Raw genomic sequence first — 143,643 nt, forward strand, 5'->3', positions numbered from 1 at the left:
CAGAAGTGCTTTTAGAACAAGTCACAGAAAAGTACCCCATAGAAAGTAAACACTTACAATTAAAAAACCCTGCATTGAGCCATCCTGGAAATTTACTCCCCCACCACGGCACCGGTCCATTGCTATAAAACAATAAAAAATCTAAGTAAACAATGTAACCTTTTAATCAAAACAAGCTAACCTTTAACCAAATTAAAATAAGTCTTGACATATAGCCTCACCTGTAGAATAATAGGAAAAGAAAGTCTAAACTCAGAAAACTGCAAACACAATGTCTGCGGTTTAAGCCAATATCTTGCTGCTATTAAAATCTTGTGTAAGTGTTCCTAAAAAAATCAGAACGTGTACTTTCGCTTTGCTTCCCTGAACCTGTAACTTTACCAAAAACGTAAGCCATGACACAACCATGATTCTGTGATACCTGTTTCCTTGCCAAAAATAAGGGTATAAAATCAGTTAAGCAAAAATAAATCTAAGCAACTCTTCTCAGAGGAAAATTCTCTAAGCTGTCTCTTGGTGTTCTTCTCACGCCGACGACCCTCCACACCTTCAAGCCCGTTCCCTCTGCTGCGGCTGGACCACGGCAGATTAGCTCTTCTCATTCCAGACTCAACTGCTCTCTCACATTTCCTATAGGATAAGAAGGCCATCCTCTTGGGTGGTCACAACTTAAACACTCACCAAATTTTATCTACCTCTCATCAATTCCCTTATTTCATGTCCCTTTTAGTGACTCCTCTTGCATTCATCTCCCCAATTTGAAATTATTAAATGGTTCCTACAAGAAAATATTTTCGTGATCTGGTAGGTTTCAATTTTCCCAGCCTCATCTCACTCTCTGTAGTGGGTTGAATGGTATACCCCCAAATGCATGTCCATTAGGAATCTCAAAATGTGACCTTGTTTGGAAATAGGGTCAGTGCAGATATGATTAGTTAAGTCAAAAGAGATAATACCAGATTAAGGTAGGTCCTAAATCCAATGGTGTTGTCTTATAAAGAGAGGAAACACCGATATGCCCATAGAAGGGAAGGAGGTCACATGAAGAGGATGGCAGAAATTGGAGTGCTTGTAGCTGCAAGCCGAGAAACAACAGGGATTTCCAGGAGCCCCTGAATGCAGGAAAAGGCAAGGAAAGATTCTTTCTGACAGACTGAAAGCAGCATGGTCTTGCCAATATCCTGACTTGGACTTCTAGCCTCTAGAGTTGGGAAAGAGTAAATTTATTTTGTTGTAAGCCACCCAGTTTGTGGGGGCTTGTTATGTCAGTCCTAAGAAACTAATATACTCTCCTGGGCAAAAGCCAACCCACAAAAGCCACCCTATTCTCCAGCTTTTCCACCTTTTTCTCTTTTTATTGTGGTTCCTCTACTTGCAATGCACTTTCACTTCAACTTTTCACCAGGAAATTTTGTGTCCCCATTGAAGCTTCATGAAGGAACTTTTCTGTCTGGGGGTGGCTCTTCTGCCCCAGTTGGCCTCCTGCCTGGAGACATAGGTGCACTTTTCTGATGAGTCCCTACAGCCTTGCCACACTGTGAGCACTCTGTCAGCTTTAATTTATTTAACAAAGGCATTTTCCTAGTCTGTTTTGTTCACTGGTACATGTCCCATCACTCAGTAGAGAGAGCATGTCATGTAAGGATGGCAATAGGGAGATCAAGACTAGAGGTTGTGATGTTAGGAGACAGCTTCTGTGGCAAGTTTCTCCACTTGATGCTGAGTTCCTTAGGGGGAAAAATAAATTATTTCAACTTTGTAACCTAAAGGTTTGGCCTAGTGTTTAAACAAATGCAATGTCTCTGTAATGAATGAGAAACTCTTTATGTACAGCAATTATTACACCTCAAAAAAGAAAAAAAAAAGAAAAGAAGAGGCAGTAAAGAGCCCACTTTCTCTAGGAAGTCTGTCCTTTATGGCTTACCTGACATTGGATCCATGGCACAGTCTCCAGACAGCCTGGCTCCACAGAGAGATGCTGGCAGCACCTTCTCTGTTCTTGTCTCTTAATAGTATATATGTTGATTTATATTACATCACTTTGGTCTAATTATATTTGGCTACAGCATTTCCATGTAGTGCAACCTACAAAACAATAACCAAGTCAACCCTGCTTCTTTGAGTTTATTCAAAGACTGGCAAAATGTAGTTAATGAAAATATGAATGAAAAAAGGTGAAGGAAAGCATAAATGACCTAGAATCGTCATTTCTAAGGTAATCCCTGATTCCCCTATATTTGTATTTTATTTTAGTCCTCAAAGGGGTCTTTTTTGAAACCTTTTGTCAGCAGATTATATTTCATATAGCATTCATATAGAATTAGTGAATATAGTTCCCATTTTTTGATCCAATGAAAGAGTAAATAATTTTTAAAGAATGTAAAAGAACTTTATGAGGTCACATTGCAGTTAACTAAATCAAAATTTATACAATAAATCAATACAGTAATGAAAATGTCTAATTTTTATTGTTGATGTCACTGGTATCTTTGATTTACAAAACATTTTCAAGGCATTTTAAATAGTGAATTAATAACACTAAAAATTTACACAATAAAAGGGGCAAAAATTTGGTAATTTCTGATCCAGATTATATGCCAAGTTTAATCATTGTGTTTATAACAAATAAGCAACATAAATAAATTATTTATAAGCTTCTGGGTGATGTGGATTATTGCATTGTAACTAAAATGTGATCTGAACTTTTCTAAAGATTTCAATTATTGATGATTCACAAATCACCATATTAATTAGTATGGTTAGCTTAATCACTGATTCATCAAAAACTTTATTTTTAGAAAATTTCATGTATCTATGTTTTAAAATGTCTGTTATGTTCTTAAATGGGTGATTTGCAAATTAATCTAGTTTATTAAAATCCTCAAGTTGAACTTTCTTTATTGACTATTATCATTATTTTGGTTGTTACACAACAACAGCAACAATAATTGCTTATTAGAATTAAAGAAACTATGATCTTGTATCTGGATGTTTTTAATGACTGACAAAGAGATTTGTGAAAAACCAAAGATACTGTCCTTTTAGAGTGAGAATGAGCAGAGTGAGAAAAACTGTTAATAGGTTGTTAGAATGGTGTTCTAGTTTGCTAGCTGCCGGAATGCAACATACCAGAGACGGATTGGCTTTTAATAAAAGGGGATTTATTTTGTTGGTTCTTCAGAGGAAAGGCAGCTAACTTTCCACTGAGGTTCTTTCTTACATGGAAGGCACAAGATGGTCTCTGCTGGTCTTCTCTCCAAGCCCCTGGGTTCCAACAACTTTCCCCCGGGGTGACTTCTTTCTGCATCTCCAAAGGCCTGGGCTGAGCTGCTAGTGCTGAGATGAGGAATGCCGAGCTGCTTAGGCTGTTCTACGTTGCGATCTCCCATTTAAGCACCAGCCAATTAAGTCAAACGTCACTCATTGCAGTAGACACGCCTCCTAGCTGACTGCAGATGTAATTGGCAACAGATGAGGTTCACGCACCATTGGCTTATGGCCTCAGCAACAAGACTAGGTATGCTTACCTGGCCAAGTTGACAACTGAATCTAACTAACACAACTGGTCAACAATTATCTCTGGGGGGTTTTCTCCTTAAGTGCATCTCTAGCGCTTCACCCAGAGATTTGGTGCAGATGCCAGAATTGTTATCTTCATTATAATAGGAGACCTTGATGAGAGTTCTGGTTCAAAATAAAAGGCATTTGTATACTTTATATATACAGACATGTAGCACCATCTACTGGATCACAGTACATGAATAAAATCAGTAAATTGTATGTTTTCATTAGCAAAAGTGTGCAACCATGAATGGCAAAGCTTCTTACAGTATTGGGTTAGTCAAGTCTTTAGGATTTGAAGGATATTTTACTGATGTGAGACTCCTTTGATTTAAAAGCCCATCTCTTTCCTTTTGTGCTGGGATTAGTAAATAGTCACAGAGAGTAGTTAGCTGCTATTTAAACTTACCCACCTACAGCAATTGATTACACACACACACACACACACACACACACACACACACACCCGTATCCTACTGTCACCAACTCAATCATACAATACTTTTTTATGAGCCAGAGGTTGGCCATGGGCAAAATAAATTTTGTGAGTGTTTATTTCTAGAGGCATTTCCTTTATATAAAGTAGATAATATTTTAAATATAGTTATATCTCCTTTAACCAGCAGAAATAAATTCTTAGGACAAGCCATTCATTCATTCAGAACTTAATGAATAATGAACTTATCGAGCAATTATTATGTTCCAGCAACACTGACAAAGAGGGAAAGGAACAATGATTTCAGGAATACTGCATAATATCTTGTTGTTAGCTCAATGTTCCTTTGTAAAGGCTTACATTCATTCTTTCATTAACAGGGTTCAACAGAATAGCCAAGTATCTATTACTGGCTTATAAATTGTACATGTTTTCAGTATGTTATAGATACTGGCCAAAGTACTAACCACCGAAAGCATGTTTTGCATAGGTAGGGAAATTATAGAATATGGCAATTATAGAACAACCTCACATTCCTCTTATAGACTATTTCATTATCTAAGTCAACAATACTTGTAACCAAATTATTTCCTCAGGAAGTAGTGAGTGCCTAGTCAGTGAGAGTGTAAAAGCTTTGCATGTTGCTGAATGTATATCTTAGCTAGGGCAATATTTGAGATTTCTTCCAATACTGAGGTTATATAAATGCTATATCTCTATACTGTGTATCTATAATTAATTACAAATTTCTGGGTTCGAAGATAATATAATAAATGTGTCAGTTCTCCTTAAGTTGTTCTGTTGTTTTCTATTCAAGGAAATTTCTATCAAAATCAGTAGGGCCTTTTTTTTTTTTAACTTGACATAAAGTTGGTTCCAAAGTTCATTTTTAAGTGTAAGTATTTTAAAATAGGTGAAAGAAATTTAGAAAAAGAAAAATAGTTTTGATGTTGGTGATAGATCGTGTGTTTTGTTCTACCATATTAAAAAGCTATGCTCCTTAAAACACTGTGGTGATGGTATAGAGATGAATAAATTAATGAAACAGAAGACATCCAGAAACTTATCTTTGTATATATGACAATTTAGTGTGTGGAAAGGATGTATTTCAAATGAAAGAAGAAAGAGTAACTATTTAATAAATGACATTGACAAAATGAAACTACTTCTTATACACAAACAAAAACTCCATATTCGTTAAATTTTTTAAAATACAGATATAAAATTATAAATGTACTAGAAGAAAATATTGGAGAATATTTTTATAATCTTTGGGAAAGACCATTAGTGTGTGGCACAAAACATAAGTCACCAGGAAAAGGATGACAGATTTAACTATGTAAGAATTTAAAGCTCCTTTTTTAATTCACTCCTTTTTTAATATTGAGAGAATATCTATTTATTCTCTCAATAGATATTTATTGAGCATTACTGTGTACCAGGTGTTCTAGTTTGTGAATACAGGGTGAACAAAATGCACGTTTCCTATCTTTATGTGTCTTATAGTCTAGCGGCAAAGATAGAAAACAAATAAGTGAACAAGCAAAAAAAAAGCATAATTACTAATTGTGGTGAGTTGTCTGAATGTGAAAAGGGTTCTAGAAGAGAATAACAGGGAAAAACTACTTGGGTTGAATGGGCAGTGGTGGTGATGGAGGGGACTCTAAGGAGGTTATATATAAACTGAAGACTAGGGAGCCCTGAAAATAATACAGAACTAGTCATTAGGGAGGGAAAATCTTCCAGGCAGAGGAGCCAGAATATAGGAAACCCTGAAGCTGGAAATATCCTGGTTATCTGAGGATCTGACAAAAATCTTTAAAAAGCCAGTGTGGCTGAAATGAAGATGAAAATGAAGATAGCAAGAGATAAGGTTGGAAAAGTAGACAGGGGTTAGCTCATGCAGGGCTTCGGTGATCAGGTTAGGAGTTTGGATTTAATTATAACTACTTTGGGAACCCATTGAAGGGTTTTATCCAGGGAAAAATAATATGATATTAATTTTTAAAAAGATAACCCTTAATATGGTACAACAACTTTGGGAAAAGGTCTGGCATTTCTTTCTGGTAGGTGTAAATGTACACCTACCTATGACTCAGTAACTGCACATCTTGCTATTTATTCAGGAGAAAGAAAACCCATGTCTACAAAAAGACAGGTATAGGGACACAGTTTAACAATTCTGAACTGACTTTAAATATACATTGGGGCTAAGCAAATAAGTAGATGGATGTTAGATGGGGATAGTAATGTTTCTCACTGTCAAAGAGGGAAGTTATAAATAAGAAGGAAAGGTTAGAATGTAGTATTGGATTGTTTACCTTATATAAATAGAAACAAAACCAGTTATAGATATGTATGAATTCATGGGTTAATATATACATATAAATTACAAAGTGCCATCAACTGAGAGGGCTCAGTAACAATGAACACACCCAGCACCCTGATTTTGGTTTCTAAATACCATTCTCCAATAAAAGGAACCAGGGCTTCTTGGAGAAATGACTGGCTCTAGAGCTGGGGCAGGGAAAATACAATATGAACATGGACTATCCTGGAGCACCAGAATGTAAGGAGATGCTTAAAAACAAAGGATGGAGGTATGTGAAAGAGACGTGAGGCAATCCTGTAAGAGCTACCAATGACCAAAGCTGGAACAAACTGAGCAATAAAATAATGTAGCTTGACTATAAGTCCACAGTGATATAAACATGTGATTGAATAAATAAATGGAGAAGAGACAGTCTTCCTTATGGAAAGAAATTAAACAATGAAAGCAGATACTCCCCCGTCAGTAGGCAGAGCACAACCCTTCTCCTAAGCCCTCTCCCTTTGAGGGCAGGTTAAACTTAGTGACTTGCTTCCAAAGGATAGAGAATGGAGAAGGAAAAATAGTAAATTTATAGCAAGAAACCTGATGAACATTACTTTAAGAAAATGGTGATGTCATGTGGATACCAAGCATCTCCTGAGATGATATGATAAGGACACTTTACTTCTGTGGTATTCTTCCAGAAAACCCATAACTCTAGCCTAATCATGAGAAGAAAACATCAAGCAAAACCAAATTGAGGGACATTCAACAAAATACCTGATGAGTGATCCTCAATACTGTTGTTGCAGTTTGCCAGAATGCAATATGCCAGAAACAGAACAGGTTTTTAAAAGGGAATTTATTAAGTTGCAAATTTACAGTTCTGAGGTCATGGAAATGTCCAAATTAAGGCACCAACAAGAGGTTACCTTCACTTAACAAAAGCCGACGAAGTTTGGGATTTCTCTCTCAGTTGGGAGGGCACATGGCGATGTCTGTTAGCTTTCTCTCCAGGGTTCTTATTTCATGAAGCTCCCCTGGGGTGCTTTCCTTCTTCATCCCCAAAGATCTCTGGCTGTGTGGGCTCTGTTGGTTCTAAAACTTTTCCCAAAATCCTTCCTATCAAAGGGCTCCAGTAAGCAACCCTACCATGAATAGGTGGAGACACATCTTCATGGTAACCATCTAATCAAAAGTTACCACCCACAGTTGGGTGGGACACATCTCCATGGAAACAATAAAAAGATACCACCCAGAAATATTGAAAGAGGAGCAAAGGACATACCTTTTCTGGTGTACACCAAAGATTCAAACCTGCACAACTGTCAAGATCATTAAAAGCAAGAAAAGACTGAGAAATTGTCACAGACCAGTAGAGACTAGGGAGACATGACAACTAAAGGAAATGTGGTCTCCTGAAATAGAAAAAAGAATATTAATGGAAGAACTGGTGAAGTGTGGAATTAATTCATAATAATGTACCAATGGTAGTTTCCTCATTTTGACAAATGTACCTCGGTAATGTGAAATAACATTAGGGGAAACAGAAATTGGATGAAGGGTATGTAGAAACTCTCTGTACTCTTTTTGCAATTGTTTTGTACATCCAAAATTACTCTAAAATAAAAAGTGTCTTTTTAAAAAAATACTTGTCTAAGAACTCCAAACTGGAAATAATCCAGGTGTCCATCAGCAAGAGAATGGATAAACAAATTATGTTATATTTAGGAAAAGGGATACTACTCAATAAAAAGAAGAAAAAAACCATTGATTCATACCACAACATGCATGGATATAAAAAGCTTTATGCTGAGTGAATAAGAAGTCTTAAATCAAAAAGTACATACTTGTATCAGTGTGAGTTCAATCAAGAGAGTGAAAGCACACACATTCTGAATAGGGGAAGTCTAATACAAAGAATTTTTAACTAGTACAGAGGATTAGAGTAATGAGGGATTGGCTTTTAAGAAGTAAAGAGAATTCTAAAGAGTATAGAGATTGCGGATCTAGGGAGCAACTGCTATCCTTGAAGCTCTTATAGAGAACCCAAGGAAGAGACATCCTAATACTAGCTAACTGGCAGAGAAGCTGCTGTGGTGCTGTGCCAGTGGAACTTGCTGGAAATCTGTTGTCTAGGGTGCCAGGGAAATCGGTTAAATGGGACATACCTCACTGGAGGCATTCTGCTACAAAACTGACTGAGTTGGGCTATAGGTGGGAGGGGGCTGAGGGGGCTGCTGGCTGCAGCACACTGCAGAAGGGGAACCTGGAGCAGGATTCTAGGGAAGTTGTGCAAGCTGCAAGAGCCTGTGTGAGCACACTGGAACAATAAATACAAAGCAGTTTTCCTCCTGCTCTCTCTTGTGCCCTACACTGGTTAAATTTGATGTGCCAACTGTCGAAGGAGAAGTATTTAAAGAGCTTGCTTTGCACAAAGCGGGCAATAGGGTTGAATTTGGAGCCAAGAGGCAAAAAATTGTTCATTGATACAATATGGTACCTTTCCATTTATTTGAAATTTTGAAAGAGGGAAAACTAATCTGTGATAGAGAAAACATCAGAACAGTAGGTGCCTCTGGGCGGGGGAGATCTTGGGGTTAGAGATGACTGCAGGGATTGGCTGGAAAGGGGCAAGTGGGAACAATGTTCTGCTTCTTGAAAGTAATTTAGATTAACCAAAATTTGTCAAAACTCAAGATCTGCATATTTCATTATATGTAAATTTTACCTTAAGAGGAAAAATGTAAAAAATGTCAACATATGTATGTTGAGATATTTGGTGGAAGTGTACTGATTTGATGCCTGCAATTTACTCTGGAATGCATCAAGAAATAAGATGGATTGATGGATAAATAGAGGAATTATAGGTGGATAGAAATTTGATAACACAAAAATAATGTAATGTTAACGGTAGGACCTAGGTAAGCTCTAGATCTAGAGGATATTGGTGTCCACTGTAAAAGTATTAAAACTTTTTTTTGTATGTTGGAAAATTTTTAAAAAAAGGGTTAGAAAAGATGGTCTTAACAGTTGAAGGGAGAATGGTTTGCACAAGAGTGGATGTCAGGAAGCAGTTACACTAGAGAGCAGTGAGAGATGATGATGGTGAAGGAGAGAAGTATAGTACCCAGTTTGGAGGGAGACATGAGATGTAATAATAACATATTGGAGGTGGGAGAGGAAGGATCAGGAATGACTGCTAGGATTTGATTTTGGGTAGTTGGATAGATGGCGGTGGGGAAGACAGGCAGGAAAAGGTTTGGAATATGTGTGGGATGAAATCAGGAGTTTAATCTTAGATGTGTGTATCAGACTTGAGATATCTAAGAGATATCTTGATGGAATTGTCAATAGGTGGTTAGATACATGTTTGGAGTGCAGAAAGGAGATCTGGCTGGAGAAATGTTAATGGGAGTCATTCAGAAAAGATGGTGTCTAAAGACACGGAAATGAATGCAATCACAAGGAAGCAAGTACAGGAAGAGTAGAGACCAGTCTCAAGTCTTGAGGGATTTTAGTATAAAGAAGCCAAAAGAAAGAACAGAAAGCAACAAAGGAGATTGAAAAGGTAAGAGGGACACTGGAAGAGTAAAAGTCACAGAAAGTAAGAGGAAAAAAAAAGTTTTGAGGTAGGAAACAACTGAGCTGAATGCTCAGGTAAGTTGATGATGAACATTCCATTGGGTTAGGCGTAATGGTGATGACAGCAATGACAGTTTCTCATGCATGCATGGCCAAATACACGGAAAAATAAGTAAAAAAATCAGATTGGAAGGAAAATACTGTCTACACACATACACGAACATACACAAAAATGCCATTCATAACATACAAGAGATGGGCATAATTCAATAAGAAAAGATCATCTAAAGGGAAAAATGGGCAAAGGGAGGGACAAAGAATTTCTTAGAAGAAATGTGATGATGCCCAGCCTCACTTATAATCAATTAATGATAAGATGTCTTACTTTGCTCTTTAGATTGTATTTAGATCCTATTATACAGCATGTGCAAGGATATGCTCATACTTTGTTGGTGAGTATGTATCCTTTTTGAAGGATAATTTCATTATATATATCAAAATAAAATTACTTTACCTATGTTCCCATAACTTCACTTCTAAGAATATGTCCTGCGGAAAAATAACAGATCTGCAGGGCTATATCTTATTTCACTGACTCAAGGACACCAATAATTGAAAGCTGCACTACAATTTTAGAGTTATTAAAATATGAAAATAAGAACCAATGAAATAAAGCATTAAAAATTTCACTGCAGAATTGTTTAAAAAAGTTATTGATTCATAATACTCAATTCTAAACTGCCAGTAAAAGTCTAAGGTAGGTCTAAATACAGTGACATGGACAGATGGCCACTATTGTTAAGTAAAAAATATCAATTTGGAGAAAAATATTTATTATATGATTCTATTTCTAAGGAAAAACACATATATGTTCATGTTTATAGTTTCATTTTCAAAAGGCTGTTAGGGCACTGAATTATGGGTATGATTGTGTTTGAAAGGGGGGAGTTTAGGGTCATGGATGTCACTAGAAGGAAAGCTAGAGGATAAAGCATGGGGCTGTAAACCACGGTGAAGCCTGTGGTGGATGATGTACACTTTGATGGATTGTATGGTGTATGAATAAAACTACTTAACATTTTTTAAAGGGCTGTTAGGATAAATATCAAACAGTGGTAAGTAACTTCTGGGAACTGGCACAGAGGTGAAAGATATCTTTTCCTTTTCCTTTATACATAGGTGCTTTTTTGTTTTGCTTTGTTTTTACAAATATCCACACTATTTTTTGAAAAAAATTTTAAAAACCTACTCATCTCTTTATATTTAAACCTAAACAACTTGATCTAGGGGAGGTTAAACATACTGGGGAATGAGATAGTAAAAGAGTAACATCCATCTACTTTAGCATTTTGTGGGTAAATTGAATATCTCATGGTTGCCAATAAAACTTTGGGTTTTGTTTCCAAATCTAGTTTTAAGTGAAATCAAAAGGGTTATGATTTAGCAGTTGTAGAATTTTAACAGTGGGAACTAAGTGATATAGAATGCAGTGGTGATGCGGTGGAGGGGCAGAGATATAATTTTAAGGCAGAATCATAGAATTTGAAGAATGCAGGAAATAGAATCCTTGGAATATGGGAAATGGGGCTGTTTACAGGTCCTTCAGCTGTCAGACTTCCTTTCGTGTCCCCGGGGCTTTGGGGAGTACCCACCAGAGACAGCTGCAGTTAAACATTTGGCATCCACAGCTGCCTCTGAGAAGGGTGAATCAACCCACCGGCACCACCGAGGCAGCTGCTCAGTGCTCACATGAAGAAATGAGATCAGAAACTGGTAAGAGAATGTTTCAGATACATTGCAGTAATTAATACACTAATAATTTTAAAAAGTGGCATTGCCACAACATATCTCAAATACAAATAACTATGTGCCATCTTAACATATGCTGGATACTAACATTTTCATCAATAAGAATGACAAAACTATTATAAAATATTGAGATTGAATAAGATGACCCATAAGTTTATTTGAGTCCTAAAATTCCATTATTCTATTGTGATAAAAAGTCTCCCTGCAATCTGATTCTCTCCTCCCTTTCCACTTTGGAATTCAAGCATTGTAGGAGCAGTTATAAAATGCCTTGCTAATTCCTGTCTTCGAAGACACTAAACCCACAAGATTAAATTTATGGAAAACAATCCAGGCATAAAAAGACAAAGCTACTAAAGGAGGATTTCAAAAGTACAGATAAAAACCAACTGTAAAAAATATTTTCAAGACCACTGAAGAAAGATGAATATTGTATAGGTATTAGATGATACTGAAGAATTATTATTAATTTTATTGGAAAACAAGCACTCAGTGATGAATGCTCACGAATTTAGGGGTGAAATGTCTTGATATCTGTGATTCTCTTTAACATAGCCAAACAAAAAAGATACAAAAGAGGCAAGCATGGCAATATCTGAATATTAAATCCAGATGATGAATACATGGGGGTTCATTATACTTCACTCTCTGTTCTTTTGTACATTCAAAATACTTTATGATAAAAAGTTCACCAAAGTACAGTAAGCTAAAATTGAAAAGAAAAAAGTTTCAGGTGGTTGCTTTTAGGATGTGCAAAATTAATTTGTGCCAACGGTGCATCAGTGGAGGGTATTCGGGCTCTGGAAGCTTAGAAAGACCTGTACCCTAATTCAGGACCCTGATTGCTTTCATCGCTTCTTCTCGGGGAACCTGTTTTTTGTTTTTGTTTTTTTTTTTTTTTGAATCTAGAAAATGAGAGGATAAGACCAGCCGACCGCTTTGTCTTTTCAGTTCTGAGATGCAACTGCACTGGCGCGGCGGCACGGCGGCGCGGCTGCCGGGCTGCCCGGTGGCCCGTCGATGCCACGCAGACCGTGGTGAATGCGCGCAGGGGCGCAAGGGCGCCTGGCCACAGCACACCGGGGCGACTGGGACACAGTGGAAACAGGCCGCCGGGTTACAGGGTGGAGGGTGGAGGGTGGAGGGGCGCGGGGCGCAGGGGCGCCGGGTTGCAGGGCGACAGACGCGCAGCGGCACTGGAGCGGCAGGGGTGGCACGGTAGTAGGGGCGCAGGGTTTGCCCGCCCCAGGAGCCACCCCTTCTGCCGAATATCGCCTTCTTGCTCATATGGGCTATTACGGAGCCTTTCTTTTTCCGAGAAAAGAAGAAAAAAGCAGGTTTGCTTGTGAAATTCCAGATTTTAAAATCTTACCAAACGCAAATGCAAAGAAAAATAAAGGTATGCGAGTGCCGGGGAGGGCCATCTGGAGCCGGCGCTGCGGGTTTGAGCCTCAGTCCTCGCGATCCCATCTACAGTCCGCAGACCGCTCTGGAAGGGAAACCAGGTCAATCTTCTACTTTCACCTTCAGCGGGGGCGGGGTAGCCCATGTGGTCCCCGCGGTTCCCACGGATGGTACCCTCGGGCTGCCGGGAGAGCCCCCGGGAGCGCCCCGATGGACGCGGCGACCTTAGGGAGCCTCAGGAGGGGTCAAGGCTGGGGTTCAGGGACCTGGGTGGCCACGCACCGGGGAAGAACCCGGCAGTGCCCTGCGCTTCCGGGCGGAGCTCGCGCCGGAAGTCCCTGCTCCCGCGCCGCCCTTCCTATCCGGTAACCAAGGGCGCGGGGCGGTTGCTAGGGTGAAGAGTCCTCCTCAGCGCTGGGATCCTGGACGCGGTGCTGCTCCCGCGCGGTGGGAGGACAGGGTCTGCCCTCGGCGCCAGCCTGCGCTCTCGCACCTGCAGCCGGGATGAGTAGCAAGTTTCTGGCGGAGCTGCGCTGGGAGGACGGGTTCGCCCTCCCAGTGGCCAACGAGGAAAACCGGGTGCTGGAGGCGCAGATGAGGACCGGGGCCAGGCGTGGGCTCAGGTGGGGACCGGGGGCGGCAGTGGGGTGCGCGGGGTTTGCTTGGCGACGCTTTCTGGCTGCAGGAATACCTGCGCCTTTTCCCTTCTCTGCTTTCCTTCCGGTCCTGCCCCTGCTCTGCCCCGAGTCCTCCTTTACCCCGCCCGTTAGCTTTATTATTTAACATTGAACTACAGTTCATTTTCAGGGTTGATAAAAACTCATCGGGGGCGAGCCGCGGTGGCTCACCAGGCAGAGTTGTTGCCTGACGTGCTGTAGGCCGTGGTTCGATTCCCGTTGCTGCCAGTGCAAAACCCCACAAAACTCACCGGTGTCGCGTTCCCGGCGCGCACCGCACTGACCATTCCCATCTCCCGGGCCACAGAGGGACGCTGCTTCCCTTACGGCCCCCCCCCTCCCGCTCCCCGCACTTTTTCCTTTCTCGGAATTATTCGCTCCTTGAAAGGGAACTTCTGAGCTGCCTGTAGAGACAGTTACTTGCGAATGTTTATAAACAATAAAACTTGTTCTGGTCTATTTTTTTTTTAATGAGTGTCTGTTTATGATGTTTAAAAGTGAAGGTTCTCAAGATGGACAATCCAGTGAAAATGTAAAATGTGCAATTTATCGCTTTTCAAAGTGAGGGTTAAGTTGTCATATAATGCTATAAAATATTTTACGTTGTAAAGAAGTACTTGTACCAGCTTGAATCAATTTATATCAGGTGTTGGGGGAAAAATGCAGCTGCCTCAGCAGACTTTTAAAAACCTCCAGCGGCCCACGCTGCATCCTGTGACACCGCGGGATTCCGTAGTGGGGAAGAGGGCCCGAGGCTTACACGGCTTGATAAAATAGAAGATTATTTTCTCCTCTAAAAATCCTTTGACTATCTTTGGAAAATAGTGGAAATACTTTTCAGAAAAGTCTGACCTATTTACTACTGTCGAATTTAGAAGGCTGATTTTTTTTCCCAAATGAGACACTTTGAGGAAATTTAAGTACCAATAGTACTGTTGAGATGTGATAATACTAAGAAGTATTCAGCCTTGGGTTCAGAGCCTCCTCACCAGCACTGCGCCTGACTCTCCTTCTGAAAAAAGGAGGTAAATAAAGCAATTATCTCACAAGGTTGTTATAAGATTCTAAAGAAATGATGTAGGTGAAAGTTCATTTAATTATTAGTTTTTTTATATCAGCTATTAAAATAATTACAGACTAGTAAAAAGACATAATCTCTTTTTCAGTTATTTGTTCTTAGTAGAGAAGTAGTGGGTTAACAGAAAAATCATGCATAAAATGGAGCACTCCCATATACCACCCTAGCATTAACAACTGGCATTGGTGTGCTATGTTTGTTACAATTGATAAAAGCATATATTTATAATTATATTATTAACTATAGTCCATGCTACAATGTAGGGTTCACAGTGTGGCACAGTTACATGGATTTTCTTAAAAGAATATTGTTCCAGTAACATATATTCAACCTAAAATTTCCCCTTTGAGACAAATTCAATATATAATTCATTGCTGTTAATTACATTCCCAATGTTGTGCTGTCATCACCACCATCCATTACCAATGTTTTCTGTCATCCTACATGGAACTCTGCACATTGTAAGCATTAACTTCCTATCACTATCACTACCCCATATGAGTTTGCTTATTCTATTATTTTATATCAGAGATATTAGAATATTTATCTTTTTGTATCTGGTTATTTCACTCAGCATGATGTCTTCAAGATTCATCCATATTGTTGCATGTATCAGAACTTCATTCCTATTTATGGCCAAATAATATTTCATTACATGTATATGCCACATTTTGTTTATCCATTCATCAATTGATAGACACTTGGGTTGCTTCCATCTTTTGTGAATTATGCTGCTGTGAACATCAGTGTGCAAAAGCCATTCAAGTCCCCGTTTCAGTTGTTTTGTTATATACATATGAAAAGGGTTGCCAGGTCGTATGGTAACTCTATGCTTAGCTTTCCGAGGAACTGTCAAACTGTCTTCTGCAGCACCTGTGCCATTTTACATTCCCACAAACAATGAATATTGTGTTCTTATTTGTCCACTATCTCTCCAACATTTTTAATTTTCTTTTTTTTTCCCTTTTTTAATGGTAGCCATTCTAGTGGGTATGAAGTGGTATTTCATGTGATTTTGAGTTGCATTACCCTAGTGGCTAATAATGTTGAACATCTTTTCATGTGTTTTTTTAGCCACTTGTATATTTTTTTTTGGAAAGATGTCTTTCAAATCTATTGCCATTTTTTATTGTTTTTTGATTTTGTTTTTGTTATTTGTTGTTGCCTTAAAGGATTTCTTTATATATTCTAGATGTTAAACCTTTATTGCATATGTGCTTTCCAAATATTGTCTCCCATTAAATAAGTTGTCATTTTACTTTCATAATAAAGTCCTTTGATGTGCAAAAGTTGTGAATTTTAATGAGGTGACATTTATCTATTTTTCTTTTGTTTCTTGCAATTTGGATGTAAAATCCAAGAAACCATTGCTTAACCCATGGTCTTGAAGATACGTCCCTAAGTTTTCTTCAAAGAATTTGTTATTGGTCTATTTTCCTTAGGTCTGCTATCCATTTTGAGTTGGTTTTTGTATAAGGAAGGGGTCCACCTTCAATCTTTTGCTTATGGAGATCCAGTTTTTTGATCTCTATTTGATGAAGACACTGTTTTTTTGCCAGTTGGTTGGTGTCATGGTCAGGTTCATGTGTCAACTTGGTCAAGTGGTGGTACCTGTTTGTCTGGTTGGACAAGTGCTGGCCTGTCTGTTGCAATGAGGACATTTCATAGAATTAGATCATGAGCATGTCACCTGCATCCACAGCTGATTCCATTTGTAATCAGCCAAGGGGAGTGTCTTCTGCAATGAATAATGCTTAATCTAATCACTGGAAGCCTTTTAAGGAGGATTCAGAAGAGAAAGGCTCTCTTCCTGCTTCAGCTGGCAAATCTCTCCTGTGGAGTTGTCCAGACCCTCCATCAGAATCGTCAGCTTCACAGCCTGCCCTGTGCATTTTGGACTCTGTGTTCCCATGGTCACGTGAGACACTTTTATAAATTTTATATTTGCGAGTGTTCCCTGTTGATTCTGTTTCTCTAGAGAACCCTAACTAATACAACTTGGTACCAGAAGTGGTTCTTAAGAATCAAAATCTTAAAAATAGATTTTTATGAATGGTTTTCTACTCTGACAGGACTCAAAGACACTAAGGACTCTGATTCCCATAATCACAATGACACTCTCAATCCATGGAGTGAGTTGGCAAAAGAGATACTCAAAATATCACCATTTGATTCTCCTATGCTTCGCTTGTACAAAGCCAGGCTCTGGGGGATAATGATTTTGATACCTTTGTGTAGTTTTGTGGAAATAAGAAATATAGAGATGTTGACTGGTTGTTGTTAGATATACTGGCTACATTAAGGAGTGAAAGAGATGGGCTTAAAGCTTCACCCAAGAAGCTTAAGCACCGTCTGACAGATGTAGAAGTTTCTATGAGTGTCCTGAAGGAAAATCTTATTTCCTGTAGCCATAGACTTCAGATCTCTGAAAATCAGACTCAGAATCTTGTTGTTAAAGTAGCAACTTTACAACATAAACTGAAATCTCAATGTTGCATGGTGTCTGCCATTAAAGTGAGGGCATTGATTGGAAAGAGTGGGACCCTGAAAAATGGGATGGTGACATATGGATTGATAATGATGTTGGGGGTGAGGTTGAAACCCTAGGTCATGCTGAGTCTTCTTTAGATAACCCTGTAATAGTCTGCCCTGAAGACATAGCTGCCCCACCTTCAGTTTACCTTGAGGAGTTGGCCACCCAACCTCCTCCTGAAGGGATTAGCCCTAGAGTTATTAATCCTGTTTCACCAGATGAAACTGCAAATGAAGGCCCTGAAGCAAATGCCTTGGAAGATATTTCTAATTCTTTTCATGACCCATCCCCACCACCCCTCATTTCTTCCAGACCTATAAGTTGGCTAAAGTCCCAACAGGAGCCTAAAGGTAAGGTACAAAGTATCACACATGAGGAGGTATGTTATACTCCAGAAGAACTGTGTGAGTTTTCCAATTTATAGAAGCAGAAATCAGAGAATATATGTGGCAATGGATTTTAAAGGTGTGGGATAATGATGGGAGGAATATAAGGCTGGATCAGGCTGAATTCATTGAGATGGGCCCGCTAACCTGAGATTCTGCATTCAATGTTATAGATCGAGGGGTTAGAAAAGGTATTAACAGTTTGTTTGGATGATTGGTTGAAACATGGATTGAAAGGTGGCCAACATTACCTGAGGCTGAAATGCCAGAACTGCCCTGGTATAATGTAGATGAGGGGATCCAGAGGCTTAGAGAGATTGGAATGTTAGAGAAGATTTATCATGCAAAGCCTGCTCTTATACCCCAGGAATGTCCGGAAGATGCACCTTTTACAGAACAATAAGAAATAAATTTGTGAGACTAGCGTCATCATCCCTGAAGAGCTCTGAAATTGCACTTCTCTGTTGGTCAGATATTACTGTGGGAACTGCTGTCACTGAGCTGGAATCCTTAAACACAATGAGGATGACTGGATCCTGATTGGCAGAAGCAGGGTGACAGCACTTAATCTCCAAAGACAGGGTAGACGTGGCTATTATAAGACATCAAACTCAAAGCAGGAGTCAAAATTATATGATTTGCAGAGATTTGTGGCCTTGGCTAGTAAATCATGGGGTACCTAGAAATACAATAGAAGGGCAGTCTACTAAATTCTTGTTCGCGCTGTATAAACAAAAGAGTTCTAGGTCAAGTGAACAGAATTCTAACCTGAAATCACAAAAACACAGAGTCACGGTCCCTTAAGAAGTGACATTAATTCCAGGGGACCCAAAACGTAACTCTGGTCCACCAGTCAGAGTGGGGGCTTATGGAGACCTGGTGATCCATGGAGTTTTAGCTCAGGTCCATCTCACAGGGGGTCCAGTGGGCCCTCAGACCCATTCTGTAGTTATTTCCCCAGTTCTAGAATGTATAATTGGAATAGACATACTGAGCAACTGGCAGAATCCCCATGTGGGCTCTCTAACTTGGGCAGTGAGGGCTATTATGGTGGAAAAGACCAAGTGGAAGCCACTCAAACTGCCCCTACCTAGCAGAATAGTAAATCAGAAGCAATACCAGATTCCTGGAGGGATTGCAGAGATTACTGCCACTCTTAAGGACTTGAAGGATGCAGGGATGGTGATTCCCAGCACACCCCCATTCAACTCTCCTATTTTGCCTGTGCAGAAAACAGATGGGTCTTGGAGAATGGCAGTGGGTTATTATAAGATCAATCAGGTGGTAACTCCAACTGTAGCTGCTGTTCCAGATGTGGTATCATTGCTTGAGCAAATCAACACATCCCCTGGTACCTGGTACACAGCTGTTGATCTGGCAAATGATTTTTTCTCAATAACTATTAGTAAGGATGCCAGAAACAATTTGCCTTCAGTTGACAAGATCAGCAATGTACTTTCACTGTCCTACTTCAGGGATATATCAACTCTCTGGCCCTATGTCATAATCTTGTCCACAGAGACCTTAATCATTTCTCCCTCCCACAAGACATCACACTGGTCCATTATATTGATGATATCATGTTGATTGGACCTAGCAACAATCATCTGCTTAACCATGGGTCACCAAGTTACCATGAGACCTGAGTTGCCTATCATGACCTGGGTGTTGTCTGACCCACCAAGCCATAAAGTTGGGTATGTGCAGCAGCACTCTATTTTAAAATGGAAATGGTATATACGAGATAGGGCCATAGCAGGTCCTGAAGGCACAAGTAAGTTACATGAAGAAGTGGCCCAAATTCCCATGGTTTCCACTCCTGCAACATTGCCTTCTCTTTCTCAGACAAGAGCTATGGTCTCTTGGGCAGTTCCTTACAGTGAATTGGCTGAGGAAGAGAAAACTCTGGTCTGGTTTACAAATGATTCAGCATGATATGCAAGTACCCCCCAAAAGTGGGAAGCTGCAGCACTACAACCCCTTTCTGGGGTATCCTTGAAGGACAATGGTGATGGAAAATCCTCCCAGTGGGCAGAACTTTAAGAGTGCACCTGGTAGTTCATTTTGCTTGGAAGGAGAACTGGCCAGAGGTGCATTTGTATACTGACTCATGGGCCATTGCTAATGGTTTGGCTGGATGGTGAGGGACTTGGAATGACCATAATTGGAAAACTGGTGACAAAGAAGTCTGGGGAAGAAGTCTGTGGATAGACCTTTTTGATTGGGCTAAAAACATGAAGATATATGTATCCCATGTGAATGTACACCAGAGGTTGATTTCAACAGAGGAAGGTTTTAATAATCAAGTGGTTGAGATGACCCGTTCTGTGGATACCAGTCAGCCTCTTTCTCCAGCAACTCCTGTCATTACCCAGTGGGCTCATGAACAAAGTGGTCATTGGTCAGGATGGAGGTTATGCATGGGCTTAGCAACATGGACTTCCACTCACCAAGGCTGACTTGGCTACAGCCACTGCTGAGTGTCCAATCTGCCAGCAGCAGAGACCCACCCTCAGCCCCAGATATGGCACCATTCCCCGAGGTGACCAGCTGGCTACATGGTGGCAGGTGGATTACATTGGTCCACTCCCTTTATGGAAGGGGCAGCGATTTGTCCTAACTGGAATAGACACATATTCTGGGTATGGGTTTGCTTTCCCTGCATGAAATGCTTCTGCCAAAACTACCATCCATGGGCTTACAGAATGCCTTATCCATCATCATGGTATTCCACACAGCATTGCTTTGGATCAAGGAACACACTTCACAGCAAATGAAGTGCTGGAATGGGCACATGCTCATGGAATTCTCTGGTCTTACACTATTCCCCATCATCCAGAAGCAGCTGGATTGATAGAATGGTGGAATGGCCTTTCGAAAACTCAATTACAGTGCCAACTCTGTGGCAATACCTTGAAAGACTGGGGTAATGTTCTCCAGGAAGCTGTATATGCTCTGAATCAGCATCTGCTGTATGACGCTGTTTCTCCCATAGCCGGAATCCTTGTGTCCAGGAACCAAGGGGTGGAAATGGGAGTGACACCACTCACTATTACCCCTAGTGATCCATTAGGAAAATTTTTGCTTCCTGTCCCTGTGACCTTGAGCTCTGCTTGTCTTCAGGTTTTAGTTCCAAAATGGGGAGTGCTTCTAGCAGGAGAAACCACAATGATTCCATTTAACTGGAATCTAAGACTGCCACATGGTCACTTGGGGCTACTCATGCCCCTGGATCAACAAGCCAAGAAGGGGATTCTATTATCGGCTGGGGTCACTGACCCTGACTATCAGGAGGAAATAGGACTGCAACTACCCAGTGGAGGTAAAGAAAAGTTTTCTTGGATTATAGGAGATCCCCTAGGGCATCTTTTAGTACTACCATGCCCTGTGATTAAAATCAATGGAAAACTGCAACAACCCAATCCCAGCAGGACTACTAATGGCTCTGAAACTTCAGGAATGAAGGTTTGGGTCACCCCACCAGGCAAAGAACCATGGCCAACTGAAGTGCTTGCTGAGGGTAAAGGGAACATGGAATAGGTAGTGGAAGAAGGTAATGATAAATATGAACTATGATCACGTGATCAGTTACAGAAACAAGTACTGTACTGTTTTGTTCCTGTTATACTATTTAAGTTGTATGATAGCAAGTTTAAGAATGACTATTACCCAAGTACTTGCGCCCTATTCTGGAGATATTTAATGTGTTTCCAGTTATATGCAGGACAGTTGAGTATTGTTAACTGAAAGAAAAAACGTGTGTTTTATTGTTTTTTATTTAGAAATTAGGTATTATTTAAGGTGGTATGTATAGCTGCCAAGTCGACAAAGGGTGGACTTTCATGGTCTGGTTAATGTGTCAACTTGGCCAAGTGGTGGTACCTGTTTGTCTGGTTGGGCAAGTGCTGGCCTGTCAGTTGCAATGAGGATGTTCTAGTTTACTAGCTGCTGGAATGCAATATACCAGAAACGGAATGGCTTTTAAAAGGGAGAATTTAATGAGTTGCTGGTTTACTGTTCTAAGGCCGAGAAAATGTCCCAATTAAAACAAGTCTATAGTAATGTCCAATCAAAGGCATCCAGGGAAAGATACCTTGGTTCAAGAAGGCCGATGAAGTTCAGGGTTTCTCTCTCAAGTGAGAAGGCACATGGAGAACACAGTCAAGGCTTCTCTCTCAGCCAGAAGGGCACATGGTGAATACAGCATCATCTGCTAGCATCTTCTCCTGGCTTCCTGTTTCGTGAAGCTCCCAGGGAGGTGTCTTCCTTCTTTATCTCCAAAGGTCGCTGACTGGTGGACTCTGCTTTGTAGTGTCACTCTCTCTGAATCTCTCTCTCCAAAATGTTCCCTCTTTTATAGGACTTCAGAAACTAATCAAGACCCACTCAAATGTGTGGAGACATGTCATCCCTTAATCCAGTCTGACAACCATTCTTGCCTAAATCATATCAACCAGGGAGATGATCTCATTACAGTTTCAAATATACAGTATTGAATAGGGATTATTCTACCTTTATGAAATGGGATTTATATCAAAACATGGCTTTTCTTAGAGGGCATACTTCCTTTCAAACCAGCACAGAGGACATTTCATAGAATTAAATCATGATCATGTCAGCTGTATCCACTGCTGATTCCATTTGCAATCAGCCAAGGGGAGTGTCTTCTGCAATGAATGATGCTTAATCTAATCACTGGAAGCCTTTTAAGGAGGATTAAGAAGAGACAGGCTCTCTTCCTGTTTCAGCTGACAAATCTCTCCTGTGGAGTTGTCCAGACCCTCCATCAGAATCGTCAGCTTCACAGCCTGCCCTGTGCATTTTGGACTCTGTGTTCCCATGGTCACATGAGACACTTTCATAAATTTTATATTTGCTAGTGTTCCCTGTTGATTCTGTACTCTAGAGAACCCTAACTAATGCAGTTGGTCTTAGCACCTTTGTCAACATTCAGTTCGCCACAAATCCGAGGGTTGATTTTTGCACTCTCAGTTCAGTTACGTTGGTCTGTGTCTGTCCTTGTCCTAGTACTATGCTGTCTTGATTAGAGTGGCTTCGTAATAATTTTTTTTTTCCCCATGGACAGGCACCAGGAATCAAGCCTGGGTCGCTGGCATGGAAGGCAGAAATTCTCCGTCGCACCGCCTGGTAATAAGTTTTAAGATTAAGAAATATGAGTCCTCCACTTAGTTATTATTTTTCAAGATGGCTTTGGCTATTCTGGGCCCCTTAACCTTCCATTTAAATTTGATTATTAACTTCCATTTCTGAAAAGAAGGCTATTGGAATTTTGATTCTGATTGCATTGAATCTGTAAATCATTTGAGGTAGAATTGACATCTTAATAATAGGTAGACTTCTAATCCATCCACAGGGAGTATCCTTCCATTTATTAAGATCTTCTTTGATTTATTTTATCAATGTTCTATAGGTTTCTTTGTACAAGTCCTTTACTTTTTTTGTTATATTTAGTTCTAGATATTTGATTCTTTTAGTTGTTATTGTAAATGGAATTTTTTTCTTGATTTCTTCTTCCAATTGTTCATTACTAGTGTAGAGAAACACTACTGATTTTTGGGTATTGATCTTGTACCTTGTATAGGAACTGTGTTGGGGATTTTTTAGGAATTTCTGTACATAACATTTTGCCATCTGTGAATGTGGGCAGTTTTACCACTTCCTTTCCATTTGAATGCCTTTTATTTCTTTTTCTTTCCTAATGGTTTTGGCAAGGACGTCCAGTACAATGTTACATAGCAGTGGTAACATTCTTTATCTTTGTCATGTTACTGATTTTAGGGGAAAAACGTTCAGTCTTTCACCATTAAGTATGTTGTTAGTGTAAGAAAAGAAATGGGTTGAAAGAGGTACCAAGGCAGGCAGCAGGCTTTATTCAGGTGCATAGCATGGCGGGGTCTGAAGGGAAGCATTTAGCTGGCCCAGGGGGATAATGGAAGATCTTCTATACCTGAAGTTTGGCAGGTGGGAGGGAGCCTGTTTGGACAGGAGTTGTTGGTCCAGTGTTCGTGGGGGAGTTTCTGGGCCAGGTTCGGTAGGGTGGTAAGTGGAATGTTCCATGGTACAGCTTCTGCTATTTTGTCTCCTGTATGGGGTTCAAGCCTATCATCTACCTGTGGGTGCTTTTGGTATATGCCCTTTATCATGCTGAGAAAGTTTCCTTCTATTCCTAGTTTTCTCAGTGTTTTTATCAAGAAGGGGTGCTGGACTTTGTCATATGTATTTTCTGTTTCAATTGAGCTGTCACAGTGGTTGTTTCCCTTCATTTTGTTAATGTGGTGTATTACATTTATTGGTGTTTATGTTGAAGCACCCTTATATGCATGGGATAAATCCAACTTGATCATGGTTTACAGTTCGTTTAAGGTGCTGTTGGATTTGCATCACTGGTAATTGAGAACTTTGCATCTAATATCCATATTGATAGTAATATCCTTCTTTGCATTTCTGATTTTAGTTATTTGTGTCTCTTTTTTTCTTTGTCAGTCTAGCTAAAGTTGATCTTTTCAGAGAACCAACTTTTGCTTTTGTTGATTCTATTTTTTTAATTCTCTATTTCATTTATCTCTGTTCTAGTCTTTGTTATTTTCTTCCTTCTGCTTGCTTTTGGTTTAGTTTTCTCTTCTTTTTCTTGTTCTTCCAGTTTTGCAAGTAGGTCTTTGAAAATTTGAAATCTTTCTCTTTTTTTTTAATGTAGGCATTTAGAGTTATAAATTTCCCTCACACTGGAGGGCAGTAACCTCTTGACTCAGAAAAAACTCTGATAGTAATCTCTGAATAAATTCTGGCATTGAAAAAAGCATCTTTTGTCAGTTTAGGATATTTGAACAGAGCAGAAGTCTATAAAATAAAAAATATATAAGAACCCCCCCCAAGCACCCACTGTTGATCACAGAAGTAACTATGCATTAGACATCTTAGAATGCAGATATGTGACAAGCAGAAAGAAATATTATGGAATCCTAGGCAGGCTGTTTTTAATAGAAGCTATTGAATAGAGTATTAATGGCATTTTAGGGAAGAAAAAGGAAAGAAATTGAATTTAAAGTAAAGATTACTTTGTCATAAGAGGATTTGATTACTAAAAAAATTCCTCTAAGATTAAGAAAAACTACTTGAGAAAAAATTTTTCTAATTATTTTCTTTTCAGACACTATGCTTGAATTATATACAGTATTGGTTGATTCTCTGCTCTTAAAGACCAGGAAATTAACACTTATACTTCTTCCCAACTTTTCTTCTCGCATTAAAAATATTTTTATTATTTTTATATTATCAAGACTTATTTTATATATGCTTAATTTACCACAACTGTTTACTCTTTTTTTAAACTTTTTTTATTAATTAAAGAAAAAAGAAATTAACACAACATTTAGAAATCATTCCATTCTACATATGCAATCAGCAATTCTTAACATCATCACATAGATGCATGATCATCATTTCTTAGTACATTTGCATCGATTTAGGAAAAGAACTAGCAAAACAACAGAAAAAGATATAGAATGTTAATATAGAGAAAAAATAATAATAATAATAAAAAAAAGAAAAGAGAAGGAAAAAGAAAAAAAGACACAAACAAACAGACAAAAAAAAACTATAGCTCAGATGCAGCTTCATTCATTGTTTTAACATAATTACATTACAATAAGGTATTATTGTGCTGTCCATTTTTGAGTTTTTGTATCTAGTCCTGTTGCACAGTCTGTATCCCTTCATCTCCAATTACCCATTATCTTACCCTGTTTCTAACTCCTGCTGGTCTCTGTTACCAATGACATATTCCAAGTTTATTCTCGAATGTCGGTTCACATCAGTGGGACCATACAGTGTTTGTCCTTTAGTTTTTGGCTAGACTCACTCAGCATAATGTTCTCTAGGTCCATCCATGTTATTACATGCTTCATAAGTTTATTCTGTCTTAAAGCTGCATAATATTCCATCGTATGTATATACCACAGTTTGTTTAGCCACTCATCTGTTAATGGGTATTTTGGCTGTTTCCATCTCTTTGAAATTGTAAATAACGCTGCTATAAACATTGGTGTGCAAATGTCCATTTGTGTCTTTGCCCTTAAGTCCTTTGAGTAGATACCTAGCAATGGTATTGTTGGGTCGTATGGCAATTCTATATTCAGTTTTTTGAGGAACCGCCAAACTGCCTCCCACAGTGGTTGCACCATTTGACATTCCCACCAACAGTGGATAAGTGTGCCTCTTTCTCCGCATCCTCTCCAGCACTTGTAATTTTCTGTTTTGTTGATAATGGCCATTCTGGTGGGTGTGAGATGATGTCTCATTGTGGTTTTGATTTGCATTTCTCTAATGGCCAGGGACATTGAGCATTTCTTCATGTGCCTCTTGGCCATTTGTATTTCCTCTTCTGAGAGGTGTCTGTTCAAGTCTTTTTCCCATTTTGTAATTGGGTTGGCTGTCTTTTTGTTGTTGAGTTGAACAATCTCTTTATAAATTCTGGATACTAGACCTTTATCTGATATGTCGTTTCCAAATATTGCCTCCCATTGTGTAGGCTGTCTTTCTACTTTCTTGATGAAGTTCTTTGATGCACAAAAGTGTTTAATTTTGAGGAGCTCCCATTTATTTATTTCTTTCTTCAGTGCTCTTGCTTTAGGTTTAAGGTCCATAAAACCGCCTCCAATTGTAAGTTTCATATCTCCCAACATTTTCCTCTAACTGTTTTATGGTCTTAGACCTAATGTTTAGATCTTTGATCCATTTTGAGTTAACTTTTGTGTAGGGTGTGAGATACGGGTCCTCTTTCATTCTTTTGCATATGGATATCCAATTCTCTAGGCACCATTTATTGAAGAGACTGTTCTGTCCCAGGTGAGTTGGCTTGACTGCTTGTCAAAGATCAAATGTCCATAGATGAGAGGGTCTATATCTGAGCACTCTATTCGATTCCATTGGTCGATATATCTATCTTTATGCCAGTAACATGCTGTTTTGACCACTGTGGCTTCATAATATGCCTTGAAGTCTGGCAGCATAAGACCTCCAGCTTCGTTTTTTTCCCTCAAGATACTTTTAGCAATTTGGGGCACCCTACCCTTCCAGATAAATTTGCTTATTGCTTTTTCTATTTCTGAAAAATAAGTTGTTGGGATTTTGATTGGTATTGAATTGAATCTGTAAATCAATTTAGGTAGGATTGGCATCTTAACTATATTTAGTCTTCCAATCCATGAACACGGTATGCCCTTCCATCTATTTAGGTCTTCTGTGATTTCTTTTAACAGTTTTTTGTAGTTTTCTTTGTATAGGTTTTTTGTCTCTTTAGTTAAATTTATTCCTAGGTATTTTATTCTTTTAGTTGCAATTGTAAATGGGATTCGTTTCTTGATTTCCCCCTCAGCTTGTTCATTGCTAGTGTATAGAAATGCTACAGATTTTTGAATGTTGGTCTTGTAACCTGCTACTTTGCTGTACTCATTTATTAGCTCTAGTAGTTTTGTTGTGGATTTTTCTGGGTTTTTGACGTATAATATCTATTGTCTGCAAACAGTGATAGTTTTACTTCTTCCTTTCCAATTTTGATGTCTTGTATTTCTTTTTCTTGTCTAATTGCTCTGGCTAGAACCTCCAACACGATGTTGAATAATAGTGGTGATAATGGACATCCCTGTCTTGTTCCTGATCTTAGGGGGAAAGTTTTCAATTTTTCCCCATTGAGCATGATATTAGCTGTGGGTTTTTCATATATTCCCTCTATCATTTTAAGGAAGTTCCCTTGTATTCCTATCTTTTGAAGTGTTTTCAACAGGAAAGGATGTTGAATCTTGTCAAATGCCTTCTCTGTATCAATTGAGATGATCATGTGATTTTTCTGCTTTGATTTGTTGATATGGTGTATTACATTAATTGATTTTCTTATGTTGAACCATCCTTGCATACTTGGGATGAATCCTACTTGGTCATGATGTATAATTCTTTTAATGTGTTGTTGGACTCGATTTGCTAGAATTTTGTTGAGGATTTTTGCATCTATATTCATTAGAGAGATTGGTCTGTAGTTTTCTTTTTTTGTAATATCTTTGCCTGGTTTTGGTATGAGGGTGATGTTGGCTTCATAGAATGAATTAGGTAGCTTTCCCTCCACTTCGATTTTTTTGAAGAGTTTGAGGAGAGTTAGTACTAATTATTTCTGGAATGTTTGGTAGAATTCACATGTGAAGCCGTCTGGTCCTGGACTTTTCTTTTAGGAAGCTTTTGAATGACTGATTCAATTTCTTTACTTGTGATTTGTTTGCTGAGGTCATCTGTTTCTTCTTGAGTCAAAGTTGGTTGTTCATGTCTTTCCAGGAACCCGTCCATTTCATCTAAATTGTTGTATTTGTTAGCATAAAGTTGTTCATAGTATCCTGTTATTACCTCCTTTATTTCTGTGAGGTCAGTGGTTATGTCTCCTCTTCCATTTCTGATCTTATTTATTTGCATCCTCTCTCTTCTTCTTTTTGTCAATCTTGCTAAGGGCCCATCAATCTTATTGATTTTCTCATAGAACCAACTTTCTTGTCTTATTGATTTTCTCTATTGTTTTCATGTTTTCAATTTCATTTATTTCTGCTCTAATCTTTGTTATTTCTTTCCTTTTGCTTGCTTTGGGGTTAGTTTGCTGTTCTTTCTCCAGTTCTTCCAAGTGGACAGTTAATTCCTGATTTTTTGCCTTTCTTCTTTTCTGATATAGGCATTTAGGGCAATAAATTTCCCTCTTTGCACTGCCTTTGCTGCGTCCCATAGGTTTTGATATGTTGTGTTTTCATTTTCATTCACCTCGAGATATTTACTAATTTCTCTTGCAATTTCTTCCTTGACCGACTCGTTGTTTAAGAGTGTGTTGTTGAGCCTCCACGTATTTTTGAATTTTCTGGCACTCCACCTATTATTGACTTCCAACTTCATTCCTAATGATCCAAGAAAGTGTTGTGTATGATTTCAATCTGTTTAAATTTGTTAAGACTTGCTTTGTGACCCAGCATATGGCCTATCTTTGAGAATGATCCATGAGCACTTGAGAAAAAGGTGTATCCTGCTGTTGTGGGATGTAATGTCCTATAAATGTCTGTTAAGTCTAGCTCATTTATAGTAATATGCAAATTCTCTATTTCTTTATTGGTCCTCTGTCTAGATATTCTGTCCATTGATGAGAGTGGTGAATTGATGTCTCCAACTATTATGATATATGTGTCTATTTCCCTTTTCAGTGTTTGCAGTGTATTCCCCCACGTATTTTGGGGCATTCTGGTTCGGTGCATAAATATTTATGATTGTTATGTCTTCTTGTTTAATTGTTCCTTTTAGGAGTAGATGGTGTCCTTCTTTGTCTCTTTTAACTGTTTTACATTTGAAGTCTAATTTGTTGGATATTAGTATAGCTACTCCTGCTCTTTTCTGGTTGTGATTTGCATGAAATATCTTTTCCCAACCTTTCACTTTCAACCTATGTTTATCTTTGGGTCTAAGATGTGTTTCCTGTAGACAGCATATAGAAGGATCCTGTTTTTTAATCCATTCTGCCAATCTATGTCTTTTGATTGGGGAATTCAGTGCATTAACATTTAGTGTTAATACTGTTTGGATAATATTTTCCTCTACCATTTTGCTTTTTTTATTATATATATCATATCTGACTTTCCTCCTTCCTACACTCTTCTCCATACCTCTCTCTTCTGTCTTTTCGGTTCTGACTCTAGTGCTCCCTTTAGTATTTCTTGCAGAGCTGGTCTCTTGGTTACAAATTCTCTCAGTGACTTTTTGTCTGAAAATGTTTTAATTTCTCCCTCATTTTTGAAGGACAATTTTGCTGGATATAGAAGTCTTGGTTGGCAGTTTTTCTCTTTTAGTAATTTAAATATATCATCCCACTGTCTTCTAGCCTCCATGGTTTCTGCTGAGAAATCTACACATAGTCTTATTGGGTTTCCCTTGTATGTGATGGATTGTTTTTCTCTTGCTGCTTTCAAGCTCTTCTCTTTCTCTTTGACCTCTGACATTCTAACTAGTAAGTGTCTTGGAGAATGCCTATTTGGGTCTATTCTCTTTGGGGTGCGCTGTACTTCTTAGGTCTGTAATTTTAGGTCTTTCATAAGAGTTGGGAAATTTTCAGTGATAATTTCTTCCATTAGTTTTTATCCTCCTTTTCCCTTCTCTTCTCCTTCTGGGACACCCACAACACGCATATTTGTGTGCTTCATATTGTCATTCAGTTCCCTGATCCCCTGCTCAAATTTTTCCATTCTTTTCCCTATAGTTTATGTTTCTTTTTGGAATTCAGATGTTCCATCCTCCAATTCACTAATTCTAGCTTCTCTCTCTTTAAATCTACCATTGTAGATATCCATTGTTTTTTCCATGTTTTCTACTTTGTCCTTCACTCCCATAAGTTCTGTGATTTGTTTTTTCAGTTTTTCTTTTTGTTCAGCCCCTGTCTTCTTCATGTCCTCCCTCAATTTATTGGTTTGGTTTTTGAAGAGATTTTCCATTTCTGTGTGTATATTCAGCATTAGTTGTCTCAGCTCCTGTATCTCATTTGAACTACTGGTTTGTTCCTTTGACTGAGCCATATCTTCAATTTTCCGAGCGTGATCCATTATCTTCTGCTGGTGTCTGGGCATTTAATCAGATTTCCCTGGTTGTGGGACCCAGCAGGTTGAAAGATTTTTCTGTGAAATCTCTGGGCTCTGTTTTTCTTATCCTGCCCAGTAGGTGGCGCTCGTGGCGCTCGTCTGTCTGCGGGTCCCACCAGTAACAGATACTGTGACTCCTTTAACTTTGGAAAATTCTCACTGTAGGGTAGGGTCGCCAGCCAAAGCGGCTTGGGGGAGTGCCAATCCGAATCTCCCAGCCGGCCCCGGAATCCACGTGTGGGGAGGGTCGCCGGCCTCTGTGGCTTGGGGGAGTGCCTGTCCAAATTTCCCAGCCAGCCTGGGGTGCCAAGCGTGGCGGGAGGGGCACCGGCCGCCTTGGCTTGGGGGAGTGCCTATCCACCATTCCCAGCCAGACCAGGAGGCCACGTGTTTGGAAGGGACCCTGGTCGCTGATCTCCGCGGCTTGGGGGATCTCCGATCCAATTTTCCCAGCTGATCCAGGGGACCGCGCGTGAGGGGGGTGCCAGCCACCGCGGCTTGAGGGGATCGCCTGTCCAATTCTCCCAGCTGGCCTGGGAAGGAGGGAGGGAGGGACTCCGGCCGCCTGCCGCCCCGGCCCGGGGAAGCGCGCGCTCCTCAGCGATCTCACTGCAGCGGGTTCTCCCAGCCAGTCAGCCATTCCAGAATGGGGTACGCTGTCTTCTTGGTCACTGTCGTGGCTCTGGGAGCTGTTCTGTATTGTTTCTACTTCCCTAGTAGCTCTTCTGGAGGAGGAACTAAGACCCACGCATCTTACTAAGCTGCCATCTTCTCCGGAAGTCACAACTGTTTATGACAGTTTTATGTTTTATGTTTTAATTGATTTAATGGTCCTCACTGCAACTACTTGTACCCAATGTATATTTTGTTGATTTTTTTCATTTTGATTCATCTTTGAATTGATTGGTTTTTACCTTCAAATGATTCATTCAAGAAGTCCCTATAGTACTGTGCTTTTAATTTCTAGCATACTAGGTTGCCAGTTTGCTTCCCTTGCATTGCCTGCTTTAATTTATATCCATTAAATCAAGTATCAGATCTCCAGGATATTTCCCCACCCTACCCTCTCACTCCTTGTATTTCTTTCTAGGGTCTTGTGATTTCAATATGGACCAATTTCAAGGCTGTTACCTGTGAATTACATTTACTCTTTTATTGTGTTGATGTTGAATCCTATATCAGATATGTTCTTTTTTGGATTATTCCCTAATTTTTGATGAAACACTTTATGGTGTCTCTATAAGAAGGTCTGAGGGAGGTAAGCAATCTGAATCTTTGCATGTCTAAAAATGTCCTTTATTATCCTCATATTTGATGGTAGTTTGGCTGGGTAGAAGATTCTAGGTTTAAAATACTTTTTCTTTAGAATTTGGAAAGAATTGCCCCATTTTCTTCCAGCAGTGCTATTGGTGAGTAGAATGATATTAGCCTTGATTTTCATTTCTCTTTAGATTACCTTTTTCTTTTTTTCATTTTTTTCAATTCTGGAAACTTTGATGGTTTTGTTTTATCTTTGATATTCTGAAATATCCTACTATTGTGTTCAGGAATTGGTGTTTCTTCATTGAGCATAGGGAGCATACTGTTCCTGAAATTATCATCTGTTATATATGAAATATTTTTATTATTATTTGATAATTTCTTCCCCTCTTTTTAATTTATCATTTTCCTGGCTCTATTAGTCAGATATTAGACTTGCTGAATTAATCTTCCATGTCTTTTAATTTTTCTCTCATTTCTTTCTGTCTCTTCATGTTAGTTCTACTTTCTATGAAATTCTTTCAATTTTGTCTTCCATGTTTTCCCTTGCACTTTTTAATTTTGGCAGCTGTTTCAATCATATTTTTAATTTGCAGTCTCTCTGCTTGTTGCTTTCTTATGGCACCATGGTCCTGTTTCAGGGGTACAGTATCATTTCCCAGTCACTGATTGTGTGTGTGTATGTGTTTAGTTCTTATCTTCTATGTCCTGAATTTTCTGTTTACTCTGGGGTCAGGTTTATTATTACTTTTTTAAAGTTGTTTTTTTTGTCTTGATATCCCTCACATGATTTAAGTTTTCAATAAATCTTTGCTGATCCTTGCTTGCACTTTTATTTTAAGAAAGGGACAATAAAATACCATTTTGGAGCTCTGTGGGAAGGGCTTGGTCCTCTGTGGAGCATTAGGTGTGATGCTTTCTTTCAAAAGGCATATGCTTTTGTTCTGGGAGCATTGCACGATGATAAGAGGTTGATGAAGAAGGTAAATAGTCATAACTAGATGCACCCAGCAGTACAACAGCTAAATACACAGAGCAGACACTATTATACATGCAAGTAGATCTTGCAAAGTACAGTTTTAGTGGTATACATCAATATGTAACCCCTCAGAATTAGACAACTTTAATAGACAAAAATATAAGGATAGAATAGTATAATACAAAAAAACATTTTTTGTCCATTAAAGCTGTGAGAGATTACATATTCTAATGGCCCTGCAAATCTATCTTGTGATTTCATAAGAAATTGTTTGTTTTCCATTTATACTGTTTTACTACCACTCAGGATTCAAATTCAAAGTCATAGAAAATATATTAAGAAATAGGTACTCTGCACTTGAGAGTTAGTTGTTGTGTTCTGTTAAGTTTAATCTTAATATGTGGGTTTTGAATAAGAGTTGAGGGAGGAGAAATCATGCTTGGTGTCCAACCTCTATACAGAATTGTCTGTGTTCTATGTTTTTATTATATCTTGTTTACTATACCTTTGTTTGCTTGAGATCTTCTGGTTTAATTATGGAATAGAATCTCACTTTTTCTCTCCAAGAATACAGTACTGCTGAATGAAAAATGCATTTTAGCAGTTGACCCAGCTACTGTTGTAAACCTGAGATTTCTGTTCCGTGTAATACAGTGCTAATTTTCCCACAGCAATCTTCAAATCGCAACATCATTTTATAATATTTAAAAGGTCAGAAGTCCAAATAGACATTTAAGGAAGCAAAGTACATAAACCCTAATTTTCTTTTGATTTTATGTCTGACAGTATCACAAAAACATGGTAGGATTTTGGTTAATTCTAGAATTTATTATTTATGGTTGTCAAAGCTACAGGAAGAAAGGTCCAGCTTGCAAGATCAGCTCCATGACTATGAAGATCAAATTAATGCTATGACTTCTCACTTTAAAAATGTGAAGCAGGAGTTCTTGTTTACACAGGTACAAATAATGTGGAAATTCATTGATAATGTCATATCATGGAACATGTCACAGTGCATTTACATCTGTGATTTTATTTTAGAAATATAATAGAAATATAATAGAAAACAGTCTGCCACCAAATTCAAGTAATATCAATTCATAGGAAGGGAGAAGTCATCATTTGAACAATCTAATAGAATATTAGGTAGCCGATAATATAAAAAATGGACTGATGGCAGTGAGAAATGATGGTTGTACACAAAAATAGACCTAATATAATGTATTTCTGTCTACTTTTTAATTTTTCAGCACAAACCACTGGGGCCATTTTGAAGGTGGGCAAAAAGTCTATGCACTTGAGTAGCCCTTGAATATCATGGTATTTTAGCATAGTTCAAACACTGAATTTTATAATTTTAAGCCTGAAATAATCAAAAAGTTAAATTAGATTTAGGAGGCTTTGTATAAAATAATTGGGTTAAATATAATGCCTTTCAGAAATATTTTTAACACATAATAATAAAAATTAAAACTTGAAATGATTGAATAAGCTTCTGTTTTGTAGAAATCTGTTTATTCCCTGGTGATGCCCAGCAAACCACATCGCTTGTCAAATCAGTGTTAAAGAATCTACTCAGTTCTATCTCAAATATTTTTATTAAAATTACATCTATTTCTGAGAAAAAGTATTTAATTCTTAAAAGTGAACAATCATACCCTAATGCCAATTCATAATTAATGTACATAAATAATTATTTTCATGGTTTATAAGTTTTATTAGAAAGTTTCAAATTTAATGAACTTTTAAGAGCAATTTTCTAGATTCTTGACTCCTGATCTGATTGAGTAAATTATAAACTCTTTAGAACAATATGTTTTCCTCAAGTTATTATTAAGCCACTGAGTTGGGGATTAGAGACCCAGAGACTATATGTGTGGCTCATTACAGTTAAACCTCAATTAAACAGGATAATAGAAATAGAAGACAATAAACCTCCTACAACAGTAACAGTTTGAATAATGTAAAATTTATATTGTGAAGAATAACTTTAAGTATTATAAAATCAGTATTTAAATACTATTTTGTAAAATAAAACAGCATAAGTAATGAATAATAGTTGTCTCACTGTATAAACTTTGGTTTTCTTTGGTTTCCCTGGATCTCTGTAATCTCTGAAAATTGCTGACAGTATTTTCTTCTAGCATAATCCATGTACTGACTACCCTGTCATCACAAAGCTGAATGTGGGGTAGTTTTCAGAGTAGTGAAGACTTAATTAGGTACTTTATGGGAACTTTATTTTTTCTCTGCTGGATGATTATAAACATAACATTACATTTTAAAAGATTTTTATCTTGCATGTTATTCTGTAGTCTCTTTGCAAAGCCAGGGAGGATGTGATTGAAAGTGAAGAACATTTTAAGGCCATCTCTCAGAGAGAACTGGGACAAGTGAAGGATGAAATTCAATGGCTAGAAAATGAGATGGCTTCAATATGGGAAAAGAAAAGTGATAAGGAAGTATGTGTTGAAATGTTACATGAAATTTTGTATTCCACCTCTCTTCCCTAACCAAACAAGCATTGATTTTTTTTTCTGCAAAGGAAAGGCACTCAATTTCCTAGCATTTACTTACATTGTTTTTTTGGACAATGAAAACTACATGGAGTTGTGTTTTGAATGAGTCAGTAATGGAATGTTGCATTTATTTTCCCTTTATTCATTCACCAGCTACTTATTGAGCTTTACTTGTACAAAGCACAAAGCACAAAGCACTTATTGAGCTTTAAATGTACAAAGCACAAAGCACCAAAATGCCAGGCATAATTTTTAAAAAATATTTTTATTGTAAACAAAAAGCAAACATACAAACATTCTTGACATACATTCTTGATATGGTTATGATCAATGGCTCACAATATCATCACATAGTTGTATATTCATCACCATGATCATTTTTTTGAACATTTGCCTCTCTCCAGCAAAATAAAGAAAAAAGTAAAAAGAAAAAACACATACATGCCATACCCCTTATCCCTCTCTCTCATTGACCACTAGTATTTCAGTCTACTCAATTTATTTTAACCTTTGTTCCCCCTATTCTTTATTTCTTATCCATATTTTTTACTCATTTGTGATATGATAGCTAAAAGGAGCATCAAACACAAGGTTTTCACAATCACACAGTCACATTGCCAAAGCTGTATCATTATACAGTCATTTTCAAGAAGCATGGCTACTGGAACATAGCTCTATAGTTTCAGGTACTTCCCTCCAACCACTCTAATACACCATAAACTAAAAATGGGCTATCTGTATAATATGTAAGAATAACCTCCAGAATAACCTCTCAACTCTGTTTGAAATTGCTTAGGAACTGACCTTTATTTTGTCTCATTTCTCTCTTCCTCCTTTTGGTCAAGAACGTTTTCTCAATCCCTTGATGCTAGGTCCTGGCTCATCCCAGGATTTCTATCCCATGTTGCCAGGGAGATTTACTGCAGGGGTCATGTCTCACCTTAGAGTGGGGAGGGTAGTGAGTTTGCTTGCCATGTGGGCTGAGAGAGAGAGAGGCCACAACTGAGCAACGAAAGAGGTTCTCTGGGGGTGACTGTTAGGCATAATGTTAAGTAGGGTTAGCCTACCCTTTGCAGGGTTAAGTTTTATAGAGGCAAACTCCAAGATCAAGGGCTTGGCCTATTCTTCTGGTTGTCCCTACTGCTTGTGAGAATATCAGGAATTCTCCAAATGGGGAAGTTGAATTTCCCCCTTTCTCCCCATTCCCCCAAGGGGTCTTTGAAAATGCTTTATTTACTGTCCAAATTACTCTGGGACATAGCTGGGCATCACACTAACCTGCACAAGCCAACAAAATCTCATGCCTTGTTCAAAGTTCCATGTACTTATGGTGTTCAATTGAACTGGCCCTATAAGTTAAATTAGGAAATGCACTAGTCAAAATATAAATTTTGCAAAAAATAAACATTTCTTGTACTAGGCATAATTTATATGCATAAGCACTACATTTGTAAGAGTCATATTTTTAAAAAAATCAGTTTTGGTTTTGAATTTCATTTTTCATTAAAAAATTTTACCTTTTGTATTAATTTACCATCTTTGTGACTCTAAAATTAAGCTAATTTAGCCTATTTTTATGTCTTTTATCTGGTAAACTAATTGTTAGCCCTTTGCAAATTCTGATCACTATGATCTTCTCTTTACATACATGCATGTGTATACTTAAAATACATAGATATTTTATTAATTTGTATTTCTTGATATATTGTCTATCTTCCAATATTAATCTATGTTTGCTAAATGAATAAATTTACAGAAGTATTTTATGTCCTTAACTACTATATTTACTTCAATTTGGGGTGCTTCCAAACCTTCTATATATGAGGATCTTGGGGGTAACAATATGATTGGAAATGGGGCTGAAGAGGACTTGTACTACCATATCAAGCACATTATTTTACTGAAATAGTACATATATTTGAGGTGGCTTAGGGGAGTGGCTAATGAGACTGTGGTACTCTTAAGCCCTTTAAAGCTAACTTTGGTTCAGTTACTATTATCAACTGGTAAAACCACCTCTCCCCTATTTTACAGCTAAATTAAAATACAGGAATGGTAGTTGTTAAATAAAGATGGTATTTTATAAACATATGGGAAGCAGGGAAAAACTCTTCTTTTTAATATTTCTGTAGTATATAATGTTATGTTTTATTTTCCTTTGTATAATAAATAATATTTTGTACTCTATCTTGGAAACTAGAATAGCATATTTAAAGCTACTCAAAAATTGGATGGTTTGAAGTGTCAGATGAACTGGGACCGGCAGGCACTGGAGGCCTGGCTAGAAGAATCAGCTCATAAAGGCAGTGATGCCCTCACTCTACAGAAGCATGCACAGCAGGATGATAATAAAATTAGGGTGAGAAATGATAAATTTTAACTGATATATTTTCTCTGAATCTATAGTATGCCAATAGTTTTTCCTAAAATTGTGCTTATGAATTTTGAAGTTCTTAAACTTTTGGATCAGGAACTCCTTTGAGAATCTAATACAGCCAAGAATCCTCTGTTTAGAAAAATGGCTGTACTCAAAATACCCACAGAATTTTGGAGGCAGCTTTATAGATCCTCTGAGACCCCTCAGCTATTCCAGGTTAAGAACCTTGGATGGATTCTCAAAAGCATTTCAGTAAACAAAATTTAGTAGTGGAGGTTCTTATAAATGTTTTAGCTATTTTTATCTAATGTTATACATATTATATATATATTAAATAGTTTTTTTATTTGAGACTGTCATGTTATTGATTATTTGATATGCTATCATGACCATCACTTCAAATATAATTAAATCTGGTAATATTAACAAAATTTTGACATTTTCTACTAGATTTATTACCAAATATATTATTTTATTCCATTAAAATGAAAAGGTATAGTTTAATCTTTTTTCTAATTTTCTTTAAAAGTATTAAAAATCTTTTTAGAAACAATTGAGATTTCATTGCAGATAAAAAAACACATTAGTACTTCAGGGAAAAGATAAGGAAAATATTTTACAGTTGTTTTATGTATCAAATAAATGTTGTATATGTTTAAAAATACTTCATGTCAGATGTTGTATTCAACAGCTTTTAAGTTAATACAATGATAATTGTAAATATTTCTGCATGTAACTACTTCACAGGCACTAACCCTACAATTAGAAAGACTGATGCTGGAATGTAATCAGAGAAAAAATTTACTTGAAAATGAACTTATGGAGACTTTAAGTGCACAGGTTGGTTCAATAAAAATTCAAATTTCTTAATTTTTCAAGATGATGTTTGCAAACGCACTAAAATTCACAGAAATGTTCTTTGCTCTCTGACAGTTAGAATTGGATAAAGCCATACAAGATTTTCATAAGATTCATAATGAAAGGTAAGAACTCATCAGACAGTGGGAGAGCACAATGGATCAGATGCAGAAGCGGGATCGAAACATAGATGACTCTGCTTTGGTAAAGGAGTTGTTTGGTCTGCGTAATAGTCACTGTTTTTGTCTCTTGCATATTTAACTCATTCATTTCAAATGTAAGTGACATTGTTACTTGAATGTCACTTTTGCAGCATGATTTACTTGCTTTGGTGAATGTTTTTCAAAGTTGACTCTATATGCATTTAGACGTGATTTTGTGAAGATTATTTACCTAGATATTATAAAGATCCTTTCATATCTGAAGTAACAAGAGAAAGTCAATGCAGAACGGTATTTCAGGAAAACTGATCATCTCACTTACATATTGTTGTCCAAGGTGCCCTGGGTTTAACACATATACTATTTGGTAGTAAGGAGATGGAACCCCATAGATAGTGGAGAAATAATGAGAGAGAGTAAGGAAAGAAATGTAGAGACAGGAAAACTTGATTTTTGAAGCTGGGCCACCAGTAAAGAGATGGAGACTCAGAATGGGGGGAATACCACCCAGAGCACACAGACCTCACTTTTGTCTTGGTACTTTCAGAGATAATTTAGGTCAACTTTTTTAAGGAAAACATTAAAGAGTGAACTAATAACTTACTGGGGAAGATTGGGGGAGTTGGGAGGGAGAAGGAATTAAGGAGGAAGGAGGCAAATGTGTTAAAGTCCATGATTAATCTTCTTCATGGAGACATTTAGTAGGCAGCTCAGGCCACCTACAGTATGGAATTCAGAAAACTGGATGCAGTTTACTTGTGATTCTTTTCTTTTAAATTTCACTAAGTGTCTTATTCTGCCAGGGCTGCTATGAAAAATACCACAACTGGTTCCCTTAAACTGCAGGAATTTACTGGCTCACAGTTTTTGAGATACAAATCCAAAATCAAGATGTCAGGAAGGTCCTACCTTCTCCAAAGTCTAATGTCCTAGCAATGGCAGTCCTCTGTCACATGAAGATAGCTCTGTCTGGCTTCTCCTACCTTTGACTTCTACTTCCATGTCCAGTGTCCTTTGCTTATAAGGGACTGCAGCCATATTGGGTGAAGGCCTTCCTTCCCTCCATCTTCAAAGTGTCTAATAATAGCACCTTCAAAGGCTCTATTTACACCCAAACAGGACCAGGGGTTAAGGACTTGAATATTGCCAAGGATACGATTCTGTCCCCAACAGTAAATTACTAACATTTTATAAACAGATGGGCCATACCTCCATAGGAGAGAAAGGGGAACCAATCTGCACTATGAGGTCCTCTTAATTCTTGGTATCTCTTTCTTGAGTAGATACTGCTTTCAAGTATTGAGTGTTGACTGCCTTCACCATGCAAACCAAATGCAGTAGATCCAAGATTGCAGATCCACAACCAACATCAAATAGGCATACTCACATAACCCCACTGATGAATTGGCTTAGCCTGCTTATTTGGTAGAATCAACAATCAGTGACTGCCTGGTCACAGTCACAGGTGTTCTTTCTTTAGGGTTGATACCTCCTGGCTGTTAGGTATTGTCAGAGACCAAGAAGGGTGCTGGGATAGGGGTGCATCTGGGCAGCTATATGCTTCTAAGTGCTTGATACCTGTCTTTTGGAAAGCAAAACAAAGCAGATAAAAACAATTTAATTTGTAATGTTTCTAACTTTGGTGGTAGAACTACTTCCATAAGGTTTATTCTCAAGCTGCCAAAGCAACACCACTGTGAAGAAGAGATATGCAAATTGGATCTCAATAGCCAGTGAGAGCTGCTTACTGCATGGCACTGGAGCATATAAACTGGGATTAGATCTTTTTGTCCTTCTTCCCCCAAACAGTTTCTGCCCTCTCAGTGCATTAAGGTCTCCAGGCCTTATGGTCCTAAAATTGTTTTGTTTTATAACTTTTGCAACATTAGAAAAGGAAAACTACTTTTCTGTTATGCTTTTATTCCATTGTACAAATTTTAGGATATTATATGTAAGCATCAGCTATATAAAAACTTATTAGTGAATAGCACTAAGAAATGTGGACACTGCAGAAGATATTAAAGCATCTAATTAAGTGGTAGAAAAGTCAATATAGGGCAGGAGAGTCTCATTTGAAATATGTGTGTTTAGGAAGTTTTGACATGTCTTTCGGCTGAATGAACACAGTAAATCTACAGAATGCAGCAAATATAAAATATTATTATAGATAACATATGAGAATACTGAATTATATTTCTATTGCAGTGCATCAAGATATATATCCATTTAATATGCTAATATGTAGAATATTACATTTAACATTTCTAGAAGTTACTGATTCAGAATATATCCCTGGTCCCTCCCTGTCTAATTTCCTGGAATTAATTAGCTGGCTGGACCCCATTTTGGAAAATATGAAAAAAGTGAAATTTTAGGGAAAATTTTCCTTTTCCCTCTAATCTCTAATTCATCCAACCCATTGCCATAGAATCACTTGCAAAAAGTGCAACTTATTTTTTTATCCTCATCTTAAAAACTTCATTCCACATTGCTTAAAAGTTGAACCTCTTTAACTTGGTATTTGAGTTTTTTCACAATTTTGCCTTAAACTTTACCTTTCCATCCTCATCCCTTTCATCCAAACCACATTCCAACTTAATATTGCTCCTTCCCATAACATCTCTCCCATCCTACACTTTGACCACATTAGACTATTTATGCATCTCCACTGATTTTTGTAGGCCAAATTTAAATGCTCCCTCTTGGGTAATACCTTTTGATGATTGTTCTTGGATGGAATTCATTATTTCTGCACTCTCATAGTACTTTGTCCACATCTTAATTATAATACATTATATATGCTATTTATCTTTGTATTCCCAAGGTCAGCAGAAAGCCTCAGTTAAATATATTTCTGTTGAAACCATTCAGTAATATTGATTTAGTAATATGCAATTTTTCTAAAGATAAAAAAATCCTGAACCTTGAAATATTTGGAGAATCTTATTGAAAACCACGTTTCTGTGAAAATTGTTCAATATTTATTTTTTAGGTGTCACCTTTCATTTATAAAAGCTTATCTATTTTTCTCATCTTTTTTAGCAAAGTTCCAGATAGATGAAAGAAAATGTAAAGACTTTGAAAAATATGTGCTTGTAGATATTGTTGTATAGCATATTAAGTTTTTGCTTTTATTTATATAAAAATAGTGTCTCTACAAAACTTTTCTCCTCAGATGTTTTGGTAAAATAAATACCAAATATAACAATAGAAAAATAGAAACTCAATTATTTGTAGTTCTAGTTTTATTATATGAACACATATTTAATTAAACATGTATTTTTTAAATCCCAGGCATTATCAAGGATAAAGCAGGAAATAAGAGAAAAAGAAAGTTTGGTTAAAGAAAAGATCAGGTTTTTGGAAAGTGAAATAGGGAATAATGCAGAGTATGAAACGAGAATTTCTGCTGCTGATCATAAGATTTTAAAGTATAGAATGGACTATCAGTGCCATGAAAGTAATAGAAGTCAGCTGAAGAATGAGGTATGTCAACTAAAAGCACCGCTTTGTGTGCTTATGACAGATTATCATGAAAACAAGCATCAAGGCACTGGTTTGAAGAAGGGCCTGCCCTCTGGTTCTCTTTATTACATGATGAAATCCTAGGATATTCCAGCTGAGCACCCGAGCAGTGAGAGCCCAGTGGGCTTTCTTTCACACTGCAGGGATGAGAAGGGCTTTTCTCTGAGCTCTGCAGACTGCACAACACCTGCCCACCACAGGCAAGGGAACTGAGATAAAAAATTCCCCAAGGAACTGAACCAAAAATCATAATGATGAGATGAAAGATGAATGTAAAGATGAATATTGACACAATATAATCAGAGGTCATCTCCAGTGCTGCATGTGCATGTGCAGTCTTAACTCTCGACTTCTAGGAGGAGCCACTTGTTTATGTTTAGTTTCTCACCTTGTCAAGGAATAACATTTCAATCTTGGTAGGCAGGCAATGTAGTAATAAAATACTTGGCAGCAGAGTAAGAACATGATTTCCCCTGCCTTACTCTTTTCTTCTTTTGCAGGCTTACATGCTATCTAGATTATTCCATAGGAAAGTAAGTTCTCTCCTCAGTATGGAAAGAAATCTTTATGAAATTTGTGCTTGAGGGCTAGATGGGAAATTGGAATATTGTAGAACATTTTATTCTGTAAATTATAGGTTTTGTCTTTGATAGAGAAGGGAAGATTTTTTCCCTTCCAAATTATTCCCGTCCAAAGGGGATAAAATATATCACTGCAAATAGCTCATTCTTAAAAAAATTTGTTTAATTTAATTGCAGATAAGAAAGCAAGGATTTGTTTGTTTATTCACTCATCAGTCATTCATTTGTAATTTATTTAGTTATAATTCATATACCATAATTCATCTTTTTAAAATGTACAATTAATTGTTTTTAGTATATTCACAGTGTTATACAACCATCACCACTATCTAATTTTCGAGCATTTTGTCTCCCCACAAAGAAATCTCATATCCATTAGCAGTCACTCCTGATTCCTCCCTCCTCCCAGCTCTGGGCAGTAGTTGTGTTTTCTGTCTCTATGGATTTGCCTATAAATATAATGAAATCAAATGATATGTGACCCTTTGTGTCTGGCTTATTTTACTTAGCAGAATGTTTTCAAGGTTCATCCATGTTGTGACATGTATCAGTACTTATTTCCTTTTTACGCTGAATAATATTGCATTGGATGGATGTACTACATTTTGTTTGTCCATTCATCAGATGATGAACCTTTGAATTATTTCCACTTTGGGACTATTATGAATAACTCTGCTTTGAATACTGAGGTACAGGTTTTTATGTGGAAGGGAATTATATGTCTAAATATTTTTACACATTTCTAGGTATTAGGGCCTCACTTTTACAGTGGGAGAGTTTAATCTTTATTCTCCTCAACAGTTTGCAAAAGTTCTTAATGGAAGAGAAAATTGAGGTCTTGGGTTTTCTGTTTTAACAATTTAGATTAGCAGTAAAATGTGTATTGTTAGAAAGATGATATATTAGACTCTCTTGAGATTTCCCCAAATCCACTTAGGCTTATGATTTTCATCAGAATTTTATCTATATGCATTAATTTGTCTTGACTCTTAGGATGTGTTCTTATTGAGCAGGCCTAGTGATATTGGTTATTTCTGCCTTTACTTTCAACACATATATGTATGCTTTGGTAATTTTCCAGTATTATACAAGTTGTTTATAATTAAATATCATCAGCTCAATATAAAATGGTTAAAATGTTCATTACAGCAAAAGGTCACTGTATTTATGAGTCTGATATATGTTAGAACTTATTCAAAATGGATAGAGTAGAACTTCATAGAAAAGAAATTAATTTATAAGTATAGAGTAAATACAAATTTTGTCTGTTAACTAATAAATAGCTGGAGTGTTTAAAAGCCACTGTGAATAGAAGTTCCAGTGATTTACAAGCTCTGAGGAAAAACATTTCCAAATTAAAGAAGGATATTCAAGGAGAAGCATCGAGGTAAGAAAAAAAGATAATTCAATATGTTTATGTTTTAAGTTGTTTTGTTAAATAACTGCAAAATTATAGTTACTAAACTATTATGCTTAAAAAGCTTACTGGCTTTTTTATCACAATGGCTCAGGAAATAGCATATTTTATAGGCTTTTATTATATATATATATCGGTAATAAAAACGTGCACAATTAAAGAAACCCTCAAGTTATATGACAGAGTCTTTAAGAATAAACTACTCCTTGTTTATTTATATCATTTTGTAGATATAGTTTCAATCTTTCCCTCATAATCTCTCTTTAGGTTAAAACAAATTAAGTGTAGTAATCAGAAGATCAGAAAAAATTTAAAAGAGGTCACTGAAAGAACCATGTCTGTAGAAGAGAAAGCTACCAATTTGGAAGATATGCTAAAGGAAGAGGAAAAGAGCATAAAGGTAAAGTTTAGTTTAATTTTTTGAAATTACACCGTATTTAAAAGAGTGAATAATGAATAGTGACTCTTGGGATAGGACTCTGGGAGGTCTCTTCCAAGGCTCAGCTTTCTGTATGATAGCATTTGTAATCAGAGTTTGGGGGTCTCTTTTTGTGCTACTTCTTAAAGTGTTTCTGACCTCCACTCTTCTTAGGCTCCTGATTTCTCCATCTGTTCCATAGTTAACTTTGACATGTTCTTTGAAAGGCAGCCCTCCACCATACCCTATGTCCCATCCCTTGTCAATGTCTAAGCTCTCCCCATCTCCATGCCTTGCCATTCACCATATACCCACTGGCATATTACATACATGTCTTCAAAAGAAGTCCTGTTTTCCACCTGATTTCCTCCTGATTTTTGACTTTTTTTATGTGTTTGTGCTCAAATTTCCCCCCAAAGGTCTATGCTCATTATTTGTATTTTTTTCATATCTACTTTTTTCTTTAACCCCTTACAATCTGGCATGATTTAATAGAAAATGGGCTCTTGAATGCTATCCCTTTGCTAATTCTGCTGGAATCCCCTTCTACCTCAGTTTCTTTGGCATGTGGTAACATTAAAGCCAGTTTTTGAGGAACCAGAAAGGGCTGGTTCTCCATTTTCTCTTTGAAAACTTCAAAGTGCCTTCTAAGTGTGATCTGACACTGTAGGCACTCCCCCTGGCTTATATTCTTTTAAGAGAGAAGGGCAGGGTTTAAGACAAAGGTAGTGGCAGAACTTTCCAATATTTGCTGAAGCTTATATTAAGTCTAGTTCCTCTTATATTTGGATGTGCTGTTGTACATCTAAAGTTCCTGAATGATGAGATTATGCAGCAATCTCGACTTGAATGGTGCTTAAGTCCAAATTGTACAACAACATTTAAAAAACAGTTGTTTTTTCTCCTAAGAGCATCATTTTCTGTGGCACATGAGATGGACATCATTAGAACTCATTGGAAACCTGTAAATATTGTGTAATTCATATAAAGTAGACCTTTCAATCACATGGAATTAAAAACCTCTGACATTTTAATAGAAATTAACTGAATTAGAAAAAAATAATAAGATTGGCAGTATGTTTACCAACTGCACTTTAGTAGGTTGTGTTCATGATCTTGGTTTCTATTGTTGGTTTTTGTTTGTTTGGTCATTTGTTTTTTTCCTGGTAAAAATCTCAACTCTATTCATTTTGAAGATGTACTGTGTAATTTGCCACTGTGTCAGTTTGCTAAAGCTGCCACAATGCAATATACCAGAAATCAGTTGGCTTTTGAATGGAGATTTATTAGGTTACAAATTTACAGTTTCTAAGGCCATGAAAATGTCTACATTAAAGCATCAAGAGGAAGAGACCTTCTCAAAGAAAAGGCTGCTGGCATCCAAGATTCCTCTCCCAGGGGTAAGGCATGTGGTGACTTCGGCCTGTCCTTCTCTCCAAAATACTCAGAGCTTCAGTGGGCATTTTTCTCTCATAGTTTTTCTGAGCTCTCTCCAAAATACGTCTGCCTTTGATCCTCATAAAGGACTTCAGCAAGGGGATGAAGCCCCAGCTTGGATGGGTGGGTCACATCTCCATGGAAACAAGGACCCACCCACAATAGGTCTGCCCCTCCCACAGAGAGGATTAGAAGAACATAGGCTTTTCTGGGCACATAAGAGACTCAGACCACCAAACACTGACTTTAAATCTCTGCCAGACAATTGTTGAGAAAGTCTTAAACCTAATAAAAATTATCTATAATATGAAAAATAATGTATTGAACATTAGGTTATATATCTTACTTTGTGAAGATTTAAATGTGCCAAGCATAGATGTCTTTGGTTTCAAAGGTTATTGGTTGCCAAAGGGAAATATGCTTATTTTGTTATAAGAATGCAGAGGTGAATTATTTCACCATTGTAAAATGATAACTTTCAATGTATCTTGGCATATTTTGAGATCTGTTTAAAGTATAGAATATATTGGTCTGGAAGCCTCAAGAAGTAAAGCAGGTCCGTCCCCTAATCAAGGAACAGAGGGTACAGGGGACTTGTCTCTCTTTTCTAGAAGGCTGCAGTGGTTGGGAGGTCAACAGGGGGCAGAATGTGAGGTGTTGGCAGTGCCAGGAGAGTGCCTCAGCCAGTCCCTGCCAACTCATGGGAGCAGACTGTTGAATTTTCTAGAATTCTCTAAGTCATTGCTAAAATTAAATCATATAGACTTGAAATTGAATAAATTATATTAAAAACAAAATAATACATACTGAGAACTCATCACTTCCAAATTTTTTTTACCATATTTTCCTGAACATTCATTATACCTGTATGGTAGAAATGCTGTATGATGGTCAGCTACGGTGCATCTCTTCCCCAGGCTGTGCTTAGTGAAGTCATGCTGGTAGCTTGAAATTTGCCACTGTGGGAGGATTTATACCATGACCATTGACTTCTCCCTCTCACACCCAATTCAGTGGAGAGCTGATTGTTAAACATTTACCCACTCACCACTGGAAAGTGCCCAAAAGAAGATGACACACTACCCTTTAGCATCCTCAACGCATCTGTAAATTATGAATGTGCACGTTTGCATGTCCCCAGTGTATTTTATTTTCTGAGGAAATCAGTGGCATCACCAAGTTATGAGGCAAGGACAGCTTGGGATGGAATTATTATACATGTCAAGGTGCATGGTGCATAAATAGAAAACATTAGACTACCGAAATGCTGGGGAATTGTTGAAATTGTGTGAAGAGCCTTATATTCTCAAGGGCTAAAATGCTGCTGGGTTGTTTACTTATAAGCCCCTAAATTATACTGTTCATATCAATAAATGAAACATTTCAATGTACTATAATTTCACTAGTCACTGCTATTCTTATCATCAGGAAGTGGAAGTTCAGTTAAACCTTGTGAAAGATGTGCTGTTTAAGAAGGTTCAGGAACTACAAAGTGAGACAACAAAAGAAAAAGCTCTTGTATCAGAAATTGAGGTACTCGTTCCTCTCTAAAACATCTCAAAAATCAGTTGCATAACCTGGATTTTGAAACCTTGAAGCAGCAAGAAATTATGTACAATCAGGTAGATGTGACTATTACGAATGTCTTCTGTATTGGTTTGTTATAGTTGTGATGGCTAAGATGCCCCAGCATCCCAAGAAAGCAGATTTCTAAACACTGTTTTGAAGGATTAGAAAAATGCTAGTGGGATATCCTGTTAGGTCAATACTAGTAGTGGGAAAGGCCTTAGAAAGCTGGTTTTTCTTGATCTGAAATAAATGGGAGAGAGATGTCTCTGGTGAGGAAACTACATGCTTCAAAGAAACCTGGGCATTTGAACATGGAATAAAACAAGAGAAGCTATGTGCACACGTGCCCCACCCCAACCCCCAGGCCATTAGGTAGAATGTATCTTTTTCAGTTTTTCCTTATTTGTTCTTGTTCCTATTTATATATTCTGTTCTCAGATTACTTTTGTAGTATCCTCTCTCTCTTCATCTTCATTTCCTCATCTTCTATACCTTAATTTGTCAACATAACAAATGCTTACATTTAATTTTAAGAATAATTCATAAGAGGCAGGCCATGGTGGCTCAGTGGTAGAGTTCTTGCTTGCCATGCCAGAGACCAGGTGCCTGGTCAATTCCTGGTGCCTACCCATGCAAAAAAAAAATTATAAGAAGTTCAGCAGATTTGAGCCTTTCATGGCCACTGATTTGTGATTGTCTTTTTTGTATCCCTCAGAAAACATGCACTCACAAATCATGCCACTGTGTGCACTGAGGTTCCATCATGGTACTGAGATTGGCATACCTTTAGCTCACTTTGCTACATTTTCAGAAGATGACTTCTCTATCACTGACTTGCACTCTGATCATTGAAGAATAGTTCACTGTTGCTCCCCTTGGAGTAAGAAGGATTTTAATCTGTAAATTACAGCAGGATTAAGGTGACTTTATTAAATGATGTCACCCTGGGAAAACTCATAACAACATATTTACTGCATTTTTATGTTAATAGAAATGGTTTTAACTGCTTGTTTCTCCCCACTGGCTTCTTTTAAAAATCACAACAGGATTTTTACATTCAGCAAGTAGAACACTGAATGTCACAGTTAAAGGGAGAAATTAATTCAGAAGAAAAACAGAGTCTTGAAGCAAAAACTGGTGAACTTAAAAAGATGTTGGAAGAGAAAAATCTGCATTCTGCCTTTTAGAAACACAGATCAAGAAGCTTCATGTAAGTTAACCAAAATACTTTTTAAATTTCAAAATATTCTCGTTGGTTGCCATTCTCTATCTCTCTTTTTTTTAAATTTTACTTAATAATACCAGTCAACATACAATATGAACATTCTTTTTTCCATCATATAGTTGCGTATTCATCATCATGATCATTTCTTAGAACATTTGCATCAGTTCAGAAAAAGAAACAAACAGGAAACAGAAAAAAATTCATACATACCATACTCCTTACCCCTCCCTTTCTTTGATTACTAGCATTTCAATCTACTAAATATATTTTCACATTTGTTCCCCCTATTATTTATTTATTTTTAATCCATGTGTTTTACTCATCTGTCCATAAGGTAGCTAAAAGAAGCATCAGAATAAGGTTTTTACAATCACACAGTCACACTGCAAAAGCTATATCATTATACAATCATCTTCAAGAAACATGGCTACAGGAACACAGCTCTACATTTTCAGGCAGTTCCCTCCAGCCTCTGTTACCCTTAACTAAAAGAGTGATATCTATTTAATGTGTAAGAAAAAGTTCCAGGATACTCTCTCAAATTGTTTGGAATCTCTCAGCTATTGACACTTTATTTTGTATCATTTCTCTCTTCCCCTTTTTTGGTCAAGAAGGTTTTCTAAATCCCTTGGTGTTGAGTCCCAGCTCATTCTAGGATTTCTGTCCCACATTGCCAGGAAGGTTCACACCCCTGGGAGTCATGTCCCACGTAGAGAGGGGTAGGGCAGTGAATTTGCTTGTCATGTTGGCTGAGAGAGAAAGGCCATATCTGAGGAAAAAAAGAGGTTCTCTTGGGGATGACTCATAGCCTAATTTAAGTAGACTTAGCCTACCCTTTGCAGGGCTAAGTTTCATATGAACAAACCCCAAGATTGGGGACTCAGCCTATTGCTTTGGTTGTCCCCACTGCTTGTGAGAATATCAAGAATTCTCCACTTGGGGAAGTTGAATTTTCCCCCTTTCTCACCATTCCCCCAGGGGGACTTTGCAAATACTTTTTTATTCCCTGTTCAAATCCTTCTGGGATTTATCGAGGCATCAATCTGGATAAACCTACAAAATCTCATGCCCTACTCAAGGTTCCATGTACTTATGGTACTCAATTAAGCTTTCCACAGTTATATGAGGAAATGCATAGTGGAAATATAAGTTTTGTACCAATAAACATTTTTTACTTTAGTCTCACATAAAAGTTAAAGTTTTAAAATATTAATTGCCATCTATTTTCAACACCCTACATTATTGACATTCCTTTGTTCTTCCTCATGCAAAACATTTTTAAATTTGTACACTTAGTCGCTATCATTATACACTCTAGGCATTCCTAGATTATACCATCTCAGTCTTTACCATATATCTTTCCTTCTGATTTCGTTTGTGCCCCCTGTCCTCCTTCCTCTATCATTCTCACACTCAGCTTCATTCAGTGTGCTAACATTATTGTATTCTAGTTAGGTAATGTTGTGCTATTCATTTCTGAATTTTTACAGTCAGTCCCATTGCACAATCTGTAGCCCCTCAGTTCCAATTACCCAATATCTATCCTGTTTCTATCTCCTGATGACTTCTGTTCTTAACTGAAATTATCCACGTTCATTCATTAATGTTAGTTCCTACCAGTGAGACCATACAGTATTTGTCCTTTTGTTTCTGGTGAATCTCACTCAACATAATGTCCTCAAGGTCCATCCATGTTGTTACATATTTCATAACTTTATTCTGTTTTACAGCTGCATAATATTCCATCATATGTATATACCACAGCTTGTTTAGCCACTCATCTGTTGATGGACATTTGGGCTGTTTCCATCTCTTGGCAATTATAAATAATGCTGTTATAAATATTGGTGTGCAAATGTCCTTTTGTGTCTTTGCCCTCATGTCCTCTGAGTAGATACCTAGCAATGGTATTGCTGGGTCATATGGCAATTCTATATTTAGCTTCCTGAGGAACCGCCAAAGTGCCTGCCACAGAGGTTGTACCATTTGACATTCCCACCAGCAGTGGATAAGTGTGCCTCTTTCTCCACATCCTCTCCAGCTCTTGTCATTTTCTGTTTTATTGATAATGGTCATTTTGGTGGGTGTGAGATGATATCTCACTGTGGTTTTGATTTACATTTACCTAATAGCCAGGGAAGTTGAGCCTTTTGGCCATTTGTATTTCCTCTTCTGAGAAGTGTCTGTTGAAGTCTTTTGCCCATTTTGTAACTGGGTTGTCCATCTTTCTGTTGTTGAGTTGAACAATCTCTTTATATATTCTGGATACTAGACCTTTATCTGATATATCATTTCCAAATATTATCTCCCTTTGTGCAGGCTGTCTTTTTACTTTCTTGATGAAGTTCTTTGATGCACAAAAGTGTTTAATTTTGAGGAGTACCCATTTCTTTCTTCAATGCTTATGCTTCGGGGGTGAGGTTTAGGAAACCACCTCCTATTATAAGATTTATAAGATATTTCCCTACATTGTATTCTAACAGTTTTATGGCCTTAAATCTAATGTTTAGGTCTTTGATCCTTTTTGAGTTAATTTTATATAGGGTGTCAGACATGGATGCTCTTTCATTCTTTTTCATGTGGATATTCAGTTTTCTAGGCACCATTTATTGAAGAGACTATTCTGTCCCAGGTGAGTTGACTTGACTGCCTTATCAAAGATCACTTTCCATAGATAAGAGGGTCTATATCTGAATACTCTATTCAATTCCATTGGTCAGTATATCTATCTTTATGCCAGTACATGCTGTTTTGACCACTGTAGCTTCATAATATGCCTTAAAGTCAGGTAGAGTGAGACCTCTGACTTCATTTTTCTTTCTCAGGATACTTTTAGCTATTTGGGGCACCCTGCCCTTCCAGATAAATTTGGTTATTGGATTTTCTATTTCTGAAAGGTAAGTTTTTGGGATTTTAATTGGTATTGCATTGAATCTGCAAATCAATTTAGGTAGAATTGACATTTTAACTATATTTAGTCTTCCAATCCATGAACATAGTATGTCCTTCCATTTATTTAGGTTTCCACAATTTCTTTTAACAATTTCTCATAGTTTTCTCTGTATAGGTCTTTTGACTCTTTAGTAAAGTTTATTCCTAAAATTTTATTCTTTTGGTTACAATTGTAAATGGAATTTTTTTCATGATTTCCCCCTTAGATCATTCACTACTAGTGTATAGAAACACTACAGATTTTTCAGTGTTGATCTTGTAGCCTGCCACTTTGCTGTACTCATTTATTAGCTCTTGTAGTTTTGCTGTGGATTTTACAAGGTTTTTGACATATAGTATCATATCATCTGCAAACAGTGAGAGTTTTACTTCTTCCTCTCCAATTTTGATGCCTTGTACTTCTCTTTCTTGTCTAATTGCTCTGCCTAGAACTTCCAACACAATGTTGAATAACAGTGGTGATAGTGGGCATCCTTGTCTTGTTCCTGACCTTAGGGGGAAAGTTTTCAGTTTTTCCCCATTGAGGATGATGTTAGCTGTAGGTTTTTCATATATTCCCTTTAGCATGTTGAGGAAATTCCCTTCTGTTCCTATTGTTTGAAGTGTTTTCAACAGGAAAGGATGTTGAATTTTGTCAAATGCCTTTTCTGCCTCAATCGAGATGGTCATGTGGTTTTTCTGGTTTGATTTGTTGAAATGGTGTATTACGTTATTTGTTTTTCTTATGTTGAATTATTGTTGCATACCTGGGATGAATCCTACTCGGTCATGGTGTATAATTCTTTTAATGTGCTGCTAGATTCGATTTGCAAGAATTTTGTTGAGGATTTTTGCACCTAAATTCATAAGAGAGATTGGTCTGTAGTTTTCTTTTTTTATAACAGTTTGTCTGGCTTCTTGAATGAGTGAGGTAGCTTTCCCTCCTCTTCAATTTTTTTGAAGAGTTTGAGCAGGATTGGTACTAATTCTTTCTTGAATGTTTGGTAGAATTCACATGTGAAGTCATTTGGTCCTGGACTTTTCTTTTTGGAGAGCTTCTTAATGACTGATTCAATTTCTTTACTTGTGATTGGTTTGTTGAGGTTGTCTATTTCTTCTCAAGTCAGTTGTTCATGCCTTTCTAGAAAGTTGTCCATTTCATCTACATTGCCGAGTTTATTAGCATAAAATTGTTCATAGTATCCTTTCATTACTTCCTTTATTTCTGTGGGGTCAGTGGTTATTTGTCTTCTTCCATTTCTGATTTTATTTATTTGCATCCTCTCCTTCTTTTTGTCAACCCCACTAAGGATTCATCAACCTCATTGATTTTCTCATAGAACCAACTTCTGGTTTTGTTGATTTTCTCAATTGTTTTCATGTTCTCAATTTCATTTATTTCTTCTCTAATCTTCATTATTTCTTTCCTTTTGCTTACTTTGGGGTTAGTTTGTTGTTCTTTCTCTAGTTCTTCCAAGTGGACAGTCAATTCCTTGATTTTTGCTCTTCTTTTTTCATATAAGCATTTAGCGCAATAATAAATTTCCCTCTTGGCACTGCCTTTGCTGTATCCCATAAGTTTTCATATGTTATGTTTTCATTTTATTTGCCTCAAGATATTTACTGATTTCCCTTGTAATTTCTTCTTTGGCCCACTGGTTGTTTAAGAGTATGTTGTTGAGCCTCCACATATTTGTGAATTTTCTGGCACTCTGCCTATTATTGATTTCCAACTTCATTCATTTATGATCTGAGAACGTGTTTTTTAATAATTCAATCTTTTTAAATTTATTGAGACTTGCTTCATGACCCAGCATATGGTCTATCCTTGAGAATGATCCATGAGCACTTGAGAAAAAGGTATATCCTGCTGTTGTGGGTGTAATGTTCAATAAATGTCTGTTAAGTCTAGCTCATTTATTGTCTGATTCAAATTCTGTTTCTTTATTGATCCTCTCTCTAGATGTTCTTTCCACTGCTGAGAGTGGGGAATTGGAATCTCCAACTATTCTGGTAGATGTGCCTATTTCTCTTTTCACTGTTTTCAGTGTTTGCCTCATGTAGTTTGGAGCATTCTGGCTTGGTGCATAAATATTTATGATTGTTATGTCTTCTTGTTGAATTGTTCCTTTAATTAATACATAGTGTCCTTCTTTGTCCCTTTTAACTGTTTTACATTTGAAGTCTAATTTGCTGGATATTAGTATAGCTACTCCTGCTCTTTCTGATTGTTATCTTCATGAATATCTTTTCCCAACCATTCACTTTCAATCTATGTTTATCCTTGGGTCTAAGATGCATTTTCTGTAGACAGCATAGAGATAGGTCCTGTTTTTTAATCCATTCTGCCAGTCTATGTCTTTTGATTGGGGAATTAAATCTATTAATATTTACTGTTATTACTGTATGGGTAGTACTTTCTTCTACCATTTTGCCTTTTGGATTTTGTATGTCATATCTAATTTTCCATCTTTTTACCTTTACTCATAGTCTTCATTTTTACACACTTCTCCACACCTCTCTCTTTTGTCTTTTTGTATCTGTCTCTAGTGCTCCCTTTAGTATTTCTTGCAGAGCCAGTCTCTTGGGTACAAATACTCTAAGTGATTTTTTTGTGTCTGAAAATGTTTTAATTTCTTCTTCATTTTTGAAAGACAATTTTGCTGGATATAGAATTCTTGGTTGGCAGTTTTTCTGTTTTAGTAATTTAAGTATATCATCCCACTGTCATCTCACCTCCATGGTTTCTGCTGAAAAATCTATGCATAGTCTCATTGGGTTTCCCTTGCATGTGATGGATTGCTTTTCTCTTGCTGCTTTCAAGATTCTCTTTTTGTCTTTGACATCTGACATTCTGATTAGTAAGTGTCTATTTGGATCTGTTATGTTTGGGGTACACTGCACTTCTTGGATGTGTAATTTTAAGTCTTTCATAAGAGTTGGGAAATTTTCTGTGATAATTTCCTCCAATTTAGTTTTTATCCTTCTTTTCCCTTCTCTTATCCTGGGACACCTACAACACATACATTTGTCTGTGTCACGTTGTCATTCAATTCCCTGAGTCCCTGCTCATATTTTTACATTCTTTTCCCTATATTTTCTTTTGCTTGTCGGATTTTGGATATTCCACCCTCCAGTTCACTAATCCTATCTTCTGCCTCTTGAAATCTTACATTGTAGATTTCCATTGTTTTTTCATCTCTTCCACTGTGCCTTTCATTCCCAAAAGTTCTGTGATTTGTTTTTTCAGACTTTTGATTTCTTCTTTTTGTTCATTCCTAGCCTTCTTTATATCTCCCTCAATTTACCGATTTGATTTTTGATGAGGTTTTCCATGTCTGTTCAAACATTCTGCATTAATTGTTCCAGCTCCTGTATCTCATTTGAATTGTTGGTTAGTTCCTTTAACTGGGCCATATCTTCAATTTTCCTAGTGTGATTCATTATTTTTTGCTGGTGTCTAGGCATTTAATTACCTTAATTAGTTTATTCTGGAGATTTTTTTCACTTTTTTTCTTACCTAGGATTTTCTTGCTGGATGAGTTGTCTATCTGTCCTTTGACATTCAGTTCAGCTAATTCTGGACCTTTAGCTAAGGCTTTGTTTAACAGATCAGAATTCTTCAGTTCTTGTTATTTTGTTTCTTGCCCTGCCTGTATGGTGACACCCCCTCACCGCTGCCCACTTAGGAGGGCCTATTTAAGTATTATAGACCCCACCAGATTTTCCCAGGCCAAGCTGGCCTCCTCTCAGGAGAAAAGAATCACCTGTGTCAGTTTTCCCTGAGGGTGAGACCCAGCAGGTTGAAAGATTTTCCTATGAAGTCTCTGGACTCTGTTTTTCCTGTCCTGCCCAGTATGTGGCATTTGTCTACTTGCAGGTCCCACCAGCATAAGGTGATGTGGTACCTTTAACTTTGGCAGACTCTCCCTGCTGGGGGCGTGGTGGAGACAGAGGAGAGGTTGTAGGCTGGCTTTAATTCTTCAGTTTTCCAGACCCTGTGGTCTGAATTCATTGAGGGAGGGATTCCACCTGATTTCAGCCCCATCTGGGGAAGGCACAGGCTCCAGACAAGCCCTCAAATGAGCTTATTTCTGCCTATGCCTGGGACAGTTGCAGCCTGAGAAGCCCTGCTGCTGTATCTAAAGAGAAGTCAAGACTTTGTAGAAACACAGCCACAAAAACCAAAGAGAGAAATCCTTTTCAGAGCAGGACCCCCATTCCTCAGGTTTGCCAATCAAGAGCTTAAGTTGGTATGTTTCTCTGTGTATTTCCAGGTCCTATGTGCCCACTCTTTTCCTTCAGGGCCCAGACCTTTTCAAATCCAAAAAAAAAATACCTGTTTTTCTTTTTCCAGCAGTCCTGCTCCCTAGGCATCAGGGCCAAAACCAGCAACCTCACCTTTTACTCGAGGTTCAGCTGAGCTGGGGCCTATTTTTATTTTTATTTTATTTTTTTTAAGTTCATTTTTTTATTAATTAAAAAAAGAATTAACAAAACAATTAGAAATCATTCCAATCTACATGTACAATCAGTAATTCTTAATAACATCACATAGTTGCATATTCATCATTTCTTAGTACATTTGCATCGATTTAGAAAAAGAAATAAAAAGACAACAGAATAAGAATTAAAACAATAATAGAAAGAAAAAAAAACAAAAAAAACAAAAACAAAAAACCTATACCTCACATGCAGCTTCATTCAGTGTTTTAACATAATTGCATTACAATTGGGTAGTATTGTGCTATCCATTTCTGAGTTTTTATATCCAGTCCCGTTGTACAGTCTGTATCCCTTCAGCTCCAATTATCCCTTCTCTTTTTTTTTTTTAATTAACGGAAAAAAAGAAATTAACCCAACATTTAGAGATCATACCATTCTACATATGCAATCATTAATTCTTAACATCATCACATAGATGCATGATCATCATTTCTTAGTACATTTGCATTGGTTTAGAAGAACTAGCAACATAACCGAAAAAGATATAGAATGTTAATATAGAGAAAAAAATAAAAGTAATAATAGTAAAATCAAATCAAAACAAAACAAAACAAAACAAAACAAAAACCTATAGCTCAGATGCAGCTTCATTCAGTGTTTTAACATGATTACTTTACAATTAGGTATTATTGTGCTGTCCATTTTTGAGTTTTTGTATCTAGTCCTGTTACACCGTCTGTATCCCTTCAACTCCAATTGGCCATTATCTTACCCTGTTTCTACCTCCTGCTGGACTCTGTTATCAAGGACATATTCCAAATTTATTCTCGAATGTCTGTTCACATCAGTGGGACCATACAGTATTTGTCCTTGAGTTTTTGGCTAGACTCACTCAGCATAATGTTCTCTAGGTCCATCCATGTTATTACATGCTTCATAAGTTTATCCTGTCTTAAAGCTGAATAGTATTCCATCGTATGTATATACCACAGTTTGTTTAGCCACTCTTCTGTTGATGGAGATTTCGGCTGTTTCCATCTCTTTGCAATTGTAAATAATGCTGCTATAAACATTGGTGTGCAAATGTCCGTTTGTGTCTTTGCCCTTAAGTCCTTTGAGTATATTCCCAGCAATGGTATTGCTGGGTCGTATGGCAATTCTATATTCAGCTTTTTGAGGAACCGCCAAACTGACTTCCACAGTGGTTGCACCATTTGACATTCCCACCAACAGTGGATAAGTGTGCCTCTTTCTCCGCATCCTCTCCAGCACTTGTAATTTTCTGTTTTGTTGATAATGGCCATTCTGGTGGGTGTGAGATGATGTCTCATTGTGGTTTTGATTTGCATTTCTCTAATGGCCAGGGACATTGAGCATCTCTTCATGTGCCTTTTGGCCATTTGTATTTCCTCTTCTGATAGGTGTCTGTTCAAGTCTTTTTCCCATTTTGTAATTGGGTTGGCTGTCTTTTTGTTGTTGAGATGAACAATCTCTTTATAAATTCTGGATACTAGACCTTTATCTGATATATCATTTCCAAATATTGTCTCCCATTGTGAAGGCTGTCTTTCTACTTTCTTGATGAAGTTCTTTGATGCACAAAAGTGTTTAATTTTGAGGAGTTCCCATTTATTTATTTCCTTCTTCAGTGCTCTTGCTTTAGGTTTAAGGTCCATAAAACCGCCTCCAGCTGTAAGATCCATAAGATATCTCCCAAAATTTTCCTCTAATTGTTTTATGGTCTTAGACCTAATGTTTAGATCTTTGATCCATTTTGAGTTAACTTTTGTATAGGGTGTGAGAGATGGGTCTTCTTTCATTCTTTTGCATATGGATATCCAGTTCTCTAGGCACCATTTATTGAAGAGACTGCTCTGTCCCAGGTGAGTTGGCTTGACTGCCTTATCAAAGAGCAAATGTCCATAGATGAGAGGGTCTATATCTGAGCACTCTATTCGATTCCATTGGTCGATATATCTATCTTTATGCCAATACCATGCTGTTTTGACCACTGTGGCTTCATAATATGCCTTAAAGTCAGGCAGCACGAGACCTCCAGCTTCGTTTTTTTTCCTCAAGATGTTTTTAGCAATTCGGGGCACCCTGCCCTTCCAGATAAATTTGCTTATTGGTTTTTCTATTTCTGAAAAATAAGTTGTTGGGATTTTGATTGGTATTGCATTGAATCTGTAAATCAATTTAGGTAGGATTGACATCTTAACTATATTTAGTCTTCCAATCCATGAACACGGTATGCCCTTCCATCTATTTAGGTCTTCTGTGATTTCTTTTAGCAGTTTTTTGTAGTTTTCTTTATATAGGTTTTTTGTCTCTTTAGTTAAATTTATTCCTAGGTATTTTATTCTTTTAGTTGCAATTGTAAATGGGATTCGTTTCTTGATTTCCCCCTCAGCTTGTTCATTACTAGTGTATAGAAATGCTACAGATTTTTGAATGTTGATCTTGTAACCTGCTACTTTGCTGTACTCATTTATTAGCTCTAGTAGTTTTGTTGTGGATTTTTCTGGGTTTTCGACGTATAGTATCATATCGTCTGCAAACAGTGATAGTTTTACTTCTTCCTTTCCAATTTTGATGCCTTGTATTTCTTTTTCTTGTCTAATTGCTCTGGCTAGAACCTCCAACACAATGTTGAATAATAGTGGTGATAGTGGACATCCTTGTCTTGTTCCTGATCTTAGGGGGAAAGTTTTCAATTTTTCCCCATTGAGGATGATATTAGCTGTGGGTTTTTCATATATTCCCTCTATCATTTTAAGGAAGTTCCCTTGTATTCCTATCTTTTGAAGTGTTTTCAACAGGAAAGGATGTTGAATCTTGTCGAATGCCTTCTCTGCATCAATTGAGATGATCATGTGATTTTTCTGCTTTGATTTGTTGATATGGTGTATTACATTAACTGATTTTCTTATGTTGAACCATCCTTGCATACCTGGGATGAATCCTACTTGGTCATGATGTATAATTCTTTTAATGTGTTGTTGGATACGATTTGCTAGAATTTTATTGAGGATTTTTGCATCTGTATTCATTAGAGAGATTAGCCTGTAGTTTTCTTTTTTTGTAATATCTTTGCCTGAGTTTGGTATGAGGGTGATGTTGGCTTCATAGAATGAATTAGGCAGTTTTCCCTCCACTTTGATTTTTTTGAAGAGTTTGAGGAGAATTGGTACTAATTCTTTCTGGAACGTTTGGTAGAATTCACATGTGAAGCCATCTGGTCCTGGACTTTTCTTTTTAGGAAGCTTTTGAATGACTAATTCAATTTATTTACTTGTGATTGGTTTGTTGAGGTCATCTATGTCTTCTTGAGTCAAAGTTGGTTGTTCATGTCTTTCCAGGAACCCGTCCATTTCCTCTAAATTGTTGCATTTATTAGCGTAAAGTTGTTCATAGTGTCCTGTTATTACCTCCTTTATTTCTGTGAGGTCAGTAGTTATGTCTCCTCTTCCATTTCTGATCTTATTTATTTGCATCCTCTCTCTTCTTCTTTTTGTCAATCTTGATAGGGGCCCATCAATCTTATTGATTTTCTCATAGAACCAACTTCTGGTCTTATTGATTTTCTCTACTGTTTTCATATTTTCAATTTCATTTATTTCTGCTCTGATCTTTGTTATTTCTTTCCTTTTGCTTGCTTTGGGATTAGTTTGCTGTTCTTTCTCCAGTTCTTCCAATTGAACAGTTAATTCCTGCATTTTTGCCTTTTCTTCTTTTCTGATATAGGCATTTAGGGCAATAAATTTCCCTCTTAGCACTGCCTTTGCTGCATCCCATAAGTTTTGATATGTTGTGTTTTCATTTTCATTTGCCTCGAGGTATTTACTAATTTCTCTTGCAATTTCTTCTTTGACCCACTCGTTGTTTAAGAGTGTGTTGTTGAGCCTCCAGGTATTTGTGAATTTTCTGGCATTCTGCCTATTATTGATTTCCAACTTCATTCCTTTATGATCCGAGAAAGTGTTGTGTATTATTTCAATCTTTTTAAATTTGTTAAGACTTGCTTTGTGACCCAGCATATGGTCTATCTTTGAGAATGATCCATGAGCACTTGAGAAAAAGGTGTATCCTGCTGTTGTGGGATGTAATGTCCTATAAATGTCTGTTAAGTCTAGCTCATTTATACTAATATTCAGATTCTCTATTTCTTTATTGATCCTCTGTCTAGATGTTCTGTCCATTGATGAGAGTGGGGAATTGAAGTCTCCAACTATTATGGTATTTGTGTCTATTTCCCTTTTCAGTGTTTGCAGTGTATTCCCCCACGTATTTTGGGGCATTCTGGTTCGGTGCATAAATATTTATGGTTGTTATGTCTTCTTGTTTAATTGTTCCTTTTATTAGTATATAGTGTCCTTCTTTGTCTCTTTTAACTGTTTTACATTTGAAGTCTAACTTGTGGATATTAGTATAGCCACTCCTGCTATTTTCTGGTTGTTATTTGCATGAAATATGTTTTCCCAACCTTTCACTTTCAACCTATGTTTATCTTTGGGTCTAAGATGTGTTTCCTGTAGACAGCATATAGAAGGATCCTGTTTTTTAATCCATTCTGCCAATCTATGTCTTTTGATTGGGGAATTCAGTCCATTAACATTTAGTGTTATTACTGTTTGGATAATATTTTCCTCTGCCATTTTGCCTTTTGTATTATATATATCATATCTGACTTTTCTTCTTTCTACACTCTTCTCCATACCTCTCTCTTCTGTCTTTTCGGTTCTGACTCTAGTGCTCCCTTTAGTATTTCTTGCAGAGCTGGTCTCTTGGTCACAAATTCTCTCAGTGACTTTTTGTCTGAGAATGTTTTAATTTCTCCCTCATTTTTGAAGGACAATTTTGCTGGATATAGGAGTCTTGGTTGGCAGTTTTTCTCTTTTAGTAATTTAAATATATCATCCCACTGTCTTCTAGCCTCCATGGTTTCTGCTGAGAAATCTACACAGAGTCTTATTGGGTTTCCCTTGTATGTGATGGATTGTTTTTCTCTTGCTGCTTTCAAGATCCTCTCTTTCTCTTTGACCTCTGACATTCTAACTAGTAAGTGTCTTGGAGAACGCCTATTTGGGTCTAATCTCTTTGGGGTGCGCGGCACTTCTTGGATCTTTAATTTTAGGTCTTTCATAAGAGTTGGGAAATTTTCAGTGAAAATTTCTTCCATTAGTTTTTCTCCTCCTTTTCCCTTCTCTTCTCCTTCTGGGACACCCACAACACGTATATTTGTGCGGTTCATATTGTCCTTGAGTTCCCTGATACCGTGTTCAAATTTTTCCATTCTTTTCCCGATAGTTTCTGTTTGTTTTTGGAATTCAGATATTCCATCCTCCAAATCACTAATTCTATCTTCTGTCTCTTTGAATCTATCATTGTAGGTATCCATTGTTTTTTCTATCTTTTCTACTTTATCCTTCACTTCCATAAGTTCTGCGATTTGTTTTTTCAGTTTTTCTATTTCTTCTTTATGTTCAGCCCATGTCTTCTTCATGTCCTCCCTCAATTTATCGATTTCATTTTTGAAGAGGTTTTTCATTTCTGTTCGTATATTTAGCATTAGTTATCTCAGCTCCTGTATCTCATTTGAACTATTGGTTTGTTCCTTTGACTGGGCCATATTTTCAATTATTTGAGCGTGATCCGTTATCTTCTGTTGGCGTCTGTGCATTTAGACAGATTTCCCTGGGTATTGGATCCAAAAGTTTGGAAGATTTTTCTGTGAAATCTCTGGGTTCTGTTTTTCTTATCCTGCCCAGTAGGTGGCGCTCGTGGCACACGTTTGTCTGCATGTCCCACCAGTAAAAGGTGCTGTGGGACCTTAAACTTTGGAAAACTCTCGCAGTCCGGGGGGTTCGCTCGCCGAAGCAGCTTGAGCCGGCCCGGGGTCCAAACGCAGGGAGGGTTGCTGGTCGCCGCAGCCCGGGAAAGAGCCCGTCCGAATTTCCTAGTCGGCCCTGGGCGACAAGCGTGGCGGGAGGGCGCCAGCGGCAGCGGCCCGCCCGAGAGAGTGCACGTTCCCCGGGAGTCATGGGTTTGGAAGGGGCCTCCCCCACCCATCACCGTTCTCTGCGGCCTGGGGGTTTCCGATCCAATTCTCTCAGTTGGTCCGGGGCGGTGCGTTTGGTGTGGGCACCAGCTGCCTTGGTTTCAGGGGACCGCCTCTCCAATTCTCCCAGTCGGCCCGGGAAGGGGGAAGGGAGTAACTCCGGCCGCTTCCCGCCCCGCCTGGTGAGGCCCGCGTGCCTTGGCGATCTCACCCAAGCTGCTTCTCTCAGCCAGCCAGCCATTCCATGATGGGGTACGCTGTCTTTTTTATCTCTGTTGTGGCTTTGGGCACTTTCTGTATCATTTCTACTCCCCTAGTAGCTGTCCTGGAGAAGAAACTAAGATCCGCGCGTCTTACTAAGCCGCCATCTTCCAGGAAGTCCTGGGGCCTATTTTTAGTAGTCAGAATTTGTTAATTAATTCCACAATTGGCTTTTGGTTGGGCTCAGCCCCTGCTGCTGGTGAAGTCCCTTTCCTTTCCCCTCTGTGAAGCAGCCTGTGGGGGAGGGGTGCCGGCCACAACAGCTTGGGGAACTGACGGATCTGGGGGGGCTCGCAGCTGGTCAAGCTGGTTCATACTGGGGTACGCTGTGTGTCCAGTCATTGACGTGGCACCAGCAGTTGTTCTGTACTGTTCCTGGCCATTTATTAGCAGCTCTGGAGGATGAACTAAATGCACACCTTGCTATGCCGCCATCTTGGCCCTCCTCTTCAGTTGCCATTCTCTTTTAAGCCAGCAGTGTTCCTAAGACTTGACTCTATATAGGCTGTGTCAGACTACCCACATGTGAAATCAGTGTGTGAATGAATGTTCATGTTTCTGTACTATTAGAAGGCACATTACCATTGAGTAACCAGTACTACTATATGCTAAATATTGAGTTAAATACCTTGATTGTACTTCATTTCATCTTCATAAATATCTGGTGAGGAAAATATTATTACCCCATTTTATATATGAAGTAATTTGCCCAACTTTAATTTGCTTGGGAGAGATGGGATTTGATCCTGAGCCATGTGACTTCAAAATACTATTGAATAGTATATCCATTTAGAACACTAATGATTTCTAGTTTTCTGTTATATTTCTGCCATAAGAACTTGATTGCCCTTTATCTCTGAGGTGATATCCCCCCGCCCCAAAAATAAGATGCTCTGTTAGTGGTCATCTATTGTTATTCAAAATTAACTTGTTGAAATACAAGCAATATTCCAGATAATTTGTTTCTGTTAATCAGAAAGTGAGAATATTCTTCATCTTTATGCATATTATTATGTTTATTGCAATAAAACATAGGTTAGGAAAAATTTTGCTCTAGTTTTCTCTGTTTAAACTGAAGAGAGGGAATGAGAGCATGGGCCAGAATAGGGGTGAGAGAGTTTAGCAGGGTTTAAAGATTATATCCCACTAGAAAGAGTGATGCCTCCTCTAGTGGTCATAATAAGAATGCTCTGAATTCCCTGACAAGTACAGAAGCTGCTGTTCCTTTTTTAAAAAGACAATAAAACCTTTGGTTTGGAGTAGTTTTTAGTCTGATGAAATCTTTTCTAGTTCCTCGGTTTAGTGGAATACTTTGAAATATAAAATAACTGCTTTTGAATCCGTGGTCTCAAGTTCCTTAATGACTTCAGTGTGCATGCTCGCAGTGGAGCTGTGGAGCTAAGCATGGTCAGGCGCGTTCGGGCTTGGATGGGAGATGGCCTGCCAATCACATCTCTTTTCAGGTTTATTGAGTCAGTTGATGTTGATGGGCAACTCATTACCAGTACCGCCTGGGTGAGGAATCAGATGTTTGCAAACTGGCTACACCTGTGCTAAGGGTACAAGTCTGGGGAAAGTGGGGGCTTTGGAATAAACCTGTAGATATCAACTGCACTCTCTCTTAAGTATTTGGAAAGTGAATTTTTGTCCTAAACACTGATACCAGTGCCTTCCATCCAGGTGGATAATCAATGGCTCGCTGTCTTATCACACAGGTGTGGCACTAGGACCATGATCATTTTGAAGAATATGAGAAGAACTCACAGGAAGAAAAGAGCCCAGACAAGCAATACCCTTTCACCCTCCTTCTCATTCACCACTGGCATATGCAAAAACACAATTTGCTTTACCCTTCCTGCTCTCTATTATTTATTGATTCTTTCTCCACACCATGTTTGCACATCAATCCAGACCATGGATGAAAGGAGCAGAAGGAAAAATGGATTTCCCAAGAACAGAGTCCCATGGTGAAAGTTGAAACTTTCAATGATCATCTTTGAGGGTCAAGGCTTGGGGAACAGGGCTCAACAATTTCAGGTAATTCCCTGCAGCCACTCCACTCCACTATAAAGGAAAATTGGGTGTCCATAGAAGGCCTATGAGTCACCAGCAGGATAACATCAGGACTGCTTGAAACCTCTTGGTCACTGAATCCTTCCTTTGTCTCATTTCTGGCTTCCCCTCTGGGTCCAGCAGGCTTTCTCAATCTGTCTATGCTGCATACCGGCTGGTCTGGTGAGTTCTGTCCCATTTGCACCCCAGGGGGCAGGTCCTACATGGTGTGAGGAGAGCAGTGAGTTCACCTGCGGAGTTGGCCGAGAGAGGGGAAGCTCCTGTGAGCAACAAATGACAATGACTGGCAGGATGGAATGGAGAGGCTGGAGGGAAGTGCCTGAACAAGTAGGGCTGTGTCTCAGTAGCCATGTTTCTTGAAGATGATCGTATAATGATATACCTTTCACAATGTGACTGTGTGATTGTGAAAACCATGTGTCCAATGCTCCTTTCATCTACTTTGTCAACAGATGATTAGAACATGTGGAATCAAAAGAAATAATAGGGGGAAAAAGTTAAAATAAATTTAGTTGGAAATGCTAGTGATCAATGAAAGGGAGGGGTCGGGGGTATGGTATGTATAAATTCTTTTCTCTTTTCTTTTTATTCGTTTTATTCGTTTTCTGAACAGATGCAAATGTTCCAAGAAATGATCATGATGATGAATATGCAACTATGTGATGATATTGTGAATTACTGATTATATATGGAGAGCAGAATGATTGAAACTTAAGAATGTTTGCCTTTATTTGGTGCTTTTTGGTATGAAAAAATAATACTGAAAAATTAAAAAGCACGGGCCACAGCCCTTGTTCTGTGTAATAATGTATAGGTTGTGTATAGGCCATGATATTGAGTGGCCTATCAATGCCATATTGAATGTCTCTTTTTTCTCAAGCTATATTCACAAAAGTTCCCCATGGCTTTACCTGACAATTTACTCAGTATCTATTTCAATAGAGAGGAAATTTAGGATGCCTTTATGCCTGTACTTGGCTGTCTGCTGAGTGTTTCTGGTATTAGGATGAGGTTAAGGGATGTGATTCTTCTCTAGGAAATAATTTCAATCAGTGTACAATGTGCCAGTTCTACATATTCTTTCACTTTCCTGTATGTGACATGTTTCTGATGTTTGAGATGCTTCAAAGTATGTATCCCTCATGAGGTTTCCCTATCACTAAGGCTTCCTCCATGTACAATGAACACCAATATTCATAGGCAGAGTCAAAATGTATTAAGATTAATCCATGTGTACCTTTTTATTTTCTTCATCAGTGATATCCACAATATTTTCCTATTATTTTGATGTTTTTTTCATTGAAGTAACAAGGAAATGCATTTTTCTTAGAATAAATGATTATGGAAGATTTTAAGGAGAGACATGACATGAAGATGCATGCATTTGATGAAAAAAATAAATAAATAATTTCTAAATCTTGACTAGGTGACAGATGGGTGAATGGGCTTGATTTCAGTTACTTGATCCTTGCATGAACTTCAGAACTACTACATGACCTTGAGACCTTTATATTTCTCCTTATGTCCTTACTTATTCAATTCTTCCCAATTATAATTGACATGGTTATGGATTTGGGTATAGTGTATCTGTAAAGTAAGAATTACCACTACTGTGCCCCCATCATTCTAGAGATTAGGAAATTGAATCTATGAATGTGTGTGCAAGAAACACAAAATTAAATAATTGTTAGTTGATCAGTAAAATCAGTCCCAGTGGTTGGCTCTAGTCTTATATTCCCTGTTGTCACATGTTTGAGTGTTAATTTTTCTGTGGGTTAACAGCCTATAGGAGCTTCTTTTAAAATATTGAGCAGTTTAGAACCATCAATAGCTTGTTCCTGAAGTAAAACACAATGCACATTGTCACTTTTAAAGAATATAAAATTATAATCATTGGCAATAAGTATTGATGGTATGGCTCAGTTTTAAAAGGGTTAATTAGAATATCTAGTTGTAATATTTCCCACTTCCCTATCTGTAACCAATTGCCTGGCTTAAAATGATTAATCTATGTATTGTAAGTAACCATAATAATAAAAGTGGGTCTCTTTTTACAAAAACATTCACATTTTGCATTGGCTATAGTAATTTTAATTTTTTTTTGGCATGGGCAGGCACTGGGAATCAAACCAATTTCAATTTTAATAGATGTTTTTAAGTGAGTTGTTTTATTCTTAATATTTTAGTACTCCTCCTTAGAAGAGGATTCTACTCTGGTGTGATTGTAATATTAAGTTTTATCAAGTAGTAAGATTAAGAAAAATAAAAGAGAAAGGAATGTTTGAGCATTGGTTTGAAAGTTTGATTACCTTTGCCATAAACTATTTTCTCTTTGACACTTGGTTTAAGTATGTACAATAAACTTTTAGTTCCAGAGTGAAGAAGTGAAGCTAGCACACAACAGATATTAATCATGATTTAGAACTAAGTCTACATGAGAATTAGGAGTTTACTCAAGTATGTCATAGCTGAAGCATATTGAAAAAGTGCCACACTATTTTCTAAGCTGGAAGTACCAATTAATTCTCAACTCAGTAACACCTGAGAGTTCTCTCTGCTCAGATTACTCATTAATATTTTATATTGCCATATATTTAAAATTATAGTATAGGAAAAGAATATATATATATGTATATCCCTGATTTCCCTGTGATTTGAAGTTTTAATATACTGTAAAGTTAATATGGAAATCCTCTGGTTAAATTCCTGTCTACACTATGTGTGACATAAATATACACATCACTCAGCTTTTTACATAGAACTTGTATTTTTTTATATCTTTTGAGAAAGAATATTAATAATTCTGCTACTATTAAATTTATCAATATATTTCTTGCATAAGACCTCCTTTTTGACATTGAAATGCTGAAGACAATCTTCTTTGTCTTTCTGTAAATAATCACAGTTTTTACTTTTCCTATTTTGTCCATTCAATCTACATCATTTGTGTTGGTGAGAGGCAGAGTTGAAATTTTATTCTGTCCAACATGAATGCCTGATATATAATGCTAAATATGGCATAATTCTTTTATTATGTAGTACTGTTCCCATCTCTGTCATACATTAACTGCTAATATGAGAGTGGTTATGTAGCTGGATGTTTTATTCTCTTTCAGTGATTATTTCTGCACTCACAAATTATTTACAAATGAAGTGTATCTGTGTAAATAGTGGTTACAATGAAAAATTATTTTCTTTATAATATGAATTCTTAGAGGAAAGCATTTGAAAATGCTTAAGTTTAGGATGTGAGATTTTAAGATTGATCTTATTCTTTAGAACGTAGACAATACTGTGGGAAAATAAGAATAAGGCAGAATCTAATATATTCATTAAATATTAGATTTCACTGCATATTGGATAGAATTATTATTTTATAATAATTTCTCCAAAAGTCTCTGACTACATGGGCTCTCAATCTTTTTCCAAAATGGTTCTGCTCAAAGGACTCCAGTGAGCCACCCCACCTTGAATGGGTGGAGACATCTTCATAGAAACCATCTAATCAAAAGTTACCACACACAATTGGGTGAGTCCCATTTCCATGGATGCTTATAAAGCATCCACCCAGCAATATTGAATGAGGATTAAAGGTCATGGCTTTTTGAGGTACACCAGAAATTCAAACTGGCACATTCCAGCTTTTGAAATCCTAAAAGACATGACCTTTCCAAATGCAAAATACATTCACTCCATCACAACATCAGAAATCCTTAAACAATTTCAATAGCAATATAAATACAATACAAAGTCAGAAATAGTACAAAATCTCATCAAATCAGCTAAAGGCATAGCCGGTCCAAAAGGCAAAACTCTCCTCTGGCTGTGGACATGTAAAACTCAGGACAAATTATTTGCTACCAATGTACAAGGAAGGACAGTCATAGGATACATATTCCCATTTCAATAGGGACAAATTGGAAGGAACAGAGGGGTCACTGGACCCAAACAGTTCTGGAAACCTGCAGGACAAACTCCATTAGATTTCAAAGTCTGAGATTTATTTATCCTCAGGGCTTTGGAAAGCAGCAGTTCCACCTTTTCCAAGGGCCTACTCAGTGGCCCACCTCTCTCCAAATGCAATTCAGGGGGACAATAGCGAAATCATCTTTTTCACAGCTCCATCTTCTCCAAGTATTAGGGCCACACCAGGGCTCTCTCCCATTTCCAGGGCACATGATCAAGCCCTCATGAGGTGGAGTGAGGCTCTCCCAAATCTCCAAGGAGCATGCCCTACACTCTCCAAGGCCAGAGGCAGCAGAACTCTTCCACTGCAATAAGGCCCACCCTCTGCCTTTGGGGCAAACACACCCTCTCCATGTCCTTGGGTGGGTCTACTCTTCTGGTCCATGGTTTCTTGACTTTAGACTTTAGCTTCCATAATTCTGTCTCTGAAGTTATTTTTCCTCCAGTGTATTGCCTTTCTGTCCCTCTCAGTCCAGAGTGGCAGTGGTTCTAGCTATACAGATCCCACTCCTGCTGGCTTTTCCTATTTCAGTAGGTTTGGATCATGCCCATCAGACAAAAGGACTGCCCAGGGCACTGGGCTGCCTGCAGAGTGAGCAATACAATAAATGACAAAAAACAGAGAGGTTAAATATTAACCTGCCTCAGTCTGTACAGTTTGATCTGTAAAATGGGGATCAAAACTAGCACCACCCTCTTAGGGTGGTGAAGTTTAAAGGTGATGTTACACCTGTTATTATTCATGAGAAGGGCTCAGAAAGATACACATGGAGATATTGAACATGGATTCCTTGCTAACCCAGGCCCCATCAAACCCCATGTTCCCACCACCAAAACACTGGCCTAGGCCTTTCTCTCTGCCATCCAGACCCACCCAGGCCTCCCTCCTCCAGGAAGCCTTCCTGGGATTCCCAATGCACTCAGACTCCCTAGAGTCCCACAGACCTGAAGTTCCAGCTCTGCTCCACCAGCTGTGTGACCCTGGGAAAGTGGCTTCACCTCTCTGAGCCTCAGCTTCCTCTTCTGGAAGAGGAAGAGTACCTGAGATGGTTCTGGTGGATGCTTAGCACTGACTGTACTGAAGGGCTGTGCTCTCCCTGGGTCCCTTCTCTCTCTCATGACTTAGGGGAATCTATCCATAATGCTAGTCAACTCTAATTAGCTAGCAGTCTAATGTTAGTAGGCTCTATTTGAGAGTTCAGAATTGAAACCCAGATCTACCCCTAACAAGCTATGTGACACTGGGCAAGTCATTCTTCCTCTCTGAGCCTCTGGTTCCTGTATTTCACAAAACAGTTATGAGGCTGGCAGGAGCCTCTAAAGCAGTGCCTGAGACAGGCAGATATATAGTTGATGGTCATTCCCTCTTTCCCACCTCCTCTGAGCAGTGTTCCCCAACTGCCCCACTTTGATGACCTCTTAGTCTCTGCTCCTGCCTGCACAGTGATGCTCAGATCACTCCCTGGATGCTCAGATCAGATCAGGTCACTAGTGCCTTTGGATTCCCCAGAGCCTGGCACAGGGCTTGTAAATAGTGGATATTCTAGGTTTTGAGATTGATGATGATGACAATGATAATGATGATGAAAAAAAAAGTCACTGGAGACTTCCCAGGTCTCCTTAATCCTTATCCTGATTTAATTTCAGCTTAATCTGATTCCAGAAGTTTTCTTCAATTCCATTTATGCAAGGATACAGGTATAAACAAAGGTATAAAACCCAGCATCTACTATGTACCAAACTCCCTACCAGGCAAGCCTTTCTTTGAGAGATTTGACCAGCATCTTGCCTTCAGCCACACAACTTCATTCAAGCAGTTTCATGGCTATGAGCTGATCTGGGGTGGTACACACAGATGAGCATGTTTTATTTTTATTTCATATTTTCTATTTTTGCATGGGCAGGCACTGGGAATCAAACCTGGGTCTCTGGCATGGCAGGTGAGAACTCTGCCTGCTGAGACACCAGGGCCCACTCAGCATGTTTATTTTAACTAGAAATTTTATTTAGCCACATATATCAGAAAACTCAAATTGCAGCAGATTACCCAAATAAAGAGTTTCTTGTTCTTTTAACAAGACATCTGGAGATGGCCCATCCAGGGCCAGGAAGGTAGTACTATCATGCCACTGACACTTGAGCCCTTTTCTAAGTATCATTCTTATGGGGTCCTTTGAACACAAAGTGGCTGCTCCACCTCCAGCATTGCATCTACACTCCAGATGGGAAGAAGGAAAAGGACACAAGGCAGAAGACCTGCACTATCTTCTTCTGTCCCTCTTTCCTGCCCTCTTTTAAAGTTTCCACAGGAGCCTACCCAATAACTTCTACTTACAGAACTATGTCATGGGGCTACCTCTATTTGCAAAGGAAGCCAGGAAAGGTGGAATTTAAACTGAACACACAGCTGTCCTGAACAAAATTAGGGTTTCACTGACATGGAAGCACAGAATGACTACTGGGAAGGCAGCCAGTAGCATGCACCTATGATTTCACAGGAATTATTACTTAAAGCAGTGTTTCTCAAGCTTAAGCATCTGTTAAAATCACCCCTAGGGCTTTTTAAAATACAGGTTGCTGAACTCCACCAGTGTCTGACTCAGGAGGTCTGAGGTGAGAGCCCAAGAATTTGCTTTTCTATCGAGCACCCCAGTGATGCTCAGGCTGCTGAACTGGACACCACCCTTTGAGAATGGCTGAAGTCAGTATTCAAGTAAAAATACATGAATGATTTTTTTTTAGCATAGGAAGGCATCAGGAATCGAACCTGGGTCTCCGGTATGGCAGGCTAGAACTCTGCCTGCTAAGCCATCATCACCCGACCATGAACTGATTTTTAAAGCACAATAAAAAGACATCATAGTTGGGATGTGTTATCCATCAGATCCCAATAGAAAACAGAGGATGTGCTCACACAGGAAACTGAAAAGAACATAATAAAAATAATATTAACAAAGGTGGGGCAAGCAATGGTGAATCCTCCCTTTCCAGGCTAGCAACAAGTGGAGGGGGGCTTTTAACACACTTGACTGGGGTAGGGTGGAAGTAGTTACTGGAACACAAAGACGGCAGCTAAAGAGAGGATTCCCCCCACTCCCCATCCCCAGAAGAGTGGCAAACTTTGTGGAGGGACATGCCTGACCTGAGGTAAGGCAGAGAGGGGGCCAGGTAAAAATACCCAGCCTCTGACTTCACCACCTCTGAACTCCAACTGGTTCCTCCCACTGGCTGCATTCAGCAGGACACCAGAGGGCCACAGGCCAGAGTGGAAAAGGGTGAAGGGTGATTCTGGAGAGGTGAACAGAAGATGACCAACACAGAAACAGCAAATATCATGACACGGGAATGACTGAGTTTGGCAAACAATGGTTCAAAGTAGGCAGCTCCCCAGTTTGTTCATTCAATCACTCACTGGGCAGCCACCATATTGGAGGCACTGCACTGGGAGCCAAGGATTTAGAGCTGAATTAAGCATGATCCCTGCCCAGAGAGACTGCTGTCTGCTGAGGTCCAAGGCACTGTGGGGGGTGGGCGCTATTTCCCCACTTCCTGCTGCAGTCTATCCAAGCCAGTCTCGTGGTACCTTCCACAGATCACATGTGCTTGTTGCCTGTGAGCAATAATCACCTGCTTCATCACAAATCACAATGTTATTATGTGCTGCTGAAATAAGGGATGCGGGACTGGGCCAAGGGGATTTGGCTGGGATTAAGAACAAAATGAATTTAAGACACTGGGTGCCCACACACCGCCCCCTGGTAATACCCCATAAACCTTTATGCATATAGATTTATATTGGTGAACTGTTGATTAAGACTCTTTTTGGGCTCTAAAAGAAACACCAGCTCTCACAAGGCCCCTCACTGCCACATCAGCCTTATGTAAAATGTCTGTCTCCAAGCTCAATAGCCAATAACAAAAATGATGAAGAATCTGGTCCAGACATGGATAATCGCACTGGCTTCCTCCTGTGGATTTAAACAGCTTTCTTGAATTACTGCTTACGACATGATCAATAAATTTGAGCTATTGCTGTATCAGGCCTTTTGGCAAATATCCAGGGAACTGTGCTCTCAGGACTGACAGCTCACCTGGTGGGCTGGGCTAGACTCTGGGGAGACAGGGAGCAGAGTGAAAGCAGGGAGGTGGGGAACTGGTTAAGGGCCAGATCAGAAAAAGCAAATAAACATTCAGATTCCTTCTCTCCAGCTGATCTCACTTGTCCTCTATCCCTCTTCCCCCAAATTAACCAAGCAAAGTGTATCTGTCCCATGCCACAACCCAATTGCTTTTAGCCTTGTGGAATAATAGCTAGCCAATGAGATATCCTGAACTATGGCTAGGTGTTAAAGGAAGGGCTTAGCAGCCCATACCAACTTTCCAGGAAACATGCTTTTCTTGGCCTCTTGTCCCACAATACCTCCACACCAAAGGGTATGATTCCAATACCCCAAGACCAAAGATAAATTCTAGCCATAGAAATTTTAGAAAAATGACAGATATCATGGCAGAAAAGACATTTTTAAGTTGAGATAATATTCACACAGCACAGAATTATCCATTTTTAAATGTAAAATTCAGTGGCACTAAGTACATTCACATTGTCATGCAACCACCGCCTCTATTGAGTTCCCAAATATTTTCATCATCCCAAAAGGAAATCCCAGACCCACTGTCAGAAACAAAATTCCCTGCTTCGTACACTCCTGCTAAGCAATAACCTGCTTTCTGTCTCTATGGATTCACCTAGAAAAACTGTTTTAATCCATCACCACTCCTCACATTGGCTGGTCAGATCAACAGGTTTTTGAATGAGGGCTGTAAAGCCCAGATACCTAAACTCAATAAGGCTACAAAGCTGTGAATTTTCATCCAGGCTTCTCTGGACTCAGTGTTCAGGGGACTAGAGACTGTGAGGTTTATATGTGAGAGAAGGATCTGGAGTGAGTCTGACTTGAGTTCAAATCACAGCATCATTTTTCCATCTGGGTGACCCTAGCTGGATCACACAACTGCTTTTAGGCTCAGTTCTCTCCTCTGTGTCATGGGGGCTTTAACTGTGGGAAACAGAAAGCTGCTCAGCCCAGTTCAGATCCTGGGGAGGGGTTATTTTAGTACAAGTCAGTGCTTGCTTCTCACAGTTATGTTCTAAAAAGCAATTGCCAATGCTGAATATGTGTTTCTATGTAAGATACCTTATTTCATATATGTCGTTGACTCACTAACTCTGAACTCATAGCCAACAGCTCTGTAACTCAGGCCCGAAGCAAGCTTCTCTAACACCCCTATTTTCTCCATAGGGCAACATTACTGCCTTGCTTAGGGAGACTAAAAAGCACTTCAGCTTCAGGGCCATTTAAAAGCACAAATAAATGCAAAAGAAAGTGCCACGAGAAGGGCACGTGTCCACGGTGGGGAAGTGGAACCAGCAGCGCGGTGCGGCCCTGTCCCCCCACCCAGCAGGGAAGGAGCAACGCCCACGAGCGCACACCCAGGAATGACTAGGAACGCGCCGTGAGTACCGGGCTCTGAGTTAACAGATACATTTTAGCAGATGGCCGGGTTGGCAAAGTCGGAAGGCACAGGTAATGCGGTGGACTGCACTTGTCATCGGACCCCTGGGCGGGGGGCTTCCTGGGAAGGAAGGGCCGCTGGGGCCTGAGGCGGCGCCGCTGAGGGGCTGAGAGGGCAGCTCCCCGCCCCAGTTTCCTCAGGGCTGCCACGACCCCATGGTGGTCGCCTTCTGCTGCACGGGCCATAGCCCTTCCCACAAGGCAAGCCCTCCCCACCTCCTCATCTCCGCACGCTCTGTCCCCTGGAAGGGAGGTGTAACGGGCAGCTGGCCTCGGTGCCTGCAGATGGCCATTCCCCCTTCTTGAGCCACTCCGCCCAGGATGGGCGTGTGACCTGGGCCGGGCGAATCAGAGGCTGGCAACACCTTGGCCCCTTTTGATTGGCTCGTGAAAGGGCATGTGACTTCACCGGGGTCAATTAAGTGTCAGGGCCAGGAATTTTTGCTGAGTCATTGTAGAGAGGACTGGCTCCAGTGGCACTCTGGGTTGGTGCTCTAGGGGGCTAGTAAATTCCGCTTCTCCCTTTCTGCCTCCCTTAAGGCAGCTTCATTATTATAACCACTCCTTTCCCTCCTCCCTAGTCTGGCTCCAGTACCCTAACTTCCTCCCTTCCCTACTTACCTTTCTGTCTCTCTCTCTTCATCTACTCTCCTTCTCTCTCTCCCCTCCCTCCCTCCCTCCTTCCAAACCTCCCCCTCCCCTCCCCCTCCCTTCCCCTCCCCCTCCTGCCCCTATCCTCCCCCTCCCTTCCTCTCCCCCTCCATTCTTCCCTCCCTCCTTCCATCCTCCCTTCCTTCCCTCTTTTCCTCCTTCCCTCCTCCTCCTCCTCCTCTCTCTCTCTCTCTCTCCTGGTCTTCTCTCCTCTCTCTTTCTCTCTCTCCTGTCTTCTTTCTTTCTCCCCCAGTAGAATCCCCTGCCTGCCCATCATCTTTCTGTGGCTGCAGCACTCCCTGGCTTGTGGCCTCAGCCCTCAAGCCTCTGTTTCAACCTTGGCATCACCTTCTCCTCTCTGTGCCTCTCTTTTCTACTCTCTTCCAACAACCCTTGTCCTTAGGGGGCCTACCCAGATAATCCTGGGTAATAGCCTCACCTCAAAATCTTTTAACATGATCACAAATGCAAAGACCCCTCTACCAAATAAGGTTCCAGGCCCAGGCCCTGGGGCTGAGGATGTGGGCATGAGCTGGGGAGCCAGCACCAGCCTGCCACCTGGGTGGGGGGCATGGAGCCTGACCTGTGCTCCAGAAGTGTTTTTGCAGTGACTCACAGTCTGTTCTGATGGATTCTGAAGATCTAGAAGAAAGATTGGTAGGAAACAGTCTTGTTCTGATCTTGGGGCATGTTTGTAGGGCAAACCCTAGGAAGGACACCGAGTCTGGGAGGCCTGAGCAGGGTGGTGCTGGGCTGCCCCTGAGATGGTGGACAGGGCCCCTAGGGGCAGGTGCCCCTCAAGGGGAGGGTGGGGTAACCAGAGCAACCCATGGCTGCTTCCAAGTGTTCGGGTCTCACAGGATGGCTAGGGCCAGAGCAGAAGAGGTGTGGGTAGGTTAGAGAAAAATTGAGGGCTAGGGAAAGCCCATGGGGGTCTTCAGGCCTCTAGACTTAACAGCCAGTTGCAGAAGGCCAGCAAGTAGCTTTTGGTGAGGAACTCTCCCTGGGGACAGATATCACCGTCTCTTGCAGGAACCCATCAGCTGGCCTCTTTAGATCATGGTGGTCTAGTGGGGCAGGATGCTGGGATGCTACTAAACCACTTTCTGAAGAGGATGTTTGTTGATGGCTCAACAGCTAGAAAAGACCTGTCCCCTGGGAGGGAATGGGTGGGGTGAGGAAGACCCCTACAGCATGAGCAAATCAACCTCCAGCCCCCCTCCCCACCAGCCACCTGCGAGTCAGAAGCTTTGGCATGAAACTCTTGCTTATGCCCAAAACAGTGCCAGCTCACACTTCTTACCTGGCTTCCTTCCCCCTGAGTGTTTGCTCTGAAAATGAACTGTTCTTTTAGGAAGGGAACCCTTTCCCAGCCCAGCCCCAGGCAGAGTGAGAGAAGCAAAGCAAAGAAGGGAGGGGGGGAAACAGCCCTAGACACTCAATATATCATTTTGCTACTTTCAACCCAATAAAACCCATTTTCAAAGAGCCCAGGGGGAGCAGGTGTGATGCACTCATCTACATTTTTGAGATCACTTTGGGTTTTCCCTCTGTAAGCTGACAGCAAGCCAGCAGGAGAGACAGGAACTCTGCAGGGGACAGATCACAGCATCGTGGGGCAGCCAGGGAGTGCAGGCCATTCCTGTGACTTTCTTAGCCCATATTTTAGGTGACCACCATGGTGCTGGGCACCTGGCGGGAAGGTTAAATGACCTCCTCCTTTGGCTGCCTTCTCCTGAATTCTCCAATTTCATAAACATTATTGCAGATGTGGTCTCTGGCCAGGGGAGATATACCAGCCTCAGCCACACACCAGGCTGCAGAGCTCTCAGAAGAAAGCTGGTCTGAATTTCTGAAGCCAAATCAAACACTGGTTCCAGAACGTTTTCTTGTTATCTCACTGTCAGATTATGGAACAGTCACCCCACTGATGGGTCATGAGCCCACCCAAGTTTTAAATTAAACTTCTTGAGTTTTCCCTAAGAGAGCAGATAAAATCCTTCCAGCTAAGGTTTGGAGGATAGAATGTGGTTTGTGTGTGTGCATGTGTATTTCCCCTAAAACTCATTTTCTTTTGTTGGACTCCTTGAAGCTCTGTTTAAATATTTTGCTTGGGGAAATAATTATGCTTGATGAATGCTAACACATCCTTCCAGAAGGAATTTCTCCATGGCTTCCTGGATTTCAGAGTGAAGCTCTTTTTGAAAGGAAGAGGCAAGTCCCCTTTCCAAGAAGTGAGTGTCCTAGGAGTGGCTCTGGATGTCAACCACAGGCTCTGAAAATCCACCATGTAAAAAAGCTACAGTTGCATACTGGAAGGCAGAGAAAGAAAAGAGAGAGGGTTTTGTTCCCTGGCTGATGCCAAAAGAGGTCCTACCTCAGGCAGCTGCTTAAACACTGGCCAGTTCCTTCCCCTCTCAGCATCTTAGATTCCTTTTCCTTCAGGGAGGGGAAATTACAGAAGCTCCTTTTGTGGAACTCCCACTAGTGAATGTAGGAGGAGATGCTGCTATTACCTTATCATTCAGTCACTCAACAAACATTTACTGAGCACCTACTACATGCCAGATTCTCTTCCAGGTACGTGGAGTGGACTTCTGGAAGGCAGGAGCACACATCTCTTTCAGGCTCCAGGAGTCTGTACTGATATGGTTTTGGAAATTACACAGGGCATTGCACGATGCCTGGTACATAATAAGTGCTTGATAATTTTCTTCTTGTTTAATGTAAAAGCAATAAATAAGGTGGAAGATTCTGGAGATGGTGGGAGGAAGCAGCGCTGTCATGTATTCTAGGGGTTGGAGGTGGCAGTCCCTATGCATCCTGGGTCCCAGAAAAATTGTGACCCCCTCACAAAGGACACTTAGCCCAGGTGAGCTGACCCCCCCACCCATCCTGGGAACCCTGAGTGAGGAAGACAGGACACCCTAGGTGTAGCCCAGATCTCTGTAGCCAGCAGTCAAAACCAGGCTTTAAAGTCGAGGGCACAACCTGGCAGCATGGGTGGGGGGTACCCAGCTTCTGACTTACTCGATTTGGCCACTGGGGGTCTTTTATACATTGGAATTTTAGGCCTGCACTTGAAGACTGGGATATGACACTCACAAATCCAGGTATCCAGCCTTTCTGGAAAAATCAAAAATTCTGGCCACACTGGGCCATGTTCCTGCCTGCCACGCAGGACAGGGGCTAAGCAGACATGCCCTGGTCTCCATAGGGCACCCCCGTTTCTGCGAGTATGTGCCTGTGTGCTTCTCATGGGCACATGAGTGTTCAATCCTTGATTTCAAGGGAGCCAGTGGGAGTTCTGACAGGGATCTCAGTGGGGTTTTGTTTTGCTTATGTTCAATTAAAGTTCTTTATTAGAGCACATTTTGTGCATGAACATACATATTTGATTTCCTTGCATGTAGTTTTGAAAGTATAAAAGAACTTTCTTACAGATATAGACATTAAGGCAGCTTTCTATTCATTTTCTTTTTTTACTTTTTTAATTGTATAGTATAACATATACACAAAGCAAAGAAATAAAAAAGCAATAGTTTTCAAAGCACTCTTCGACAAGTGGTTACAGGACAGATCCCAGAGTTTGTCATGGGCTACCATATGATCCCCTCAGATTTTTCCTTCTAGCTTCTCCAGAATATAGGAAGCTAGAGGGCTTGTGTGAGCTTGCTATCTACTGGTATTCAATGTACCAGAAACAAAATGACTTTTAAAAGGGAATTTAATAAGTTGCTAGTTTACAGTTCTAAGGCCAAGAAAATGTCCCAATTAAAACAAGTCTATAGAAATATCCAATCTAAGGCATCCAGGGGGAGATACTTTGGTTCAAGAAGGCCGATGAAGTTCAGGGCTTCTCTCTCAAGTGAGAAGGCATATGGAAAAAGGGTCAGTGCTTCTCTCTCATCTGGAAGGGCACGTGGTGAACACAGCATCATCTGCTAGCTTCCTCTCCTGGCTTCCTTTCATGAAGCTCCCCCAGAGGTGTTTTCCTACTTCATCTCCAAAGGTTACTGGCTGGTGGACTCTCTGCTTCTCATGGCTATGTCATTTTCTGCTCTCTCAGAAATCTCTCACATTCTCCAAAATGTTTCCTCTTTTATAGGTTTCCAGTAAACTAATCAAGACCCATGCAAATAGGTGATTGAATTACATCTCCAGGGAGATGATCTAATTACTGTTTCAAACATACAATACTGAATAGGGATTAGAAAAAACAGCTACCTTTACAAAATGGGATTAAGATTAAAACATGGGTTTTCTAGAGTATGTACATCCTCTCAAACCAGCACAGGCTTAAGAATTCTTTTTATCATCAATCAACTATTTTTCCTTCTTTTTTTGTGAAAAATAACATATATGCAAAAAAGCTATAAATTTCAAAGCACAGCACCACAATTAGTTGCAGAACATGCTTCAGACTTTGACATGGGTTACAATTTCACAATTTTCAGTTTTTACTTCTAGCTGCCCTAAAATACTGGAGACTAAAATAAATATAAATTGAATGATTCAACATTCATATTCATTTGTAAAGTCCTATCTTCTCTGTATAACTCCACCATCACCTTTGACCTTTCCATCCTTCTCTTTAGGGGTGTTTGGGCTATGGCAATTCTAAATTTTTCATATTGGAAGGGTCTGTCACTAATATATTGAGGTAGAGAAATAGAACTATCTGATGTTCTGGAGAGGCTGGACTAGGTTTCAGGACTTATCTGGACCAAGGACCCATCTGGAGTTTGTAGGTTTCTGGAAAGTTACTCTAGTGCCTGGAACCCTTGTGGAATCTTATATATTGCCCTAGGTGTTCTTTAGGATTGGCTGAAATGGTCTTGGTTGGGGGTTGTAAGGTTATGATAGGTAGCAAGGACTAACTGAAGCTTGCATAAATGCAACCTCCAGAGTAGTCCTTCAACTCTATTTGAACTTTCTGCCACTGATACTTTATTATACTTCTTTTCCCCCTCAGTGGCATTTTGAGTAAAAAGAGGCCTTCTCCCCCCTTGTTGGTGCAGATATGGGGTGGTGTGGAGGGAGCCCAGGTTTAGGAACCAGAATTGGTGGTTTAAGTCCTGGCTGGATGACAGCTTGTCCAGGGCCACCCACTTAGCGGCCACTGACCCATATGGAGCCCAGCCAGAGCATCATCTATGGAGAAGGGTGGATCCAACTGACCCACCCAAATGGACTGTCTACCACCAGGCAGTGCCCTGGAGAAGGAAGCCAGAGGGGAGTAAGTGAAGCACAGCAATGAAAGCAGATGGTCCCAAAGTTAAAATGGAACCTCTTGCCATCCATCTTTACTTGCTTGTGTGCATTTAATAAAATTTCTTACCTATTTTCAAAAAAAAAATCCTGGCTGTGCCACTTGCTGTCTGGGTGATCTCTGGAAGCACACTTAGCCTCTCTGAGCCTGGAGAGTGGGGAGATGTGTCCTGTGAGTTGCCGTAGTCACTGACTGAAAGCAAAGGGTCTTCTGTGTACCAGCTGCAGTTAGGGACCAGGGACACAAACAATTATGCAAGGAGTTAAAAACTCAAATGTCTCTAGAGGTGCCAGGCAGGCAGCAAAACAGGTGAAGCAGCTCCAGCATGCTGCAGTAGGGGTTGGTGGAGGGTGAACTAGAGTGTTCCTGTCCCTGAAGGGTCAGTTCCAGGCGAATGTTATGAGGAATGGAGGACCCAGGGTTACCAGAGCTTCTGCATTTTGCTTTTTTTTTATTTTGGTAACAGAAGCCATAAATCTAGATTTTTAATGGGAAAGCTCCTAACTGTAAAATGAAGGTTACTGAATCATACTACAAACATGAAGGAACCTTGAAAACATGATGCTGAATGCAAGAAGCCAGATACAAAAGGACACATAATGTATGATCCCATTTATATGAAATGTCCAGAAAAGGAAAACCCATAGAGACAGAAGTAGATTGTTGGTGGCAGGAATTGGGGGGCCAGGGGGAAATGAGGAGTGGCTATGTATTAGGTATGGAATTTTATTCCAGAGTGATGGAAATGTTTCAGACCTAGATAGAGGTGTACAACATTATAAATGCATTAAATGCCATTTTAAAAGGGTTAATTTTATGCTATATGAATTTCATTTCAATAAATAAATTTTTTTAAATAATGACAACTTATTAAAAACATTTGTGGGCCACCTCTGGGTTAGCCATATGGGGCCTGATCTCACTGAGCTTGAATTTGCAGTCCAGTGGGGGGAGTGGGGTGTGAGGAAATGATATCACAATTCTAGAACTAACATTGTGTCCCTTTCCATGAGGGAGAAATACTGAGAGCTGGCAGAACCCATTTCAAGAAGGGGAAGGCTCACTGGGGAAGGGATGTCAGACATGTAGGCTGGGCTCACTGGAGGGGGTGGACAGTGGGGAAGGTCAGGGGCAGCATAGGGAACAGCACAGGTGAAGGCTCTGCCCAGCCTCAGCTCCAGACCTCCACACAAGTGATGACCGGGCTGCACCCACCCCCCGCAAGAAGAAGCCTGGGGCAGCCCCTCTGGGAAACTCTGCCTTGTGTGGAAGGCTAGCGGGGCTGCCCAGGATGCACCCCTCCCCAACCCCTGCACAGGCTGGAGGGAGGTCTGGTTTGGGGGCCCTCCCTGGGGCCTGACATCATCCCAGCCAGCTTGGCTCCCATGTCCTGCCCCAACCCACTCTTTCCTGAAGGAGGGAACCTGGAAGGTACTGCAGGTTCCTCCACAATTAGGTACTTTTGGGTGGGGCCTGGTGCATTCCAGAACAAGTGGAGTTAGCAGGCGGGGAGATTTGGCCTCAGGAGGCAGGAGGGGAGGGAAAGGGGCTACCTGGGTCCCAGTCCTCTCTGCCACTCTGGCCCTATCCCTGTTCCAGCTCGCTGTGGGGTGCCCTAGAGGTTCAGTTTGTCAGCAGTAAATTTTTACATCTCAAGGTCAAACTGTTTTCATTTAGCAATGTGTCTGGCCCCCAGTTTCCAAGAACAAGTCAGCAAAGGCCATCACAGCGGGAGATGTGTCCACTTTGAGGCAAAGCTTAAGGTGACTCTGGGTGTCTGCAAATGACCCCTTGAAACAACTGTCTCTGAAGAGCCCAGCCTCTTACAGCTTTCCAGAGCAGGGCCAGCAAACACACTGATCCTTCCTGCCACTGACACTTTATACTGGCATTGTATCCCAGGCTTGGCAACTGTTCATTTGCCTAAACTATGGCCTAAGGCAAGCTTGCAGTTTCATAAAACATTCTTATTCAAGAAACACAAAGGAAGGGAGAAGGTTGCAGTTGCTTCTTAGAAGGGGATGGAGAGGGGTGGACTGGAAGGTGAGGTCATAAAAGTCAATGAGACAGGTAGTTGAGTGGTTAGAAAGCCTGCCTTCCATGCAGAAAACCTGGGTTCAATTCCTGGACCATGCTCCCAATAACAACAAAAAAGTCTGTGAGAAGGGGGGAGACTTGGGGTTGCTGCTCCTATGGTGTCTGCTTTGGGCTCACTGGCAATTGGATTTTCCCATAACAGGAAACTCTGGGACACCCCAGGTCTTAGCCCCAGAGACAAGGACTCAGTGGTGGGGCCAGTAGACCCCACAGAGGCTGATGAGGGAGGACACCACATGCTGAGCACCTCACCTGGGCCAGGTCCAGACAAAGGAGACAGAGGGCACAACTCCTCCTTGTGCTTCCAAGTCATGCTCAGAGGACACCTCCTACAGGAAGCCCTCAGGGTTTGCAATGCCCTGCCCCCATGCCCTGGGACACTCACTCTTTCTGCACATCCTGCTGTTTTTTTCTGCTGGCCCCTGTGACTTTCTGTGGCTGGGGAGTGTGGGAAGTGGACACTCCCCTGGAGAAGTGCTCAGCAACAGAAGGGAGTTGGTGGGGAAATTCCCAGGTGACCTGTTGCTTGGCTGAGACAACATTGGGGCACATCCTGCATGGTCTTCCAGAGGCCCCTAGTGGAACTGAGACCTTACTGTCCACTGTGTGGCCAGCTTACCAAACACACCTGTGCTGTTTCCCTTCCCCTTTTGGTCTCATGCTCCCTCTCCCACTGGTGCTCCCTGTGATACCTGCCCATTGACATTTCTTGCAGTCCCACCCTTGTTTCAGGGTTTGCTCCCAGGGAACCCAACAGAGACACCCCACTCAACTAGGTGGCTGTTCTCAGTTTGTGTTTTATTTCCCAACTAGACCCTGTGTTCCATGGTGGCAGAGCATATCTGATTCACCAAAGTATCCCCAGGGACACAGGACTGAGCATGCATTTGGTGCTCAATAAATGTGCACCAAAAGAAGGATGAGCTGAAGAGGGACAGAGTGACTCTGTTTTCTAAGCTCACAACCTGCACACTCCAAGCCAATCTCTCTCGAAAGACTACTGGGAAGGAAAAATATTAATACATTCAACCCTAATCAAATCTGGATAATTTCACTAGAAACTTTTCCATAATTTCATCAGCATTAAAAGATTACAATAGCAACAAATTAAGCCAACAGGCATGAATTTAGTTGCTCAAGAGGAAAATGTAGCTTGATTTAGAAATGGATGTTACAGCTTATTAATCAATTAAATTAATTTGATTTTGAGCCACTGTTAAATATACATTAGGATATATCACCCAATGGCATAGCTGGCAGGGGAAGAAGAGAGAGGAAGGAAAGCAAGTGAGGCAGACTTGGGCTCAGCACCCACACACAAAATGCTTTTAATTCTGCATTAAAATGGGGGGGCTGCTTGTTCAAAACTAGTGAAGAGAGTGCCAGCTGAGACTCCTAGTGGTGAGAATTATGACTCAATTCAAGCTGGAATAAACCAAAGGGGGATTCGTCACCCCAGTACCTGAAATGTTCTGGGTGGTTTGGCTTCAGGTACAGCTGGATCCAGGTGCTCCAGGTCATTGGAAATTGGTCTCTATTTCTTAGCCTATTTTCTTCCATGTAGATTTCACTCTCAGGCAGGGTCTTCCAAACTGGGGGGATGACAACCAGCTGCTCCAGGTTTTCATTTTGTGGCTTTGCCACCTTGCAGAAAGTATGCCCCTCTTTCTGGCCTCACCTCAATTCTCTTCGGCTGGGTGCAGGTGATGAACCACCCTGATGGGCCTGACTTGGGCCCTGTGCCCAGCCTGGAGCTGAAGTAGGGAGCAGGATGCACAGCTCCACTTGAAGCACTTGGATTGAGAGGTTTCTGGGGGGAGGCTCCCCCAAACCTGGGGAGCTGTTACAAGTCAAAGGGACTTTGCAGATGTGAGTTAAGGACCTCGAGATGGGGAGGCCTCATGGGGTTTCTGGGTGGGCCCCATGTAATCATATGGACCCCTATAAGTGAAAGAGGGAGGCAGGAGGTCACAGCAGAGATGCTATGTTGCTCGCTTTGAAGATGCAGGAAGGGGCCATGAGCCAAGGACTCTAGGAGGCTTCTAGAAGTTGAGAAGACAGGAAAACCCATCCTCTCTGAGAGCCCCCTGAAAAGACCAGTTCTCCCAACACCCTGGCTTTAGCCCATTGAGACCCATTTTAGACTTCCAACCTCCTGAACTATAAAACACACATGTGTTGTTTTCAGTCACTAAGTTTGGGGCAATTTGTTGTACCTACCACAGGAAACAGATGCATTTGGTATAAGACCATGTACTTCCCTTGGGCACAGGGGAACATGCCTGGCACAGGGGAACCCACAAAGACAATGGAGAAATAAACATTTTTAGGTCACCATAATTTCAGATCTCTTATGCTACAGGAGGCAAAATTTACTTGAATGGTTACCCTAAAGTGCAAGCTGCTGAACAGCAGGCAGGCTGTTTCCAACATGTCCTCCCATACCAGGCACCCCCTGGAAGAGGGCCTCTCAGCTGTCCTTCCGTGGTGTGAGACAGACAGATGGCCCCAGCTGCTGTGCTCTGAATTCACCATTGCACCTGTGCCCAGCCAGTGACAGAGCATGGGAGGCTGTGAAGGCAGGCAGGTCCCTTCTGGCAAGATGTAGGGCCCCTCAGGTGGGCACTTAGGCTCAAGGATGCCTCCTTGGCCAAGACCAAAAGTTTATTAGAATCATTCTGGAGCCTGAGATGCTCCCCAGCCCCAGTGCTACCTTCCTGCATGGAGGTCAGGGCAGCACCGCCACCACCTCCTGTCCCTGCCCTTCTCCCCCAAGTCAAGCTCTTGCCCCATTGGTATCACCTTGGCAGGACCCAAACGTGCCCAGCATTGCTGTGGGAGTTAGACAGAGGCGCCCCTCCAGGTGGATGCATTACAGGGGTCAGATGCTTCTTCCAGAACAAACAGTGCCCAAAAAGAGACAGCGAGTTTCTCACGCTTGCTTCCTGTGAATGTAACCTGATTTGGAAATCGGGTCCTGGTCGGTGGGATTGGCTAAATCAAGAAGAGATGGGCCCTTAGCCTGGGAAGATTGGTGCCTTCCTAAGAAGGGCAGAGGAGACATGACAGATGTCAACATGAGAAGACAGAGGCAAAGACAAGTGCGCCGCAAGCCAAGCACACCGAGGGTGACCACAGCCAGAGGCCAGGAGAGAAGCAGGGAACAGACCCCCACTCCCCGCTGTGAGTTCCCGAGGGAGCACAGCCCTGCCAGTGCCTTGATTTCAGACTTCTGGCCTCCAGACCCGTGAGAGTATATGCATCTCTGTTGTTGTGAGCTGTCCAGGCACTAGCAGCCCAGGGGAACTAAGACAGGCAGCCAAGGACACAGGGCGAGCATGGGCAGGGGTAACCCATGGTCACCTCTCTGGTAGGCACCTTTGTGCAGGGCACAGCCTGTGCACTGGGCATGGCAGGGCTGCAGCAGAGCCCTGGGCTGGGGGTGTCAGAGGGGGCAGACTGGAAAGGAGCACTGTGGGGGCATCCGTGGGCACCACACTATACCAGCACAGGCACTGGCCTCAGCACAGACCACTGTGTTTGCCCCACACTGGGTTTCCTAGAATTTTGAATTAATTGGTGGTCTTATCCCTTATTTCTCTATTTTTTATGGGATGGGGAAAGTGCATGGGCCAGGAGTGGAACCCAGATCTCCTGCATGGTGGGCGAGAATTCTACCACTGAACCACCCATGCACCCCCTCAGCCCCTATAAATGTGAGTTTTAGCTTCTCCGGAAAACTCAGCCAATCTGGTGGCACAGGGCCTGTGTCCCCCATGTGGGCACAATCTCCTGGCACTCCTTGGTGGCTGCTCTCTCTGGTCTGAGTGTGAACATTACAACTGGCCAAAGTCCAGCCTTGGAACCCTCCATTTCCAGGTCTCTTAACACCAGGGTTGGCCCCACCCTGTCCCTGCTCTCCCAACTTGCTGTGTGACCTTTACTCAGCCCCTGCCTTCTCTGAGCCTGGTCTTCCCATTTTTGTTTCCAAGGGGGAGGGACAGTTTGGCTCTCTTCTTCAAGGACCCTCCATGCTTTTAGGCTCTGACAGTGCTTGGGGAAGATGAAAAGGGAGATAAAAAGAAAATAGTTTTGCTTAATTGTCTCATTAAGCTTTCCTTATTGGAAAGCCAGAATCCGAGCGAGCTTCCTCTGCTTTATTGCTTGCCTTTACCCTGCCCAGTCTTCTGCAGCTGAATGCAGAGGCTGGGGGGAAGGAGGGAGTCTGGGGTGGGGGTGGGAGTGGAGAAGGACCCTCGGAGGGGGCCAGGACTCAGGCACAGTGAGGTCACATCCATTTGGTAGTTTTCTAAGTCAGGGTTTCATTTGGCTGCATGCAACAGAAACTTCCAAACTGCAGCTTCAGCAGAGAGGGATTTCTAATCCTCTCAGGCAATACCAATGGTGACAAACGCTCCTGCAGTGTTTGTCAGGTGCCCGGAACTGTTCTAGCATATTCCTTCCATGAACTCATCTGAACCTCAGGAGGAAGGGAATGCCACCATCCCCATTTCACAGGTGGGGAAACTGAGGCACAGAAAAGCTAAGTCTAAGCATGGTAAATTAGTGCTCAATGGAAAATGGCAAAGCCAGGCTTTGAACCCAGGCCATTTGGCCCCACCTCAAGGGCCTTCTGAGAGCAAGAGGCACGCATGCAGCTGAGCAGGCTGGGGGCAGGACATGGTGGTCAGGGCCATGTGTGTGCAGGAGCCGCGACACTGACAGCACCGACGGCGTCCCCAGCCACACTCTGAGAAACAAGCCCCCTTTGAAGACCCTGACCCACTGATAAATCCCCAATGACTGTGCTGGAAACTGTGGCAGGGAAAACAAGTCCAGGTTCTGGATGGACCCCCAGAGTCTGGGGATGGTTTTCCCAGCAGGGACCAAGGCGGGGGACTGCCACCTACTCACTGGCCTGGCCCAGGCTTTGTGTCTCCCTCTGGGTGGCAGGCCTTGCACTCTGCCACTCTGTCCTTTCCCCATGGGGCACTGGCTGTGGGCCAGCCATGTTGTTTGGGTTTGTTTTTCATAACAGCTTTATTGAGATATAACCCACATAGCATACGATTCACCCAAAGAGTGCAACTGAGTGCCTTTTGGATATTTTCACAGATCCATGCCACCATCACTGCTGTCAATGTCAGGACATTTTGGTCAGCTCTAAAAGAAAGTCTGTACCTCCATCACCCCCAGGCCCCCACTCCCCAACCCTTGGCAAAGCCTAACTCACTCTGCCTCTGTAGAGGGCCCATTCTGGACTTCTGTATGAAGGGAATCACATGGGACATGTCTTCTGTGTCCAGCTTATTTTACTTATCACAACGTCATCAAGGTTCACCCGAATTGTCACATGTATCAGAGCTTTGTTCCTTTTCTTCTTTTATGGATGTGTAATATTCCCTGTCTGGATAAAGCACATTTGGTTTAGCAATTCATTGCTGATGGACATTGTGTTGCTTCTATCTTTTGGCTTCTGCAAATAATTTTGATATGAACAATGGTGAGCACGTGTTTGCATGAGTGTAGGTTTTCAGTCATGCTGGAGACACACCTAGGAGTGGAATTGTGGGGCCAGATGGTAGCTTGGTGTCTAATGGCCTGAGGAACTAGCAGATTGTCTTCTACAGCAGCTGCACCATTTTGCATTCCCAACAGCAGTGCATGGGGCTTCTGATTTCTCCACATCTTTGCCAACGCTTAGCATTGTCTCACTTCTTGATTAGACCCATCCTGGTGGGTGTGGAGTGGCCCTCATTGTGGTTTTGACTTGCATGGGCACATGTGTTTTTAAACTCCCAATTGCCCTACTGTTATCAGCAGTGGTGCTGGGCATTCTCGACTTACCCCCATGCCTGTTTCCAGTGGGTTCTGGGCACCAGGATGCTGACCCTACAATCTGTCTCTTGGGCATCCTCTGCATTCTGCTTCTGGCTGGCCTTGGCTGAAAGGTGGTACAGGCAAGACTGGGGCACAGGAGGAGAGAAGAATCAGGGTGCCCATTCCTCCAGCTCCCTCTCACCTGCTCAGTTCTGGCCATGGCTCCTCAGCCTGGGAGTACAGCTGTCACCAGGGACCCTTCTGTGGTTCTGAGACTCACAGGGCCTTAGTAAGGCTGTTACCTGCCCTTGCCCTTTGCCCCAGCAGTGGGGACTGTTGGCAACCCCATGCTGCTGCACCCCTCACCCTGCTCAGCCTCTGTGAAGACTCCCTTCAATAAATACTCTTCACTGGAACCACCCAGGGGAAATTGTGCTTCCTGATGGGACCTGGAATGACCCAGCTTCTTTATTTTATAGAGCAAGAAACTGAAGCACAGAAAGATTAATTGCTCAAAATCATACAAACTAGTAAATCAGTTTGAACAGAAGCTGTCTCATTCTAGAATCCACACAATTAAATCAGGGTTGGCAAAGAAGGGCCCTTAGGCCAAACCCAGCCCACTGAGATATAAGTGGAAGAGATATGTGTAATATCTGAAAAGCACCATTAAATGGAGGATGCACAGTCATCATGCACAGAGCTTTTTTTTTTCAAATTGAAATGCTTTTATTAGACTACTAATAAATGCAGATAAAAAAACAGATCAAGAGAAAAACTATCAGAAATGCTATTATGAACCAGGCAAATTAGTTGGAGAAAGATTTCAGTGTATACAAAATGTAAACATTTGCTCTGCAATTTCCCACAGATGGCACAGTCCACAAGGACTTATTTGGAACAAAAGTAGGCCCATTGGGTTTCCAGTCTAGCCTTTATAACCTGTGCATACTTGTGAAAGTTAAAGTTCTAGCACATCCAAATTCTTTTATGCAATGAACTAAATGGCCCCCAATCAAGGCAACTTGAACATCAACTGCTACATATGGAAGCAGAGGCACCAAAGCAAAGCAGTCTTCCAACGATCAGCTTCCATTCACTGTACTATTTGTATTTACATTTACCTTGACAGAGATTACAAAAATATATGTACTATATAAAACCCCTACTTCAATCTGGGGTGGGAGATGAAACATTTCTTGCTTACCAATTGCTTGGGAGAGACGTGTTAAACCAGTCATTTGAAATTAGGGGAGAGAGGACTAAGAAGAGGCCCTCTTCTGTTCAGAGAAGGGGGACTCATAAACTTCCATGGGTAGGCAGGTGCAAACCAGGTGCTGATCTCCATATATGTCATCGATCTGGGCAATGGTTGGCCAGAATTTGTTCTCTGGCTTCACAAAGGGAAGTGGGAATGCTGCTACCTCTCTGGAATATGGCCGATCCCAGTGGGAGGATGTGACGCAGGTCAGGGTGTATGAAGACATCTTCAGGGGATTGACCCTGGGGTCAATGCGGCCCTCCTCGATGTCAGCAATTTCCTGCCAAATGCTGATCATGGCATCACAGAATCTGTCCAGCTCCGCCTTGTCTTCTGATTCTGTGGGTTCTATCATCAGGGTCCCCGCCACAGGCCAGGACCTGGTAGGGGCATGAAATCCATAATCCTGGAGTCTCTTAGCAACATCCACTGCCTCAATATTTGCAGATTTTTTGAAGGGTCTTGTGTCCAAAATAAATTCATGAGCCACATAACCTCTTGCTCCCCTGAAAAGGACTCTGTAGTGTTTTTCTAATCGCTTGGCCATGTAGTTGGCATTTAAAATGGCAGTTTCCATGGCCTGTTTAAGGCCCTTGCCTCCCATCATCTTAATGTAAGCCCATGAAATGGGCAAGATGGAACTGGAGCCCCACGGGGCTGCACTGACAGTATCCAGCGGCCAGGTGTCCTCACTCTGCTTTACGAAAGTGATGGGATGATTGGGCAGAAAGGGGACAAGATGCTTCTTCACTCCGATGGGCCCCATGCCTGGGCCACCTCTGCCGTGGGGAATGCAGAAGGTCTTGTGAAGGTTTAAGTGCAAGACATCAGAACCAAAGTCTCCAGATCGACAGATTCCCACCTGGGCATTCATATTTGCCCCGTCCAAGTAGACTTGTCCTCTGTGTTGGTGGATCAGGTCACACGTCGCTGATGTTCTCTTCAAACACCCCGTTGGTGGACGGGTACGTAATCATGATCACTGCTAGGTTGTCCTTGTGTTTGTCGACCATGGCCTTGAGGTGAGCTACGTCGATACTCCCGTATTTATCGACCTCCACGGGCTGAATCTTCATGCCTTCCATGTGGGCGCTTGCTGGGTTGGTCCCATGTGCTGACTTAGGAATGAGGCAAACCATTCTGTGCATCTGTCCTCTCCAGTCGAAGTAAGCTTGGATAGTAGCCAACCCGGCATAATCTCCCTGGGCTCTGCTGTTAGGCTGGAAAGAGATTCGATCATAGCCCGTGATTTCACACAAATCCTTCTCAAGCTCTTGGAAAATTGATGGTACCCATGAGCTTGGTCCAGAGGCACAAAGGGGTGGATGTTTGCAAATTCCTTCCATGTGATAGGTGTGAGTTCAGATGAACTGTTGAACTTCATGGTGCAGGATCCCAGTGGAATCATGCTGTGAACAAGGGAAATGTCTTTGTTTTCTAATTTCTTCATATACCGGACAATACTTGTTTCTGAGTGATAGCTGTTAAACACCTGATGTGTGAGAAATGGCTAGTTCTCTTGAATGCTGTCCCTAGGATACCTCTTTGCTCCTCTCCCATACTTTCAGCAACCAGTTCTGCAGATGACTCACAGCCAAAGATCCACAACAAGTCATCCAGATCCTTCTCACCGACTGTTTCATCAAGAGAAATACCAAGTGTGCCATCCTCAAAGAGCCGAAAATTGATTTGCCATTGTGTGGCTCTGTCCAAGACTTCCTTCACAGAGCAGCCGCACTGTACCTTCAAAGTGTCAAAGAACAAGTCATGCTGGAGTTGGTGCCCTGCTTTCTTGAGACCATCAGACAAAATCAAAGTGGTATTACATACCCTCCTGGCAATATGCTCCAGCCCCTGGGAACCATGATAGATTGCAAACATGGCGGCCATATTCGCCAACAGGGCCTGAGCTGTACAGATGTTGCTGGTAACCTTGTCTCTCCGGATGTGTTGCTCCCTGGTTTGAAGGGCAAGACGATATACTTCTTTCCCAGTGGCGTCTCTTGTCACCCCTACCATTCTTCCAGGCATCATTCTCACCAAACTTTCTCAGACAGCAAAAAAGGCTGCATGTGGTCTCCCATAGCCCAGTGGCACCCCAAATCTTTGTGAGTTGCCCAGGGCAATGTCTACCCCAAATTCTCCAGGAGGCCGCAGGATACATAGAGCTAAAAGGTCAGTAGCACAACAGGCGAGGCTCCCGTTCTCATGGGCTCTCTCCACGAGCTCTGTGAAGTCCTCCACCCTCCCCTCTGTGTCTGGGTACTGGAACAACATTCCACTGACATCTTTTCCAGTGAAGTCCATTTCATGGGGTAACTTCAGCTCAATGAGGACACCATTATATTTGGCTCGAGTCTGAACCACAGCTATTGTCTGTGGGTGGCAACGAGGGTCCACAAAAAATTTCCTCCTCTTGTTGTGTCTGTAGCACAGCTGCATCGCCTCCGCAGCTGCGGTTGCCTCATCCAGCAGGGAAGCGTTGGCTGTGTCCATGCCTGTGACCTCACACACCATTATCTGGTAGTTGAGTAAACTCTCCAGCCTCCCCTGGGACACCTCTGGCTGGTACGGCATATACTGCGTGATCCATCCTGAGTTCTCCAGTAAGTTTCACACAATTGTCTGCGGTACTGAGCAGTTGTAATAGCCCATGCCAATATACGATCTCCAGATCTGGTTTTTGCTGAAAATGGCATGCAGAGTTGTAAGGATTTCATTTTCACAAATAGGGTCTTCCATTTTCAAGGGTCTTTTCAAACGGATGTTAGAGGGGATGGTCTTGTCGATCAGTTCTTCAATGCTCGCCAGCCCCAGGGCCTGTAGCATCTCCCTCTTGTCTTTGTCCCCAGGGCCGATGTGCCTCCGAGCAAAGTCATCGTATCTGGGCAGGAGGTTCTCGAGGAGTCGCGAGGCCCCAGGCGCACCGCCGTCCACGTTACCACTACTGCTGTCCCGGCCTGGTGGCGCCCAGTGCGACCCGGCGCTCCCAACCAGGAGGCGTCCGCCCCCGACCCCGCAACCCAGGCACAGCCCCCAGGCCCTGGCGCACGTCTGCATGGCCGCAGCGTCTCCTGCCCCGGCCCACTAGGGTCGGTCACGCTCTCGGCCCCTCTTCTGGCCTTGGAATCCGGCCTCGAGCCCTTTCAGGCAGCACAACTCGCCAGGCAGATGGATTGACGCTCCGAGGCAATGAACGCACCGCGCTCAGTCTGGGCACTCGCACAAAGTTGTTGCTCCACGCGAGGCACCTGCTCTGCACATATTAAGCGTCTCCCTTCTGGAGAGCGCTGGGATGGGGCCTGGAAGCGCTCAGCCAATGATGCACAGAGCTTTTATCTTTCCTGCTGGCTTGAATTCAGATGTGGTGGCTGGAAATGGAGCAGCCATTTTGGGTCATGAGGTGAAAGCCCTGACCCCCTCTGGATTTTGTTTTCCTGCGATAAGTAGACTTCTACTTTATTTAACCCCACCCACACACACCCAAATATTTTGGCTTCTCTGCCAGTCACAACTAATTCATAATGGCAACAAAGTATCAGAGCAAATCATAGGTTTCCAAGGGATGTGGGGCAGCCTTCAAAGTGGTCTCATTTTGGTTGTGAAGATTTTGAGAGGATGTTACCAAAACCTCTAGCATTTATCACAGAAGTGGTGCTTGTATATTCTGAGTGCATGTATGTACAACAAGCTTGACTTAAATCCTTCTCCATTTCAAGTGTTCCCTACCTTGGGAAAAATGAATAAACAAACAAACTTCATTTAGCATACTAGACTCTAGCAATCATCACATCAGCACTCTTCCAAACTCACTTTCTCAATGTCTTCTAAATTACAAATTATTTCAATCACGCAAAGGGAGCAGATAGTAACAGAGCCGAGTGCATATATATGAACACCTAGATTAGACAGATATCAACATTCTGCAGCTTCAGCCTGGTTGTTTGAATGAAAAGGCCTGTCCCCAGACCACCAAAACTTTCAGGAGCCTGTGGAAAACTGGTTTAAGAGCTAGTGTCCAGGAACTGCCAAGAACCAGCAGGTCCAGGAGACATTCCCGGCTCTTGTCCCTGCCCCATGGGCCTGGCCTCCTGGAGCATGGCCACTCCTACCTCACCTGGAGTAGAGACAAGACTGGTTGTCTGGAAGACACTGGGGCAAGGGCCACCCAGACAGAAGAGATTTGGGAATTAAAGGGCCACCCTGGGGCAGGGTGGCAAAGGGTGCTTCCCGGGTGGCTGGAGAGCGAGCACACCTCCAGGTTTAACTTTCCATTCTCTTTGCTAAAATAATCACTGTGTACAAACATGAAATATTGGATCCCCAACCAGTGCTAATTGTACCTCCTTTGCAATGGGCTCATGACAGGGACCCCGCATGGAAACAATTATGGCTCTTGCATGTGAAAAGGGGGTGGGTGGAAGGGTAAGATGGGAGCAGATCTTATTTGATTATTTATAGTAAAGAGCAGGGGCTGAGTTGGATAAAGAGACAAATCCGGTGTCTTGCAGAAACACAAGGCAGCTCACCCTCAGCTGGGGCATGAAAAGGCTTCCTGGTAAGCTCTGGTTTTCCTCGCATCCTGGGAACAAGCCTCTGTGCAGAGCAGAGCAAGAGTTAAGTGTCTAGGCCCCTTGTGGTTGAGCACTGGCTGATGTAGTGGCTGGTGGACAGGGGCCTCTTGTCATAAAAGTAAAGTGTGGACAGTGTAATGTTTGTCAAGAAGTCCCAAAAATTGACCTGTGACCCACTGCAGCCACCCTGGAGAGAAGGAAGTGGGCAGAGGAGCACGTGGGCATTGAGCACCTGCTACATGCCAGAACAGTGCTGTAAGCTTTATTTGGATGCCTCTCCTTGACCTCTGGCCTTAAGGGCAAACACTTATTAAACACCCACTGTATGCTGTGTCACAACTGACCACAGCACTGCAGTGGCATAAAATGATGGGTGTTGTTTTAGCTGATGCATCTGGGTGTTGGCTAGGGACTGGCAGGTCTAGGCTGGCCTGCCTGGTGGACTCGGCTGCCCTCAGCAAGACTCGGTGTGTCACTGAAGGTCAGCTGGGCCAGTGGGGAGGTAAGGGATGGGGGTGGGGAGGTTTCAGGGGACAGCTGGAACAGCTCAGAGGGTGGCTCAGCTCCACAGGTCTTACCCTCACTCTGGGACCAGTGGCCTAGCTCAGCTTGCTCTTCTCAGGGCAATGGCAGGGGAGCAAAGAGCTCTCAAGACCTCAGCTCAGAGCCTAAAAGCCTGGAGGACCCTTGAAGATGAGAACGAACCAGTCTTGGAAACAAGAATGAGAATACCAGGCTCAGAAAGGGCAGGGGCTGGGCCAAGGTCACACAGCAAGTTGGGAGAGCAGGGACAGGGCGGGGCCAAGCCTGGTGTTAAGGGACCTGGAAGGGGAGGGTTCCAAGGCCAGACTGTGGCCAGTTGGAATGGTCAGGCTCTGACCAGAGAAAGCAGCCACAAGGAGTGCCAGGAGATTGTGCCCACAAGGGGGACACAGGCCCTGTGCCACCAGATCAGCTGAGTTTTCCAGAGAAGCTAAAACTCACATTTATATGGGCTGAGGGGCTGCATGGGTGGTTCAGTGGTAGAATTCTTGCCCACCATGCGGGAGACCTGGGTTCCACTCCTGGCCCATGCACTTTCCCTATCCCATAAAAAATAGAAAAATAAGGGATGAGAGCACTCATTAGTTTAAAATTCTAGGAAAACTCAGTGTGGGGCAAACGCGGTGGTCTGTGCTGAGGCCAGCACCTGTGCTGGTATAGTGTGGTGCCCACAGATGCCCCCACAGTGCTCCTTTCCAGTCTGCCCCCTCTGACACCCCCAGCCCAGGGCTCTGCTGCAGCCCTGCATGCCCAGTGCACAGGCTGCACCCTGCACAAAGGTGCCCACCAGAGAGGTGACCACGGGTTACCCCTGCCCGTGCTCTCCCTGCATCCCTGGCTGCATGCCTTAGTTCCCCAGGGTGGCCACTGCCTGGACGGCTCAGAAAAACAAAGATGTATAACTCTCACAGATCTGGAGGCCAGAAGTCTGAAATCAAGGCACTGGCAGGGCTGTGCTCCCTCGGGAACTCACAGTGCTGGGGGGGGGGGTCTGTTCCCTGCCTCTCTCCTGGCCTCTGGCTGTGGCTACCTTCTGTGTGCTTGGCTTGTGGTACACCAGTCTCTGCCTCTGTCCTCTCATGTTGACATCTGTTGGTGTCTTCTCTGCCCTTCTTAGGAGGGCACCAATCTTCCCAGGCTAAGGGCCCATCGCTTCTTGATTTAGCCGATCCCACCGGCCAGGACCCGATTTTCAAATCAGGTCACATTCACAGGAAGCAGGCATGGGGAAGTCCATTTCCCTTTTGGGCACTGTTTGCTCTGGAAGAAGCATCCAACCCCTGTAAAGCATCCACCCAGAGGGGCTCCTTTGTCTAATTCCCACAGCAGTGCTGGGCACATTTGGGTCCTACCAAGGTGATGTCAGAGGTGTGAGAGCTTGACTGGGAGGAGAGGGCAGGGACAGGAGGTGGCAGCGGTGCTGCCCTGACCTCCATGCACTGGGACTGGGGAGCATCTCAGGCTCCAGCATGATTCTAAGAAGCTTTTTGTCCTGACCAAGGAGGCATCCTTGCGCCTAAGTGCCCACCTGAGGGGCCCTACATCTTGCCAGAAGGGACCTGCCTGCCTTCACAGCCTCCCATGTCACTGGCTGAGCACAGGTGCAATGGTGAATTCAGAGCACAGCAGCTGGGGCCATCTGTCTGTCTCACACCACGGAAGGACAGCTGAGAGGCCCTCTTCCAGGGGGTGCCTGGTCTGGGAGGACATGTTGGAAACAGCCTGCCTGCTGTTCAGCAGCTTGCACTTTAGGGTAACCATTCAAGTAAATTTTGCCTCCTGTAGCATAAGAGATCTGAAATTATGGTGACCTAAAAATGTTTATTTCTCCATTGTCTTTGTGGGTTCCCCTGTGCCAGGCGTGTTGCCCTCTGCCCAAGGGAACTGCATGGTCTTATACCAAATGTATCTGTTTCCTGTGGCAGCTGCAACAAATTGCCCCAAACTTATTGACTGAAAATGACACATGTGTATTGTACAGTTCAGGAGGCCAGAAGTCTAAAGTGGGTCTCAAGGGGGTAAAGCCAGGGTGTTGGGAGAACTGGTCTTTTCAGGGGGCTCTCAGAGAGGATGTGTTTTCCTGTCTTCTCAGCTTCTAGAGGCCTCCCACAGTCCTTGGCTCATGACCCTTTCCTGTATCTTCAAAGCCAGCAACATAAGATCTTCTCTCCACTGTGACCTCCTGCCTCCCTCTTTCACTTATAAAAACCCCTATGATTACTTGGGGCCCACCCAGAAAGTCTGGGAGGACCTTAACTCACATCTGCAAAGTCCCTTTGCCATGGAAGGGAACACAGTCACAGGTCCTGCTGATTAGGATGTGGGCATCTGGGGCTGGGGGCAGAGGTCACTATGCAGCCAAATAAGGAAGTTGGGGCTGGTGGGTAGAAAAAGTTCCAGTTGGGAGGGAAGAGCCCAGTCGGGCTGTGTGATCCTTGCAAGTCCCTTTGCCTCTCTGGGCTTGGTCCCTCCAGTCCTGAACTTGCAAAATCGACAGTTTCTGTTCTATGTGCATAACATCCATTCTCCCTTAAGTGTACACAGATGCTCATTATAGCATTTCAATTACTCTACAACTTGTAAAAATTTCAATATAAAATGTTGAAAAGTCAAATATGAGCATAGAACAATGATCCAGGGAAATATATGACTCACACTCTACCAATAAATCCTTATTTCTAAGCAATTTCCCTTTTACTGTGTGAAAGAACAGAATCACTTAAACAGGTACTAGGATGGTTTCAAAGGCTTATGTGCCCTAGAAAAGCCATGTTTTAATCTGGTCCAGTCTTGAATAAGCAACTGATTGTTTTCATCCTTCCTCAATAATATAGTTTGGAATCTTTTTCTTAAATTATCTTCGTGGAGATGTGGCATGCCAAATATGAGCATTAACTTTTTGATTAGATAGAGATGTGACTTCACCCATTCCAGGTGGGTCTTGATTAGTTTAGTGGAATCCTTTTAAAAGAGGAAGCATTTTGGAGAAAGCATGAAAACAACAGGGGAGCCATGAGAACTATGACAGCTCATGCAGCCAGAGACCTTTGGCAATGAAGAAGGGAAAAATCCCTGGGTGGGCTTCATGAAACAAGAAGCCTGAAGAGAAAGCTGGCAGACATCACCCTGTTTGCCATGTGCCTTTTCAGTTGAGAGAGTAAACCTTAACTTCATTGGCCTTTCTTGGGTGCAGGTAACCTCTTGTTGATGTCTTAATTTGGACACTTTTTATAGACTTGCTTTAATCGGGTCAGTTTCAAGGCTTTAGGGCTATAAACTTGCAAGTTAATAAATTTCCCCTTTTAAAAGCCATTCTGTTTCTGGTATAACACATAATGGCATCTAACAAACTAGAACAGATTCTGTGATGCCTTAGGAAATCTTTCATTTACATTTAACCATAGTATTTTGTCAATATGGGCTTTCTGTGTTTATGTTTGTCTTTTTAAACCTCTACTCATTTGCGTATCACCTAAATGCTTCAGGTCATGGATAATTGAGATGGATGTTTTAGTATAAAATATGAAAAAAATTCTTAAATGTTTCAAAACTTCTCCCTTTCACAACTGTAATATAATGTTTAGTATAACAATTTGGAATATTGAAACACTTGAATAAATGAAAATCCCCCCCAATTTTTGTTATGCAAAATAGGCTTTACACTTCTGCTACAACAAAGGATTGCAGAATTAAAATGCCAGCTCCAAATGTCACCAGCCAACCGGGTATCAATTTATTTCAACACCCTGAGCATAAGACTCTGATTAGAAATAAGATAGATATAAGCACTGCAGTGCCAATCATTGTATCATGGGCCAAACTCCTGAATAGACAGAAGATGGTGGTGCAGAAAAGAAAGTGTGAGCTGAGTTTAGCCAGTCAAGCTCATTGTAAGAATATTTCCCATAATCATCTCCCCCAAATTCTACTTACTGTATATTCAAAAGTTGAGTTAATGGTTGCCTCTTCCCCAACCTATCATATATGTATAGATTCTTGCAATGAAGTATTTGAACATTATTACACATTTAAAATCTTTCTAGGTGATGTCATCAACATAGCAACAGAAAGAGCTACTGAAAAATCTCCAGAGATTCAGTGTGAACAACAAAAAGGACCACTAAGAGTTTTTCCAAACTCTGGAAGAAGATGTGGACTGGAGAAGGACCCTGAAAATGACGTATTGAAGAGAAAGAAAAATATCAGGTAGGAAATCTCCATACTAGACCAGCTGATACTTTCTCCTCACCTCACTCAATCACACACAGTACAGGAAGGGCACAAAAACAGCATATGGGATCCCTACCACTAGGGACACATAATATAAATTTTCTCACAGCAGTGTGAAACAATCATGCTTTTGGAGATGTAGGGGAAGGGATATGGCATTTCAAGGCCCAGGTCAATGAAAGAGAAAGACTCTGATAAACATGTATATGGTCTGTATTTCCTACCCCTGAGGGAAACAGCAGCAAGCAGACTGATCCCTGCCTGGAGTTTGGCTGGAAACTGGAGCAGCTTGGGGAGGCCCTGGTCACATATAAAGTGGAGGACACAGTACGACCTTGTGCCAGATTTTGGCAGACAAAGTTAGGACACAGGAAGCCCACAATTCAAGAACTAACTGGTCAGACACAACATTGACTATGAGGCACACAGCTACTGCAGATGATTAAATTATTGAATAAAATCATCTGTTGGATAAACCAGAGAGTGTAAGGTAATTGAAGGTATTTTCAGACACTCCAAAAATCTCAGACCCATTGGAATGTTCTAGAACCCCTGCATGAGCACATAGCCCTGTTTTGACTGAAAAATAGGGACAAAACAACTGTTAAAGCAGTGCTATAATACAGGCGCAGGTCTTGTAGGCCAATGAAAAACAGCACCACTGGGACTAAGGAGATTTTAGACCAGCAAACAGAGACCTTGCTGTGGTTCCCAGTGTCCACCCACCACCCCTGAGAAAGGCTGCTGTGAGCATTTGGTTTTGGGGGTAGACTAGGCCAGACCCATATGCGAGACATGAACAGTTAGAGAACAATGTTAAGCAACAAGAAAACCCTAGGCAAAAGAGAGAAAAATATCATTAGAATAAAGTAAACAAACAAATCCTATGCTTAGAAACCAGCAGAAAATCACAACTACTACCAGGATGCACAATAATATGGCCCAACCAAAAACAAAACAAACATCCAAACTGAGATAGAGGACTTTGAACAACTAATTAAAGCTGTTCAAACAAATCTTCCAATTCAAATAAAAACCAAGCAGGAGAACTAAGGGAAAGAAAGGCATACTAGAAGAGAATAAAGAACAATGGAGACATAAAACAGCAGACATGAAGATGCAGAAGAAAGAATTTGTGAGCTACAGAACTCAACATCAGAATTTCTGTGCAGAAAAGAAACAGATAGAGAAAAGAATGGAAAAATATGAGCAGGGTCTCAGCACACTGAATGACAAGAGGAAGCAGATGAATATATGTATTAAGGGTGTCCCAGAGAACAAAAGAAGGGAAAAGAGGGAGAAAGAAAAATGGAGGAAATAATCACTGAACATTTCTCTATTCTTATGAAAGACATAAAATTGCAGATCCAAGGAGCAGAGCATAAAACAAACAGAACAGATACAAACATGCCTAGTCCAAGACACTAACTAAAAAGATTTACAAATATCAAAAACAAAGAGAATTGTGAATACAGCAAGAGGAAAGTGAAGCATCACCTATAAGGAAAGCTTAATAAGACTAAGCGCAGATCACTCAGTTAAAACTATGGAAGTGAGAGTCAGTGACATGATATATTTCAGATACTGAGGGTGGGTAATGGTGGCTCAGTGGCAGAATTCTTGCCTGCTATGCTGGGGACCCAGGTTCAATTCCTGGAACCTGCCCATGCCCCCTCCCCCCTCAAAAAGAACCCTAACAAATATTTTAGATACTGAAAGAGAAAAACTGCCATCCAAGGATTCTATATCTGGACAAGCTGACTTTCAAAGAAAGAGTTTAAAATATTTACAGATAAACAGACACTGAGATAGTCCATGAACAAGAGATCCAATCTGCAAGAAATGCTAAAGGTAGTTATAACAGACAGATGAGAAAAGACATAAGAAAGAGGTTTGAAAGAGAGTGTAGAAATGAAAATTACCAGTAAGGATAAATAATAGGGTAAAAAGATACCAAAAAAGTAAAATATGACAAATAAAATCCAAAAGACAGAATTGTTGAAGAAAGAACAGCTTTTACAGTAATAACATTAAATGTTAGTGGATTAAAGTTGCCTATCAAAAGAAATAGATTTTTTTCCATTTGCTGTCCTATTTTTGACACATTACAATGTTGACATTTGTTCTCACACATGTAAAAGTATTCTTATATTTTTACATTTCATCACCATCATTGACCACTCTAAGATTTTCTAAGTTATACAGTCTTTCTCTTCCATTTTTTCTTCTGGTGTTATTCATGCCCCATCCTTCCTCTTTCAAATAAACGCACACTCATCATTATTGAGTTTACTTGCAATATTGTGCTATCATCAGATAGTGTGATGCTTTCTGTTTCTGGATCTATACAATCAATCCTGTTGGACATTCTGTGCTCCATATAGATTGTGGTGGAGAATGAATAGCTACTGGGACCCACTGTTTGTTTACTGAGAATGGATTATAGGTTGTGTGAATAAAACTTTAAAAATTAGACAGAAAGATATGAGTGTGGGAGAAAATGTGGATAGAGGGATATACTGTTCCCTTTTCACTAGTTGCAGAATATATTTGTATAATGGAGAAGCATATCTGGATGGCACTGTGGTGCTTCCACAGGAGGCTAAGTGTAGGATTGTTATATGATCCAGAAACTGTGTTAGTAGGTATCTACTTAGAAGAACTGAATGCAGGAACATGAATGAATATTTGAATGCTTGTGCTTATGGTTACAATATTCATAATTTGCAATGGATATAGGTGACCTAAGGGTAACACCAACTCAGGAATGGAATGGCTAACTATGGTTTATATATACAATGGAATATTGAGTAGCTGCAAGAGTGAATGTAGTTGTGAAGCATGCAACTAGGTGAATGGACATTGAGGACAATATGTTGAGTTAAATAAGCCAGAAATGCAAATTCAAATACTATAATGCCTCACAAAAATAGACTAACTAAATGTGCAAACCCTAAGAATTGAACCTGAGAGTATAGGTTATCAGGGGAAGGCTTTATTGGAAAAGTCCTTAAGTTGTAAGCTCTTAGAGCAGTCACATCTACTCCTGAGTTGAAGCAGCTATTTCTAAATTCTGAGATTCTGTGCACTTTGTGTGTAACCTGGTCAGTGCCTGGCACTTTAGGTTTTTTTGTGACACCTGAGTCTCAGAGCTAGAATTCTGCAGCTCTGAAAGATAGTATCACCCCATACAGCAACCGTTAAAAAAGCTGAAATAAAGGTTTGACTTTAATTAGATATATGATAGAAGCAGATCTTGCTGGGACTAAGGTAAATAAGACTAAAGGGTAAAGGGTAAATTTTGGTGTTGAATGTACACTATATGATGATACTGTGAAACATTGTACACTTTGGCTGATTATAGTGCATGCAAATATATATATATACTATTATATATATAATATATATATATAATAAATATATATATAACATTGCAATAAAATACACCAATTGACAGAATGTAAAAAACATGAAAGTTCACCTTCTCTGTTAGACTAAAGAAAGAGATGGTTATTTGTTGCAAAATTAATATTTTCTGTAATGCATTATCTAATTTATCTTGTATGGTCAGTTTATTTAAACACCATTATTACATGGAATCTTGTAAAGGGAGTGCAAAATTATTGGATTTTACAGATTTGTGCAATATCCTGATACATCCCAGAGTAATTTTGGCAGAGAATAAAAAGGTATTTGCAAATCTCCCTTGAGGGATTTGGGCAAAATGTGGAAATATTTTGAGAAATCCTTGATATTCTCACAAGCATTGTGGATTAAATTTTTAATATGCTAACCCCTTGATGAACCTGGTCTTGGCCTCATGGGATTGGGAAAGACTTCTTGACAAAAAAGGGGAAGAGAATTGAAAAAAATAAAGATTTAGTGATCGAGATATTTCAAATGGAGTTCAGACTTCATTCTGGAGGTTATTGCCATGCATTATAAACATATCCTTCTCCAGTTTTTAGTGGATTCAAATACCTAGAGGGAACACCTGAGATTTTAAAATTATATTCCAATATCGTTGATTCTTGTAGATGATTGTATAAATATATAGCCTTTACAGTGCAACAATGATTCTGAAAATCTTATGGCTTTCAGTCCCTTTAACAAATGTGTGACAGAGGAAAAAAATGACAAAAAATAAATAACAGGTGGATAAGAGGTATAAGATGTTTCATTTTCATTTTTATTTTTATATGTATTTTTTCAAGCAATGAATACATTCAAAAATTTATTGTGGTGATGAATGCAGAACTATATGAGGATAATATGAAACATTTTATACTTTGGATGATTGTAAGATATATAAATATATTTCAATAAAATTGCAATAAAAATACATAGGTTGGAAGAATGAAAAAAGCAAGCATGATTCATCTATATGCTATCTACAAGAGACACATGTAAGACCCAAGAACAAAAATAGGGTGACAGTGGAAGGCTGGAAAAGAATATTTAATGCAACCAACAACCAGAACAGAGGGGACTAGCCATACTAATATCACAGAAATTAGACATCAAATGTAAAACAATAAAAAAAGACAAAGAAAGAAATACAGCATCAATTAATAAAGTGAGCAATTCTTCAGCAATACCTAAAAGTCATAAATATCTATGCACTGAGCCACAGTCACCCAATATACCCAAGGCAAACACTGATAAAAGTGAAAGGAGAAGTAAACACTTCTAAAATAATGGTTGGAGACTTCAATATACCAAGCCTTCAATGGATAGAACATTTAGAAAGAGGGTCAATAAGGAAATAGAAACTTTAACAATATGTTCAATGAACTACACTTAGCAGACATTTAGAGAATATTGCATCAAAATGTGTATTTAGATACACATTTTTCTAAAGTGTTCATTGATCATTCTTCAGATAGAAAACATGTTGGGTTAAAAGGCAAGTGTCAAAAATTTAAAAAGGTCAAAATTATACAAAGTGTCTTCTCAGATCAAAATGAAATGAAGTTGGAAACTGTTCTAGTTTGCTAGCTGCCAGAATGCAACAGACCAGAGATGGATTGGCTTTTAATAAAAGGGGATTTATTTTGTTAGTTCTTCAGAGGAAAGACAGCTAACTTTCAACTGAGGTTCTTTCTTATGTGGGAAGGCACAAGGTGATCTCTGCTGACCTTCTCTCTAAGCCTCTATGTTCCAACAACTTTCCCTGGGGTGATTTCTTTCTGCATTTCCAAAGGCCTGGGTTGAGCCATGAGAGCTGAGATGAGGTATGCTGAGCTGCTTGGGCTGTGCTACACTGAGCTCTCTCATTTAAGCACCAGACAATTAAATCAAATATCGTTCATTGCAGCAGGCACACCTCCTAGCTGACTGCAGATGTAATGAGCAATAGATGAGGTTCACACACCATTGGTTCATGTACACAACAACAGAACTAGGCACCTTCACCTGGCCAAGCTGACTCTTGAACCTAACTACCACAGACACCAAAAGCAGGCAGTCTGTCGCTAAGCCAACTCCACAGGTGAAACTTACTGCACTCCCCTTTATGCTGGTCATGACTCCCAGTGGTGTAAATCTCCCTGGCAATGTGGGAAATGACTCCTGGGGATGAATCTGGCCCTGGCATTGTGGGGTTGAGAAAGACTTCTTGACCAAAGGGTAAAGAGAAGTGAAAAAATGTTTCAGTGACTGAGATATTTCAAATAGAGTTGAGAGATCATTCTGGAGGTTATTCTAATGTTGTATATAGATGTCTAATATTGTATATAGATGTCTATTTTCAGTTTCTAGTGTCCTAGAGTATCTAGAGGGAAGCACCTGAAACTATTGAAATGTAATCCAATAGCTTGATTCTTGAAGATATTTGAATAATTATAGATCTTTTAAGTTGTGAACATGAGATTGAGGAAACCATCTGACAGGCACTCCCTTTATGTAGTGTATAGAAAAATGAGTAAAACAAAAAAAGGAAAATAAATAGATAATCAGTAGATTTAGGTATGGGCTGTTTGGGATGTTCTTTTTCACTTTTATTTTAATTTTTTTTCTTACTTTTTATTTTTTGGAGTAATGAAAATTTTCAAAAGTTGATTGTGAGGAGGAATGCAAAGCTATATAATCATGCTGTGAAACACTGATGGAACATTTTGGATTATTATATAGTGTGTGAATATTTAATATATCTCAATAAAATTTAATTATAAAACAATAACAGTCAGAAGGGTGGAAGATTCGCAAATATTTGGAGGCTAAACACATCCTTAAACAACCAATGAGTCAAGGGAAAATTTGAAAGACAAATAGTAAATATCTTCAGGTAAATGAAAATGAAAACACAACACATAAATATTTATGACAGGCAGCAAAGGCAATGCTGAGAGAGGATTTTATTGCCCTAAATGCATGTATTAAAAAGGAAGAAACAGCAAAAAATGAGGAATTCACTGCTCTAGAGGAACTAGAGAAAAGAGCATCAAACAAATTCAAAATGAAGAAAAAGAGAGAAATTTAAAAATGTAGAGCAGAAATACATGAAGTTTATCTATTTAGCATTCTTCGAGAAACTCATTTTGCTTCTTTGAGAAAGTCAATAAAACTGATGGAACCTTCACTAGGCTTGAAAAGATGAAAAGAGAGAGGAGGCAGAATTGGAAATGGTTGAGTAGACATAACTATTGACCATGAAGAAATAAAGGAGATGATGAGAGAATACTATGAACGCTATATGCTATCAAACTAGATAACTTAAAAGAAATGGGCAACATCTGAGGAAAGCATGACAAGCAATGTTGACTTGAGAATAAATAGAAGACCACAGCAAATCAATCATAAGTAAAGAGATTGAGTAAGGCATCAAACAATCCCAAAAAAGAGACCAAGATCAGCTCACTTCACATTTGAATTCTACCAAACATTCAAAAAGGAATTACTACAAATTCAACTCAAAATCATAAAAAATATTGATTAAGATGTGAAGCTACTTAGCCCATTCTATGAAGTCAATATCACTCTATTAAGAAAGCCAGGAAAAGATGTTAAAAGAAAAGAATACTATAGAAAATTTCTTTAATGATTATAGATGTAAAAGTGCTCAGAAAAATACTTAGAAATAAAGTCCAACAATACATATAAAGAATTACACAACATGAACATGTGGGTTTTATTCCAGGTATGCAAGAGTGGTTAAACACAAAAAAACTATAATATAATAATACCCCACATCAATAAACACAAGAGGAAAAGCTACATGATCATATCACTGCAGAAAAGGCATTTGACAAAATTTATTATTCTTCTTGAAAATAATTTAAAGGGTAATACTAGAAGGAACTTCCTCAACATGATAAAGGGAATGTATGAAAAGCTCAAAGCTGACAGCATCCTCAATGGCAAAGGATTGACAGTTTTACCTATAAGATCAGGAACAAGACAAGATTTCCACTCTTACCATTGCTATTCAACATTGTGCTGGAAGTTCTAGGTAGAGAAATTATGCAAAAAAATAGAAGAAAAAAACCAAAGTGAAGGAATCCAGGTTGGAAAGGAAGAGGTAAAGCTTTCATTGTTTTTTGCAGACAGCATGAGCCTACATGTAGAAATTCTCCCAAAACTACTGTAAAGGAAGGGCAGAATGTCCCAAATAGCTAAAAATATCCTGAGAAAGAAAAATGAAGTCACAGATCTCACACTACCTGACTTTAATGTGTATTGTGAAGCTACTGTGGGCAAAACAGCATGATACTGGCATAAAAATAGATAAACTGACCAATAGAAATGAACAAAGTGTTCAGATATAGACCTTCTCATCTATAGACAATTTGATAAGGCAGTCAAGCCAACTCACCTAGGGCAGAACAGTCTCTTCAATTAATGGTGTTTGGAGAACAGGATATTCACATGCAAAAGAATGATAGAGGATCCATATCTCACACCCTATACAAATGAACTCAAAATGGATCAAAGACCTAAACATTAGATCTAAGACTATAAAACTTTTAGAATAAAATATAGGGAAATATCTTATAAAACTTGTAATAGAAGATGGTTTCCTAGATTTTACACCCAAAACAAGATCATGGAAGAATAAAAGAGATAAATGGGGAACTCCTCAAAATTAAACACTATTGTACATCAAAGAACTTTGCCAAGAAAGTTAAAAAGCCAGCCTACACAATGGGAGACAATATTTGGAAATGACATAGTTGTTAAAGGTCTGGTATGCAGAATATATAAAGAGATTGTTCAACTCAACAACAAAAAGACAAGCAACAGAATTACAAAATGGGCAAAAGACAGGAACAGACAATTTTCAGAAGAGGAAAGACAAATGGCCAAAAGGCATATGAAAAGATGCTCAATGTTCCTGGCTATTAGGGAAATGCAAATCAAAACTGCTATGAGATATCATCTCACACCCACCAGAATGGCCATTATAAAATGACAAGTACTGGAGAGGATGTGGAGAAAGAGGCACACTTATCCACTGTTGATGGGAATCTAAAATGGTACAACTGCTGTGTAAAGCAGATTGGAGGTTCCTCAGGAAGCAAAGTATAGAATTGCCATATGATCCAGCAATCTTATTTCTAGGTATCTATTTATAGGACATGAGGGCAAGAACACAAATGGACATTTACATACCAGTATTTATATCAGCATTATTTACAGTTGCCAAGAGATGGAAAGAGTCCAAAATCCATGAACAGAGGGGTGGCTAGACAAGCTGTGCTATATAGATACAATGGAATATTATTTATCTCTAAGACAAAATAAAGTCATGAAGCATGCAACAATGTGGATGCACCTTGAGAACATTATGCTGAGTGACATTAGTCAGAAACAAAAGGACAAATGCTGTATGGTCTCACTGATATGAGCTAACATCAATTAATGAACTTGGAGAATTTCAGTTTAGAAGAGAGTAACTGGAGCTGAAGGGATACAGATTATGCAACAGGACTGATTGCAAAAAATTCAGAAATGGATAGCACAATACTACCTGATTTTAGCACAATAATGTAAGTACACTGAATGAAGCAGAATGTGAAAATAATAGAGGAAGGAGGGCTGGGGGCACATATGCAACTAGAAGGAAAGTTAGACAATACAGACTGAGATGGCATACTCTAGGAATGCCAAGAGTGTACAATGGTAGTGACTAAATGTACAAATTAAAAATGTTCTTTTTATGAGGAAGAACAAAGGAAAGTCAATAGTGCAGGGTGTTGAAAACATATGTTCATTCATATTTTAAAACTTCAACTTCTGGTTGAGACTAAAGCAAAAAAAATATTTGGTACAAAATTTATATTTTGACTAGTGCATTTCCTAATATAACTTATATGGGCAGTTTAATTGAGCACCATACATACATGGAACCATGAATAAGGCATGAGGTTTTGTAGGTTTGTCAAGTATAGTGTTCAAAAAAATCTGAGAGTGATTTGAGCAGTGGATAAAGAAATATTTGCATAGTCCCCTTGGGGGAGTGGCAAGAAAGGGGGAAAATTTAACTTTCCCATTTGGAAAATTCCTGATACTCTTGCAGGCAGTTGGGACAATGAGAGTCAATAGCCAAGGCCTCAATCTTGGGGCTTCTTCATTTGAAACTTATCCTTACAAAGGATAGGCTGAGTCTACTTAAAATTAGACCTATGGGTCACCCCCAGAGAATGTCTTTTGTGCTCAGATGTGGCCTATCTCTCTCTCACCAACACAACAAACAAACTCACTTCTCTACCCCTCTCTACATGAGACATAACTCCCAGAGATATAAAACTCTCTGGCAATGTGGGACAGAAATCTTAGAATGAGTTGGGACTCAGCATCAAGAAATTGAGAAAACCTTCTCAACTGAAAGGGGGAAGAGAGAAATGAGACAAAATAAAGTTTCAATGGCTGAGAGATTTCAAACAGATTTGAGAGGTTATCTTGGAGTTTATTATTATGCATTATGTAGATATCCCTTTTTAGGTTAAGGTATATTAGAGAGGCTAGAGGAAAGAGCCTGAAACTGCAGAGATGTGTTCAATTAGTCATATTTTTTGAAAATGATTTCATAATATATAGCTTTCACAATATGACTGTGTGATTGTGAAAACTTTGTGTTTGCTGCTCCTTTTATCTACAGTATAGGCAGATGAGTAAAAATATGGATCAAAAATAACTAACAGGGGGAATGAATGCTGAGATAAATTGACTAGATTGAAATACTAGTGATCAATGAAAGGATGTGGTAAGGGGCATAGAAAAAATAGGGGGAACAAAGGTTAAAATACATTGGGTAGATGGAAATACTAGTGGTCAATGAGAAGGAAGGGTAAGGGGCAAGGTATGTATGAGTTTTATCCTATGGTTTCTTTTTCTGGAATGATGCAAATGTTTTAAGAAATGATCATGGTGATGGATATATAACTATGTGATGATATTGTGAGTCATTGATTGTACACCAAGTCTGGAAGGTTCATTTGTTAAAAATGTTCATATTTGTGCATTAGAAACAATTTTATTGTTTTGTTTTGACAATAAAACTATGAAAAAAGAAAAAAGAAGTCATATGGTAGCAAATTAGATAGTATGAAATATAAAATTCCCAGTAACTGTCAAACCACTTACATTGACTAATGAAAAAATAGAAGATCTCAAAATACGAATGGTGAAGAGATTGAATCATTAATCAAAAACTTCAAAACAAAGAAAAGTCCAAAACTAGAAATTTTCATAGGTGAAATATATCACATACTTAAAAAAGAATTATCAACAATAATGCTTAAACTGTTGCAAAAAATTGAAATTGAAAAGGAAAGATAATTCCTAATACAATCCATGAGGCCTGTATCACCCTAAATCAAAAGTCAGATAAATATACATCAAGGCAAAAAGATTAACAGATATCTTTTATGAATATAGATGCAAATGTCCTTAATATCATACTGGATGATATTGCTAGAGCATTTAGGTAGAGAAAGAAATAAAACTGATCCAAATTAGAAAGGAAAGCATGAGCCCATTTACAGAAAATTCTGAAATATCCACAACAAAGCTAAGAGACCTAAAAAATGAATTTGGCAGAATAGCAAGTCAGAAGATCAACACTAAGAAGGAAGTAGTGTTTCTATACAGCTTTGTTTTTGTTTTTGACATGGGCAGTGTGCTGGTTTGAAATGATGTGTGTCTCCTAGAAAAGCCATGTTTTAATCCTAATCCCATTTTGTAAAGACAGGTGTTTCTTCTAATCCTTATGCAGCATTGTATATTTGAATCTGAAATTGGATCATCTCCCTGGAGATGTGATGTAATCGAAGTGGTTGTTAAAATGGATTAGATGATGACATGTCTCCACCCATTAAGGTGTGTCTTGATAAGTTTCTGGAGTCCTATAAAAGAGGAAACATTTTGGAAAATGAAGGTGATTCAGAGAGAGCAGAGAAGAATGACATAGCCATGAGAATAAGAGAGCCAACAAGCCAGTGATCTCTGGAGATGAAGAAGGAAGATGCCTCCTGGGGAGTTTCATGAAACCAGAAGCCAGGAGAGAAAGCTAGCAGATGATGCCATGTTCACCATGTGTCCTTCCAGCTGAGAGAGAAGCCCTGACTGTGTTCACCATGTGCCTTCTCACTTGAGAGAGACCCTGAACTTCATCAGCCTTCCTGAACCAAGGTATTTTTCCCTGGATGGATGCCTTTGGATATTTCTATAGACTTGTTTTAATTGGGACATTTTCTTGGTCTTAGAACTGTAAACTAGCAATTTATTAAATTCCCCTTTTTAAAAGTCATTCTGTTTCTGGTATATTGCATTCTAGCAGCTAGCAAACTAGAACAGGCAGGTTGCAGGAATCAAACTCAGGTCTCTGGCAAGACAGGCAAGAATTCTGCCACTGTGCCACCATTGCATCACCCTCTATGCAGTTTTTTTTAAAAATTTTTTATTGTGAAATATACACAAAAAAAAACAATAAATTTCAACATACATTTTAACAAGTAGTTATGGAACAGATTTCACAGTTTGGTATGGGTTACAGTTCCACAATTTCAGGTTATTCCTTCTAGCACCTCCAAGACACTGGAGACTGACAATATATTGATTCAGCAGTCATACTCATTTGTTAAACCCTATCTTCTCTGTTATACTCCTTCTCTTTTAATAACATACATACCAAAAAGCAATACAATTTCAAAGTACATCACAACAAATAGTTGTATAACAGATTTCACAGTTTGGTATGAGTTACAATTCCACAATATTAGGTTTTTATTTCTAGCTGCTTAAAGTTACTGGAGGCTAAAAGAAGTATCAGTAAAATGATTTAGCACTCATTTGTTAAACCCAACTTTCTCTGTATAACTCCTCTATCACCTTGGATCTTTCTCATACTCTGCAGGATATTTGGGCTATGCCCATTCTAAATTTTTTTTAACTTTTTAAATTATATATTATAACATATATGCAAAGCAAAGAAATAAAAAAATCAATATTTTTCAAAGCATTCTTCAAAAAGTGGTTACAGGATAGATCCCAGAGTTTGTCATGGACTACCATATGATCCTTTCATATTTTTCCTTCTAGATGCTCCAGAATATAGAAGCTAGAGGGCTTAAATACTTATTATCATCACAGTTGACTTTTTTCCCTTCTTTTTTATATGAACAATAACTTACATACAAAAAAGCTATAAATTTCAAAGCACAGCACCACAATTAGTTGTAGAACATATTTCAGATTTTGACATGGGTTACAATTTTACACTCTTAGGTTTTTAGTTCTAGCTTCTCTAAAATACTGGGGACTAAAAGAGATATCAATTTAATGATTCAGCATTCATTCATTATTAAGTCCTATCTTCTTTGTATAATTACACCATCACTTTTGATCTTTCCATACTTCTCTTTGGGGTGGTTAGGGCTATGGCAATTCTAATCTTTGATATTGTAAACGTCTGTCACAAATATGAGGTAGGGAGATGGGACTATCTGATGTTCTGGGGAGGTTGAGATAGGTGTCAGGACTAAGGGACCAGGGACCCATCTGGCGGTTGTAGTAAAGTGACTGTAGTACCTGGAAACCTTGTGGAATCTTATATTGCCCTAGGTGTTCTTTAGGATTGGCTAAAATGTTCCTGGTTCAGGGTTGGCAGGTTATGATACATAGCAAGGCCTACCTGAAGCTTGCATAAGAGCAACCTCCAGAACTGCTTCTTGACTCTATTTGAACTCTCTCTGCCACTGATACATTATTTCTTACTATTCCCTTTCATTGATCACTAGCATTTCAGTCTACTAAATTTATTTTAACATTTGTTCCCCTATTATTTATTTATTTTTAATTCATATGTTTTACTCATCTGCCCATACCATAGAAAAAAGGTGCATCAGACACAAGGTTTTCACAATCACAAAGATTATGAAAGCCATATCATTATACAATCATCTTCAAGAAACATGGTTACTGGAACACAGCTCTACATTCTCAGGTACTTCTCTCTAGCCTCTCCAATATACCTTAACTAAAGAGGTGTTATCAATATAATGTGTAAGAATAACCTCCAGGCTAATCTCTCAACTCTGTTTGAAATCTCTCAGCCATTGACACTTCATTTTGTCTCATTTCTTCCCACTTTTGGTCAAGAAGGTTTTCTCAATCCCTTGATGCTGGCTACCAGTTCATTCTGATATTTCTGTCCCATATTGCCAGGAAGATTTACCCTCAGGGAGTCATGTCCCATGTAGATGGGAAGGACAGTGAGTTTGCTCATTGTGTTGGCTGAGAGAGAGAGGCCACATCAGAGCAACAAAAGAGGTTTTCTGGGGGTGACTCTTAGGCCTAATTTAAGTAGGCTTAGCCTATCTTTTGCAGGGATGGGCTTCATGTGAACAAACCCCAAGATTGAGGACACAGCGTATTGCTTTGGTTGTTCTCACTGCTTGTGAGAATATTAGAAATTTTCCAAATGAGGAGGTTTAATTTTCCCCCTTTCTCACCATCCCCCCGAAGGGTCTTTGCAAATACTTTTTAATCCACTGCTCAAATCACTCTGGAATTTATTGGGACATCACTCTGGACAAACCTACAAATTCTCATGCCCTACTCAAAGTTTCATGTACTTAAGTGTCCAATTAAACTGTCTGCAAAAGTTATATTAGGAAATGCACTAGTCAAAATGTAAATTTTGTGCCAAATAAACATTTATTTGCTTTAGTCTCACGTATAAATTAAAGTTTTAAAATATGAGTTACCATCTATTTTCAACACCCTGCAGTAGTGACATTCCTTTTTCTTCCTCATGCAAAAACATTTTTAATTTGTACATTTAGTCCCTATCATTGTACACTCTTAGATTATACCATCTCAGTCTTTATTGTCTATCTTTCCTTCTGATTTCATATGTGCTCCTATCACTCCTCCCCCTATCATTCTCACATGCAGCCTCATTCAGTGTACTAAGATTATTTTATTGCACTTAGGTAGCATTGTGTTATCAATTTCTGAATTTTTGCAATCAATCCAGTTGCACAGTCTTTATCCCTTCCACTCCAATTACCCAGTACCTACCCTATTTCTATCTTCTGATGATCTTGATTCTTAACTGAAATTCTCTGTTTATTCACTAGTTAGTTCACATCAGTGAGACCATAAAATATTTGTCCTTTTTTTCCTAGCTAATTTCATTCAGCATAATGACCTCAAGGTCCAACCATGTTGTTAAATACTTCATACCTTTATTCTGTCTTACAGCTGCATAATATTTCATTGTATCTATATACCACAGCTTGTATAGTCACTCTTCTGTTGATTGACATTTGGGCTGTTTCCATCTCTTTGCAATTGTAAATAATGCTGCTGTAAACATTGGTGTGCAAGCATCCATTTGTGTCCTTGTCCTCATGTCCTCTGAGTAGATACCTAATAATGATATTGCCAGATCATATGGCAATTCTAAAGTTAGCTTCCTGAGGAACTGCCAAACTGCCTTTCACAGTGGTTGTAACATTTGACCTTCCCACCAACAGTGGACAAGTGTGCCTCTTTCTCCACATCCTCACCAGTGCTTGTCATCTTCTGTTTTATTGTTAATGGCCACTCTGGTGGGTGTGATATGCTATCTCACTGTAGTTTTTATTTGCATTACCCTGATAGCCAGGGACATCGAGCATCTTTTCATGTGCCTTTTGGCCATTTGTATTTCCTTTATTAATTACACTTCTTTTTCCCTTTTTGGTCAGAATGTAATTGTTGATCTCACAGTTAAAGGTCTGGATTCATCCCTGGGAGTCCTCTCCTATGTCACAGGGAGACTTTTACCCCTGGATGTCATGTCCCACAGAGAGGGGAGGGCAATAATTTCAATTGTAAAGTTGGGCTTAGAGAAACTGAGGTGACATCTGAACAACAACAGAAGTCCTCCAGTAGTAAATCTTATGCATGCCTATAGGTAGTCTAAACTTCTCTACTACCTACATAAGCTTCACAAGAGTAAGTCTCATGATCAATGGCATGGCCTCTTGAGTTGAGTATCCCTAAAGTTTGGCACAGTATCAGGGAATTTGCTGATCATAAGTTTTAATAGTTCCATAGTCTTTCTCCTCTCCTTCTGGGGACTTTGCCAATACTTTTTATTATCTGCTTAATATACTTTAGGATCTTTCCAGGCCTTACAATAATCTATACAGGATTAAAGGACCTCTTTCTAACTCGGTTTTTCCTGTGTTTCAGTTGTTCAAATGACCTATACAGATAGGTTGAATTAGATTATGCACTACTCATAATTTCAGTTCCAGATCAAAATAAACCTTTCTTCCATTGGTCTCAAAGAGTATGTGTGGTTCTAAAATATAGACACTGTCTTCCTTAACCTTATGTTCTGAATTACTTTAACCCCAATTTTCTCAGCTTCGTACTTATCTCTAAACATCAGGTTATATATATAAAACAGCCTCTCAAAATCCAGAAATAATAATCACCACTCCAGACTTAACGTGTCTGCTCTAAAAGCTTACAATCTAGGCCCCTGATTTTTTATAAGCATTTTCAAAAGATAACCATGCCATTGTTGTTCTTTTGTTTCTGGCTTCTTTGGTGTCACCAAATGCCCCACATGTTCATTCACATCATTGCATGCCTCATGATATTGTTCCTTTTTGTAGCAGCCTTCTTTGTCTCATGTGATATCTTTATATTTAAAGGCTATTTGGTCCAATATTAGTATAACTACTCCTGCTTTCTTTTGATTCCAATGGGCATGGAAAATCTTTTTCCATCCTTTCACTTTCAATCTATTTGAATCCTTCTGTCTAAGATGAATCTCTTGTAGGAAGCATATAGCTGGATTATGTTTCTTAATCCATTCTGCCAATCTGTATCTTTTAATTGTTAAATTTAGTCTGTTAACATTCAAAGTTATTACTGAAAATGTGTTTCTTGATTCCACATTCTTATCTTTTTAATTTCATTTGTCAGATCTATATATTCTTTCCCCTCTTTCTCTTTGTATTGTTTAAATTACCCTTAATTATACTCTTCAATTTTGTGCCCTCCTCCAGACCTCTCTCTTCCATCTTTTTGTTTAGTCAGCAGAACTCCTTTTAGTATTTCTTGTAGGGCTGGTCTCTTGTTGACAAATTCTTTCAGGACCTCTTTGTCTGTGAAAACTTTAATCTCTCTCTCAGTTTTGAAGAACAATTTGGCTGGGTACAGAATTCTTAGCTGGAAGTTTTTCTCTTTCAGGATCTTGAATACATTATACCAGTGCCTTCTTGCCTCCAGGGTCCTAGTTTCATAGTCTGAAGTCAGTCTTATTTGATTTCCCTTGTATGTAGTAGATTGTTTTTCTCTTGCTACTTTCAGGATTTTCTGCCCCTCTTCAACATTGACACACTGATTAGTATGTGCCTTGAGGAAGTCCAATTTGGATTTATTCTGTTTGACATTTTTTGGGCTTCTTTGACTTACATATTTATATCCTTTATGAGTGTTGGGACATCTTACCCCATTATATCCTCAACTACTGTTCCTAGCCCTTTACTCCTCTCTTCTCCTTCTGGGATACCAATGATTCTTATATTTGTACACTTTGTTTTGTCTATCATTTCCTGAGTTCCCATTCAATTTTTCCATCTTTTTTGATGTTTGCTGTTTTGAGTCTTCAAAGTCAATAGAAGTAGGCACAGAAGCAAGATTGCTATGTGGTGACTGAAACTAAGTTGTGCTTCCACAAGTCAAGGGAAACAAAGATTGGCAGTGATCACTAGAAAGTAGGATAACACAAGAAAGACTCTCCTAGAACTTTCAGGGAGAGTATGGCCCTTCCAATACCTGATTTCAGATTTTGAGGCTCCTAAACTGTAGAAATAAGTTTCTTTTTATAAAAATCATTTAGTGTGTTTTCTTCCCATTGGGAGGTTTTCTTCCCATTGCACTTTCACTTATTTCCTGACACTTTATTTTCCATTTACTTAGAATTTTAGGGTATATCTACAGAATGAATTATCTTTCATATTCCTAAATAAACAATTTAGCCAGCATCCATTATTGAGCAAGCTTTTCTTTTTCCAATGTAATGTATTTTATTCACATATCAAATTTCACATGAGAAAGTCATAGGTTTAAACTATTATAGAATTATTGTTTCTTTTTTTCATACTTGACATGAAATTTAGCACTGTAAGAGCAAACAATGACATTCATACTTGGTACCAATTTCAACTGCACTAAATGGGTAAATTGGGAAAATTTGCATTCCCTAAATTGTCAAAATGTGTTTTTTTTACATATTTCATCAATTTTACACCTTCATTCATAATGACTTTGTATTTCTATATGATAGACATTTAATTTTTTATTCAGAGGTGCCACAACTCATTTTGTTGTACTCCTGCTTTAACAATGTTTTCAGGAATAATATTTTGAGAAATTGATAACCTGAATACTCAGAAACAGAATCAACTGGTAAGGTTGTTACTATTCCCTCAGTTAACCAAAAGTTTCCTGAAGAGTCTAAAAATAATACTGAACAATACTGTCTGATAGAAATTTGAATAGAAGAAATGCCTTTCATGAAACTTGAAACCACAGCTTGCTTTATAGGATTCACTACATATACTCTCTGGGTAAAAGAAGGTGGTTGAAAAATAAAAATGTTACTACCAAAGATCACTGAAATCACAAGATTCACTCCCATGTGAAAACTCCAAACAGTTTCCAGCTACTTCCACAGCCCACTGATGAGTCCTCTTGGTGGGGCCCTCTCATGTGGCAGCACTCAAGCCAGACAGCAAATTAGCCTCCCCCCAAAACTGGAGAAACAAGTTATCCAGAGAGATTATATGATGTATCCAAATAATACAAAGCACAAATAAAGAGAGAATAAATCAAGAATTTTGTGAAATGCAGCCATTTTTTAAATATACAAAGAAAGCTTCCACAATCAGTTGCTAATTTCATTGAAATCAATATGCAGCTTTTGATGTGATAATTTTGGTTTTCTATAGAAAGGTCAGAAACTATTATATAGCTTCCAATGCTTCACCAAAAGTGGTGTATGCTTGTTTTTAAAACAGGTATGAGACACAGAATATAGAAAGTAAACTTGCAATATACTTTTATTAGTAGACCCTTGTGCTGGTTTGAAATAATGTATGTACCCTAGAAAAGCCATGTTTTAATCCTAATCCCATTTTGTAAAGTCAGCCATTTCTTCCAATACCTATTCAGCATTGTATGTTTGAATCTGTAATTAGATCCCCTGTTGATGTGGTGTAATCGAGAGTGGTTGTTAAACTGGATTAGGTGATGACATGTCTCCACACATTTGGGTGGGTCTTGATTAGTTTCTGAAGTCCTATAAAAGAGGAAACATTTGGAGAATGAGTGAGATTCTGACAGAGTAGAGAATGATGCACCCATGAGAAGTAGAGCCCACCAGCCAGCGCCCTTTGTAGATGAAGAAGGGAAGTGCCTCTGGGGGAGCTTCATGAAACAGGAAGCCAGGAGAAGAAGATAGCAGATGATACCATGTTCACCATGTGCCCTTCCAGATGAGAGAGGAAACCTAACCTTGTTTATCATGTGCCTTTCCAAATGAGAGAGAAAACTCTGACTGTGTTCACCATGTGCCCTTCCCCCTGAGAAAGAAACCCTGAACTTCATCAGCCTTCTTGAACCAAGGTATCTTTTCCTGGATGCCTTAGATTGGACATTTCTATAGACTTGCTTTTATTGGACATTTTCTCATCCTTAGAACTGTAAACTATCAACTTATTAAATTCTCCTTTTAAAAGCCATTCTGTTTCTGGTGTATTGCATTCTGGCACCTAACAAACTAGAAGAACTCTTAAAGAAAAGAAGGAATGGAAATATTGAAAAGTGACTACAGCTTTGCTGTATGGAAATCAAACCAAAATTGTTTGAGTTCTACACAGCATATCATAACTTTAATATAATGCCATTTGAGGGTGATAATTATTGTTCAATTATAGGAATGACATAAATTTGTACTTATTTTTATTTTTTTGGTGGTGTGTGCATGGTCTGGGAATCTAACCCAGGTCTCTCGAATGAAAGGTGAGCATTCTACTACTGAGATTCCTGTGCACCATTTTGCCTTATTTTTATGATGGAAAGTTTCAGATAATATTATGCGTATGGTCTCCTTATTACAAATGTTTATCTTTACTTAATTTTCTTGACTTTTCAAGGTTTGCATGCTGTAGAATTTATTAGAATTTCATTAAATTTTTTTTAATATTTTAGATTTGTTCTTTTTTTTTCCTTTTTTTATTAATTAAAAAAAGAATTAACAAAACAATTAGAAATCATTCCATTCTACATGTACAATCAGTAATTCTTAAGAATTTCATTAATTTTTATGGTGGAATAGTATAAAATTATGTTGAGTGAAGGAAGCCAGGCAGAGAAGAAAAACATTACATGCTTACACTTATTTTAAAATATGTAAAATAAGAAAATTCATAAGAGTAAAACAGGTTAGTGGTTTCTGGAGCTGGAGAGATGAATAATGGCAAATATATTACTTAACGGGTAGAAAGTTTTTGGTTTGGTTGATGAAAAAGTTTTGGTAATGGACATGGTATTGACAGCACAACATTACAAATGTAATTAATGCAACTGACTTTTAAAATGTAAATGGTTAAAATGGCAAATTTCACATTGTATATGTTTTCAGAATAATAAATAAAATACTGGATTTTTATGTTTTGATTTGAGAAACACTGTTTATTTGTGTCTCAAATGTCTCTGCAGTATTTATCAAGTAATCATCCTCTCTTAGCAATTTTCAAATATAAGTAATTTAAATTGTGAGTTGTAATATTACTATATACTACTTCATGTAATTCTTCTGATTGTAGCTGTTCATTTGATCCATTAACTCCAAAATATTTGTTCTGCTTAGAATTAAGATTATATCAGATAATATCAAGATAAATATATTTATAAATATAATTCTATTCATAATTTTAAAGAACTATAATATACGTTTGCAATATGAGTTTTGCCATGAGATAACATGATATCATCTCCAAATATTCCTATATGAAATGCTTGGATTTTTCTTTATAGTAATCTGCTAAGTATTTTTTAAAGTTAATTCATCTTTAGTGTGAACACCTGAGAAATACCTGAATATGTGACACAGTAACAAAGAATATAATGCAATCATTATCTCATAGGTCTTGGTTTCATCACCAACAGAATCTTATTTAGTTGTTATCATGTCTTTTTAGTCTATTCTGCATCATGGGAGATGTAAAGAAACTTCATCTACAAAACCATATTAGCTACAGAAACATTTTCAGGACACTCAAGGATAAAATTTACCTCATACAAGTTTTTTGTTTGCTTGTTTGTTTGTTCTCAATCTGAGATGATAAAGACTTTCTCTATGCTTTACAGTGAGTTTTTTTTTACATTAAGATCTTTCACTCTTTTTGAGTGAAATTTTTCTATGTAATATAAGGTAGAGCTCCAACCTCATTGTTTTGTATATGTATGTTTCATCATGATTTGTTGATGAAACTATTCTTTTATTTGTTTTTATTTTTTATGCTTACTTCTATAAACAGGTACTTCTCTTTTATCCCATGAACAATCCCCTGTTAACCTCTTATCTGTTTTATATCTCTACAAATATGTAATTTCTAGTCATTGCTTATAAGTGATATCATTCAATGTTCATTCTTATGTTCCTTGTTTGTTTCACTGAGCATAGTATTTCAGCATTTCTCATAATTCATTTTCTCTTATAGCTGGATACATTCAACTGTGGCAGGGACCACTTTTTGTTTATTCTTTATTTGTTGGTGGGCATTGGCATTGTTTCCAGATTTTCACTGTTGTTAATGGGCTTCTATAAACACTGGTGTAAAAGAATCTATTTGTAACTTTGTTTACACTCTCTTGGTGTATATACCTAGACATGCAGTTATTGAGTCAAAGGGTAGTTTTATATTTAACTTTTTGAATAATCATCATAGTGTTTCTCAGGCTGCACTATTTTACATTACCACCAACAATGCACTAGAATTCCAATGTCTTTGGAACCCTTTCCAACACTTGTTATTTTTTTCTTTAGTAATAACCATTCTTATAGGTGTGGAGTGATGACTCATGGTGGTTTTGATTTGTATTTTTCTAATTGCTAATGCTGCACATCTTTTCATTTTTTATTAGCCATTTGTGTAACTTTGTCAGAAAATTTCTGCCTTATCTACTAATTATCATAATAAATTGCTTTTCTGATAAGCATCAATATATTTATTTTTATTAATTGTTATTTTTCTTTGCATCCAGTATGAAAATGGACATTGCTAGAAGGAAATAACACTATGACCTTAACTCTCAGCACACAGATGTACATAGGAATGCCCATTCAATAACTCTGCCTAACATTACACACAATCTTAATTGACTGGTCATCATGAATATCAGATAGGCAAAAGCATAAATACAGTCACAACACCTTCAAATTAAATATTTATTTACAGAGAAGGATGTTATTATATGAGTATCTGATGGATCAAATGACAATGCAGACACAGCTCTGAATATGACCATCTATCACTGGTACCTTCAATGCTTCCCTCTGGTCTCCATGCCTGGGAATTCCAAGTCTAACTTTATCTCCTGGTCTGTCAGTGCCACAATATGCCACCCCCCATGTAATCTCAACTGAGGCTGGATATTTTCTACTCAGAGGGACCTCTAATTCTCACTGGTTAGTACTATGAAGGAATGCAACTAAATTGTGAGGTAGAGATTATGAGAAACAGTGAGTTAAAACTGGAGAAAGAAATCACAAAGACCTCATGGTTCATTTTTAATTTTCTAGGCTGCTGAAGCATATAGCAAGAAATGTTTCACTCTGAACATTGGGAATTTATTAGCTTATGATTTTGAGGCTAAAATAAATTTCAAATCAAGGTGACATCAAGGTAATGTTTTTCACCAAAGATTTTAGTGCTATGGGGTTGCTGATGTTGTTTCCATGGTCCTTAATTTGTCACATGGCAAGGCACATGGTGGTGTCTCTAAGTTCTGTTGTTGTTCAGCTACATCTTCATCTCTCTCCCTCTTTGTATGGATTCGATTAATTGTAAAGGACCCCAAAATAGATTTGAGACCCATCCTGATTGAGTGGGTCATACCATAAGTAAAATAGTCTGATCCATAAGTTCTACTTACAATGGGTTCACACCGCAGAAACGGATTAATTTTAAAAACATGTTTTCCTGGGGTACATCCATCTTCAAAACACCATACCCCCCAACTGGACCACAAAAAGCATGTTCTTTTGTGAAAATTTTTTCCTTCCATCACAATATCTCAAAATTGTTAAGGCATTTCATAATAATCCTATGTACAAAGTCTTACCAAAATTGGTTATAGGTGTATCTTGACCTGGGGCACAATTCCTTTCTGTCTGTGGACCTGTAAATCCTCCATTACAAATTATCTGTTACCAATACACAATGGAGGGATAGATATAGGATAAGCATTCCCAGTCCCATAGGGAGGAATTGGAAGGAAAATCACAGTCATAGGTCTGAAACAAGTTCTAAATCTTGCAGGGAATACTTGAGCAGATTTCAAGGTCTGAGAAATCTCTGGGTCTGATAAAGCAGCAGCACCACACCTTCCAAGTGCTTGCAAAGCAGTCATACTCTCCTCGAGTATTGTGGGTAAGGCTTCACCCTGTCCAAGAATTGGGGTGGCAGCCAGGCACTCTTTGAATGTTGTGGCACAGGATCTTCCCTCTCAGAGCATTAGGATGGTGGCCAGACTCTTTGCAAACACTGGGGCCTAGACTCCAGGCTCAAAAGTTCTTGGCAATCACTTATGCACAGAGTCTACTGTCTTAGAATTGTAGGGTGCCGGCACTCTTCCTGAAAAATGAGCAGAAGGCCTGCCCTCTACAAGTGTGGGGCAGACTCACCCTTTCCACACATAAGTGGATTTATTCCATTGGTCTGAGGACGTATCTTCAGTTCAGATCTCAGATTCCATGGCTCTCATTTTGAAAGGACTTTTTCTCCAATATGTCATTGGTCTGTCCATTTTAGTCAAGTGGGAGTGCTTTTGTTCACAAATGTCACAAAAAACAGGCAGTTTTTCATGAAATACACAGGGGTCCAAACCATCAGAAAAAAGATAATTCCAAAAATCCTTCTTAGGTAACTGCATTTCCTATGCTGACCTCCATGGGAAACAATGACTGGTTCCATGTTGAGATAAACCATAACATGGAGCACCTCTCTCATATGCCAGAAACTAAGAATTTTCCAAATCTTAAATTTCTGACTCCTGCATCCTGAAGGGTTTGGTTTTAAGCTTATCCTTTTCTTCCTGAATTGTACCATAAGCTTGAAGGAGAAACCAGACTGTACTTTCTATATTTATGTTGGATATCTCCTCAGCTAAATATCCAAGTTTCATCACTCTCAAATTCTGCCTTTTGTTAGACATCAGAACTCAATTTCAATAAGTCATCTGTCACTTGAAAGCAAAGGTCCCCTTTCGTCCAGATTCCAATAACACATTCATCATTTCCATCTAAGGTCCCATTGGAAGTAAATTTAATATCCATTTTTCTGCCAACAATCTATTCACAGCAATCTAGGCTTTTCTATCAAGCACCTCACAATCCTTTCTGCCACTCTTCTTTACTCAATTCCAAAACTATTTACACATTGTTGGTATTTGCAATAACAACCCTGACTCTTCTGGTACTGAGGTCTGTTTAATTTTCCTAGTCTGTTAAAGCAAATGCCATGAAATGTTTTAGCTTAATGGAAATTTAATTCTTGGTTTTGAGACTACAAGAAAGTCCAAATCAAGGTGATGTTTTCTCCCCAAGACTGTGCATTTAGAGATTGGCTATGGTGATACTCAGTCCCTTAGTTGTCATTGTCACATGGCAAGGCACATAACAGTGTCCTCAGGTTCTGCTGACATTCAACTTCTGGCTTCTATATCTGTGAACTTCTCTCCCATTACTATGCATTTGTTTCTCTTATAAAGGGCTGAAATAATAAGATTAATTTCCATCTTAACTGGTGTGGATCACACATTAGCCTTATTCAAAGGTCCTATTTACAATCGGTTCACACCTTCAGGAATAGATGTTTTTCTGCTGCCTATGCTGACATTAATCATCAGTATTTTGCTGATTTTTTTCAGCCTAGATAAATTTTGCCAATTTTTTCGATGCTATATAAATCATACTATATCCTTTTATTCTTTATTGGCTTTTTTCATTTCATTGGTAAAAAACTGACTTATTTATAGTGTTAATATGTAGACATATTTTTCATTTCATTTGGTGTGTTTGCATTTTATGAATTTACTGCAACTTGTTTGATTGACATTCCCACTATTTCCTATTTCATATCTATCATGCATAGTGTTACAATGGAATTCTTGTATATAGATATGACAATTTGGATTTCCTCAATGATTAAGAAAATTGACCTTTACTTTTGAGATATTGAAGGGGTCAAAATTCACTAGAATCTATTTTATCAATCAAATGAAGTAACATAGTATATCACAATATTATATTTGAGAAGCTTAGGTTCTCCTGGGAATACCATTTAAAATATATAATATTGTATTTCAAACTTCACCTGGTGGCAAACTCTGATGGTATTGCCATACAGGTAGAATTTTTAGCTTAATCCAGTTATTTCTCATATTACTTCCTAACAATCTGATTTTTATCTCCCTCCTCTTTAATATTGGAATTTTGGTTCATAATCAGGATAAAATTTGTTGATGCCATTAACACTCATTATTATCATGATTCTCTTTCATAGGCACTTTATTCCTCTATTGACAAAAGAGAAATGTGAAGCAATAAAAGAAGAACTTGCCAAAATTATTTACCCATAAAAATTGGAAAAACTTACAAGTTGATAGAAAGCTATTGTTTAATAACTGAGAGCTATTCCTTCCGAAGAGTGTAGACAAAATTCCCACAAATATTTTCAAATAGCAATGGAATATGTTAAAAAATCTTAAAATTCAAAAGCAATGAAAAAATCCATGCTTAAAACAACAAGCAGCCTATTTACCATCAATTTACCATCAAATAAATTCAAATTTTAACAGTGTTGCTCTCCATGCTGTCTGTGGAGGTGATGACAAAGGGTTACTTGCCTACAGCCAGTACATATTAAAATAGAAGCATGTTACTGGAGGTCGATTTGCATTTGTTACCAAGAAAGTAAAACTTCTATATGGATTAAAATAGAAATTTTCATAGAAATTAAATGTCATCAAATATTAGGATATAAATAACTTTTGAGAAGAGTTAATCTCTTGCATGTTTATAACTACTAAAATAGTAGCAATCTATTTCAAAACAATAAGGGGTGTATCTTTTTCTGTCTATCTATTTACTTATATTTTTAAATAGCACTACACTGTGAAAAACTGTACTTTCTAAGAAATTTACCGACTTAATATCTTAGTTTGTCTTTTCCTATAGTTTAAACTAAGTAAGAGCCTTTACACAGTTATTTTACTTGAGAAAATTACTCCTGGGGACATGGGTGTAAACTGAGAGAAGTGAAATAATATGAGAATACAGGAGAGACTATTAGTTCAAGAGTGAGTTATCTGGCTACTGCTGTGGGGAGATAAAACAAGCCAAAAGGCCTAAATAAATAAAAAGGAAACTGTTTTCCATGAAAATGCATCAAAATTCAGAAAGAAATTAGAAGTAAATACAAATGAGAATAAATAAAGTCAAGGTTGGAAAAGTAAATTAAAACCCAGAATTTTAAATTTAAAAGAACAACATTTAAATTTATAAGAAATTATAAGTGGATTTAATTTAATGGTAGATTTGTTTAAATTCATAAGTAAATTTATAAAAAACAAAATATGGAAATGCAAAATTTGAGGATAAAATTTCTAAAAATGAGATCATAATGTACTCTTCTTTCTCAGTTTACACTGTGTGTGTTAGTTAGATTCAGTTGTCAACTTGGCCAGGTGAGCATACCTAGTCTTGTTGCTGAGGACATAAGCCAACAGTACGTGAACCCCATCTGTTGCCAATTACATCTGCAGTCAGCTAGGAGGCGTGTCTGCTACAATGAGTGATGTTTGACTTAATTGGCTGGTGCTTAAATGGGAGACCGCAATGTAGCACAGCCTAAGCAGCTCGGCATTCCTCATCTCAGCACTAGCAGCTCAGCCCAGGCCTTTGGAGATGCAGAAAGAAGTCACCCCAGGGAAAGTTGTTGGAACCCAGGGGCCTGGAGAGAAGACCAGCAGAGACCATCTTGTGCCTTCCACGTAAGAAAGAACCTCAGTGGAAAGTTAGCTGCCTTTCCTCTGAAGAACCAACAAAATAAATCCCCTTTTATTAAAAGCCAATCCGTCTCTGGTGTGTTGCATTCCAGCAGCTAGCAAACTAGAACACTGTGTGATGACAATTGTGCCATTTGACATCCAGTATCACCAATCTTAAAACTATTATTACATAATGGATGACATAACATCTGCTAAAAATATATTATGTTCATAATTTGTCTCAAAGTTTACTCTGAAAGTAATATGTCCTAGGCTACTCTAGAGTAGCCAATATTAATATGAAGCTCTTAACACCCTGAGCTTATGAAAATACCCAAAACAATATAAACATATGAAAGAGAAAAAATCATAATTAAAGAGGAAAAAAATCATTCATTTTAATATTAACTTCTGAAAGAAGAATATGGGGAAAAACACTCCCAGGAATTGAAATAACATGTGCCAATTTGGAAAGTATCATGAATTTTTCCAAGCAGGAGAAAGATTGGTATTGGTGAACATAAATGGTATTGAACAATATTCCCCAAGCCTGAGGCCTGTTGCTTTAAACAGGGATTACCACCACTTAGAAATTGATAAGATTGTCCCAATAATTCAGATGAATTTAATATTATAAAAAGAAAAATCCCATGTAGCAGCCACGATTGAATCATAAATTAATAATTTTTAAGAAGTGAATATATGCAAATAATTTTTATAGTTTAGTAGGTAACTAAGTAATAGACATGTTAACCATTTACATCTTTGGAACCATTATTCCACTAAACATTTTCACAATGGCCACCTTCATATCCCTGTTTCTCAAGCTGTAAATGACAGGATTCAGGATGGGAGGTAACACAGAGTATAACACAGACATAAAGAGGTTCAGTGATGAGTGGGATTTTGAGGAGGAACCTAAGCATGCAACAAATCCAGAGGAGAGGAACAGTGTCACCACACTGAGGTGGGGAATGCAGGTGGAGAAAGTTTTAAACCTGTCTTGAGCAGATGGAATCAGTAGAACAGTGGAGAAAATGTAAACATAAAGGAACCAATCATTAAAATGAAGCATATGAATGCCAAATAGCAGCTAGCAATAATAAACATGTATTCTAAAATATGCTTTCCATAACAGGAAAGTCTAAGCAATGATGGAATATCACAGAAGAATTGATACACTATTTTGAGCCTACAAAAACTAACAGAGAATGTACCTGTGACATGAATGGAGCCATAGACACATCCACTGAGCCATGATGCTCTCACCATCTGCAAACAGAAGTCTCTACTCATAATGGCCTCATAGTGCAGAGGATGGCAGATGACAGCATAGCAGTCATAGGACATGACTATAAGCAGGGCATATTCTGTACCAGCAAAGAAAATTTAAAAAAACCTGTGAGGCACATCCTTGGAAGGAGATGGAATTGCTCTTGATCAGGGAGTTCATGATGAATTTGGGAACAGTGACCAAAATGTAGCAGATGTCAATTAGGGACAAATTCTTCAGGAAGAAATACATGGGAACTTGGAGATTCTGGTCAAAGGTAGTAAGGGTGACAATGAGAAGATTCCCCATCAGGGCTGCCAGGTACATTAAGAAAAAGAGAGTGGCATAGAGTCTTTGTAGGAACCAGTCATTAGGGAATCCCATGAGTATGAATTCTGTTATATTGGTAAATTTCTCAGGTATACTGAGTCTGTCTGTGGAAACAAGAAAAGTGATAATTTCCTAATTCAATTACATCCTTAGAATCTTCATCTTTTTACTGCTTCTACCAGTGGTTCTTTGTTACTGTTAAGGAACATCTTTAAGTACATCAGAGTAGTGCCTGCCTCACTCTCATCACATGTTGCAAACCATACGTAATTTATACCTGCAAAGTAAATTTTATTAAGATAGCTGTGAAGAATAGGCTAGAATTATTTACTGTATAGCAATCTTTAATTTATGCATGTTATAAAAAAGATTCCCTCACCACTACATAGGTGAGAGTTTCCTCTGTCTTTGATAGAATAGGAGAAATGTAGAAACATTTATTTGAATAGAGTTAATGATATCTGAATTGGTGATAGCCTCCTGTGAACTGTTTTACTGATATATTTGTAGAATGTTAGGAATTGCAACTATCACTTATTTTTCTTCTTTATTATAAGATAGGTAACTGGAGTTGGTTGGAGAAAGAAGATGATAAAGATATTTTTCTACAAGGTTTTTCATTTAGCAAATGATATTGCTTATGACAAATAAATAAATGCTCTACATATTCAAGTTAATCAGGTCCCAATTAGCTGACTTTGAAGACTCATTACAATGGTGAGTGCATCACAAAGTACACTTTATGTGATTTAATTGTTCATAAACAAACTGATTTGACAATAATTTTCTTCAGTAAAAGTTCATGACTGTCATGGATATCTAAAAAAACAAAATTATAATAAAATAAGCAGTGTTTTATTTTTGAATTTTTTTTTTTTTTTTTTTTTTTTTTTTTAAAGGAAAGACAGAGAGAAGGAAGGAAGGATAGAAGGAAGGAAGGAAGGAAGAAAGGGAAACATTTCCAAACATTTTCTTGCTTTATTGTATTTTGTTTTTCCGTTTTTGTTACATGGGCTGGGGCCGGGAATCGAACCGAGGTCCTCCGGCATAGCAGGCAAGCACTTTGCCCGCTGAGCCACCGCGGCCCACCCAGCAGTGTTTTATTTTTATGCAAAAAATGGAATTGAGTCGGTAAAATAAATTTTCCTACTTGGACATATCAAGACAGCTACTTCAAATAGATTAATAACAAAGGGAAGCTTACAGCAGATGTTCCTAGGTTTCAGGAAATTTGCTTACCTAAGAAAAGTAGTCTCTCTAAATTCAAAGGTATGGTCTTTGAATTGCTGTGAAACTTAAAGACAAGAATGAAACTGATAAATGGTCCTTTCCAAAACAGAAATAAAGCACTGGATGACTAACTGTTACTGCTTTGGCTGTCTCTTGCTGTCTGTTGCAACTTTGCTGCATTTCAGTCTTCTCTCCACTACCAAGCAGATTTTGACAGGATAATTTTATGGGTCTTGAATTTCGTGTGAGCTTGCAATTTACCTAATTAAATTGCAGGCAATTAGGTGTACTGACCAAGAATACTAAAAAGGAGTTCATTTTCTTGAAAATATATATCATCATGGACATTGAGTGTTTGAAGTTCTAATAATTAGGCCCAAATTTAGTTAATTTTTATACCTAATTGGTTTCCTGTTATGGACCTATCTCATCAACAGCAGAAATAATTTATCTAGTTTCTTCTCTCAATAGGCTATTGTGAAACTTTAAATTCATCAGGGAATGGAACTAACTAAATTCATGAACTTATATCTGAAAAAAACTATGTGATGTTTTTAGTACTTTATTTTCTTAATCAACAAAATAATAAAGTTCCTTCTATTATAAATAAATATACAATATCCCAAAAATGTAGAAACATAAATTTCCTCTTTTGGCCCCCACAAGCCTAATTTTCTTCCCAGGCCTAAATTATGAAATATTGTACTGTATTTCTTTTGTGTCATTTTCTAATGATTTTGTGATATGAAGGTGCGAAAAATATATTTTGATATAATTGTGATCCTATCATTCTATGTTTTACTTGCTTATTGTTTGCTTAACATGTTTCTGGGATTTCCAATATAGTCCAAAGTATACTTAATCAGTACATTTTAATGTTTGCATATATTGCAGAATACATGTATACAATATTTTAAAATATATTCTTATATTTTCATATTATAATTAAATTATGAATAAAGCTATTGGACATTTATTTTGTTCATATGTGTGAAGATTTTCTAAAAAAATTCTGTCATAGTAATTAATAAAATAGATTTTAAATTTTTGTAGAAGACAACAATTTGTCTTCTGAAAATGCATGGCAAATTTGTACTCTTGCAAAAAGCATTCCATTTATATATACACACATGTTTGTAGAGAATTTATTCATTTATAATGTTTCACTATACTCATGAGCAAAACTATCTCATTGTGGGTGGAATTTGCAGCCACATTATTACTAGTGATGTAGAGGATTGGCTTGTCATATGTAGAAATGAAACATATCTGAAAATAACTGGGTATGGGAATAAAGCTGTATTGGAAATAAATATGACATAAAATGATAGCATAAATCCACAGGAAGAAATGAAGAGAATCAGAAATGATAAATGAGGTTAATATAAGAAACTCCATAAACATACACTTTCTTCTTGTAGCTTTGATAATATATTTCTACTTATATAAACTAATCATTATAACAATATATTTTGGAATGAGTAATGTAAGAAGGTGCAATCTGTAAAATAATAACAGTCCAATTAAAAGGGGGCATGGATCCATGTGGGAATGAATTCTCTGTATTTCATTGGAAATGGGTATGATTTCATGAAATTCTTATAATTTAAATCGTATTGTTATTCATTCATTTTAAATGCCATTAGTAAACTAGGAATAGAGGAGTACTTCCTCAACTTGATAAAGAATATCTCCCCAACATGTTGTCATTTCCAACAATTACAAACACTCCAAAGTTTTATCTTCAAGCATTCTAGCCCATGGTCATCAATAAGTCTTCCTCCCTAACATCAACTTGACAATCTTAGTTTTGTGGCTTTAAGTAATATTTATATGTATTTCTTTGGCAAAACATGCTTTAACTTAGTTTAAAAATAGTAAAAAATTAAAAGGGATATACATGGTTTTGCAGTTTAAGGAATGACAGACTCAAACAAATGCTTCTCTCCTACAACTGTGCTTAAGATGTGTGTCAGTTGGCAAATAGTTGGAGAAGAAATAACTGAATATATTGAACAGAGACATTAAATGCTAGAGTATTCGGTGCTTGTAAGATTTATGTTGTCCTTCAAAAGAAGTACAGTCTCACAGAAAATCTTGAAACACATAGATAAAATGTATAAGACTCACAATTTCTACTGGTCTTTTAACAGATTTAGAAACATAATTCAAGATAGAATTTGCAGTTTTCCTTCATGAGGTATGATATTTGGAGACATTTAAAGACTTCCAGAGATAATTATCATATTGTGTCATGAGTTTTCAGACCTAACATGCAATGTGTTCACTTTCCAGAAGCAGAATGTAAATGTAACTTAGAAAGTGTGTTTTCTTTGTTATTAAAATGTGGGAGATAACTTCAAGCTTTAAACATAACATTCATCAAAAATCATATTTTTATTTATACCAGATTTTTTTTCTATTCATATTAACAAAACTTCCATGTTGAGTCACTGTTTGTGTTTTACTATGTTGTCAACAACTTTATCAAATACTGCCTTTGGTATGATTTATGTTGTTAGACGTGATCCCAAAGTCCTCCTGGGTAAACAACAATAAAAGTTAGCAGTAGTATTCTTATTCCAGAAGTTCCTACCTTCTTGTCTTAAGAAAGAAACTATTTTGTTGAAATCATATGCTATCAGAAATAGTGATTCTTATGATGATGCATCTAAAATTTATCAGCAAAGAAATCCTTCACTCTTTAGTGAATAAGATAACTTTTTTCTAAAATGAATTGGGTTATTTCACCTATCATCAAGAATGACTTCTCTAACTTTTGCTACAAGTTTGTTTAGGCCTTTTGGGTGAATGGTTGCCACATCTAAAGAAATGAAATTGAATTGTTTACTTATCTCTTGTGGATATTGATAGTGAAGGCTGATGACTTTCTTTGAAATTACCATGTATTCAACATTGAAAACATTTAGTATAGTATGTCTTTTTCTTGATAGAACAATATAAGTCAAAATTTAAAGTTCTGTTTGTTAAATTAGTAATGTCTTTGTAAACCTTGCTTCTGAACAAAACAGTGTAGAAAGTTTCTAATTTCATTATGAGAAAAGTATTTCTATACATATTCAAACTTAGAATTTGACATGTGTGTATGTGAGTGTATTTCAGTTACACTTTTAAAACTTGATCATCATAAATTGGAGATACAATTATATATTGAAGCACATTTTACAGTAGTTTTTAAAGATACCAAAATATTATTTAACTTACTGATGCTTACAAAATGTGGATATTTTGTCAAAACATGAAAATTAGAGTTGCAAGCTGAAGAGTTTTCAGATATATGAGAAACAAAACATCTTTCTACTCATTTGTAAAGTACCTGCTGAGTGCCTCCTAGTACCAGCCACTGTTTGGTACCTAAGACTGTTTTTGGGTTTTAAGTCTGCAGAAGTTATCAAAGAATAGAGTGTACCTAGTCATGTGAACTTACATAATTTTGAATAATTTATAGGATTTCTTATATTTTCATGATGTCTTTGGTTTGAATTATCTTCAGAACCACACAAATACTTTTTTCCATCATACATAGGTATGTATCCTTATATTCACACAGAGAAGAATATGTATTCAAATTCACTTAGTGAAATTTATTTTGCTTGCCAGATCAATATCCCAAAACAAATATTTGATATTTTTCAGAAATGGGTTATTAATCTTAACGGTTGCACTGTGGTCATTGCTATTTCTCACATCTAAAAAAACAGTCCCTCATTTGAACTATTACTCCCTATTAAATTCCTGCCTCAATACTTCATTTCTCTTTAGAGTAAAGCACTTCTCTGAAGAGTTGTTTCTTCTCAGATCTTAAATTCCTCTTCACAATCTTCTTTCTTGCCATTTCAATTAAGCTTCCACTCCTACCTCTCAAACAAAACTTATCTTATCATTCTGGCTCCAATTAGGAGATTGAAGCCACACAGTAATTTGAACAGGAAAAATTTAATGTTAAGAAATACTAATTATAGAAGGGGATTACACTAACAAGATCCTGGATCGCAAGAAGTAAAATGGAATCCAAATAACATTGGAATAGGAGATACAAAGAGCAGGCACTACTCTTAGGTCTGAGGTTAAGCACTGGAAGGAGATCCTCTCTCTAAATCTTCCCAATGGCTGTGGTCCAAACATTGTTGGGGAGGGCACAACCATGGCTCATTCACTGTATGCCAGAGGAGTCACTGTGGTGCTATGCTGGTAGGTATTGCTGGAAATTGGCCTTCAGAAGTTTGCCAGAAATCTGCTTGCTAAGGTACTGAGGAAAACTTTCATGGGAAAGTGTTTCATTGGAGTAACACTACTATGATAACATCCTAAAGGGGAGGTACAGGGGAATCTGCTAGCCACTGTGTCCAGTGGGCTGATGTGCATTTCAGGAGCCAGCCCTAGAGAATATGTACGCTCTCTAGGTACATAGCACTGGAGATAGCCATGTATGTTGCAGGAGTGCAAAAAGCAAATGTTTCAGAACCAGAAATTAAAATCCTTTCTTCTCATGATGCCTGTATTGCGCTTCATATGGTCAAAATTTCAGAACCAGCAGGCAAGGGAATATATTTTAAGGGTCCAGGTCCATTTTGTAAAGAGCAGTCAAAATACGTGAACTTGGGAGTTCATGTCTTCAAGATTGTAAGATATCCCTGGAAAAGTTTCTTCTCAGAAACAATTGATAAAAGGGGAAATTTTACTTGCATCAAACTATGGGGGATGATGGAGACCAGAGAAAGACTCCACAGATACTGAATTGAAAAAATAACTCAACAACAGAAAAGAAGGTAGGAGATCTGTGATTTGGACTGGACCAGACTCTGCCCTCACTCAAATCTGCAAAGCATGAGATTCATACAGCAATATGCTCCAGCTTGGTATCTCCTGCCATGGTTGCAGACCATAGAGTCCCTCAAAACACTGATTTAGAATCTCATGCATATTTAGACTGAGGTCACATAGAGTCTGGACAGAGTCCAAGTTGTTGGTAAGTGCATGCATAAGAAAGGGCCCCAGTAAACAAAATAGCGCCATGACAGGACTGTTTGGCAGAGCAAACACAAAATCTGGTCTATAATTCCTGAAATATTTAAACAAAAATGGACATTTTTGAACACTGACCCCATCTGTCCTCCTGGGGTGGGATACCCTGGGGTGGAAAGTACTGAGGGCAGAAACGCTTCACAGAACAAATGGGAAAACTGATCTATTGTAAGGGCAGGCCCCAGAATGAAAGTTGTAATGAAAAGGGGGCACTCAGTATGGAACAGTGGTTGAGCCAAACCATAGGGAAATAAAATCTGCACAAAAATAAACATAAGATTCCAGGTCTCCTTGAGAAGAAGCAAAAAAATAAAAAATAAAAAAATGAAAAAATAAGAAAATCTCTTGGAAGTGAAAAAATTGCATATAAGTGGCAATATTAAAGTTGCACTGGAATGCATGGGTGGTTCAGTGGTCGAATGATTACCTTCCATGTGGGAGACCTGGGATGGATTCCTGGACCATGCAACCCCCCTCAAAAAAACAGAAAAAAAGTTGCACTGCATGTCCAGTGCAAGGAACAGGTTCAGAATATCTGAGAAAAATCTGAACAATTAAAGATGGTCTGCTCTAAAGGTCAAAGGTAGGCTGGACCAAGTGTTGAAAAAGAGCCTTAACCCATAGCCAATCTGCAATAAAACCCTAGGCAAGAGGGAGAAATTGACTATCAGAGTTAGTGTAATTAGATGACTAGACATCAGAAAAACATTACATGCCATACTAAGAAGCAGAACGAAATTACTCATTTGTAGGAACAAATTAAAATTTAAGAGGAAATACAGGCTTTGAAACAACTAACCATAGAAATTCAAACACATATCCTAAATCAATTTAAAAGTTGAAGGAAAATATGGAATGATCTAAGTTAAATATAGATATGGAGCTAAAGGATATTAAGAAGACAATGTATGAACAAAGAACAAAGGAAGAATAAGACAGTTTTATAAGAAAGTTTAAGAAAAATATAACAGAATTTATGGGCTTGAAAAATACAAAAATTCAGATTAAAAATACAACAGCATACTCTAACAATCAGAAGAAAGAATCAATGAACAAGAGGACAGGAAAATTGAAATCATAGAGTCAAAAGAACAGATAGAGAAAATGAAACAAAAAACTTAGCAGAGCCTAAAGATCCTGGGTGGAGAGCATGAAGTATTTTAACATAGGTAGCATGGTATTCCCATAAGAAGAATAGAAAAGAAAAGAGGCAGAAAGACTATTTGATGAAGTAATGCCTGAAAAATTACAAGCTCTTAAAAAAGACATTATATATATATATGAAGTGAAGTATACTGCAAACAGGGTAAACTCTAATAGGCCTATTAAAAATGTCAAAGGTCAAAGATAAAGAGTGAATTCTGAAAGCATGTAAAAAAAGTGATTTATAACATTCAAGGGATCCTCATGAAGACTATACCAATCTCTCATTAGAAGCCATGGAGGTAAGAATCATTGCTATGGGACATTTAAGGTACCAAAAGAGAAAAAAAAACTGTCATACTAAAATTCATTATCGATCAAAATTGTCCTTCAAAATTGAGTAAAAGTTTAAGACCTTCATGGATAAACAAGAACTAAGAGAGGTTGTCACCAAAAGACCTCTTGATAAGATTTGCTAAAGAGAATTCCTTAGGTTGAAAAAAAAAAACAAGAGGGAGGGGCTTGGAACAGTATGAAAACATGAAGATCTGAGCGGGCCACGGTGACTCAGCAGTAGAGCTCTTGCCTGCCATGTCAGAGACCCAGGTTCAATTCCCGGTGCCGTCCATGCAAAAAAAAGTGAAGATCTTCAGTAAAGGTAACTATGCTAAGTTGAAGGAGGTGTGTACCCTAGAAAAGCTAGTTCTTTAATCCTGATTCAATATTATAGGGTGGAAACTCTTTTGAAGTAGATGTGTCCTTTTGATTCAATAATCTCCATGAAGCTATGGCATGCTCAATTGTAGGGGTGGTCTTTTGGTTAGATGAAGATGTGACCCTGCCCATTCAAGGTGAGTCTTGATTAGTTTACTGGAGTCCTTTAAAAGGGGAAACATTTTGAAGAAACCTCAGATGTGGATGCTTGGAGAACAGTTGTTTCAGAGCTGACAGAGACATGGATGTTTGGAGATGCTTGGAGTGCCAACAGAGAGAGCAGATGTCTAAACACAGGCAGAGCCAAGCAGACATCACCATGAGCTACCCATGAGATGCTAAGCAAGCCAGAATTTAGAGTTGTGTACTAGAGGAGCCAAGTGAAGGCCCACAGTTGCTCAGAGAGGAAACAACTGGCATCAGAAGTTGGAAGCAATGGAACCAGGGACAGAGACCAAAAGATGCAAGCCATGTGCCTGACAAAGCAGGACACAGCAGGACACTATACAGTTATAGAAGGGTCAGTCCACCAAGGAAAACTAACAATGGTGACATTTATACACCTAACAATAATTCCCCAAATATATGAGGTACACACTTGCAAAACTGAAGGGAGAAATAGAACACCTCTACAGTAAGAGTTAGGGACTTTAAAACATATTTCATCAATGGATAGAACATGTAGACCAAAGGATAATAAGGAGACAGAGAATTGTATGATAAAATAAATAAACTAGACCTAAAAAGCATATACAGAACACTATGCCTCCCAAACAGCAGGATATGCATTCTTCTCAAGTACAAATGAATCATTCTCCACGATAGAACAAATGTCAGTTCACAAAAGAAGTCTCAAAAATTTTTCAAAAGAAGGAAATAATACCAAGATCTTCTTTGAGCACAATGGAATGAAACTAGAAATAAATAATAGACAGAGAAGGAAAACCCACAAATATATGGAAATTAAATAGCATACTCCTCAATAATCAGTGGGTCAAAGAAGAAATCAAATGAGAAATCATAAAATACATTTAGGTGAAAATGAAAACAGAACATATCAACTTCTATCAACATACCATCAAATTTATGGTATTCAGCAAAGTCAGTGCTGAGAAGGAAATTTATAGCTCTAAATGCTTATATCAATAAAGAAGAATTCTCTCCAATCAGAGAATTAACTGCACACCTGGAAGAAACAGATGAAGAAGGCAAACTACACACAAAGTGAGCAGAAGGAAGGAAATAATACAGATTAGAGCTGGAAACAAATGAAATAGAGATTTAAAAAAAAGCAATTCTGAGAATTAGCAATACCAGAAGTTGGTTCCTTGAAAAGATGAATAAAACAAACACCTAGAAGTAGAATTTCTGGGTCATATGGTAATAACACACTTAACTTTCTGAGGAATTGGCAAACTATTTTCCATAGTGGTTGCACCATTTTATTCCACTAACAAGGTATGAGTGACCCTGTTTCTCTGCATCCTTTTGAACACTTGATATTTCACACCATGCCCTGTGGTTAAAATCAATGGAAAACTGCAACAACCCAATCCAGGCAGGACTACCAATGGCTCTGAAACTTCAGGAATGAAGGTTTGGGTCACCCCATCAGGCAAAGAACTATGGCCAGCTGAAGTGCTTGCTGAGGGTAAAAGGAACATGAAATGGGTAGTGGAAGAAGGTAGTGATAAACATGAACTATGACCACCTCACCAGTTACAGAAATGAGGACTGTAATGCTGTTTTGTTCCTGTTATACTATTTAAGTTGCAAGATCTCAAGTTTAAGAATGAATATTACCCAAGGACTTGCACCCTATTCTGGAGAGAGTTACTGTGTTTCCAGTTATATGCAGGACAGTTAAGTATTGTTAGGTGAAAGGAAAAAATGTGTGTTTTAATGTTTTTTATTTAGAAATTAGGTATGGTTTAAGGTGATATGTACAGCTGCCAAGTTGACAAGGGGTGAACTGTCATGGTCAGGTTCATGTGTCAACTTGTCCAGGTATAGGTACGTGTTTGTCTGGTTGGCCAAGTGCTGACCTGTCTGTTGCAATGAGGACATTTCATAGGATTAAATCATGATCACAATAGTTGCATCCACAGCTGATTCCATTTGTAATCAGCCAAGGTGAGTGCCTTCTGCAATGAATGATGCTTAATCTAATTACAGGAAGCCTTTTAAGGAGGATTCAGAAGAGACAGGCTCTCTTCCTGCTTCAGCTAGTGAGCCTCTCCTATGGAGTTCATCCAGACCCTCCATTGGAATCGTCAGCTTCACAGCCTGCCCTGCAAATTTTGGTCTCTGTGTTCCCACGGTCACGTGAGACACATTTATAAATTTTATATTTTTGAATGTTCCCTGTTGATTCTCTTTCTCCAGAGAACCCTAGCTAATAGAGTAGCCATTCTTGTGCATATGAGATATTATCTTATTTGTCTTTTTTCTTCCTGTTGCCTAATTGCTTTGGCACAGACTTCCAGTACAATGTTGAATAACAGTGGTGATAGTGGCTACCTTTATCTTGCTCCAGATCTTTCACCACTGAGTACGGATCCTAGTAGTTATTTTAGGATTTTAGTCAGATTATGGATACATATAAGGGATCTCTCCAAAGATGTCCTATCTCATTCAGGGTATGAGAGAAAATTCTTATGACCTATATCATCTGTTCTCATTGCAACAATACTGACTTTATTTCCTACTCAGTTCCTCTCTCACTCTACTGATCTTGTAAAATTCCAAGCATTGTCCTGCTTAAACACTTTGCGATTACAGTTTCCTGTGCCTGGGATAATCTTCTCACTGATCTCTGCATGGCTCTCTCTTTCATCTGTTTCAGGTTTTTCCTGAAATAGCAATATTTCTGTCCATGCAAAACATTTACATACCAAATCCCTTGTGTCTTGGTTTATTTTTCATCATAGCACATTTTACCAAGTAAAAATACGTATGTAAAATTATTTGTTTATGTTCTTTGTCCTCCTGTTACAATGACCATTCCCTAAGAGCCAAGATTTTTGTTTCTTTTATTCAGTATTGTATCCTTTGTGTCATGCACAATGTTTGGGTCATAGTATTAATTGTTATTTTTTTAAATTAATGAATACATGCCAAGAGCTATATAGTATTATGTCAATTTATCTAAATGTAAATAAAACCTCCAATTATGGCAGTGAGTCAATCAAAATATAAATTGTGTTGGTGTTTTCAGCTATCCACAATATTTTCCCACATGCTGCTGCATTCTTTCCTTTTCTTTGATACTTTATGATTGTAATATGAATTCACTAACCCATATCCAATTCCTGAATATGGTACAAATAGCAAGGATTCTTTGCAAGCTAAATGCATGAATGAATGAATAAATAAATAACTACACAAAAATGGCTAGCAATCATGCGAAGTGTAATCTATTGTCATCAATACCCAACTTATCCTATATTCATCAAAACGGCAAAAAAATAAGCTCAATGTGACCAGCCACCAACATACACTATTTACAGATACTGTAAATTACTCAATCCTTTTAGTGCACACCAGAGACATTTTTTAAGAATCTTAACATATTTTCATAAAATTTGATGCATCAATTACCATTCCAAGTGTCTAAAGTGCGAAAAAACCTGTATCATGGAAAGAGGTATAGTATTTGTACACTGTCATTACAAAATTTGTCTATATATCTTTAAATTAGAAACACTTAAAATATACATTAGGCACAATGGTATGTAATCTCATTGGCATGTAACTATTAAATAGAATATTTTGCAGAGCATTTAGTAAAATGAAAAAAGAATGAATAATTAAGGTAGAAGATATTCATGAATTTTTTAATATTATATGACAAGGTTTTATCTTTGGAAAATACATGCACATAATCTTCAAAACTATTACTGATGAAAATAAGAATGCTGGCAATCAAAATAGTGAATTAAATATCATTTACATTTGTTTGCAAAATATCTTGTCCTTATATTACTGCATAAAAGTGTTTCACATTCATAATTGTACAAATTATTTAAATAGTTCATAACTAAACAATTTATTATGCATCCTCCACACATTCTGGAGGGTAGAAATATTACAAATTTTCGGCACTTATGGTTTTAAGAATGTTTGCTATGTTTTGCATTGTTCTATTTTCTTGTCAAATGTTATTTTCTGTTAGTTTTTATTTTAAAATATTCCCCCACTGCCAGGAAACAGCCCAGACTTTTCTAATCTTTACACATCATAGTGTTACAATTAACACCTCTGTACATTTATCAAGGTGAACAGTTAAGTATATTGTGAGAGAAAGCTTCTAAAAATCTCAATTGCTGACCCAAAATAAATGAACACTTAAAATTTGATCATTATGTTCCTTCTGCCCTTGGACATTCTATTCAAATGCATATTTCCATTAATTGCCTTCAATATCACCACTACAAGTTTTCCCCACACCCACACTGCAATTGGACACTACCAATTTAATTAATTTCTTCTTATCTGATAGGCAATAAAACTTGTCATTGCTGCTTTAACTTGAATTTTCTGATTACTATAATTCAAAATATTTCCATTGTATATATATAGTATTTATTGCTTTTTCTGTGAACTCTATTTCGAATTTTGTTCATTCATTAGTGTATTCAAGTGGAATATGAATGCAAACAAAATTTGTTTAACACTAAAGTAACTTTTCCTTATTTGAAAACTGTTTGAATTAAGAAAGAATGAGTCACAAATTTTCCAGCACAGTACAAAGTCTTTTTCATAAGATCATTACAAAGTGAGTAGAATCGTACTGGTAAATATCTCCCATGACAAACCAAATGCCTTATGTGCAACAGTCATTCATTTTTCATAGACAAATCTTTTTTTACTAGCTACATATGGTCAATTTCTCTTTCTTTATATTGTGTCTTTTTCAATTGCACTTAGGAGTCATTTTAATATAGATAATTGAATAGCAGTTAATTCTCCATCTATTGTTCCAAACTGGTTACTTACTACTGCTGATTCAAGACTGATATTTTTCATTCGTACTACTTGATCATTTCATTCACTGTCACATCTCTAATAGTATGTGACATTTACAATGCACATTATGTGAACACAGTTTAAAATACCAAAAGTGTGATTCCTTTTTGAAGCACTTGGAATTTGAAGTCATATTCATAGAATCCGTATTTCTACTTTTAAATTATCATACTTTATGATTTCTTTGTGATGTGTAATCTTTACAAACTTTATAAGTAGAAAGATGTTTGGAACGTGTCATATGGTCTTTTCTTTTTGGTCTCTTACTTTAATGTGCAGAATACATTGGTGTTATGGAAAATCTCAATGAATTATATTATCTCTTAATTATTTAGGAAATCTAAAATTATTTTATCAGAAAAATGAAAATTGAAAACATTGCATTATTAAATATCAACTTAGTACCATGGATTCTTTTTTTCTATGTATAAAATATCTGTTTTCATGATGGAATTGCAGGTTATGGTTCTAAAGTATTTTCACTTGATTTAATCCTATGTGGTAAGTAAGGGATCATGGATACTTGTCAAAGAATTCTTTTGGAGCCAGAAAGGTCAATTTAATAATAGACCTTCTAATAAATTGATAAATTAAATAATCTTTTCAAATTTAAAAGTTGACTTAACAATACTTCCATTTTAATATTACTAAGAGGGCTCAATGAGATAATTTGTTAATAATAATATAATTGAACAAATGTTTATTTCATCACCTCTCTATAGTCATTGCATTTTAAGACTTATGAATCAGCAGTCACAGACATTTGAATAACTTGCCAAGTTCAGCATACTTCAGAATCATGCAGAATCCATGTTCCTCATTCTAAAATTCACTCTGTAGCATGTGGCTTAATATAAGCACTGCCAAGATTATGTATAGTAAGCACCTTCCAGTTCAATCTACTTATTTTCTATCAGAGAAATATGAGTTACTGTAGATTTAATGTGGTAGCCCTGGGAAACCTACTGGGTTTTGATGAACCTTTGATAAATGATGATACCTGTGTTATATTTTGATTTATTGATAATTTAAATGCAGAAGGAATTATTTAATGGCAGCTGAGAGTGTAGTGTTCTAACAAAGCACATTAGATTATGAGAAATGTTTTATTTTTGGAAATTTTTTTCAATGATTTTTTAAATGAGATTTAATCATTTAAAGTCTACATTCAGTGATTCGCCATATCATCATAAACTGTGCATTCATGACTGCAAATTATTTTTGAACATTTTCACAACTCCTAAAACAATAAAAATAAAAGTAGAAAAAATATTCAAAGCATCCGTACCACCAAGAACCCCCTATTGTTTATATATTATGTCTTTTTTTCTTACTCATCTGTCTGTACACTAGATAAAGGAAATGTCAGTTTCACACTTATACATTCACACCTTAAAACCTTTATAGTTATTCAATCATCTTCAAGAATCAAAGCTATTGGATTACAGATCAACAGTTTCAGGTATTTTCTTCTAACTATCCAATAAACTAAAAACTGAAAAGGTATATCTGTATACACTATAAGAATAACCTCCAGAAAGACCTCTTGACTCTATTTGAAATCTCTTAGCCACTAAAACTTTATTTTGTTTCATTTCTGTTCCCCTTTTTGGTTGAGAAAGCTTTCTTACTCCCACAATGCCAGGGCCAAGCTCACCCCTGGAGTTCTGTCCCACATTGCCAGGAAGAGTCAACCTCCAGGGGTCATGTCCCACAAGGGAAGATGGCAATGAGTTCACCTGCAGATTGAGCTTAGAGGGAGAGACCATGTCTCATCAACAAAAGAGGTTTTCTGGGTGACTTTTAGGCATGATCATAAGTAGGCTTAGCTTCTCCTTTGTAGGAATAATTTTCAAAAGGGCAAGCCTCAACCAAGGACTTGTTCCATCAATTGGTTGTCCCCAATGCTTGTGAGAATATCAAATCTTCCCCAGGTGGGGACATTTAATATTTTCATCTTTTCCCCCAACTACTCACAGGGACTTTGCAAATACTTTTTACTCTTCTGCACAGTTTATTCTGGAATCTATCAGGGTATAACATCAAAATATCTGTACAAATCAAAGATGTTGCTCCCTTTTCATTGTTCACATCATTATGGTGTTCAAATAAGCTGACCATACAAGGTAAATTAGATAGTGTGCTGCCAAGAATATAAATAATAAATATCTCAACCAATGACCAGCAAATCTTATGATTTATGGTAAAACTACAACAAAACCTACCACGTTAGCACTATACATCTTTGTTGGGGATATTAGTAAACATATTCCTGACTTCAAAAGCATTATTATTTATACCTTTTAAATCCATCTTTTTGTGATTAATTCTTCAAATTTTCTGTTCTAGAGGTTGCTTTCCACAGTTGGTCTCTAGAGACTTGAGGCTTGTGGGGAAAAAATCTCCATGAAAAATGGTCACAAAATTACATACACAGATACAATTACAAACAAGAAGAATGTAGAAGAATATTGTATAAATAAGAATATAGGAATAAATGTGATTTAATTGATTTAAGGTAAAGGAAATAATGCTCCTGTTTTTAATTATTAAATTATAATATCTAACCCACTGGGACATATCTGATTTTTACTTTCAGTGGTCTCCACTACTTTTCCAATGCTAATGTGTGTTCATTTTCTTGAATCAATAAATAAACAATTTCATTATTACTGTGCATAAGGTCTTTTTCTTAAATCCTAGAATTTGAGAAATTATACCCTAAATGCATGAGACTATCAAATCAATTATTCTTTTTCTAATGTTAGGCTGGCATATTATCTTAGAATGGTTGTTGTGAGTTTGTACTGTATCAATTCAGTTATACAGGAACTATATTTTATAGAATTCTTTTCTTCTGTTAGCATGGCCAAACAAATGTTACACCTAAGATTTGAAATGTGACACTAAAGCAAGAGAAATATTGTTTGTGCACCACAAATTTCAGTGCAGAGTTATGTTCTATGGCAATGTATTTTTTCTTTGAATCCTAGGGCAGGTTTAGCTTCATGAGAAATGGAGACAGTTCTTTCTTTAGGTTACACATATCCATGAATTTGGAGGACTGGAGGAAGAAAGAGATCAAAATGGTCTCCAGTTCACACTCAGCTTTTCTTGCTCTTTCTCCCACCAAGTCTTCCTTTCTCCACCACTTGGCTTGCTAAGTAGGTCCCAGTACCAGATACAAAAGTAACTACTCTATATCCACTGTTTAACCAGCTCCCATAATTGTACAAAATCCAATCCTTATAAAAACCTACTTATCCATAAATTTATCTATATACATATCTCTCTCTCTATTCTCCTAGTTGTTCTGCTTAGTATTTCTGACTGAACTTAAAATTATACAATAGGCTCATAATAACAGAATAAGATTCCAGCGTTTTCCTAGATGCCTTCAAATAGATAACACCAGAACCAAATGCCAGAATGATAAATCATAACAATATTATTGATAGAAATTCTTTTGGTATTGCAGTATAGGGCAAATAATATGCCTATTAGACTTGAATTTAGGTGACGCCATGTGTAGTGGATACTAACTTTACAGACTTTATAACCAAAA

The 143,643-nt window shown here is 38.9% G+C and overlaps 2 pseudogenes; one reads left to right on the plus strand and one right to left on the minus strand.

Moving 5' to 3' along the window:
* The first annotated feature begins 13,480 nt into the window (after positions 1-13,480).
* On the plus strand, positions 13,481-72,489 carry LOC143673287 (coiled-coil domain-containing protein 39-like; annotated as a pseudogene).
* Positions 72,490-88,937: 16,448 nt separating this feature from the next.
* On the minus strand, positions 88,938-92,243 carry LOC143673267 (glycine dehydrogenase (decarboxylating), mitochondrial pseudogene; annotated as a pseudogene).
* Positions 92,244-143,643: the final 51,400 nt, after the last annotated feature.

The sequence above is a fragment of the Tamandua tetradactyla genome, unplaced genomic scaffold, assembly GCF_023851605.1.
Source record: "Tamandua tetradactyla isolate mTamTet1 unplaced genomic scaffold, mTamTet1.pri scaffold_73_ctg1, whole genome shotgun sequence".
In the NCBI taxonomy this organism is placed as follows: Eukaryota; Metazoa; Chordata; class Mammalia; order Pilosa; family Myrmecophagidae; genus Tamandua; species Tamandua tetradactyla.